We start from the raw sequence: 108,978 nt of genomic DNA on the forward strand, positions 1-108,978 counted from the left end.
TCTGGCCCCCAGCAATGCTCTCCACAGGTGATGCCCGCTGCATGGCTAGAAAAAGCTTTAAAAAGAAATTAAACCCTGGGATGCTTCACAAACCCACCACAGACACCCAGTCGCGCAGAATAATATCAGCTCCCAGTGTTAGAGGGGAGTCACTGATGGAAAAACTGAAGCACAGACAGACACGGCGGCACATTCAGCCCGGAGCGTGTGGGAACTGGCTGTACCAGGGCACCACCAGGTTCATCACAGGACTTTCACCTGTTGGAGAATCTTTCCTGGACTTAGTCCTGAATGCAACAGGTTCTTAGTGTGTTGTGTTAGTCAAATAACCCTCCAGACAGCTGCGGCTGAAAGATCCTGACCATGCTAAGGACACAAGGAGAGTGAAATATTCGCTGCCAGTCGTGCCGGGGGCAGAAAATCCCTCTTTATCTGCTCAATGGCAAAGGGAAGGCCAGCGGGGTAGAGGCAGGAGCAGGCTACACACCTTGCACGCAAACTGGGGACGTGCCAGCGATGTGCCGCTATCTAGCTAAAAGCAAAACAACCTATAGAAACAGCAGGAGACAACGGAAAATGAAGAAGCTCTGCCTGACACCGGTGCCGAACACAGAGCTGAGATCAGAATCCAAAAATATAAGAACGCAGTTGAAGCTCACTCGCACATTTTCATAATACATAGCCATGCAATTCATTTTGTTGACAATTATATCCGTCAAAGTGAACCAGCAGCACATTGTGTAGGACGAATCCTACGTTCCACACAAAATCTGCACAAAACTCTGTTCAAGCTTTGAATTAGGTGTAAAGTACCTTTTCCTCATGGGAAAAAGAGCAGAGTCCAATTCAATTGAAAATAGCCTTTGAGAAATACTTCATTTAGTCCATAACCAAGCCGCTTGGTCTCTGGCAAGGTTGAACAATCCAACAGTTCATTGACACCAATGGAAATTTCATGGGCGAGCCTTAAGGGAGAATTCAGGCCTGAAGAAAACCATGAGCTGATGAGTGTCTGGGGTGTGCTGACCTGAATTCCCTGTGTCCACCCTTGGTTTATGGATAAACCAGGGACCTGGACATCCGTGGCTGTGTCGGGTGTGATACTATTGCCAGCTCTGAGCTCTTGCACATCACTGTAATTCAGAAGCATCGCCGCCGCGGCAGAGCTGAACCTCGGATAAATGGATTAAACTTATCTAAGGATCAGGTCTTTGAGCAAGGCAGCTGCAAACTTTCTCAAGCATCATTCCCAAGATGAGCCTTTCTCTCCGAGTTCTCGCCCTGCTCTGTGGGAAAGGGACAATTTAAAAAATGAGGAGATAGAGCTGGTCTGGAGCAGCCCAGCCCGCAAGTCCAGGGGTGACCAGGGAGCTCCAGGTGAGCCCATCTGGGTGATCCCCACCCGTTTTGGGTGGGGTTTTGGGGCCGGACCTCAGCTTTGTCTTCACACCAGGTTGGCGGCCGCATCCCTGCTGCCCACACCTCCTCTCCACAGCCACCCAGTCACGGGGGTTTAGGAGCTTAAAGCAAAGAGGTTTGTGGAACAATCAAAATAGTTCCTCCTAAGACAGCTAACGGGATTAGACAGCTAAACCACGGGCTGCGCCGGCGGCTCTGCAGCCAACTCGGTAAAATCGCGTCCTGCCAAGGACAATCTTCTGCCTCCTGACGCAATGCAGGCTCCGAGGTCCTTACCTCCTGCATATGATCCCAAGAAGCCAGGCTGAGAGGTCAACCTATGCCTCACCATGCCCACAGCAGACTGCATTGGTGTTAGACAGGACCGGCTCTCTGCAGAATGGTGAACTCAATGCATATTAACAGCTGACTTTACCGCAGTGACTATATCAAGACTTATTTCAACCACACAATGATAAATTCAGTGTGCGTGGAAGCTTAGTAACCCATTTAACATCACTTTAACTATGACGAATAACAGACTTGCCAGATGCAGTAGATTACAAAGCTTCAGCGAACTTTCCTGTTTTTAAACCGCGGCACAACTCTCCAAACCAGCCTCTTCCCCATCCCACACGTATTTTGACACCAGACAAACTACAGAAAGCCCTGGGCAACACAACTGTCACAAATACAACCCGTGCAACCACCAAACTGCATCCACGCACACCAGCAATGGAGCACAGCGGGGTCCTTCCGAAAGCCCACGTGTGAATTGCAAAGCGAAATTTTAATTACAAGTACCAGGACATACCAGAGAGCAAACCAATGGAATAAGATGTACAGGCAGGACTAGTAAGGACACCTCAGGCAAGCCAGAGCATAGAAGCATATGGAGCATTTAAGGCTCAGTTAAACCCAAGTCTGGAGGGATAAGCTCTTGAGGAGACCCACACGTTGCCCAAGGTATGGGTTTCATTGCTGAGCTTAGATGAGGTTCATTTTCTTTAAGACTTGTCTGAATCTAGTTTAACATATAAATGTGATATTTTCCTGGTGCCTTAAATCCTCAGGAAGCGGGCATGACATCTGGTGAGTATTTGAACCCATCCTGCAGCACTTCTTCAAAGATCTTATTTCAGCTTGGAGCTCTTGTCCAGGCCTCCATCAGGTGGAGTTGAAGGCCAAAAACCCAGCAGCCCTGGCCCCATTGCTCCAAGGGCACGAGCCAAATGTCTTCAAAGTCCTCACTCGCTATTTGCAGTTGGGAGTCTGGATGTTCCAAGAGCTGCCAGGCTAAAATTAGGGGCTCAGATAAGTCTATCAGGCCCTGACACCCAACACCAGGGGCACTGGGATAGTTTGGCCAAGACTCAAAGCACCCACAGTACCAATCAAATATCAAGGCAGCGATTCCCAATTTGGTCACGCAGGAATAAATTAAGCACTTAGAAACTGCTTAAAGATCACAGTATTTCCTCTAAACCAGCAGTGAGTAGAAATATCATGTCAAACCAAATCCAGCCCTACAAACACCTCAAGTATCCTGTGGGATCCGAGGGTGCATTTTTGGGGAGCGGTGGAGCTGTGACAGCGATGCTATTTGCAGGAGATTGGCACAAGAAGCCACATCTGTCACACGCACACATCTGTCACCGCCCAACAGCATCAAGTTGACACGCTCATCAGCCCAATGCAAATATACCTGAGGGCAGCCCTTTGTAATGGTGGTATCCGTAAAGGAAATAACTCAATCTGTGCTTGCAGTCAAGTATCCCGGGAGAGCTGGGTATGAAAAATGTTTTAATGCCTATGTGACAAGGTGGGGGGGAAGAAAATCCTCTGCATTTAACAAATATTTGATAATGGGTTGGAAAAAAGCCAAATATCACTTAAAAGAGGAGGTGGGGGGAAAGTGGTATCCTAATTCCTGCCAAGTGCTTCTGAGTCCCTGAGTTGCACGTACTAACCTGCCCCAGGAACACGCTCCCCAGCAGCTCTGCCTGGCTGCTGTCACAACAAGTTTCCTTCATGTCTTTATTTCCTTCCAGTGAGCTCCAGGCAGCACTAAGTGAAGAACCTCCCTGGCACAGAGCGGCGAGCACAACGCCGAGCATCGCCCCTTGGAAAACACAGCTTTGAACAGATGAGTGATACAGAAGCAAAACGCGATGGGGGGAAAACACCCAGGATAATTGGGGTGAAGTTGTTGCAGAAACAAGAGGCTGCTCCCCCACGCTCCCGGGGTTCTATCCCTCCGGGGCAGGACCAGGCACAGCACCAGGTCCCCTCTGCCAAGGCACCAACCCAGATCAGAAAACGCTCCTCCGCAGTCTCCTCTCCATTCCCTCGCTCCTCGCCCCCAAGAGAAGGTTAAAAACAAGTTCTTAAGTTGCAGAGAGCAAAACAAACCCAGAAAAAGCCACGAGTGGGAGTGAGGAGCAGCAGTGCCCTGGGAGGGTGGGCGAGAGCAAACCCACATCACAGCAAAGCTGCTGCTGGTGCAGCCCCCAGCCCTCCCGGAGCCACAGCAGCGAACCCCCCGCTTCATTTCCACGCCCAAGATGGAACATAAACATTTCCAAAGGGAAAATTTGAAGTTATATCCAAGATATTCAGTATTTCAGTCCTTTATTATAAGCTAGTTTCACATAAAAACCCCAAACCAACCCACAATTCTCATTAAACACCACACCAGCGCAGCAAGAACAGCATTTGGCTCTGTACCCATGGGGCTGCCACTGGCCCTGCATGTCCCCACGCCAACATGGAGCAAAGAGCATGATACCTTCCAAATTGTGCTTCCCAAGCATGATATGCTTGCAGACGGTGCACAAAGGTTGACAGTTAATTGCTTTACTGCAGTAAAAACAATATCTGCAAAGAGCCTCCCTCCCTGCTGGCAACACAACGAGATCGCGGCTGAGGTGAGGTTAATTAGTTCATTTTTTTCAAGCTGAGCAATGAAATGATTGCCCCACGATCATGACCCTGAGTTCAAAGCAAAGGGAGGCTGGAAAAGGCAAAGTGACTATACTGGTGTTATCTGAGCAAGTGTGGGTTGAGTGCTTCTTATCACAGAGAAAGTTGAGACTGTAGTAGAAAAGCAGAAAAGAAAGAAAACCAAAAATCTGTGAAGCAGAATCAATGCCAAAGCACCATTGCCCAACCAGGTATGTTGCTACATGAATTCATCTTTGTTTCTAAGCTGCAATAAGGGAGAATAAAACGATAATAATTCTTTCTGGCTGGTTATGGTCTGAGGGGGACGATCACAGCATTGGGCCCACGGTGCAGCCCGTGCGCTGCAGATGAGGCTCTTGTCCCAGCAAAAACAGCTTTTCCTGTTAGAAAAGCAGAGGTTGGAGCAAGGAACACACAAAGTCCCCGCAGGGTGTCCCCGTCCCACGTACCGCAGGGGGTACCGGCGCTCTGCGATGAAGATCCCGGCATCAGGCCAAGGCTGGAGCATCACTCATACCTATCGCCCAAGACTGATAGCACTGAGCGTGCAAGGGGACGTTACGGGGTTTCTCCTCGGACTGTGTTTGCTGAAAAGTAAGAACAAAGCTTTTGCACAACTCAAAGCAGGAGCCATGGCAACAAGGACCCTTTATTTCTTTGCAGAATATAACATTCGGGATTCCATTGCAAACCTCCCTGTGCCTGAACAGCCCCTTGGAGCTGAGGCGGTTGCACCCCGGTGATGGGTTCGGCTCACCCCCTGCTCGCTCATCCGCTCCCAGGAGCGCGGAGGGGTGAAAACCAAATAAACCCTGCCTCAGCAAAGCATTTTTGAAGCTGTTTGGGGGTGGTGCATGGTGCTGGACCCCTGCTGCCCTGCATTCCTGCACCAAGCAGCTGCCTCGGGGCACAGAGCGGAGATGCTGTGGGGAGCACAAGACCTTTGCTATGTGTCCCTCTGTGTGTCCCCCCCACAGCACAGCAGCCCCCGGTTGCTCCCCCATTCCCTGACCCATCACGGGTTTCTCGGCAGCGACCAGACGCGGGTTTTGCATCTCCGCATGCGGTGCCAGCGGGAACCGCAGCCGATGTTTAACCACCTGCACCGAGGCTGCCTCTGATGTTCTCCAAGTGAAACTTGATGCTGCTCGGCAAAAGACACACCTCTTCCAGGGTGTTGTGCAAAATTCTGCATTTTAACGTAGGACAGGAAATATGAAAAGAGCCGGGCAGAACCCAAAGAGCACCCTCGGTTAGGCCGAGGCTCGCCAGCTTCAGCCCGGAGCAAATCAAAGGGTTTGCTCCACTTATCCGTCCACCCGTGATTTTTCCAGTGCTTTGGAAGTTGCAGCTCCTTCGCTAACAGGTTTTAAAGGATTTGCATTGCCGCTTCTCTCTGGAGCAGCTCTGCAGAGGGTTTTTTTTCCTCCCTTCTCTTTCATGCTTTATTTCCTGACTCCACAGTGGGATGGGTCGGTTGCAAAAGATTCTCTTTCCCTTTTTGGGATTGGTTTTGGCCTTCTGGTTTTATTCTGCGAGGGAGAATTTCAAACCGGGTAAGTATTAAAAGTGAATATGTCTTTAAGGAAAAAATATTAAAAGCCACATTTGAGTGTTTTGCATAGAAACTGCACAGAGCTTGGACCAAACCATGCCTGAGCCTTTGCGTGATGGCTGATACTGGAAAGTTGTTTTAACAATGGTTTGAAATCAAACGAGCAAGTAACATGCAGAAATACTTTGATGAAACAGGTGAGGCAGAGGGTCCAAGACTGAGAGGGCTCTGAACGCTCCATTTTCCCGTGTGCAGCGAAAGAATTTATAAGCACGGCTTTGAAATGTTGGCTTTTAAGTTTTGAAGCATGCACTTAGTGGATGATTTTAACTATAAAATAAGTGGGGGTGTTTATAAGCTGCGTCCTGACTTCTGGAAAAAACAAACCGCTGAAAGAGTGGAGCATTGTCCCCGTGTCACTGCGGTCGGTGAGGAGCTGCAGCTGCTCCTCCGCAGCTTTTCCCAGCAGACCAAGAGACGTCCCGGTGCTGGACGCTCCGCACTTGCAGGCTCACTTGGCTTCCAGTTAACTACTTACTCTCAGGGATTTTCTTTTTAAAGAGGGTTGGGATAAATTAAACCCCTGTGCCTTTTTGCCCCCGTCCAGAGATGCTGAAAGGAAAGCGGGTGATTGTCACCGGAGCGAGCACCGGAATCGGAGAGCAGATGGCGTATCACCTGGCGCGGATGGGATCCCACGTCTTCATCACAGCACGGACAGAGGCCAAGCTCCAGAAAGTAAATGGCAAGCTGAGCACTCACACATGCACGTCCACAGTGCTACACACGCAAATACACGCAGGCCAGTCTCACACTGCAGGTACATCGCATGTATGTGTGCACGTGTAGTTGCCACGGTGCAAATACTCCATGGGCACAGTTACATTAATGGGGATGCATAATTGTGCTGTGTGGGGCTCATGCATGCACAGAAATCCCTCTCCTTCAGATTCATGCACTCTGCATAGCACATATTACGATATTTGAACTTGCTTAGTTATGTACACATATCCCCAAACACACAGGCTCCCTCAGCACACACACCCTCATTCCAGGGCAGTGATATACAGCTCCTGCTCACCCTATACACATGCAATTCCACACCGATAAAGAGCCAGACTGCCTTGGGTAACGCATATTTTTTCAGGCTCCCTTTGAAGCTTAAGAGGCTCTAAACATACCCCTGAAACTCCTAAAGCACAGTTTTAAGGTGGGGACGCAGCCCAGGGAACACGGACCCCCTCTGTTTCGCTCGCGCGCCGGGATCGCGGGGCAGGGCCGGTTTCTGACGCCGGTGTTGGTGCGCAGGTGGTGCAGCGGTGCCTGGAGCTGGGGGCAGCCTCTGCGCGCTACGTCAGCGGCTCCATGGAGGACACGGCCTTCGCCGAGCGCGTGGTGCAGGAGGCAGCGGCCGCGCTGGGTACGTTCACAGCCCGCTCGCCAAAAAACACAGCGGGACGCTGCATCTCAGGACGTGGGTTAGCGCCAGCGTTGGGTTAATGCTTGGACTCTGATCTTGAGGGTCTCTTCCAACTAAAATGATTCTGTGACCCCTCCCCGGCCATGCTGCTTTTTGCCACATGCCCACTACAAAAATAAAAAGCAGGAGGGATGGAGATAGGGTGAGACGGGAGAGATTTCCCCTCCCTGTTTCTGCCCTTTGCAGTCCCGCTTCTCCATCCATCCTCATCGCTGCAGCTCAGACTGATCTGCGCTCTCGGTTTCAGCTCTGTGCCCTCGTGACATCCTGTCCCAGTGTCATAATCCTGGATTTCATCACCCTCAGCTCCTGTGGGCTGAAACCATCCGCGGGCCCCCAGCAGCTTCGCTATTGCGGTCACAGGTCAAAGCTGCAGAAATGTGGAATTTTCGGCTCGGTGCAGAGCGCCCCGGACCCACAGACAATTCCCTTGTGTCACAGTATTTGTGGTTTGAACCAGAATAAAAATAAATTTTTAAAATAATAATAATTTTTAAAAAATCACAAACATTCTACCAGCAGACACCATCTGGACTATATGCTCACTCCAGAGATGACAGGCCACAGCTCTGACTCAAAAACCTTATTTCTTTTGATTACATCTACCCTGCTCCCAGGAAAGGTTTTGCTCTGCTGTTTGCAGCCCTGTCCCACCCAGCACTAACGCCTTGCTCATCCGCTCACAGGAGGCCTGGACATGCTGATTCTTAACCATGTTGGCGCATCGTACTTTGGTTATTTCAATGGGGACGTCGGGCACGTCCGAAAGCTCCTGGAGATCAACTTCCTGAGCTACGTGGCCATGGCCACGTCCGCCCTGCCCATGCTCAAGGAGAGCGGAGGGAGCATCGTTGTGGTTTCATCTATGGCGGGTGAGTGGGGAGCAAGGGAGGGGACGTGGGTTGATTTTCAGAAGCAAGCAGCATGTAGAGACATCCTAAAGGAACCAGAACTGCTTAATGCACTCAAAAAACCCCAACCCAAATCCAGTTTTTGCATTTTCTCAATAGAATTTGTTCTCTGATGCAATGCAATCGCCCCAGCTTGCTTTTTGACCAGCCCTGTAATTAAATCCCACGCCTTGGTGTCAGGCTCGTTAGGGCAGCAGAGCTCCTACACCTCCGGTTTTTATGGAGAAAAATGGAAGCGCAATAATTTCTCACTGCATTGGTTCTCTGACCATTCATCTTGGTTTCGCAGGTCAAGTTCCTGATAATATTTGCAGAGTTGTTGACTGACTCTATTCACAAAAACATGACTCTGTTCTAATAAACTTTTGTTTAGTCAGGAAACTAAATTACTAACAGATGTCCCCAGTGACAACTGGTATGTCGGTTAGTCTTCTGGTGAGCAGATTAGCTCAGTATCCAGAAACAAGAGTCTAAACTGTGCTCCATCTCTCCCCGTGAGGGTTCTGTAGTTCTGTGGGTTGCAGAGACACGAGCCATGGTGTTGGCCTTAAGACCTTAAAGAAGCTGCAAGCTGACAGGAATATTTGTAATGCTGCTGTTCAGGTGCCAGGATGACATTTCACTAAACTCCCTTTGGGTAAAACACTTTATCTGATGAAGAGCAAACAAGAGGTTTGGGCAGAGCAGCTTTCCGTGCTATAACAGAACTTCCCTCTGTGTCCAGGTAAAGTCGGGTTTCCCTTTACGGTTCCCTACTCCGCAACTAAGTTTGCCTTGGATGGATTTTTCAGCTCCCTGAGGCAGGAATTCGCCATTCAGAACGTTAATGTTTCCATCACGCTCTGCATCCTCGGCTTCATCGATACTGGTAAGATCAGTGCTGTTTAATCTGGCTGATCAGGACCCGAGCGTCACCTTCTCAGCTTCTTATCCTGCCCTGCAAGCCCCTCTGCCACCAACTCTCCCCTTTCACCTCCGCTGCTGCTTTTCCTGCAGCGCTGCTGTAGCACCAGTGCATGCAAAACACACTCTGGGGGATCCTACCTCTCTGCAACCAAAAAAAATAGTTCCAAAACTAACTTCTTTCCCCTGGCTACATAGAACTAGCTACTGCACATAGGCTGGCACAGCCTAACTAACGTTCAGTTAGTCCAAATGGATGTGCCAGCCACCTGTCTCCCATTAATCCCATCTGTTGGTGCAACAAGATCATAAAGTCATTTGTTTTGGAAGAGACTCTCAAGATCAAGGCCAACCATTCCCCACCCCTGGCACTGCCGCATGTCCCTGGGAACCTCATCTCCGGGTCTCTTTAACTCCTCCAGGGATGGTGACTCCAGCACTGCCCTGGGCAGACTGTTCAATGCCCCACAGCCCTTTGGGGAAGAAATTGTTCCTAAATCCAACCTCAACCTCCTCTGGCGCAACTTGAGGCCGTTTCCTTGCATCCTATAGAATCATTTCTACCAAGCTTGACTTCTACCAAGCAACACGGATGCAAGTGCACCATTAGGGTGGCTCGCAGAGCTCTGCGTGCGTTGGGCAACGACGAGGAATTCCGCGTGTGCCTGATTTTAACAAACGTCTTGCAAGCCCCGCTCTCCCTGCTCCCCCACCACCTATTGAGACAGTGCCCCTGCCCCTCTCCCTTTGTTCCTCGGCCTCCCACTTTGCTCCCAATCTTCTCCCGTTGCTCTCCATCCTCTCCCTTTGCTCCTAAACCCTCTCCCTTCGCTCCTCGCCCCTGACCGCTCCGCCCGCGCAGACAGCGCGGTCCGCGCAGCCGCAGACGTGCTGCTGGTGGCGCCGGCGCCGCGGGAGGAGTGCGCGCTGGAGATCCTGCAGGGGGCGGCGCTGAGACGGCGCGAACTCTATTACCGGTACGGCGGGACGCGGCTGCCGCTGCTGCTGCGGGACTGGGCGGCCGAGCTGCTGGACTACCTGGTGCGGAGCCGCTACCGCCTGGACGCCATGAAGGGGACGTCCCCTCAGCACCCCCCGAGCGCTTAAAGCGTTTGGAACGAACGGCGGGTGCCGGCGCGGGGGGGTTTCGCCGGTGCAACAGCGTCCCCTGGCGGTGGAGACGCGGCGTTGCAGCCCCGCCGCTCCTCCCGTTCGAAACAAATCTCCGCTTGTGCTTTGACAAGTTAATTGTTTTTCGGTAGATGGTTATCGCCTCTGACGGGACGGGCACACAGCGCGGCGCTGCGGGGAACCCGCCGTGTCCCGTCTGGTTGGACCCATTCCCTTCCCCAGAGGAGGGAACAGTAATTCAACTCATTATTAAATAAAATTTACTAACCTAACAGTTTGTGTGTTGCGTGGGGATTCTCATCCACTCTTTCTCCATTACTAAATGCTGCTGTAAACGGGCACAACTCCACTGACTTGCCTTCCACAGAAAGGTTGAATCCCCACAATGATCTTTAGAACGATGGAATTGTTCAGGTTGGAAAACACCTTTAAGACCATCAAGTCCAACCATTAACCTGGCACAGCCAAATCCACCACTAAAACATGTCCCTAAGCACCATATTTACGTGTCTTTTAAACCTTTCCAGATATGGTGTCTCCACCACTGCTCCAATGTTCAACAGCTCTTCCAATGAAGAGTTTTTTCCCCAATATCCAATCTAAACCTCCCCTGGGCCCCTTCATTATTTCATTTTCAGAACAACTTTTTAGCATATTTTTTGTTCGCTTAGTAGCCAAATGAAGCGCAGGTTTTCACGCCAAGCAAAGCTTCCCAAACTTGGCAGACAGTTTCTTACACAAATATTATAACTGGAAGATGCTTTCTAGACACATGGAGCTGCTGAATCGCCACCCTAAGCCGAGAGCTCGGACCCCACCAGTGACACACAAAGGCAAAACCAAAGCATGAGCCTGCAGTGGTGCACAAGTTGGTGTACTTACATCTAATATGGTTCTGGCCATCCCAGCATCAACTACTACATCTCGTGAGACAAAGAAATGCAAAACCTCCCCAAACCCTTCCCACTGAAGCACTCAGGATCCGTTTGCTCTTCACTTTCTAAAGGAAATCACCAAGCGGCATTTCTGTTCTCCTCATCCTGAGATCGCCTACACAAACCGGTGCACATGCAGTGGGCTTTGCCCTTTAAACTTGCTCTTTCAGAGAATTATTCGCAAACCCGCTCGCCATACGCCCAGGCAGATGCTGAGCAGTGCAACACGCAATGCTTGTGAACGCTGAAGATCTTTATTACCGTTCGCCCGCCTTGCTCTTTCACTGCCTTTTCCATCAGTGGATTCCTCAAGAGAGCAGCACAATTTTTTAGGGATAAGAGCCACCAAACAAACTCTCAGTATGACACCAACAGTGATATCATGTAGGATAAGCCAGAAGCACCGATAATGGTCTAAAAACACAAACTTTGCCAGCGCTGCTCTCTCTAAATATTAATATGAACCTGTACCACAGCACTATTGCTGACCAGCAAATCCACCAGCAAGGAAGGGAAGCATTTTATCTGCTTTAGATGTGGAGTGGAGGAGAGCGGAGGATGTCTGTCCCATGGAGGTCTGCACCAAGGGGACACGGGGGTCCCGTTCCCAAAGGCAGCCCCCAAATAACACGCTCACCGCTCTATGGAGCTGGAAGCTTTTCAGTTCCTTCCCTTCAACACTCTCAAAAAACACACCTGAAACTCCTGGCAGGACAAAGGTGCAAAGGCACAGCCTAAAGTCCAAAGCAACGCCCTCCGTTCGGTTAATGTTTGCTAAATCACAGGAAATACAAAGAAAAGGTCAAACAGATACCAGCAAACTTGTGCAAGATAAGAACCGGTTCAAAACTGCTATAACTCCCCGCCCTGTTTGCAACCTACTGACGCATCCACCTCCCCGACATCAGAGCCACGGAATTTGTCTCGCTCCTGCCTGCACTTTTGCAGAGGGATGGGTCTGTTCTTGAAGATTTTCATCCCCTTGCTGGGACTGGTGCTGGCATTTTATTTTTATTCAGCACCCGAGAATTTCAATGAAGGTAAGTCACTGGAAAAAACACGCTTTACAACCACAACCAGGCGGCTGCTGCCGGAGCAGCAGTGTGTGCCCATGCGGAAGAGCATGGGCCATTTTCAGGACCTTTCAAAATGCAGCTGAAAGCCAAAATATGGGAGGGCTGAGGTCGCAAAATATGGGGGGGCTGAGGGAGAGCACAGGCAGCCCCCAGTACAAGGGGCCAGAGCACCCTGTGCCACCAAGGGAAGCTCATGGGATTACACTGGGTCTGCTGGGACGCACAGCAAGCATCCGATCTCAGTAAATTATTTAGGAAACACATAGTTTTCCACTTTCAACATTTAATTCTTTTATTAGTCAACCCTCGCTGTTTCCAAAAGCTGCTGCTAGACCAGGCTCAAGCCTCACATGTGCTCCTCAGCGAACTGGGATTAACGACCAGACTCCAGTTGGGGTTTGCATGGACGGTGTACGCTGCACCGGAGCAAACGGGAGCCACGGCGCCCACGCACGAGGGGACCACGCGGGCTGCGCCAGCTCTGAGCTCTGTCCCCTCCATTCCAGAGATGCTCCGGGGGAAACGGGTGATCGTGACGGGCGCCAGCAGCGGCATCGGGGAGCAGATGGCGTATCACCTGGCACGCATGGAGACCCACCTGCTGCTGACGGCACGGACAGAAGCCAAGCTGCAGAAAGTAAAGGGCAAGCCGAGGATGCTGGGCTGGCAAAACACGTTTGCAATCCAGAACCCCACATATGGGTAGAATGGAGATATTCACCTCAGCTCGCGCATGTGGGGATGCCAGATACCCTGTGGATCCACCCCAGCGTGACCCCGTTCTAGCACACACATCCCCCACTGCTACAAGTTGTATTTTCAGTGCTGAGAGCACAGTGTTTCTTTCTCTGCAGTCTTCAGCTGTGAATTCTGATCTCCACCACCAAGGAGAACACCGGGTCTGATCAACCCTCACCTTTTCTCAAAGCCTGAATTGGTTTTGGATCCCTTATACAATGAAATCAAAACTAAGCAATCAGATCCCTATTTATAAATACTAAATATCTGGCTCAGATGTGCCATCGTTTAACTCCGCAGCCAGAGCAACATGTGTCCTCCCATGAAGGGATTAGGGTTTCCAGCAGGATAGGGACACGCACTGCCCACCGGCCCTGAGACAGCAACAGCCTTTGTGGGATGGAGGGTCCACGGAGCGGGGTCTGTTGCCAACACCCTTCTCACTGTCACAGGTCGTGGAGCGGTGCCTCGAGCTGGGCGCCGCCTCCGCCCGCTACGTGAGCGGCTCCATGGAGGACACCACGTTCCCCGAGGTGCTGGTGAAGGAGGCTGAGAACACCTGGGGTAGGTGGTGGGGAGCGGCCCTTCCTCCCTCCCCAACACACACCGCTATGTTTTGGGGCCCTCCCAGCCACTGCTTTGTTTTGAGATGCTGGTTGCTGATAGCAGACATTCTCTGCTTCTAGGGGGTCTTGATATGCTCATCCTCAATCACATCGGTCAGTCCTACTTCACCTACTTCAACGGGGACGTCGGGCACGTCCGAAAGCTCCTAGAGACCAACTTTCTGAGCTATGTGGCAATGACAGTGTCTGCCCTGCCCATGCTGAAGGAGAGCGAGGGCAGCATCGTTGTGGTTTCATCCGTCGCAGGTGAGCACGCAAGGGACCCGGCTCTCCCTGCCCACATCCCTTCCTCTGCCTGCTAAGGATCCCTGCTGCAGCTCTTCTCCAAAAAGCATAATAAGGACCATAATGCAGAGAGCTGGGATCAGCACATTATATATTTCCTGGGTGCACAATTCAAGCGCTTTGGAGGATTTATATTCTGTGCCTTGTCCTGCTAGTCTATTTGCAATGACTAATCACCTCCATGTGTTGCAGTCCATTGTACACTCCTTCAGATTATTTTATGTGCATGGCCACATATTACACATGCATTAGCTATTCACAGCTGTATATGCAGGAATACAAGAACAGTATCACCCACAACTGAAGGTACTTCATGCCGTTGTATGCCATATGTTACATTTTAAACATTCCTGCATTTGTTTCTCTCAAGCATTAATGACAGCTTAATCCATCACCCTAAATTGCAAGGGGATGGATGCAGCCTGGTGTCTGCCCAGCACGCCAACCCTGCCATTGTGTCTCTGCTCCAGGTAAAGCTGGCTCTCCATTTGTTGCTCCCTATGCTGCAACTAAGTTTGCCTTAGACGGGTTTTTCAGTTCCTTGCGACATGAATTCATCATAGACAAGGTCAATGTCTCCATCACGCTCTGCATCCTGGGCTACATCAACACAGGTAAGCTCAGCATCGCCAGGGCCCCGCGACTCGGTGCATTCCCAGAGCCAAGCCAAGCCCACCACTCACCCCAGGCTGCTGGACCCTCAGCCTGTGCAACTGTGGAAACGGGACCCCAATTCGTCTTTTAAAGAGTTTTCAAAAACTCTTCAAAAAGTTTGGTCCCAGATCTTTGACTCCGCTCTTCTTGCGGCAAACCCAGGGGAGGTGAGGATTCCATCCTACAGTCATGCAAGGGATGGAAAAGATGGGAAGAAGGTTGCTATAATTGTTTTTTTACAATTCATTTTAAATATTCTATGCTTTCTAAGTAGGCCTGACCCCCAGAGTTTGTGGGTTTGTTAGAGGAAGCTACAGACACCCCGCCTGAGCTGGTGGTGCCTGCGGCAGCCCCTCCATCCACCGCTGCTCCTTTTCCCTGCAGAGAGCGCGGTGCGCACCGTGTCCCACGCCATCCGCGACACGCCGGCGCCCAAGGAGGAGTGCGCCCTGGAGATCATCAAGAGCGGGGCGCTGCGCCGGCGGGAGCTGCACTACCCGGCCAGGGCGGTGGGCAGCACGCTCCTCCTGCGGGACATCGCCCCCGAATTCCTCGACTCCCTCATCAGGAGCAACTACAAGTTGGAAAACATCAAAAGAACGTAGCCCGTGGGGCGGCGAGCGTGACGGGACACCTTGGGCCAGGCGTGAGGGATTTGGGTGTTAATCTGGCTACGTGGGTGCCCTTTTCCTTACCACCGGAGGGGCCCCGTGCTGATGCACCCTGGCAATCCAAGACAGGACGCACGAAGCATGTAACACACAACATGAAAATGTCCTTTTTTTGTAACGAACTCTTGCAACTGGCTTTTTGCAACCAAGAGGCACTTTAGAGAAGCTCCTGCTCATCCTCCAGAACCTGTTCCCCCACTGAGAGCCACGAAGGCAGCAGCACCGAGTGCGGTGGGAAGGGAGCTGAGCCACAGCCCAGAATGGGCCAAGCGGCACAAACCACCCGCAAGAGGGTCTTTGAACTGGGAAACTTTTTGCCATGTATCCCTTCTAGGCTGGTCTTTGTAAAAATAAATCCTATATTACTTTACAAGATCTCTGCTTTTACTTGTGTTCCTTTTCCACGTGCATGGGCACAGAGCCCTTATCAGTTAAACCCACCTCCCTGCACAATTTGCATTAATGCAGCTTTCACTTCTGCAAAGACCTTAACGAATTTCTGCCATTCGTGACCTCTCCTCAACTGCCAATATACACTTTTTTTCCTTTCCAATCTGTAAGAAGCCTTAAAATAATAACATTACTGTACTTCCCCAAGTCTGGATTGCTCTACCCCAAAGCAGCTTGGGGATACTTGGTCACAAAGCGTCACAAGCAGCTCCCTGAACCCGCACTCGACCTCCGCGTGTCGGGGACTGATAAAGGGAGATGGCCCGAAAGATAACTGCTGGCTCTGCTAAGAGAGAAGCTGGAGACTTTGGGGTCCCGAGATAACCCCCACCCCGCCGTGAGCAGAGACAGGAACCGGGGCTCGGCTGCGGCCGCAACGTTTCCTGTTTTACATTCGAGAGAAAGAGCGAGAGCAGCAAAATGAGGTGGTTGGCAAGACGATGGCAGTTGGAGCGTGTCCGTGCCCGATAACCCCCCGCTCACCCAGAGACAAGGGGTAGGACGGGACCCCTGGGGGCAGGTAAGTGCCCACAGCACCGGGGTCGGCAAAGGATGGAGGGGAGTGGAGGCTGCTGCACTAAAAGCAGCAGTATGCACCTTTTTTCCTCGTTTTTCACCCCACTTTCAGCCTACGTGATTGACATTGGGAGGCTGGAACATGAACCAACAAGACGCGCTTATTTTTTCTCATTTCCCTTGAAGCAAGAAGTGTAACAGCTTGGAAAGCAAAGATAAAGGACATGTTTGTTAATTAGAGAGGGTAATTTGGGGTAACAGGAGGAAACAGAGTATTAGCTTGTCGAGAAGGCCTCAACAGTTTGCTCAGCGTGGGGTGAGTATTTTCTTATTGGACTGTGTATTTCTTTAAGTCTTACTTTGCTTTAAAGCGCATTTTTGGTTAACTGAGGTGGGAGAGGGGCTGAGCTGGTCCTGATGGGAGTTACCGGGTGAGCAGGGACGGAGCAGCACATCTGACGGCCGGACTCACCGTGCAATTTCGCCATTTCTAAAATGAATAAAAACTAGTTGAAAAAAAGTCATTTAGAGACACTTCAGAAGCTATTCAAAAAAAGCGAATGCTCAAAAATTAATAAAAAGCTTTGACTACACCACAGCTAGCACAAAAACAATAAAAAGAATTACAAATAAGATTTTAAAGCAGACTAAAAAGCACTGAGGTATTATATATGTAAACAGGGTTTACTTGTTCCCATTTTTTTTTTCCATTAGACTCAACAACTTCCTAATTGCTTGAGATAGAAAGAGACCAATGAAGCTTTAGTGGTTTTGTTTGACACCGAAGAACATTTAACTTGAATTTTCAGACACTAAGAGTCTTATTTTTTCCCCTCTTTCCTACCTTAATGTGATTTACTATGAGAAAAGCCAACACCAGACCCAAGCTGATCCCCCCACCCCGGTGGGACAGGAGCCCTCTGAGCATCCTTCATGGATGTCCAGCCCCTTCGCTGCCGATGGGGCGAGGGGACAGGAGATGGGGACAAAGCTTTTGCTCCTCCATCACATGAGGACTCCAGAATCAGTGTCCGATACGTCACATTTATTTAAACTTAAAAATAATCAGTTTTTGCTCAAATCGTGTATTTTCCAGTGGTTACACCAGGACAGAGGACCCTGAAACAGACCGTCAGAGCTGCGCCCACCATGATCAACCAGCCCCGGAAGCGTCGGGGTGAGAGCTACGATGAGAAGTGCGAACGGCGGCACGAGATGCGGGAGAACCTGCGACGGCGGAACAACGTGACGACCTGTCGGCACCTCGGGAGGGGGCCAGAGGGGTCCCCGCAGAGCCCCCGGCACAGGGAGTTCCTGAGGAGGAGGAACCTGGCGAGCGATGCTGGGAGGACATGGCTGGGACAGGAGCCTGGAGGACACGTCCCCATGGGTCCCTCCTCGCAGGTGGAGCCTGGAGCGCCCATCCTGCCGCAGGTAACACAGCCCCCAAAGTGCAGCTCGCTGCTCTGACCCACTGAAGCATCCACAGCCCGTCCACAACAGCATCAGTCAAAAAACAAGAACGCACCAACAAAAAAGTCCATTTCCTGACAAAGCACCAATGTTGTCGCCTCCCTTCTGGAGTGCTCCTCTCCCAAACCCTGAACCAGAGGGAGATTTTTCCACCATTCTTCTAAGTACAACCCCACGTCCCAGCTTTTGCACTTACACAAATTATTTTTACCCTTGAAAAGTGAGCTCTAAATGCCTGGCTTCCCTCCGCCACCTTCACTGTCAGCAGGAAGGGTGCAGGAATTAGGAGACTCCCTGGTACTCGTTACAGCAATCCAGAGGAGTCGCTGCCTTGAATAACATCTATATAGAAAGATGCAATGAAAACACCCCAATCCCAGAGCCAAACAGGTTTCCTTCTAAATTTATATCTCGTGCAAAAATAACAATTCCCTGCGTACGTTGCGAGTTCATCCTAGGGGCTTCACAAACCTACGTGAGCAAAGACAGTCAAACATGAGATGATTTCCAGGCACGCACGCCCACAAGATCCCTTTGCAGAGCAATTACCTCCCACTGCTGTTTGTTTCGCTGGCTTTAATCACCTGCTAGACAGCAGGAATCTGGAACAAGCATTTACACGTACCCGGCCCATGCACGGTGCCTTCCCCTGCCTGCTCTTGCAGGGGTAACAAGGTGTCCCCAAGCCAGCAGGTTTCCCCACAGAGCTCTGGAGCTGCTGCAGCCAAAGCAGCAGATCCTCACGGATTCGTCATGGTTTCTTGGCATCTCCTTGATGCTCTTCAGCCAGTCACTGTGGGGACAAAACCTGACTCGGCCACAGCCCCTTCCCCTCCGTTCCTCCCAGCCTGGTTTGGAAAGATGCTGACCTGAGCTGCCTCTCATTCCAGCACCCCCGGAGCTGCCCCACGTTCCCCCTGGCACGCTCCCCACTCGGCCTCAGCACCCCCCTCAGCATTTCGGCAGAAGCCATCCCCAGGCGAGGAGCCTCCGTGAACACCCAAGGTAGGTGAGGGATGCTGGGGTTTCCCAGCACAACAGTGTCCGCGGCATTTCCCTCCCATCTCCAAGTCCCCACCGAGTGATTTGGGGTGTGAACCAGCAGCTCCCCTCTAAGCTGAGCTCCTGTACCAAGTCTGAGCTCCTGCTGCAAACTGTTAAGAATATTTTTCCTGTGGAGCGATAAACCAGGCACTTTCTCAAGCCATGGGTCTGCTGAGCAGATGCTCTGCCCTACAGAAGAACCTACAAGTGATGCCACCTCCGAGACACCCAAGGGGGACACGCAGACAGAACGTCCCAGGCCCTGGGACTCTGGGATCATTCACATCCCTTCCCTTTGCTTTCACAGGAACACAGACCCTTACAAACCCCAGCACAGGAGTGAAAGACTCGAGCCAGCAGACAGAGTAAGATGGTCCCATCCTTCCACCCCGGGCTGCAAATCCCAATACCTGGGGGGCAGCGGCTTCCGACGCTCGAACCCAAATGCATTTCACCTCAGCACAAGCTCTCACTGTAAAAATCCCCAAACTCTGTTGGGGCTGCTTCAGACACCCGCAGTAACACGCTTTCCTTTTTATTTCAGTTGTGGAATAGCAGTTTTAAATAAGGTAAGAGAAGCATTAAAACTAGCCTTGAACTCCTGCAAATGTCAACAGTCTCTACAATTTCTAAGAGGGACACTGACTGGTGCTAAATTTTTATAGTTTCAATGCAATAACGCTGCTTCTATAGGAAAGTACTTCTGTCCCATCTACCATTCTCATTCAGTGTCTGCCCTGATTTGATACACTACATGGCAAAGATGCCAGAACTCCAAGGCTCTAAGAAAATATTTTCACTTCCCTGGAAAAAAAAAAAACAGAGGAACCCCAGCAGGCTCCGCTCACCACCCAGGAATAGGCTGTTAAATTGTTTTACTGCAAAATATTTGGATTTTGTAGCTAGTTCATAAAATATTTATAGGACCAAACCAGTCCTATCCATGTTAAACATTTGCCCTTTCCCTTTCAGGAAATGCTACAGCTATCCAACTACCTGAAGGTAGGTACCGAATATTCTGCGTACCCACCTGGGAAGCAGGTCTTCCATTGGTATGGCAACACTTGAAAAATTATAATGATTAAATAAAGAGGGGTTATATACTCCATTTGAACGTGGCCAAGAAGGCGTACAGCTAAGGCACTGAACCCAAAGACCTGTCTGAAACCCAGGAGCCCTGACCCTACATGGGACATGGGCTGTGCCCAAGGGCTCCAGGGGGTCCCCACCAGCTCCGGGGGGTCCCCACCAGCTCCAGGGCGTCCCCGCTGCCCGGTCCCCCCTCTCCCCACAGGAGGCCCTGCACCGCGAGCTGCTGCTCAAGCAGAAGATGGTGATTTTGCAAGAGCTTTTCTCCACGTTGCTGCAAGCGTCAGAAAAATCCTGGCAGGTACCAACTTGCTGCGCTGGGGTTTGTGTCTCGGTGGGACGGGGTTTGTGTGCAAAAAGCAAGGACATCCCACGGGTCTCTTTCTCAGCGCTAAGCTCTGGATTTGATGCTTTCCAAACCTAGAGATGTTACAGACCCAGCAGACAAGACATCGTGCAGACCCATTCACTTGCCTGTCCTTGCTGTCACCTTTCTTTTTAGGGAGGGTTGAACACAAAGTTTGGGGGTCGCTTTGCTTTAAGTTTTTCCCCCTTTGTGCCCCAAAAGATTGTTACAAAATGTACTTCACTTTCAGATCGACAGGAAGTATAAAACCCTTTTCTTCAGTAAGATTTTGGGTTTTTTTTTATGCTTCCCTTTCCCACTTTTTCCTAAATAAAAAGCAAGCAGAAGCATGTTAGGGAGGGGGAAATAAATAGAATAAACCCAAAGAACCACCTTCCACCAACTTTCGTTTCTTAATCAAAACAAGTTTAAAATATTTTGAACAGACTTTTTCCCCCAAAAATAAAAATTTGAAGTGCACCAAACTGCTGCACCCAAGCGCTGGCAAACACTTTGTACAGTGGGGAAACATGGACTGTTGCTTAATCTGGGAACATAATGGCTAAAAAAACCCCACCTGGCACAAAAAGCTTTTGTCCGAGCTCCTGCTGGGACCCCATTTCCCTTTGGGGACATGTTCTGGGCCCAAAAACAGCTCAGAGAACCCAACATACGATGCTCCGACACATCTGCTTGGCCTTGTATGTTCTGTGAATCGTGACCCTGCATGGAGCCGTTTCCCCACAGCTCCAACAAACCCCCCGGCAGCACTGACCCAGGGCCCATTTTACTGGCAGCAAGATGTAAAATTAAGGCGATGCATTCTATGTGACATATAAAGTGGTTTATATAGGATTATTAAGTCAAATATTCATTTCCAGTTCATCGTGCCTTTAAAAAAACAAGCGGTTTGAAACTTCTCTTGGGGCAGAAAAGTGAGCAATTGGGCGAGAGGGTGTAAAAAAACTTGTGCTTGATGTTCTGTGGTTGGAAACTTCCGCCTTCGCTCGCTTTTTCAAATATAATATGAGCAGGAAAAAACAGCCTGAGCCACTCTGCAGGAAGTAACCATGAAACCTCAGATTAGCAACAGGTGGGTGCACTTTGCTTCTCGCTGGCTCTGCCGAGAAACAGAGACTTTGCTGCTGCCTCTTGTGTCCAGATTAATTATTAATTAGCTCACCACCGGCACTGGAGCCAACAGGGCAAACAAGGGAGATGCTTGGGGAGGTGGGCTGGGGCAAGGGGCTGCTCTGGAAGGATGGACATTACATATATATATATATATATTTATATATTAAAAATACAGTCCTATACCATAACGCTGTGCCATGGAAACTGATGGCTGGTTGCCCATTTCCATGCCAAACGCTTGTTGCAGCAGCTTTTTAATCCTTTCTAATATTTTGGGTTTCAAAGAAACGCTATTGCATGCGCATAAATGACAGGGCAGTAACTGCCGAAACGGCCAGAGTCATTGTTGAGATGCTGCTCGTACCTGTGGGTGCTTGTGGTTTGATGGAGCGAGTGACACTCTGAAGGAGGACGGGGTGTCATTAAACTGAATGGATAAAGCGTTTGGTTCCTTCCCCCTCCCATTATTTTACTCCCAGGTTAGAGAGACCTTCCTACCACAGGTCTGTACCTTAAATCCCCATCTGTTGTAAAACTCGATCCAAAACCACTGCCAGATGAAAGAAGCTAAGCAAGTCTCGGTTATTTAATTATTAAGATTAATTAATTGTAAGCTGTTTTCTTAAAGAAGAAAATTGCTACTTTCATAATTTTCCCCCTTCCTGACCTCTGAAGTTGAGCCTGACTTTTGGAAATATCTTGCAGCTCTGCAGAGTTTAAGCTCCTGTCATTTCCAGTGTATTACTACTATAAGGACTTACTTTTCCAGCACAAGCATCATGTTTGGGCAAAGTAAAAGCCTTCCAGAAGCAGCATTTTTTATTATTTCTTCAAACCATGCTATTTAGAATGAGTAAGGAAAGCAGTAGAGACTTCATCAATCACAGCACAACCAAAACACTACAGCTGTCAGGCAAAACCAGTTTAAAGCACTTACCCAGCACTTAAATGACAGCGCTAGAGAAATGCAGAAGGGTTTGAGAGGGGTTTTGGAGCTGCCCATTCAGGTAACCTCAGGTGTCTGAAGAAGAGGGCTAAAGGGGATTAAAATCCAGTATTTAAGTATTTGCAAGAGCGGGCATTTTTTGAGCATGTTTGCCCTAATCCCTTCCCTGCCTGGGGATGATAATGGTGGTGGATATCAGCCTTTTTTTAAATTATTATTATTTTTAATTAGTCCTTTTCACATAGATAATTTTCAAAACAAGGGCTTGACCATGATTTGCTCACACAACATCTCTGGTCCTCCCACATCTGTGCACATCCTCACCCCTCGCTGCCATTCTGTTCTAACAGCCCCAACAGAGAAGCTTCTTCCATCTAGGGAAATCTCTCTACTCTTTGTTATTTTGCCAGTTTCCAAGCTGCATCTCCATGAAAGGAGTTTGCCGGCACATTTCTGCTCTGAAGCGTAGGAAGGGCCGGGCGCCCCGTTACCTTGTACTTTGCACAGTCATTTACAGCTGAGCACAACGGCCACGGCAGCACCGCCCTCCAACCTGAGCCTTCGCAGATAACAGAACTAAATAAACCGCAGAATATTTCACATGTAAAAACGCTTTTTAGAACTCCACCTACTTTCTAAGAGGATAGAGCCTTTGGTTCTTTGTACCGACAACTGAACTGGGAAGATTTGAGTCTTTTGGACTGTAAACTTCTGGGCGAATTTAACCAGCGCTAAGACATGGGAGAATCGGTTTTGCTGGGGTCTAACAGCTATTCCTGTAACACCAAGGAGTTACTTTTTCAGACGCTTGACTTCAAACAGCAGTAAGCAGAGGGGATGGCAGCATTCTCAGTGTTGGTGGTGGAAAAACAGCCTACGTGAACTCTTCGCTAGAATTTTATCCGAATTTGCATGCAATCTGGTTTCACAAACCTTAAGCAGCCTGACTAACACCGAGAGGACATTATAATAAGGAAAATGAATCATCCCTGTTGCCCTCTATCCCCCTGCCCAACTGCCAGATGTTGCAACTCAAGACCCAACCTATTTCCTAAGGGAATGAGCAAGACCAGACTTTAGCGCCACTCTGAGCTTTAGGCGAGGATCAGGGCTCTGTTTCAGCCAGACCCATCCAGACTTGCCCCAAACCCCCTTGCTCTTCACTTCTCATCTCGCAGAACAGCCCCAGGAGGGTTTTTCAATGCATACAAGTTTTACTTCCTCCACATGCCACTTATTCTGAGATCGTGAAGGCTTATTTGAGCTCTAAGCATTGAAAACACTTAGACTCAATTTACCTACAATATTACAGATGAATGGAGAAAGCAAATTAAAACACAAGCTAAGAAAACACTGGGGGCATAGTGTATAGTTCATGATTCCACACATCACTTCAATTGTGTTTTATTTTCTCTCCCCAGGGTCAGCTGAATGAAGATAAACTGAAGTGTAAATTAAGAGCACTTGAAAATCAACTGCAGGCTTGCACCCAGGTAACATCTGATTCACTGAGAAACAAACACAGGTGAAGAAAGGCATGAAAACAAGACACTCAACCATGTAATAAGGTTGGGTCTCAGTTTCTAGAGCAATCTGATTAGATATGGATCTAAGAAGGATTTTTCCTCTTTGCTGAAGCAATGCTTCACAGCAAACTAGCAGTAGCATTCACACACTCTGGATTTGCTAATATTCAGGTTTAGCAAGACTAGGAATATGTCAGCCAAGACCCTTCAAGCACTCTAATTCTTCCTTTAAAGAGTTACTCAAAGGAGTGTGTGAAGAAGATCCTGGTGGAGATGGAGGACCAGAAACAGACCTACGAGCAGAAGGCAAAAGAGGCTCTTCAGAAGATGCTGGAGGACAAACTCCAAGCAGAGCAGCAGCTGCAAAACTCTCAGGTAAGCAACAAGGTTTACACCTGGCTTTGCTTTAATCTAGTTCTACTGCAACAAATAGCCCCCCCATTTCAAGGAAAGGTGATGACTGGCTCACCATTAGTAACAAATATGCAAAAATTACCACTTTTTTAGCTACTGAGCCAAGTCCAAAGCAGCTTGGTGGCAACCTGTGCTCATTTTGTGAGCCACACATCAGGTTATTAAAAGCTGCACACAGCTGCAGAAATATACTGTTGTTTAATAGTTTTAAGCATGATCCCTTCTCCTCCACTGTCCCTTCTCTGCACACACACACATCCAGGGCACGAGGTCTCCAGGAATTGCTCTTATGTGAGAACAGATTTTCCCCAAGAGATATCCTGCGCTTCAAACCAAATTTCTATGTGGTGTTTTCAGAACAATCAATAAATTGTATCCCAAAGATTACCAGCTTTCTAAATCCTCCCAGCAGCAGAGGCTCTCAGGTTCCCCAGCAAACCCTCTGTCCATCAGATGGCATCAGACCCACACGGGTGACGGTAACCCAGGGGCAGGAGGAGCCAGCGCTGCCCCTGCTGATGCCAATGACTGTGGATGTTGTTCAGGACTCCCAGCCGTGGGTCACAGCCCAGCCGTGGGTCTTTGCTCCCTTCCCTAGAGAAGCCTGGCAGCCACCAGAGAGGACCTCACCTTCTGGAAAGAGCACTACACCACACTCAAAGCCGAACTGACCAAAGTGACCACGGCACACACCGAGCTCCAAAACAGCTTCCACGTCTTGCAAAGCGAACTGCAGGTACGTTAGTTCCCTGCAGGAACAGCATCTGCGTTTGCATTTTCTGATTTGCAAGCAGGGAAGCCCCCAGGTTGAGATCACAGAATCCCAGCATCTTCAGCATCTTGGTGGCTGCGCTGGACTCTCTCCAGCAGTTCCCTGTCCTGCTGGAACTGAGGGGCCACAACTGGACACAAGATTCCAGGTGTGGTCTCCCCAGGGCAGAGCAGAGGGGCAGGAGAACCTCTCTGACCTACTGACCACCCCCTTCTAACCCACCCCAGGTCCCATTGGCTTCCTGGCCACAAGGGCCCAGTGCTGGCTCATGGTCACCCTGCTGTCCCCAGGACCCCCAGGTCCCTTTCCCCTACGCTGCTCTCTAATAGGTCATTCCCCAACTGATACTGGAACCTGGGGTTGTTCCTGCCCAGATTCAAGACTCTACACTTGCCCTTGTTACGTTTCATTAAATTTCTCTGTGCCCAGCTCTCCAGCCTGTCCAGGTCTCTGATGGCAGCACAGCTTCCAGTGTCACCACTCCTCCCAGCTTGGTGTCATCAGCAAACCTGCTGATAGTAAACAATATATACTAAAAAAAACACCCTTGGATGAAGCACATCAGCAACCCAGCCCTCAGCTCAGGGATGCCTTTGGTCACCTGAAAGTCATCCATGCTACATGCTCACGGTGTGGGTCCAGGGCTGAGCTGATGCCAGGGCTTTGTCTCACCCCAGCAAACGTCGGCGCAGAAGGAGCAGCTCGAGCGAGCCCTGGGCGTCCTGCAGAGCGAGCACACGGCGCTGCGGCAGCGAGCCAGCGCCCTGCGGGACGACAACCACCTCAAGGCTGAGCACATCAGCACCATCGAAGGTACCGCAGGCAGGGTCTGTCCTCCGAGTGAATGGAGGATATAGGGAAAATACTCTTAAAACACTGGTCTTTAAAGCCAAGTCCAGGCGCATGCAAAGGGCTAACTCTGCACACCTCAGCTCGCCCGAAAAACCTCTGGTTTCCAAAGGGCTCCTGAAGTCATTTCCAACTAGATTAAAGGACCTTAGAGAAGTGACTTTTCTAGAAGAAAGTATGGAATGGGAGACCAGAAAAACACCCCAAAACCAATGAGTCCTCAGCTTTGATGAGGACTTCTACAGCCTTGTCAGACCTGAGCACAGCGACACAGAGCAACACCTGTTAGTATTGGATATTACCCGTGTATAAATACATGGTAATAGTGTCTCAAAGTACCAGTTCAGACAGAGAAAAACAGCTCACACATACTTCAAATGGTTATTTTAAAACACAATTAAGGAAGAGTAAACAGGCAGCAATTCTATTTTCCCAACAGGTCTCACACAAACAGCTTTGAAATAAAACAGTAACTTAATAGAATGTAAGGCGCACTAGAAAAAGCTGCCAGAACTGAAAGGGAAATTCACAGCCAAAAATCACATCCCTCTGGAGAAGAAAGTTCAGTGTAGCCAACAATATCCACTCCACACACATGGAGAACGGGAAAGTTGCCATCCTTGCAGAACAATACACAGAGATTTACATCAATCTTGATTTTTCTTCTACTGCCATTTCAGATAAATTGCAGAAAGAACAAAACCAGAAGGTAATGCTGGAAGCGACAATCAGCCATTTGCACAGTGAGTAACACAAAATCATGCAAAGTAAGAGACCTGTATTCGTGCTGTGGACAATAACAGTGGCTTTTTGCATTCGCAGAGTTGATACAGAGCCAGACTGAGGAAGGGAAGACCCAGGCGGTGTCCGTGCAAAGGCAAGGTCAGCAAACTCTGTAACTCCCACCTAGCGCTCCTCTCACTGGACACAGGAACGTTAGACCTGGCTCTAGAAGTCTACCTTCATTTAGAATAAAGAATTATTTTAAAGCTGCATAAAACGAGTTACTATATATCACTAGTTGACATTAAAACATAAGTGTATTTATGATGGCAAACACTTTAAGAAAATAAATGGATTTCATTGCAAACGCTACTTCAGTGGCTATGCCATTTTTTTTTTTTTCCAAACAAAATACATTCCAGTTTATAATTGCAATTACAGCTTTTAATTCTCCTTCCCCTCCATTTCTGGGAACTACTTAGAAATAGTCCTCTAAAGACAATTAACTTGTAGCTACAGCAGAGAAAGGCCTGTGATAACCAACTCAGCTCCTGTGTCCTCTGCTGTGCACGTAGCAAATATTACCTTTAAACTGTGCTGAGTAAACAAGATGTAAAGCAAACTGAAAGCCCAGATCTGTTTCTCATCAGAAGCCTGTTTTCTAGACCAGGTTTTCACCACGCAGACCCCACCTCTCACCCCTGCCAAGGAAAAACAAAACGCTCTGCTAGAGCACCCCGAGGAGGAGGAGGGAGAAGAAAGGCTGAAGGATGAGATGCAGAAAAGGACATCCCAGCTCACAGCAAAGGAGAAGGAGGTGAGGAAATCACCCAATTGCAGCTGGGACACAGTTCTCTGCTGGGGACAGAGCTGCTGGTGTTGATGCTCCAGCACAACACAATGCACCAAAGCTGCTGGCAGTAACCCCAGCTCAGTATCTCCTGCAATTATTATCTCTGCTGAAATTTTTTACTGACACCAGCCTCACCTAAACCCCCAATGCAACATATACATTCCATACAAACCTGCTTCTGCTACACAGACAGTCCCAGTTTTGTAAAGTGCAATCACAGCAACTGGGAGCAGCTGGGGGACTCAGCTGCTCCCCACTGATGGCTCTTCCACAACTGCCAATGTCCTGCCCGTACCTGGGTTTCACTCTGCGTGGCCGTTCAGGAAAAAAGGTGCTCCCTGGGTTTTGGGACAACCAAGGTGCCTGTCCCATGTGTGTCGTGCCTTGGAGGGTTTAAAGGACTTCTGCAATTGCTCTAGCAGGCAGTGAAATGCATGTTGAATTTCAGAATGAGAGGCAAACCTTGCCATGAGTTTGCACTCCGTGTCGTCTTCCTGACATGTACGCTTCTACAGCCATAAAAATAAGAACTGCTTCTTTGTGCCATGTGAAAGAGGGCAGCAAAGCCAAGAGGGTCACGGGTTGGTAACATCGCCTCTGTTGCCACATTCCCAGTAACGCTGCGATCTGCTCTGTCTCCTATAGGTACATATGGACGTACAGGTAGCAGAAGTGACGATCCCCCGTCGCTGCGGCCCCCGTACAGGGGCCAAGCGCTGCAGCCGCTGCGGGAGCTTGGCCACCCTGGGTGCGTACGGGAGCAAGGGGATCCCTCCTGCTAACGGCCCCTCGCTCTGCTTGCAGTGCACGGAGCTGCGCTCGGAGCTGGAGGCGCTGAGCGAGGAATATCGCTCCTGCCTGACCAGGCTGCGCCAGTGCCGGGATGAGCTCAACCACTTCCAGAGCGAGCAGGCAAAGGTGGGAGGTGTTTCCTTGCCCCGATTCCCAGGGCTTGCAGACCAGCCTGGGAAAAATTCTCCCATTTATTTGTGTAGCATGGAAAGACGGATGACATGCTTGCTAGGGATGCAATGAGAAGTTTCTTCTCCCCATCGGTTTCGCTTCTCCTTGCAGAGACGGCGCGGTCCCTGGATCCCTCTCCTGGTGGTGGTGATAGCAATGGCCATAGCCACCTTCCTCGCGAGTTACACACCATGAAGGACCTTCTCAATGACCAACTTCACCACAGGAACTGACTTCTGCCTCACCAACAGCGATGTGCCCTCGCCGCAGCGCATCTTCTGCTGTTCCGTACTTATCTGTTTGGTTCATGTACTGGGCTGGTCTCATGCCAGACAAACTCCCATGGCTCAAATAAACACCAGGAGATCCCCCACCCCTTCTCTTGGCTGCTTTGGTTTGATGGTTGCTCTGTCCGGTGGCTGAGAGGACTACACAATTCTCTTCATTTATTTATTGCCTCCCAAAACGGGAGGTGTTTGACCCTGGACCATCTCTACTGGTACCTGACAAAGAAGCCCAGTTCAGGGAGGCGTTTTAGCACAGTCCCCTCATGCGCTGCCTGTCCTGAGCATTTTCCCAGCTCCTGAGTCACATCTGCTTCCCTCTCACTGCCAGCACAACATTAATTCAGAGACAGGGGGGTTGAGCCCGTTCTGGAGCTGCACTGTGCAGGTTTTGTGGTAGCACTTGCTCCTCGTTCAAACACAGGCTCAGCTCCAAGGCAGTGCAAGACACCACCTTGCACGAGTAGTAAATATTATATGAAGCCTACAATAAACTTCACAAATTCAAAATACTGTGGTGTTCGATTTTTTTTATTAATCCTCAGCTGTTTGCAGCAAGTAAATATCCCCTGACTTTCCAGGGCATACTTCGCAGTCAGGATGGAGGCTGCGGAGCAGCTGTGAGTAGGCACATCCACACAGTGGTCTTCTGGGGATTAAACATGTTTGATTTGCAACTTGCCTACAAGGTCGGGGGCCTGAGATTGTCACGACTCAACCTTTAGTGCCCAGGGTCTCTGTGGGCTGCACACATGGGAACTGCATCTCTTGCTTAGGTCCCTGATGCAAGCAAGAAATAGGTGAAAAGGTCTGAGTTTGTTCGTTTTACAAGGCAACCGCTGGAAGAGACACCACCTCGCTCGAAATGCAGAGATCGACAAAGTCACTCTGTGCACCGAAGGCCTCCTTCAGCTCACGGCGCCAGGCGTCCAGCGCCTCCCCCAGCTCCGCGCACAGGCTCTCCGGGATGCTGAAGGAGTAGATCCGGACCCTGAGCCCGTCCTTAATCCTGGGGCAGGACGCCTGGGCCGTGAACACCCTCAGCGGCGTGAGCGCCAGGCAGTTCTCGGCACCGTCCTCCATGGAGAAGGTGTAGGCCGCCGGGTAGCCCAGCAGCACCCCCACGATGGTGCAGAGGTTCCAGCCTGCGGGGACAACCTCGCTGGAGGACACCGGGCCGGTGGCCTCGGCGGCCCCCAAGTGGGCAAGGAGGGCGGCGAGGTGGCCCCTGATGGGCTCGGCCTCCGCCGGCCCGCAGAGCGCCGGGCGCTGCCGCCCCGCCGACACGTCCACGAAGGGCGCGGGGCGGGCGCGCAGCACGGCCGCCAGCCTGCGCTGGGCCAGCCGCGGCTGCAGCAGCACGGCCGAGCCCGCCACGTCCAGCAAGTGCAGGCGGCCCGGGGCCAGCCCGGCCTCCCCGAGCCGGGCCAGGTACCGCCGCAGCTCGGCGGGGCCCGCCGCGCCGCAGTCGTACAGCAGGCCCGGCTTCAGCCCCGCCGCCACCGCCAGCACCTCTCCGGCCAGCTGCAGGGCACGGCCCGCCGGGAACCGCCACCGCCGCCCGGCCCCCAGCTCCTCCCGCGCCGCCGCCACCAGCGCCGGCGCCGACACGGCGCTGCCCGCCGGGCCCTCCACCCGCGGCCCGGCCGCTGGGCCCATGGCCGCGCTGCCTTAAACCACCGCCGGGCCCAGCGCTTCCGGGTCGGCCCCGGCGCTGGCGTGGGTGGGAGCCCGGGGCGGGGCGCTGGGGACCTGCCCGGGAAGGCCGCTCCGCCCCGGCCGCGGCCCAGGCCCGGATGGAGCGGCCTGGCCAGGCGGGGCCGGGCCCGGGCGGGGCGGCAGCTGCCGTCACAGCATCACAGGATGTTGGGGAATGGAAGGGACCTCGAAAGATCACCCAGTGCAATGCCCCTGCCAGTCCATCACCCTCAGCACAGAGCCAGCTCGCAGCTTCCAGAGCGTGCTTTCAGCTTTTGAGGGTGTGCAAGAGTTCTTTATTGTAAATATGTGTGCATGTTTTGCGTGTGTACACATATATACAGAAAAGCAGGCTGGAAGAAGTGTCAGCCTCCCAGCTTGCAGCTACAAGACCAGTTAAAAGAGAGAAATACACAAGGTGATATTCTCCAGGCGGTTTTAATAAAGCAGATATTTTTTTCTCCCCTCTAATGATCAGGTATTTATATACAATGTATCAATAGCAGATTAAAAAAAAATATTACAGAATTGAAAATCTGATCTATACATATCAGTCACTTAAGCAAACAGCAGAAAACAGTGAAGCAGCTGGAGGTATTCCTGTAATCCCCTCCGTTTTGCACCACTTCCAAAACAAAAGACTGATGAAATTGAACAAAGATGACCAGATTTACAGACTTTATTCGGATTTAAGGCAAGGCACACTCGTTAAGAAAGACTTTTTTATATGTACAACGTAAGCCGGGGGCACGGCGGAGCGAGCGTCACTGTGCGGGCAGCGGCTGCGCCATGTGCATGGCGGGGGCCGGCATGGGCCACCCCTCCTGGTGGTTCTGCAGCAGCCGGTACAGCTGCTTCAGGTGAGCCACGATGTTGTCCTTGATGTCGGGCGTCGAGATCTGGAGGCGCACGCTGCCGCTGTCAAAGGAGCGCGTGAAGTCGCCGGAAAACATCTCATAGATCATCCGGGCCACGACTGGGATGACCTGTTCGAGAAAGAAGCCGGTTCTTTTAGCCTAATGGTCACACAGCACGCAACTGTTGTTTCGCAGCAATCCCCCTGGCCTGGGTGCAGGGGGTGGTTTCCACTGAAACCCAAAGTGTGCGCATAGATCAGTGCCACTCAGCACACGTAGCGTTTGTGTTTGCTGTGACAAAACCCACCAGCCCTGTGGGTGTTTCCCGGGGTCAGTAACCATGAGAGAGAAGAACAAGTCTCTGGCACCCGTGGGCATCAACCCAGAGCCAACGCACCAGCCCCAGCAAGGCCAGCACATGGCACTTTCAGAGCCTCAGCTCCTACCTGAACCACGATGAGCTTCCTCTCCCTGGGTTTTCCGTCAGGCCATTCTTCTCCAAAACAGAAGTAGATCTCATATGGTGGCTGTTTCTCAATTTGTCCTTTCTGATGGGCAATCAGCTCTAGGAAGGAAAGCAGAATGCTGTGGGGTTATCTGTCTTTCGTTTAGAAACACCTCATTAATCATCCCAGGTCTCACCTTCACAGTTCTTTGCCAGAGCTGCCTCTTACATTTACAGCTTATTTCTTGCACCCAGAAGAGCTTTCTTTAAAAGCAAGGCCCACCAGTGCTTTTTGGAGCACTAAATGCTCACTAAATGTTCACTTTCTTGTGATGCAAACCTGCTCCGTGGTCCACTGAAGTCAGGGAGGTGCTGGCCCCTACACGGGCTCCACACAGAAGCAAATTAACTGATGCATTTAGGCTGATCCTCAGTGCAGACCACCCTTTCTAGAAGTGCCCAGACCAGTATCCAAAGCTATTTCCCAGAAGCAGAAGCTACCTACCGCTTAGGAATGTCTCCAGGCAGAAGAGTTTGACTTTCTTCTGCCTCTCAATCAAATTTGGTGTGGTGGAGGAAGGCGCGCAGGGACCAGACCAGTACACCTTGCACTGGCAGAGCCGGACGGCGTAGATGGCATGGCCACTGACCTCCAGGATCAGTCCCCTGTCCATAACATCTAGCAGCCGACTGGTGAAGATCTTCTGCCTTTCGTTGGTGATTTGCTCAGTTCCTGGAAACTTGACTTGCTCCAAACTGATGGGCCCAAAGAGCTCTTCCTGGTCTGGCATGGGACCCAGCTCTCCATAGAACAGTCTGCATCCCTGCGGGTTGCTAACAGTTGTCGTCGCTCCAGTCTCCTTTCCTCGATATTCAAACTTGATTTCTAGGTCTGTCACTGAGAGAGAAACTGTCAGTATGGCTTTTCATGGACCTTTGCATCGGCAGCAGAGACACACCACGCAATCCACGCTACAGTCACGGGGGTGTTTAATCTCTACACAGTTCTCCACGCTAACAAGCAAACAGCCACAGAAAAATAGTCAAAGCACTTTTTTTTAAGAGTACGATGAGAGAAGCACTACAAATCCATATACATACTTGGCAGAGAGCTGATCCAGAGCTCCGGGCTGCTGAAGAAGTCATGCTGCAGTGCGGTTGGTGGCATTTCCATATCCAGAGGTTCATTCTTTGGCCACACAGCTTCAGAGCTACAGTTTTCTGCACTGGCTGGAGCCATTGGAGAATCTACAGAAAGGAAACAATTCTTCAGTAAACCAAGATTTTATTTCAAGCATGTACCAATTTACAAGCAAATACCTTCACTAATACATTAGTCTATGCCACCAACCATTGATATTGAGAAATGGAAATGTCTCTTGAATAGGGACATGCTGAGACTGATTCAATTCTTCCTCCTCTTCATCATCAAGATCATTATCCTTTTCATCCCAGGGAGCTGAGCCAGTGGAACCTGCGAACAAGCACATCCTTGTGGGCAGTTGATCAGTGTGAAACTGCAATGCATTTCTTGAAAAAACAATGTAATCTTCATGTTGCCTTTGCACAATGTTGGAAATTGGTGTATTTTCTGAATATAAGTTTAAAAAAAAAGGAAAACTCTGAACTGTACAACATAGTATTTTCAGTTTAATATATAAATCTAGAAAGATAAGGATACAGAGAAACTATTGCCAACATTGGACTGTTTAGCAAACATGCAACTGCGTACAGCTTTACTAATTTTAGTACAGGTACACTATGGTTCAAAGTCCACTTAGTTTAAGTACAGCCGGGTTTACACATGGCAGCTGCTTTCTGCTGCGCACAAAGGCAGCTTGAGAGTTAATGCCGCGGAGGGAAAGGAACTGGCTTTGGACAAATGCCTGCTCAGTAACCAGCCCTGTATCAGCAAAGCCCTCACCTGGATTAATGATTGATCCCTGGGACTGCGGGATATCGCACACTTCATAAATTTTAATAGGATTCATAGGCACCTCCTTGGTGCCATCGTACATCAAATTAAATTCCCGGCTTTTGTTGAGAGCACATCGGAGCTGGGCTTTCCACTTTGCAGGGTCTGGCTCATCGACTCCTTCCTGGTACTTTCCCGTTTCCACAGCCCAAGCCTGGGGACAAAGTACATTGTGCTCAGTCCAGCCCTTTCAGCTGAGCAGCTTTTATCAGAAATCAAACTTCCAAACAAATTCACTTTAAAATCCTTCTCTTGCAGAAGTGTTAACTACAGCTCTTCTGATAACAGCAACGGAAATTCCTGGTTTAATAGCTTTTCCCATTAAAAGAAGGGGAAGGAAAAAAAAAAGATGTAAATCCAGATTTCCAAAACCCATTAGTAATTCTGAACATACATCTTCAGACAAGTTAAGAAAGTATAAATTGTACAGGACTGTGCACTGAGTTTTTCCAGGTGTCTCAGGTTCAACATCAAAGTCATTTTTGCCAGCGAGCCGTACCCTGCATAGGAGGAATGGACTTGGTTACGAAGGAGTAGAAGAGCAGCCACAGACACACAAGTGCTCCTCTCCTTCTCTCACCCCAAAATCAGACTATCAGTCCAAGATCCCTCCAAAGCAGCAGTCAGAAATTCCTCAAAGGAGAGTAAGACTTATAATTAATGCCTTGGGATAACAATATTAGGGACGGCAGCAACGAGTATTGGAAGTTTGTGGTGGACCTCTTAAGATTTAGGTAACAGTATTTAATGGTTTGCTGCTAAGAACAGTCCAGTTACCACATCCTAAACCTAGTAGATGAAGCAAATAGCAGCAATCTTCCATGCAATCAGACATTACCAGGTCTTTGGTGGTCAGAAAGGGTTAAAGAACTCAACGCCGTTTCAGGCAGTGCCAAGCCTGGCATCCAGGTGCACAAAGTGGCTTTTCTGAGGTCAAAGAAACAGGACAAAATGTGCCTGGAAACAGCTCCTGAGATACCTATCCAGCTCCTGGGCCAACAATTCAGCCCTTTGTCTCTGTCTAAGAGCCGTGGATATAGCGGAGCTCCCTCCTCCCTCACCTTGAAGATGGTGTTCTCCTCCTCGTGCTGCGGGCTGTGCCGAGTCGCGTGTTTCCAGGGGATCTGAAACCGCTTGGCCTCGCGGTTGAGCCAGATGAGCCCGGGGTACATCCCGCTGTCCACCTGCGCCACCAGCCACGGCTTCAAGCGAACTCTTCGCGGGTGTAACGCCATTGTCTGCAAAAGACAGGGGTGATAGAGGACCAGATAGAGTTAGTTCAGACTCATATGCTTAAAAAAATATTCATGCAAAAGGACCCTACGCTGTCTTACTATCTGTTACGTTACTGCGCATGGAAACCACTAATTCAGATTCAGCTTAATGACTCTTCTGCCAGGAGGAGTTACAAACTCATCACGAAGCAGGTACCACGATTTTTACAAGAACAACCCACTATTAAATATTCCAGTAAGCACAGACGGCGCGTTATTTGTGTTAACTGAGGGCGAGCCCAAATCACACCTGAGCTGTAAATGCTGCGCAGGAGAAAAAGCCACAAACAAGCCACAGCAAGAAGAGGCAGCAGAATTTCAAAAGCCTCTGTGGACGCCTCAGCGAAGGGGCCAATCTCACCTAGTTCTTCCTCAGTCGTGTCAGATCCAGGAGGAGAAAAACTAGCGTGTGCCAAATCAGAGGCTTTTGCCCCAGTTGAGCTAAAGGTGGAAGCATCAGGCTGAAGTGGCAGGGAACGTTTTACTAGAGACAGACGTTCCTCTTGTAAGTAATTTCATGACTTTTTCCTGGATGTGTATAATCATTCGCAAACACCACTGACCTGTAATAACCAGGATGTTTATCCAGAAGGACATGAACTGCAAGTCTGCCTGCACTCGTGCTAAAAATCAAGTGATGTTGACTTAACGTTTAGGGGTTTTTTTGAAAAACAATGCTATAGTTAAGTGATCAAAGCTGGGTTTGGTTAAGTGGCCCTGCGTTGCTACTACATTTGCAGCCAACCAACAATATTTTTCTTGTGCAGAAGTCAAACGAACAAAATTAGTGACTGTCGCTCTGCAAGAAGAGGCAACATTTGGTATCTTTAGATTTTGGGAGGGGACTTTTAAACTAGATGTGTGCTTAGAAGGTGTATTTTCCATATTCATTTGTAAATCTTGAAACAGATGTGGGAAACTACAAATATTCCCATGAATAAAGCAGTTACAGGATAAGTAAAACCTTTGCCATAAGCCCTAAATCCTGCTGCAGGAATTACAAAATGTGTCTAGTAGCAGAGATGGAGAAGATATAAAATCCTATCCAAGAACTAGTCTAGGAACAGGTTTTATTTGTTCAAATACCCCTACAGATGCAAGTGTTCACACAAAATTAATCTGAGCACAACTTTATCTGTTAAGCAAAGAAAATGTTCAGATTCAATTGCAAATCATCTTTAAATGCTAGTTTGAAAATGTGCTTCGTCAAGGACGTGGGTACATCAGCAGACTGCTTCCCAGGAGCTGCGCAGGATCAGATAGCAATCAAAGTCATTTCAGTGCTTTTGAAACTGCTGTATTAGTTATCCATGACAAAAATGCTATCAGAATTAAACCTCCAGTAGTGTGTTTGCAAAGACACAAAGTCCAGGTTAATCCTGAACTTAGAAATGAGGCCAAAAGCTGGTATTGATTTCCCTTGCAAAGAAAAAAGAATTACTTATCATTCTAACAAAAAAAATCCTAACTAAAGCTTGTCTCTACAACCTCTTCAATACTTTACAAGCAGCCTCCACTGCTTCTAATAACATATGCTGTGCACGCACACATTTGCAAGACCAGGAATCAATTCAAAGCAGGGAGAAAAATTCCTGCCTCTCCCAAACCAAATCTATTTGGTCACACGGAGGGTGAGCTGGCACCGCTCTACGAGGTTTGAATAGTCCCTCGGATCCCAGACAGCGTCTGTCAACACGCAACATTACAATGCTTTATGACCTTTTATCGCCAATGACTTGTTGACACAATAACCGAGAGCAAATCAACTTGAATCCCGTTGCTGGGCTCAGACGGTGTGTCAGCCTCTTGCAGCCTTCAGTGGGGTCCAGTAACACCGCTCCGAGAGCTGAGTGAGCTCAGGGAATGTCTTCATGCTATTAATTGAATTTCCAAGGCTCGGCCCTCACTCAAGACTCCTTGGCCCACGTACTTGGGAATCCTCCAGTTTGCTTTATTCCACTCATACTGGCTGGCGCAGAGGGGTAATTAGCACATCCCTGTGCTGCTAATGCATCTCAGGTCAGCGATACAATTATTCCCTGTACTATCATTATGTCGCACACTTTTCCTTGGAGGGAAGACATTCACCCCAACGACTCAAGCAAATTCAGGAACGAGCAGACACTTCTCCCGCGGCCGCAGGTGAGTGACCAAGGTCAGGGACAGCCCCGGTTGGCCGCGGTGACTCTCGGGGCTCCGGCGCAGTGCCAGCCAGCGTGACAACACACAGCACACCAGGAAGCCGCCACCTGAAAGCCCGTCCCAGCCTCACTGCACAGATGCTTTCCCCTCTCCGCCTGCACACCCAAGTGTATTTATTCCGTGCTCCCGCTCCACCCCGCTCACGAAGCCTCTAAAGAAAGAAGGGATCTCTTCCAGGTTCATTGCTGCCATACCATGGACCTCATTCCTTGCTCATTACCTTTCTTTGATTACATTATCCTGTACTTCATGGATTTGTATTCATTTTTTTCGAAGACAAGCAGCTCAGACCTTAACACTAGCATTCCCACAAAGGCTGAACTTTCATCCGAGTGTCCAACACTTTACCACCTCCCTACACTAGGAACCTATAGCTCCCGTGTTTCTGAGACCTATACGTCACTTTTCTCTCCACACATCACTTTCCTCGCAGCCACCCGGAGGGCAAGCGACGCACCTTGAGCACAATTAACTCTTACAATCCACACTCCTTGCGCCCCAATCTGGTAACCCCATCCGTGCCTGGACAGCCTATTATCTGGGTTGTTACAGATAATTTGGGTTCTCAGGGTGGTAACAACAGCTGTTGGTGACCAGAGCGGCGGGGCAAATATTACCCTTGCCCTAACTCTAGGCCTCGCTTTACGCCAACTTGAAAGACGTAGCCTAGGGCTAATGCAGCACAAGCAACGGGAGCAGGAGGGGAAGGGAGCAATAAATAGACATTTTCAGCGGGATTTACCCTCCCGCCCGCCTTCGGAGCCGGGCGACCCCCCCGCCCCGCCGCCTCCCTTCCAACCCGGGACGAGCCGCTCCTGCCGGTCCCACCGCCCCGCTGCCCCCGCCGTGTTCTCCCGTTCCAACCGCCCCCCCCGGTCACGCCACGGGAGCCCCACACGGAACGAGGTTCCACGCAGGGCGCGGTTCACATCGCGACCCCCCCTTCGCCTCGCTCCGCGCATCAACTCACCCCGTTCCGGCGAGCGGGGAAGCGGCTCCGCGCCCGCGGGGGGCTCTGGGCCGCCCCGCGGGGCCCCCCACGCGTGGGCGCAGCGGCGGGGCGGGCCGGGAACGGGCGAGGGGAGCGCGGCCGCGCCGGGGACTCGGCGGCCGCTCCGCCCTCACCTGCCCAGGTGCGCCGGGCGCAGCCGCGCCGCCCGCTCCGCCCCCGGCCGCGGGGGTGGGCGCCGCTCCGCGCCCGCGGGAGCTCCGCGGGTCCGGCCCCCGCCTCCCGCTCCGGGCTCAGGGGCGAGCGGACCATCCGCGGCCCCGGCGTCTCACCACATTTCTTGTTTTGGCTTTTCCGTGGAATATTTGGGAAAGAAAACAAAATCGAAAGTTCTGGGGAGTTTTGTTTGTTGTCACTGTTCAAAGCATATTTAGCCCAGGCGATCCTCAGCGCAGAATAAAGACCCAACTTAAAGTCAGCTATGAGGAACGTGAAGCCACGGGCAGGCAAATTTGCTGTGTTTTTTGGTTTTTTTTTTTCGTTTTCTGTTTTGTTTTTTCTGAAAAGCTTAAATATGATCCTTTTCCCCCAGCTCCATCCCCACTCGCACACCTACCTCTGGCTCCGGCGCATCCCCCTCCGGCCCGGCCGCAGTTTTCCACCCTGATCTCCGCCAGCCTCGCGTTTCGTTGCTTTTCCTCGTAGGTGGAGAATCGTGACTCAGTGGTGAATCTTGGTTTCAAGAGATCACACAATACTTTACTATTCAGTTTCAGTGAACCACAGAAGGAAAATAGTGGGAATTTCCCTTCTCCTTCCCATCATGAACGCTTTGGATAGTGCTGAACCCTGATTTTGGAAAGGCTCGCTCACATCCAAAGTGCAGTCCTGTGCCAAAACTTTGGAACTATGCAAAATTTTAAGATCTTTACACACAGAGTAAAGTTAATTTACACACAGAACAGTTAATTCTGCATTTTTTTTCTTGGAAAGTTTGCCTTGTATGATAAATACTTTAGGCTTCGTTCATCACACAAATGTAGCCACTGAGAGGTAACATTTAGTAGGAGTTCATCAGCACATAGAAAAAACTTTCCGGCAATAAAAAAAAAGACAATAAATGACACTCAAATGCTAGTGGGCTTTTTTTTTGTGGATTAGGACTGCAGTGGTAGATTTTACATGTGATTGGTTTGTTGTACCTGACCATTTTTGACATGCAAAACAAGGGACAGTTGTTCCTGTAATAATACCATCAACCATGTTGTCAATCCTGCCCTATAAAACGGTCTGGCCAATTTGGTGAGCAACTGGGAAGGGATGCACAGAGACACTGGGCTGAACTCCCAGCCCAAGCATGAGGGATCTTTGATCTCTTCTCAAACGAGCCAGTGCAAAAGCTGCCGTTCATCCTCCCTGCATTCCTCCTGTCCGCGTGTCCATCCTGCCTGGCAATTTAAGGATTCTTCGGGTTTGCCTTCCTTCCTCGCCCTGGGAGCAGCCCTGGGCTGAGCTTTGCTCTTTCTAGGCCCCACTGCGAGGACACTTGAGCTCGCCCAACCCACGAGAGGGGTCTGAGCTAGTTAAAATAATGGAGCGACGCAGCAAAACGACCAGGCAAGGGCTGCTCCAGCGTGGGCGAAGGATTTAGCTTTGCCTCCAGTTTCATTGAAGCTGGTCCTCTCCCGCACCCTGTGCCTTTGTTACAGCCTCTGCTGCCTTCGCCGAGCGGTAACTCAGATGCCAAACACATGAGTCTTCCCAGCCCTCTGCAGGATTATTATTTTTAACCCCCCTTGAGTTTCTACCAGCCTCGGCTGAAGCGTGTGGCAACACGTTGAGCTAGTGAACGGACGGGAAATAAGCTGTCTTTTTCCATGCTCTTGGCTGGGAAACTGCAACTTTGGAGCTGTATAGGTGATAATCTAGGGACAGCTCTTCAGGCAGGACACGTAACCAGGTGGGGTTTTTTGCAACTAATCATCCAAAGTGTTCACTCTGACATGAAATATAAAGCATCGATCCCAACCCTTCGGGGTGCCAAATAGCACCAACCTCTTGATGACAGTATTTTTCAGAAATCATTCTTTTTAGTTCTCACTGATTATACTTACCTCTTCCTCCATCGTTTTTCTCAAACCAAATGAAGAAACCCTTTGACTGATAAACTGTACTTCATTAAGCAACATTCTACTGGCCAAGAGACAGCAGCTTGTTTGGTACAGTCTGCAGAGAAGACGCTTTGGACAATGAGAATATAAGCAGAGGAATTTTCATACCAGGAGCTATGGGGTTTAATTTATTTCAGTGCCAAATTAACACCAGTACTTTTATCACCATGATTGCACGTCATGATACCTGTAATAGCACCAGCTCGGCTTTGTAACGCAGGTCTCTTGGAGTCCTTTGTTCCCTGCTGGAAAAGATCGGAGTCATCAAAACAAAAGGGAACCATTTTCTCTCCTGGGAACGGATCACCAAGTTCCCATAAGGCAAAACAAAATTATGCGATGAGGCAAGACAATGTCCCGGGCATGTGGAGTCTTGTTGTGTGCTCTCAGCGCTCACATTCCAGCACAGAGCTTCAGTGCAGAAAAGCAGCACAAAATGGTGAAAGGCTTCGCACCAGCGTGCGCAAAACTCCCCAGTTGTAGTGCCCAAAAAGCTGCAATGAGCCCTCCCCACCCCGTTCCTGCATCAGCACCCTGACTTCTTAAAAGTGGTTTGGGACCCAGAGGGGACCCCTGCCCTCACCAGGGGTCAGCCAAGATGATTCAAGAATTATCATCGAGGGGAAAAAGCTATTTCTTCACATGGCGTTTGTAACAGGGCACAGGGAAATAGAGACTGCAATACAACTATTTTATAAATATCACAATGACCACAGCTGCCAGAGGCTTCTGTCTAGCAGGTCTAGATAAGAGGCAAATGTTGGGGGACAGATCCAGTACAACTTTTTTTGATGAGCCAGAGTCAGGGGCTAAAGTTTGGCCTAAGATTACATGAAGCATTTATAAACAGAAAGACCAAGTTTATAAATCCTATTGTATTTTCTAGGCACAAAGACAGACAAACGGGATTCTTTACATTATTAGACAAAAATACACCTTTTTGTTGAAAGAAAGCAGTCTTAACCTTCCTGGTAACTCGTCTGGTCCTTTTTGTATTTCTGCTGTATTGCTCTTATTGTTTAAGGCTATTAAGTAATACCATGCATTGCCTATGCATCCTTACATAGAGAAGTGCAGAATGATGCTCTGCTCCTGTAGTTTTGCCTAGAGATACATAAATATGCACAAATATGATACTACTGGTAGGTTACTTACAGCTGTGAGTGGATTCAGAGCAATCCCAGTTCTTTCAGTTGAGTATAAACTGCTGTATGGTTCTACAGTATCAAACTTTGGACTAACTCTTAACCAGTGTTTTTCCATGTGAAAAACTCTTCTTTCCAAAGCAATAAAAAGAATAATAAAAGAAAAGCTTAAATTCTTCTAGAACTTCCCTTTATTAAAATGAGGAGTCTTCTATTTCCTATTAATACTGCACCAATCCTCTTAAAATAAGAATCCTATCTAGATATCAGGCTGGCCCAGACACATTTATAGCTACAGGTCATTTCTTTCCAGCTGAGACAGATAATGGTTGGATCCTGAACACCTGGTATGATGTGGGTAAAAGCCGGTGGCTCCAGGGAGGAGAGGAAAGAGCAGGAGGGTGTTGGTAGGGAGGGGGTTTGATCTTTAGCAGGAGGTGGCTGTGACCAGAGAGACACCAGAGACAGGGCTCTGTGTTGTATTTGTAATATAAGTGATAAGCAATGTTGTAATTGTAAGAATAAGCACAAGTATTTCAATGGGGAAAGGTACAAATAGGGGAAAGGGAATAAGGAGAACAAGCAGAGCTCAGTGCTTTAAAAAATAGCAACTTAAAATGCTCCTGTTATTTTTAATTGAGTTTCAAAAAAGAATTCTGAAAGAGAAATATGCACATTGATATCTATGTGCCTTTACTAGTTCTCTCTATCACTCTATGTAGTGTGAAGCCTATAATATTTATTCAGCTAACTGTATGCATTAGCAGGCTTTTTCATGTGAGTTGTGTTAGGTGTATGTGCTCGTTTTGTTGGGATTTGCTCTCTGTAGTTGTTTTGTAACATGCCCTATTTCACTGCAACCTTGAGCATCTCCTATAAGCAGATAGCACATGCCAGTACTGGAAAACTCATGGTAGGGAAGTTTACTCACAACTTCCCCCTCTAGAAAAATTACAGTAATTTGAGTGGGGTTGTAGAGGGAACCTCAGCTCTCAAATTCTTTGACATGAAGGTATTAACGTCCAGAAGGACCCTGAGCCTCTGGAGTCTGCTGCTAAATAGGGCACAGCTCAGAACATCTGAAGGTCTTTGTGACTCAGAGGTGGGAATCTCCTAATGATCTTAGTTATTTTTATACATGCTTCCCTAAAGCAGAGAAGCAACTCTACCGCCACCAAACAAGCACGCAAAACTGTGGTGGTGAAAACTGTAGGAGAAGAAAGCAAGACACAAAATAAGAAGGTGGAATTGCAAGACACTATCAACATCAAATAAAGGCACGAGACGGCAAGGACGAAAAGACCAGAGAAAAAGGTGGTAAAAGGGCAATACAAGCACAGGACTTTAGCAGGGTTTTCATTTTATTGCTGCTTTAATCTTGCTTTACGGAGCAAAATGGGGCAGCAGTTTACCAATGCCGAAGGGGAGCAAACGGAGATCGATGTTGCCGAATTGCAGGAGTGGTATAAGAAATTTGTGGTTGAATGTCCGAGCGGGACCCTCTTCATGCACGAATTCAAGCGGTTCTTCGGGGTCCAGGATAACCACGAAGCAGCAGAGTATATTGAAAACATGTTCAGAGCTTTTGATAAGAATGGGGTAAGTGGAGGGGAGTTGTTCCAATTATTTGTCTGATAATTTGCTCTTCTTCCTTCTATAATTCGGAGGTGGTTTGGTGCGGTTCCCACCCTTGTTACTGTGCTGCATGAGACTAACGCAAGGGTGATGGATTTGCTAGGGCAGGATAGAAAGAATATGCTGAACAACTTTGTATGGGCTGGTATGGATTTATCTTCTCTTAAATCTGCACACAATTAAGGACAGAATGTCCCCTTAAGGGACTAAGGATGGATTAAGAGGTTGAAATGTAGGCAGTCACGTTTGGAGACGGTATTGTTGAAAGATCCTCAAACAGCCAAGGTTACTCCATGGAAAAAAACCCATACCCATCTGTTATGCTAGAGGGGGAATTATAATGTAGGAAAGTCATCCTCAGGCTCGCTATACATTGGATTAAGTGTGTATGCACAGTATGAACAGGTGGCGTGTAACAAAATATTGATTTTAGCTACTCAAAAGTGAAGGAATGCTGAACAATTCAGGCATTCTGGTTTTGATTCCCTTTGCTGTATTTGTCATCAGACACCTGGGAAAAGTGGGCTTTCTGGTTTAGTGGCAGTTCATGCATACCCATGTATTGGTGCAAAAGACAGCGTAATACTAGCCTGGGATACTTTAGATACTCAAAAGAAATGCAATATGGTTGCCTTTCCCATTTTGAAATGGATAAACCTTGCCAAACCATTTGATTTCTTTTAATTTTCTTTTCCTGAAGTTCTTGATCATATTCAATGTGTGGGGTTGTTTGTTGCTGTGTATCAGTGCAATAAAAGTGGAGACAAGCACATCACCTTTCAGATATACAGATTTCCCTTAAGCTTCCTTTGAAACCAGTAGCAAAACCACTTTGAGGTGGTAACAAAAGTCAGTTTGTGAGAAAGGATAAAAAACTATGGAAGGTGTGGGCAGATCAGACTTGTCACAGAATTTTAAGCTGTCAAAACCTGGGTTCCTATAAAAAAACAGAAGGTCCAGGTCCAAATTCTGTTATGTAAGCTGCTTGGAAAGGGTTGCAGAGCAAATGGTGTGCATCAAAGGCATTCCTACTTTTTAGGAGTTTCCTTAATAACACTGAAAATCTGTCTATAAGGGATGCTGATACTTGCATACATTAAGAACACTGAATTAGGCCTGGGCTCATGTTTTTCCTTAAATGTCCCCATGGTATTATGTATTCAGTTGAGCAGGACCTAACAATCCAAAAGAATTATTAGTAACTTGGTAAGAAAATAAAACCAAATCTTTAATTGTGTTTTAATGCTTACTGGCCTTTGAGGTCCAGCAGTAGCTTTTTTTGTTCACTTTTACTGAATTATCTGCCTCCCCATTCTTAATGTAATTTGCGTTCTCTCGGGCTATTTAAACTGCTTGTTTCTGCAGCCCGGGCAGGTGTTCCCCCCTTATTGTACTGTAGGAAAACTGCTTTGCTCCCCACGGTCACTCCTTGGGGTATGGCTGTGCTTACTGATGGTCTTGGACTGGCACAAGTATTCTATAAAGTGGAAAATAAATAGATATCCCATGCAATATCCTCTAGGGGAGCTTTTTATCTAGGTTTCATAAGCAGTTTTCTATCAGCTATATGGAGCTAAGTGCCACTTGGCTGCTTTTCTGTTTCTACAGGATAACACCATTGATTTTCTGGAATACGTAGCTGCCTTGAATCTCGTTTTACGAGGAAAACTGGAACACAAGCTGAGGTGGACATTCAAAGTCTATGACAAGGATGGGAATGGCTGCATAGATAAACCTGAGCTGCTGGAAATCGTTGAGGTAAGTGGGCATTGCCTAATCACTTCTTTAAGCAATCACAGTTCTTTGGCAATGTAATGATGTGTATGTTTTTAGTGATAATGAGGTTCCAAGGCAGCTGTGGGCAGTGATGAAGTGAAAAATGCCTGATCTTGGTGAAAGGGTGATGTGCTTGGTGCTTTGGTGGAGCCGGATGGGGTGGCTGAGGGATCAGTTAAACCCCCAGCCTGGTCCTGCTGCTGTGCTCCAGAATTGGAGCCTCTGGGGTGCCTGTATCTCTGCTCTGCCTTTGCTTTCAACCTTTTCACACCATCATCCATTGCACTGGAAGGAGGTTTCACCCCATGCCCCTTTCAGGAGCCAAGTTTCCTGCCAAGTAGCTGGTGAGAATACACTGAGAGGCAGAAACAAGTACAGAAATCCCTCTTGTAATGATTCCTTTCTGGGTTTCTGTTCTGCACTTGGTTCAGTTGAAGGTGGGAGAGAAGGCGTGGGGTTGAACAGACAGACACAGGGTACCTGGGTTCTTCCTCCTGATAAGTATCTTGGTGATGGTGCTGGAGTCACACCTGCACCACAGATGCTGTAACTCCCCCATGCACAGCAGTAATTATGCAGCTTAATCAATGGTTATCAAACATTTTAGCACCCTAGGTGAAGTGCAATGTCAAGAAAACACCAGAAATGGCATCTGTGGAAGGCAGGTCCTTTTGACTGGGAAGTGTGACCAGCTTGTTACCTGCAGAACCAGCAGCAGGTGTGGGAGCATCTGGGGAGCTTGTCTGGGCCAGGTTCAATTATAGTTTTGAGGTCAGCCAGTAATTGGCTGGAGCTTTGTTAGGCCCTTGCTAATCCCTTCTCTAGAAAGACTTCAGACAAAACCCTTCAGCCAGTTAATAATGAACAGGTGGTTGTCATGGGAGGAATTGATAAAATCTGCCCCTTTCCAGTGACAAAGTGGAACAGAAGCTATGGGTCAAAATATGTGCTAATGCAGGCTTGATCGTGTAGGCTGGGCACAAGTTCCCTGGGGGAGAGGGCTGGGTAAATCCAGATGTGCCTGGTCTCAGATGTTAGAAAAGAACCCGTACTTGAAAGTCAGATGACCTTCCCATCTGTGAAACTTGTTCTTTGCAAAGGAACCCTGAGGTCTGACCAAAATGTGTGAGGAAAACAGGAGGACAGCAGCTCCAAAAAGCAGATGAAGTCATTCACAGTGTGTGTGAGCACGAGGTCAGAGGTTCCATTAAAGGTCTGGGGCTGCTGAGCGGCAGATCTTTCTCAAAAGGTTAAAACCACAGCCCTTGTAAAAGACCTTTACGCTGTTGGGAAGATAAGAGTTCACTGCTTTTCATTTTCCAGCCCTTTTCCTAATGTGTGAACTTCTTTTCAGTCTATCTACAAGCTGAAGAAGGTGTGTCGGTCGGAGGTGGAGGAGAGGACCCCGCTGCTGACGCCCGAGGAGGTTGTGGACAGGATATTTCAGTTAGTGGATGAGAACGGGGATGGTAAGCGATCAATGGCTCAGATTGCATTGGTGTGCGATGAGAAGTTATCTGTGCTGGGCAGGCCGGCTTTAATTATGTCTATTAAGAAATCACTTAGGACTATGGTGTTATTCATATTAGACACATTGGGTTTGGTTCTGGTCTATTTGGTAGAATCGAGTGAAACGAAGAAATAAACTTAACAGCAGAGTCAATTATACTGTTAGGCAGCATTCTGTATTTTATCAACACTGGGGATCATCCTCCATAAGTGCTCCAAGGACTGGTTGCTCTTGCATTGCTTATATTCACATAATTATTACATATGCATATACATAATTACAAAAACATTACAATTTTTGAGATTTTTTTACATACAATACATCTATACAAAGAAATAATTGATGATGTTAGGTACAATAGTTTCGTTTCTTACTTACAATATACCTACTAATTATTAGTTAAATATAAACTAAGCACTCTGCTTCTAAACAATATATCACTTAATCTTCTATCTCCCTCTTGCCATGCAGAAGGATCTAAAACTTGAAAAACATCCCTTTGTTTTGCAGTTGGTCAGAAAGCATTTATCTCATGTCAGTTGGTTACATGAATTTGGCAGCTTCTCTCCATGAGAATAACTTGGTGCAGCAGGATGAAATAATCCTCATTGATATTTTAATGCAAAACAGAGGGGCCACTATTCTGTCTAGTTTTTGATGCTACAAAATCTCATCTTCTGAAAGCCCCTGGTAGCCACAGTGTCCCAGTCCCAGCACAAATAGCCCGAGCAAAGACAGTGGCTGCAGCCGAATTGGAGCTTGAAGGATCAGATTTGGTGGAGCAGTGCCAGCTAATGAACGTTTCCTGTTAGCTGGGGGGATGGGGCAGGTGTGAATGCGTTGGGTTATGGTGTGGTGGTTTGTCTTTCAGCTAAATTACACGTGAGAAAAAGTATAGCTTTTGTTTTATTGCTGTATTTTCTGGAACATAGATGGCTTTTACATCCTGTCTTCTTCTTATCTGTCATGTTTTGTGTCCCCATCTTGTGTCCTCCTCCTCTCATACACAGGGCAGTTGTCACTTGACGAGTTCATTGACGGGGCCAGGAAAGACAAGTGGGTGATGAAGATGTTGCAGATGGATGTAAACCCTGGGGGATGGATCACGGAGCAGAGGAGGAAGAGTGCTTTGTTTTGAGAACATTCAGCTTTGATCCAGCTGAAAACGGGGTGCTGACTACAACTGTGGCTCTCTAACTCCAGGGTGGTAGTGGCTTTCCTTTTTAATATGATCTCAGCATCCAGATGAAAACTTCAGCAGTTTCAGACGCCGTATCTCCATCTCAAACCCATGTGCTGCACACTGCTGGTACCCAGAGACTATTTTTGGCCCGTGAAATAAGTCTTTCTGTGTACACGATACCGTGCTTGCCAGCTCTGGTTTTTGGTTACACCCCAAGGAATGAACTTTTTGTGGCTTGCTGCAGTGGATCCTGGGCCGGGTTTGATTCTGATGACAGATGGGACTGGGAAGCGATGCAGTGGTACCATCTCTGGTGCAGACCAGCGTTTGCATCATTAATGCCTGCAGAGACCCAAACACATAGAACCAAAAGTGCCAGAGCCCCTGTTCTGTTGTCAGATTCTATATGTTCAGGATGTTTGTTACGCATAGCAATATGTATGCGTATTTACATTATACTACTGATGTAAAATTATTGAACACTAGCATATCGCTATCAGAAATGAGAATGAGATTGTAAGGGGTAGCCAAGGCAGTGCACAGAGTTGAGGAAAATATAACGTGTGTGGCTGGCAGGTGGAGCAGCAGCTCCTTACGTCTCCTTTCTATGGACCAGGCGCTGCTCTTGTAGCTGTTCAGGGCCCTGGGTTTCTGTGGGGCTGGAAAGAATGGTATTTCCAGACACTGAGCAGTAGTGGGAATGGTGCCTCTGAATAGCTGCATTTTGAGGGCAGTTTTGCACTAGTGATTCTGTTTTGTGGAAGGAGAGGTGAGGGAAGAGCAGAGTTTTCCTGGCTGTGGCTCTGCAATGAGAGGATTTATTGGCAGGACCACAGAATGGAGCAAAATCCAAGTGAGTTACTGTAGTACAGTGGTTTTACACTGGACTTAATTAGCCCCAGACTACAGGTGAAATCTGCACAGGTTGTAGGCGGAGCTCTGCTATTCTTATGGCTGACCCATATACCTACATAGGTACATGTATGTGGAAAGATAATTTGAGCTGAACCAATATTTTGGTTCACCTTTATTGGGTTATTTGCAAGAAAAAAATCCCCAGGAAAAGAACATGAGGTTTTGTCTGTTTTATTTTAATTTTCCCATGGAATCAGTGGGCCGAGTCACATCCCTGGAAAGATTTGCAATCCCTTTTTTTGTGGCCTTTATGACTGTAGTATCTTTCATTAGCTGATTAGTTTGCTGGTTTGCAGTCTTGTCAGTTTAACCGGTGTTTAAATTCAGGAACATGAGGGAGTATTTGATAAGACAGTCAGTGCTAGAGTTCAAATCCATATACATTTCCACTTCTAAATAGCCTTTCCAAGAGTTTTCTGTAAATATAAGCTCGTGGCATGTTACTTATCAGAGCTGACTAGGCTGTTCATGCTGCTGTAAGGCAGCTGTTTAAAGCTTATTCAGGTCAATAGTTTATCAGCTAAAGATTTGAAAGAAAAATCTTCCGTCTGACCCGAGCGCCTAGAAGATTCACTTTACTGATATTCCAACGTGTGGATAAAAGTTTGAACGGGAGGATACAAACCTCTAAATCCTCACATTTAATCGTCTCAACCAACATCCCACACTCCGCTTCTTGCGCCGGTTTAGTGCATGTAGTTGTGTGCTGCAAGTTTGCTTTAAACGCTTTATATTTTGTGATTGTGTTCCCCAGGTCAGGCAGTTTGGAGCTGTTTGGTGTCCGCACACCAGCCGTCCTGTGCTGGTAGAGGGCATCCTAACACCGAGCACCGCACAGCTCGCGGCACAGGTTTTGTAACACGTGAATTTAATAAAGAATTATTTATTAAAATATCTGCTTTGTAGTAATTTTTTTTGGTGCTTAAAATGAAGGTGAGGATCCGTGTGAGCACCTGAGGCTGGCGTAATGAATTAAAGGGAGGTGTTAACAGCTAACATGGATCAGAGGAATATAAGGCAGAGGTGGGGATGCTATTGCAGGTGCAGAGTAAGAGAGGAGCTCTCTGTTTAAATTCTGTGTAATGACAGCGAAAAGCATAGTGTATCATTAAAAACACTTCTCAATGGAACCTGAAATAGGTGCTTGTGCTGAAGTGCTGCGATGAGGGGCCCAGGTCTGGCCCTGCTGGGACTGAAATGGGAACCTTGAAGCGTTCAGGGCTGGAAGTGTTGGGGTTGACAGCAGGATGACTCCCCTGGCCTGGGCATGGACCTCTGCAGGTAACACTTGTCCAAGTGTTGGCATCACCCGCTGGAAAATTGTTCCTCTTAGCACTCGTGTAATCTTTTGTCAAGAAGTCAGAGGGTGCTTTAGTCTCGGTCCTATTTTTAAATCCATAGGTATAAACACTTTGATCTCCTCCCAAACTCAATTCAACATTTACATCAAGCTGTTGATGTCAGGCACTTTGCATAATCCATTTTTCCAGACTTACAGCCCAGCTAGAATTGGATTTGACTGATTGGATTTCTTTCTAGTCTAAATGGGGTAACAGGATGGCTCAGAAAAGGCAAATGCCATGTGGCTTTTTTCCCTGAGCTCTTACCATCTGCTCTGATGCTTGGGCAGAACCAAAGGTGCAATAACCGGGTTAGAAAGCTGAAGGTGAGGCTGTCGCTGATGGGCAGAGACACCGGGGAACAGGAGCTGAGGAGGCATTGCATCCTAAAATCCCCTGGGAGGTGCGTTCCCAGGGAAAGTGCTGAGCAGCAGAAATAATGAAGTTGAGAAGGAATGGGAATAATTACATCTAACTGTGCTTAGCCATGCTCTTTGTTTGCCCGCACACCTGCTGGTGTGTGATGGGAGGTTCACCCGTGGGTGGCTGCCCAGAAGAAAGGGTTTTGTCCAGGTAATTCCTGAAGGATCCATGTGCAGCTCCCCTTGAAAATGTCATGTTGAAAATTGGTGCTGATCACTGATTTTTTTTGGTGGTTTCCCTGTACTCATTGTTTTTTCCCATTGCAGCACATTCTGGCAGCACAGGAGACGACTTCTTTCCTTCTTCACTTCTTCTCTTCAAAGGAACATGCACTTCAGAAGTTTGGAAAGTATCTCAGACATATTAACCTTAAAAATGCTGTATTTAAGGTAATTTAATGGTGTTCTGGGATCATGGTATGGGAACAGCGGAGCTGTGTTGTAGGGCAACTGTGTTCCCTGGGGATAAGGGACCTTTTGAAGCATCTTTGCCTTTTACTCCCCGCACCCTAACGCACAGGGGTGTGTTATGGACCCTCTGGCAGCTCCTGAAAAAAGCCTCTCCCACCCTCACTGGGGCTGTGCTGCCTCATTCACCAGTGACATTGTCACAAGAGTGAGCAGCTGCCACTGGTTTGAAATGAATTATGCATGAGTTAGGGCAAAGCAAGTCACAATATTAGTTTTTAATTGTTTTATTTGCTTCCTTAGAGGCTGAATAAACATCCCTTGGGGAGAGACGCGGAGGTTTGGAAGGTGCCTTTGGCCAGCCGGCAGTTCTGACAGCCCTTCTAGAATAACTTTGTCTTTATAGATAGAATTTGGGCTTGTCGGGGCTGCTGTTGTAAAGATGAAGTGCCATAAAATGTTGTGCTGGTTGTTTGTGGGTAAGTGAATTCTGCTGCGAGGAGGATTGTTGCGCACTGAGTAAATGGATGAGAAGGGCAAGCGGCACCCATGGGATGTGAGAACCTGGGAGCAGCCCCTTTTCTACACCAACCTCTCCCCGTGCTTGTGCTGTTCTTGCGATACAACTATTTTAATGAAGCTAAAACAAAGGTTTCTACGCTTGCATGAGACAGTTAATCTGTCCTGCTGGAAAGAGAAAAATTGATTGAAGGAGAGAAAAAGGCACAGCCTGGAATAAACTTGTAAAATATCTTTATTAGTTCACTATAAGATTGGAAGTACAAAAGCTTCCAGGTAAAACACTGTCAAATGAAAAAGATGCCCAGGACAAAAATGGTCAGAAAGTTGTTTATGAATAGTGAGCATCCAGTGCTAAATAACAAGTCTTTGAGCTGGGCAAGACATCTTTCCCAGTGTCCTGCATTGCCTCTCCAGGTCTGAATCTTGCTCCCATCAGATGAGGAAACTCCTCTCCAGGAGCAGCTGGGGCGCAGCCCCAACTTGGGGACAGTGGGCGATGTGGGGACAGAACTGCTCCCGCAGCCTCCCCTGTGCGTGTGCGGGTCCCGGGTGCAGCCCCTGCTCGTGGCGCTGGTCAGTAGTGTCGGCAGACGAGGTTGCTGTGACGGGGTTCTCTAGGAAGGGGTGATTGGGTTTTATTCCATGGGGGACAGTGCTTGGTACTGCGGGGGTGACAGTTCCCATCACCTGCTCATGGATCCGCAGGTGTTGCGGATGCTTGGGATGCGGATGCTGCGTCCAGCCCATCTCCAGCATCACCCCATCCGATCCGCGGGCAGACGATTCGTTGCCATTGCAGTTAAAACTACACGATGCTCAAGGGTGTTGCAGCTTGCAGGAGAGTTCCTTAAGTTTGTTGCATAGATGATATGCCATGCAGGAATATTCCTATAAACACGCAAAACCTTTTCTTCTCAGGCTGACATTGCAGCCCTTCCAGATATTTCAAGGAGAAACATGCCCTTAAAGTTCAGATAGTTGTTAATAAAGGCACCTTTCTATGTTTTTAAAGCTTTTAAGCAAAGAAAAGCCACTGCATTCACCGCTCCCCTTTTTCTAGCTCAGAGGTGTTTTTGTCTTACGTTATCACTAACGGTTCCTAACTGAATAAAAACCAATGAATGAATGAATGACCAAAACTGCTGATTGCATGCTCTGGAAACATGTATGGAAAGAGAAGGTTTGCGTCTGTTTTCTTGGTTTTGTACGTGTGTCCTTGGGGAGCCCCCGTCACCACCGGGGCCAAGAGCCGGCAGCCTCGGGGTTCGTCCCCTGCAGAGGCTGCAGATGCTGGTGTTGGCCATGACCAGGGGGTGAATTTTGAGGCTTTCTTGGTGTGTTATCTCCCTGCATCACCCGGTGCTGCTCCCCCTTCCTGGGGATGGCAGATTCCAAAGCCCCCAAGCAGTGAAGGGTGCTGTGGCCAGTCCCAGGGTGGCTGTGGCTTCCAGGGTGGCAGCTCCCCCTCTTTTCTTTTTGCTGGCCGGTGCGGTTGTGCTGGGCAGAGCTCGGTGACCCCCGTGCTCCCCCAAACCCTCTGCCCGGGGAGCGATGCTTTTGGAGCAGATCCTGGTCCCTGCGCTAGTGGGATAGTCTATCGCTTGTCACACTGGCGCTGGGACAGCTCACCGGCTCCCACAACCACAACCTGATTTGTTTTAGTAATGCGAGGGGGGAAAAGTAGAGATGAAGGGAAAATCTCCCGGGAGCCTACTCGGCAGCCTCTGCTTCCTGCTCTGGCTCGTGTGGGTTCTTCCCGTCATTCTGGATCAGCTGGACGATGTGTGTCAGGTCCAGGCTGCGGGTGAGGATATCGAGCAGCACTTCATCCTTTTGTACGCCCTCCATGAACTCCTCCAGGGAGAGCTCGCCTGTGGGAGCGCATTTGGAAAAGATCCGTTAGGTCCTGCATCCTTTCTCCTCCCTCCGCAGCATCCTCGGAGCAGCCCCCCGGGAGCTGTGGGTACCAGCCCTTCCCGACATCCTGAGTCTGTGCATCGCACACCCAAACCCCATCACAGATAAACCCCATGCAGACCCCCAGTGTCCCCAACCGCAGCCCGTGGAGGGGACAGGGAGCGAAACCTTCACAAAGAGCTGGTCCCTGCCAGCTCCCCCGTGTCCTGGTGTTTTGGGACATCCAACATCTGGAATTGCAGGTAAGAGGGAAGTGGGAGCTGTATTTGGCATTGCATAAGAAAGCTCCTTACCATCTCCATTTATATCAATTTTGTCAAACACCATGTTTGTGAATTCCTCAGCTGTCATCGTTTCGTTGCACCGGTTGATGGCTCTAATAGCCTGGAGAGAAAGAAGAACAATTACTGAGCGTTATACAGTTTTGTGTATCCATCAGTACCAGCGGCTCAGTGACCAGACATGGGCGGCCAAACTTTTTTGCAGGCAGTTCTGAAAGGAATAGAAGTCCTGGAGATTAAAATCACTTAAAAAGGCAATCAATGCATTAAAAGATTAAGTGGGCATGCTGGGATAAGCCAGGAGCCCTTCACCTCTGAAATCCTTAGATTAAATTCAAGTGCTTATCTCAGCCCGGGTTTCAGCGGCCGTGGTTAAACAGCCGGCGATGAGGAGACGAGGGGTTGGTGCGTGTCGGGGCGTGTGGGGGGTCAGACGGGTCCAACCCGGTGGGAGGACGGGCAGAGGACACGGAACCAGTTTGGCCAGTGCCTGCTGGTTTGCCAGGGAGTTGTCTTTTGGGTGGGAATTTTCCTGTTACAACCTTTGTGTCTACCTGTATTTAATAACCATCATCTGCGACAGAAGCAGGAAAAGCAGAGCCCACTCACTTTGATGATGTTCAGCAGTTCTCCCCGGTCAATGCAGCCGTTCCCGTCCACATCGTAGAGCTTGAAATACCATCGCAGCTTCTGATCCACCTTCCCTTTCAGGACCAGGCTCAGAGCTGCCACATACTCCATAAAATCTATGTAGCCATCCTAAAAGCAGAAGGTTAGAAGCCAGGTGAGACTAAAAGCAGGTAAACTCAGTGTCTATGCCCGGCTTGGGGACTAACGAAGACTCAAAAGTTAGCCTGTGCTAAAGGAAAGCAGTGGTAATTCAGAGGTCAAAGAGGAATTATGCAGTTGAGCCCTGAAGGATTACCGCACGTTATCCTGCCTGCACGCTCCTCCGGCTCTTTTCTGCTGCGAGGGGCTCTCACCCGGCGCTCTCCAGGAGAGGAGCGAGCTCAGGAATCACCCAGCACATCGCTGCCACCCCGGGAGGGGACGGCGCTGCTCTGTCCCTGTGCCATTTGTGTGTCTGCTTCGTGTTTGGCCACATCAAAAGCACAAATAGTGTTATCTTTCCCCCGGGTGTTTGCCCGGCTGCCTGCGCAGCGTCAGCGCCGTCCCGCCGCAGAGTGTCTGCAGGGCCGTGGTACGAACGCAAACCGTGCTGGGCTGGGCTCCCGTGCCACCGCCTTCCAGACACCACCCCGGGATGTTCACGGCTTCCAGGAGCTTTGCTAAAATGTGTGGTGCCCAACACGGAGCTTTTCAATGGCGCGTACCACTGAGATACGAAACACATCAAAGGGAAAATGGTTCATACTGTAAACCACGGACAGTCTTTGGGAGGGAATAAGCCGGGGGTTTGTCAATGAACAAAGCCACCGTGCACGGGGCCGGTTCAAGAAGAGATCATCTGCTTTATCCCACCACTGTAAGAGGCAGATTAGGTATAAATAGCGACTGAGCCCCATTCCCAGCAGGATTTCCTGCACGGCAATTCCCTTTTCAGGCATTCAAACCCGGGGCAGTGAGCAAGGTGAAGGCACAAACAGAACACCTAAAGGATTTAGGACCTGAATTGTATTCTTTTCAATGGGATTAAGCCCACTAAGCCTTTCAGTGTGCCATAAAATACATTCTTCATCTCACATGAGGTGCAGTTTCAAATCATTCACAAGTCCGGCACAGCGACAGCCCACGGTGCAAAGCTCCCCAGGGAACGAAGGGCCTGAGCTGCTTATCATACATGTAATAAAAGCAATGAAACTGTAATCCATTTGTAATTTAAAACAATAGAAAAGCAAAGCCAATCCGTTCTGTAAACCGCAGCTCATGCCACGCTGCGTGGCTCAGGAACTCTCTGTTTCTGCATGAGCGCAGCACTTGTTCTCACACCGCTGGCTTGGTCCTTACTGTCACAACATTTGATATTCCAGGGTTAAAGGGCGTTTCGTTTTAAAGAGATCATAGATTAGCAGAAAACCCCCGACTATTTTAATAATTTAAAATAAAAAGGGAAATATAACTTCCGGGAAAAGTCTGTTTTCTCCCAGAACAGGCTGCAGGTGAGGGGTTTTACTTGACATATTTTTTTGCCTTACATAACTGATATTACAATTTACAAGGCCACAGAGCACCAGACCATGCATACTCGGATCCACATCTATTTTGCATACACCCAGATACACCACACACCACGGGAGCAAAGCACAGCCCATCCCTGCCCAGGCTGAGTGGGAAGGACAATATTTACCTTATTAAAGTCAAACGTCTCAAACATTTGCTCAACGTATTTGTTCGCTGACGGACTCAGGTTTTTCAAGCCAAAAAACTGTTTGAACTCGTACAGGGTGAGCTGGCCAGAAGGACACTCCGTCATGAACTTCTTATACCACTGGTGGCACTCGGTGGTGCTCAGCTCCTCCACGGTTTTCCCGTCCATGTTCCCCATCTCCACAGCAAAGTCCTGATCGCTTTACAGCCAAAAATCGATGTTTTCTGAAATTCGAGGGCTTTGAAATTCTGCTTCTTGCCTTTAAAGTCCCAACGTCCCCAGTGCCGCAGAGATCACAGTATTAGGGAAAAAGCCAAACTGCCTTGTGTGGGGGTTGTTCCGATTTGGTGTTGGTGGCGATGGATGCGAAAGGCACCTCTTCCCAGGACAATTCCAAAGCACAAAACCCTCTTTGGACAAGAGGGTGACATTTAAGTACCCAGCAAATCCCCCTGCGGCCAATGAGGCTCAGGGGGATGACTGGCTCCCAACAGGTATTAAGACTTCAGGGTTAAAATAGAAAGGAGGTAAAATGGGAAAGTCTTGCAGATTACAGGCCCGGCAGGAGATTATGAGGGTGGAATTTTCTCCGTGATGGTGTAATCTCCTAATCCACTTTATTTATGATTTTGTGGGGGGTTGTATGAGCAATAACTTTTGCACCAAAATCAGGGTAAGAAGAAATAGAGAAAACAACACAGAAGTCTCTATGTTGATACTGTCCTTTTGGTCTCCCTTGGTCTTATTCTGGCTGGAGGATTTCCAGACAGGGCTGCTAATTTGAGCCTGAAACGTAGGGAGGGGGAAGTACCATTTCAGCTCCTGTAAAGAAATGCTATTTGAGGGTAAATTTGGTGTGCTGAGACACATGCTTCTGGAGAAGAGCTGCAGGGAGATGACACCTGAATTTCAGCTCCAGTTACTATCTAATGCCACAAATGAAACTGCTTTTCCATTCACGACGAACAAGGCTTTGCCTGTGTCTAGGAAAACCTCGTGAAAGGAGTTGTCCTTTCAAAGGAGGAGCAGAATTTAGGCTTAGCTGAGGAAGCCAGCGAAACCTTCCCAGGTTCTGCAGCTTGTGCTAAGGCCAGGCTTGTGCAGATGACCATTCATGCAGTGCTTGCGTGTAAGCAGGTGACAGTAAATGACAGGACAAGTCGGACCAGGTGTTTAGAACAAAACCCACGCTGCATATTTTTCTGGGGAGCAGTGACCTGGCCTCACCACCCATCCCTCAGCTCATGCGTTCACTGATGGTCATAACTCAATGGGAAGCTGAGGTCGCACCAGTCACTGCTTTCATTGCTTGGGCTTTATTGCTCTCAACTATGGGTTTGGGGGTTGGAGGGGTCTCCATTTTGCCACATCCGCACTTGGGACATCAATCTTCTTCTTGGTGTGATCGGTGTCCCGGTTGTAGCGGTACCCGCAGGTTGGCTTCTGCGAGGTGTAGAAGGGGTAGTACGAGTTGGACCAACCCGGTTTGTAGAAGACAAACTTGAAGTCATCGGGTTGATGGCCCCCAGAATGGGCGACAACAGGAATGAAACGAGTGTCCAACGGCTGGGGATGTGCTGGAGACGGCTGGCTCGTTGGGACGGGCTTCTCCACCTCCTTTGGCTTCTTGTGGTCTTTGCCAGGGGTTTTAGTCACCTGTGGAGCAAAAGAGCCGGACAAATGCATTGCAGTTGCTCCCAACACTTTGCCATCCTTATCAGGGCTTAAGGCCCCGATGCAATAGTTGTGTACTGGTGACCAAAAAGTGGAGATTTAACAAACCGGGAGAGCGTAGGGAGCGCCTGCCTGCTTACACGCACTGCAAGGGCAGTCAACATGCAGTATAGATACTGAGAAGTCAGGTATCTACATTTCTTTAGCTAAAAATCTAAGGTGATATTACTGATAAAGTGAGTTTAAAATCAAATGATGTACTGGAAATGTGGAAGCAACAGTGAAAATAAGATTAAGTATGCACAAAAAGACTTGAAGGACTTGATGCTCTCTTGCCTTGAATTTCAGCTGGTTGGTTGTAACAGTGCTGAGTGAATATAAAGTGCTACCAGTTGCTGATGTTCCTGCTGTTGGCCTGACCTGGGTCATCCTTCCATCACTTTGGGGGGATAATACATTTTCCTTCTGTGTTGGGCACAGTGGAGCCCTGGGCTCAGAATCTCAGTTTTAACAGCTATAAATGCTCCTTGTAGTCTTCACCGAACCAGAGCCAAGGCAAACCGGCCATGGAAATGGTCCAACCCAGTCGAGTGTCAGTGATGACAGAAACTTAACACCATCCTTCACAAACACACCCTGGGGCATCGGATCCTCAGCTCCGGGTCCCTCTGCAGGCACCTACCACCACCCTGCACCTCGTCCTGCTGTGCTAACTGCTCTTCCCAAAGCTCTAAGTGGGTTTTTTCCTCCCAGAAACATGAAGGGAGAAACAGGGTTGTTGACTCTTGTGAGGCAAGTTCTTCCTCATCATCAGCCGGGTCACATTTCTGAAGCCCTGGAGTAAAATTGCTACCACCACGGCACAGGGGACCAAAGGACGCAGAAACAGCCCCTTTTGCCTGTACATTTGCACGGAGCCTTTGCAGGGGGGTGGTGTGGACGTGAGCCCCGGGACACACGTGGGGCTGCCTTGTCACCCACGGCTGCTCCAAGGCTGCGCTTGACTGGGAAAGTATTTCTGCTGCTGTTATTTAACCGTGACTCAGTTATCTTGTTTTCATTGATGACACCTCTGTGCGAATGGAAACTAACTCTTCCCCCAGCAATTATCCGCTTTACTCCTGGGCGTCCTAAATAAACGCTTTGCTGCTTGGCTTTATTTTTAACTTTGTAAAGAGGTTTCCTGGTTTCCGTGACGCTCTGGCTTACTTGGTGCTCTATTTCTGTTCCTGCAGCTGGCTCTGAGCACTGGCTCCTAAACCTATTAAGACGGGGACACCCGCAAATTATTTAGAAATCTGCTGAAAGCGTTTGAGGGAAATGACCAAATCCCCCCATGTTCACCAACTCTTTCTGTCACTCATTTCCCTGATACAGCTTGAAAGTCTCCATTGCTGGAGCTCAGGACAAGTGTCATTTCAGCCGCAAGGAAACGTCCATCCGTTTTTTCCATAGGGGATAAAATAATGGGATTTTGACTCCTGAAGTGCAGTTTTTGTACCACCGTGGTGATTTTAGTGTGGTTTGCATATTCCTGCTTTGAACGCACTCAGATTTGTTCAGAAATGATTATATTCACTTAGATGCACAATTATAGCTCGTGGAAGGTCAGAGACAAGTACGCACAGGAGTGCAACTGCATCCACCCAGCAGAGAGGCATTGGTGTTGATAAATCAGTGCACTCGGGGTGTGGAGGGGAGGCCGTGGCTACTTTGAGAACCCAGCTGCTAACTCGTGTCGAGATGCTCTCGAGATGCGCCGGCGTGCTCAGGGACAGAGGGCAGGGAGCGCTGAGCTTTGCGCTTCGCTCTCCCCATGGGGTCTGTCTGTCCTGGGGGTTCCTGCTCATCCTCTGGGGCATCTAAATCTCGGTAGATACATTCTCCGTGCTGAGGTCAATGCACCTGCTTACGTGCTCACTGAGGGGAAGCACCAGCTCAACGTCCACAGCGCTATTTATGGCACTGCCTGAATGCAGAGTCCCCCATAATCCTATTGCATCTATTCATAGGTTGAGAGATCCCTAATCCTGCCCAAATTGTCCGTTGTCCCTCAAAGAAGATCCCCGCGGGGGGGGTGTCACAGAGAGAAGACTGATTTCAGTAACCAAGCGAGCACAAAGTGCTCAGACCTCCACCCCAGCTGGGGCGTTCCCAGGGGGCTGTCAGAGCCACTGTCACCCCCTTGTTTTGCAGTGGGGAATCCCCCCTCCCGCAGCCGCCCCAGGACAATCTCGTGCCATTTGCTCCGAGCCCTTGGTGACCGCAGGGGCGAAGGCGCTGACAGCGGTGCAGCCGGGTGGGTTTGAGGGATGGCGCATCACTCAACACCACCAGGACCCTTTTGTCCCCCACCAGGACCCTTTAATCCCAGCCACCCTCAGGCAAGGGTCTGCCGCCCTCCTTCCCGCAGGGAGGGGACACAGAGAGCAGGGGGTCCCTCCTGCCAAACTATGAGCTCCTACCTGTGAAGCCATCTTCCCAACAGGGACCCCGGCGTGCGGGGCTGTCAGGGGTGGGAGTGGGCAGTGGGGGCATGGGGCACTCGGGGGCATTGTGACCACCGGGGTGTCACTGGGTGTGGCTGTCACAGGGGTGCCCAGGCTGAGCAGGGGTGCGGAGGAGCGCAGGGGTTCAGCCGTGGGAATTCGGAGGGTGCTGTTTCTCCCGGGACGATGGGACAGGGGAGGTGTCACACCCGATGGGAACCACCACTGCTGCCCGTTCAGCCACACGCTGGGTTTCTCCCCCCGTCCCTCCCTCGGCTCTGGCCGGGGACCTGCGCTGCACAAGCACTTTGCACACCTGCGAGATGCCAGATCTGCGTCTGCAGGGCGCAGCTCCCCGCGCTGATGCAAAAGCAGATTGTTCTGGGGTGTTTACCCGTGCGAGGATCAAAGGCAGCCTCACACCGTGGGGTGTTACATCAGAGCAGGGCTCACACAGCTATTTCTATGCCATAAAATCTGCTGGCCATCTTCCAAGTGCTTTCCCGTGCTTCGTGCCCAGCCCGGCCCACCTGTCCCTTTAGCTGTGTGGCCTCTAACGCTCAGGAGGTTGCAGAGGGTGGCAATCACCCTCCCTTCAAAACACAGCCATGCCACCAAATGGGCAGCTTTTCTCTGAGTTTGCGCTTCGAGAGGCCAGCCCACCTCGCACCACACATAGACCTTGCTAGTCCTGAGCTTTTTCTGGTCTTCTGGGCGAGGGTCCACGCTTTACTGGGAGACGGAAAGTAAAGAATATACAGGAGAGTGCACACAGGCTCTTGCAGACTTGCTTGTGTTCACTGGGATAACAAATTCGCCTCAAAACACACATCCCTTCATGTTGTAAGGAGCGTGTTTTCTGACGCTCAGCACCCAGGGTGAGGCAAAGCCGCTGTGGCAGGGTTGGATGGGTACAGCTCACTGTCCCCAGCGCTCCAGGCACAGGGGACAACCTCAGGAGCAATTGTCGGGGAGCTGAATCACACGTTCCCATTCCCGCAGAGCATCGCTGCAGCCCTGCGGCCCCTTTGAAGTCTCTTTGGTGTAACAACATTTTGTAGGACACCTTTTGCACGAGCCCAGGCTTTCTCATTCCACGGGATTTTATTGGCTTCTCTTCTTAAAATAGTTCCTCTTCTGCTTCCCCTTTTCCCTGACTTCGTCTCTCTGCCTCTCCTGTTCCATTTGTTCGCTCAAAGACTGTGAATGTCAGGGAGCACGTATACCTTGCCTATCTTGCAAAGATATTGTGTCCTTTGCATTTCCAGTAGTGAGCGGGTCCTTCATTTCATCTGGTTTCTTCTTCCAAGAGGTGCCAGTGGATTTTCTCTAAACATCCAGGGCTCAGCTAGCTGGGATCCCACAAAGAGTTGCTTCCTCTCTCAGGAGGAACATTGTTTGCCCATTCCCACCCTATTATGGCTCTTATCTGCATGCAGGACTGACCCTTTTTCCCGCGATCTGGGCTAAAACACGACTGTGGTGCGTGAACTCGGGGCGTGCAGGACCCGGGGACCTGCGCTGCACAAGCACTTTGCACACCTGCGAGATGCCAGATCTGCGTCTGATCTGCCAGATCACGCTTGCAGGGTTGTTGCCGTTCCCAGATAACTGTTATAAAGGGCGTAAGTCCCGCTAATTGCAGGCCTAATTGCGGAGCCGTCCCTTCGGCATCCCCGCTGCTCCTGGAGCCCATGGAGCATCCCAGCGTCCGACCAGCGGGATGGAGCTGCATCTCTGCAGAGCAGCCGAAATCCTCTGAAAACCGTCTTAAATAATTGTAACCCCCATCCTACAACCGCAGGATTGAATCCACATGGTACCACGATTTAACTCTTTCTGCATTTGCCATTCCTGTTAATCTCCTTTATTTAAGTGCTGCCTGACAATTTCTGCCATGAGTAGATTTTGCTTTTAAAGTATCATAATAGTATTCCTTTTTCATTGTTCTCAGGTGATTTAATGTGTGGCCCTAATTTGTACTTTGCAACAAGAAAAGGTTGTGAAAAGAATAATTTTAAGGTGATTAAAGAAGTGATATTTACCACTAAAAAATGAAATCTATATCATTTTGACTCTCAAAATGTGGTGGAAATAGAAATAGATATAAGATAGGATGATCATACCCCAAAGCCGTGTTTCAGAGTTACTGTTTTGACAGTTACTCCGGGTTTAAAGTTCTCCAGAAATCCCATCATTTAATCACCAATGTTACTCATTAACCCTCAGTTTTTACTTGCATGACCCAGAAAATTGTTGGCAATGTTGGACACTTGCCTTTGTACCTGGCATAAGAAATTCTTTGGAGTCAAGTCCCACTGCCTTTAATCCCAAACCCTAGTAACACCTGGGTTGCACTGGGAAGGGAGATGTTTCTGGAGGGGCTCATTGCATGGAGGTGGCTTTTCTGCTTGGTAAAATGCTTTCTAAAGAATTCAAGGGTGATTTTCTTCCCAGCAAACACACGACAGAGACAAAGAATTACGCTGCAGCTTCCCCCGACTCTGGCTGACATTTCCTCGTATTGCAAGGCCACCTGCAGATCTCAGACAGGGACTCCAGGTCCCGACACGCTGTGCCAGTGTGTCTGCACCCAGCTGGGCAGAGGAGCCCAGTGTGCGGGTCAGGACTACGGCAGGAGGTGAAGAAACAGATACAAGCGGGACGCAGCGAGCGAATGACCGAAACTCTTAAAACTAAATGTCCAGTATCCAACCAACTTGAAAAGATTGATAATTTGTGTTGGGTTTTTTTGTTGTTTTTGTTTGTTTTAAAATTATTATTATTTGGGTTGGTTTGTGTTTGTTTTTTGCTGTCGTTGCTTGGGTTTTTTTTGTTTCTTGCTTGTTTTTTTTTTTTTTTTTTTTGTTGTTTGGTTGTTTGTTTGGGGGCGTAGGCTTTTGTTTTTGAGTTTTTTTGTTTAGTTTCTTTGGGGGTTTTTTTGTTGGTTGGTTTTGGGGTTTTTTTGTGTGTGTGTTTTTTTTTTTTTTGTTTGGGTTTTTTTCGTTTGTTTTGTGTTTTTTGGTGTGCTTTCGTTTTCTTCAAGAGGAATCGGATGTCCCGCTGTATTTACCCCGCGGACCCCGCTGACCCTCGATGTTATCTTGCTTTATCTTATCCCGCCTCACCCACCCTCCCCACCAGCGCTGCCCCCGGGCCCCCCCCCCTCCATGAAGCCCCTGGGCTCGGGCCGTGAGCTCATCTCCAGTGACCCCCCCCTGGTCCATAAAGCCCCGCGGAGGCAGCGGCGGTTCCTCGGCGGGGCGGGAGCGGCTCCGGTGCGGCGGGAGGCACCTGGGAGGAGGGAGGAGCGGAAGGTGGGGCCCGGCCCGGCCCCCCCCGCCCCGCAGCCGCTTGTGGCAGCGGCCCCGGCCCCGTGCCCGCCCGGCGCGGCGGGGATGCCCGGCTGGGAGCGCGGCGGGCAGCGCCAGGATGAAGAAGCATCACTCGGTCCAAGGCACCTTCAGCCGCCTCTTCGGGAAGCGCCAGCCCAGCCCCCCCGCCGCTTCCCTCTTCGCCACCAACCCCCCTTGGATCTTCACGCAGGAGGTGACATCGGACAGCGCGGGTGGCACCGGTCAGTGTGTCCCCTCCTCCGTTTGTTTGCCCCGGGTTGGGGGGGAGCTCTGTGCGCCGCCCCTGAGAAACGGGGGGCGAAGGGGTTGGACGGGGCCGGTGGTTCATTCAGCGCCCTGTTGGGAAACTCCGGGAGGTGTTCGGAAGGGCCGGGTGACGAAAAGGGACAAGTTGAAACCCGTGTCCCCGCACCCGAGGTTTGAGACGCACTCGCTGCTCTCACGGAGCCACAATCCGCTCCGGGAAGTTAAACTTGACTAAAGCGCGTTGATAAATAGTTGAGAATCTGTTTTATTGCGTCTAGCAGCTCTTTCCCACGCCATGTTTGATTCGCTCCTTCCCTGGTTGGAGTTATTTACTTGTAAACCTGTTTCTTGAAGGTCTGCGTGTGAGGGGGGAGTTGAGGGTTGCACATTCCTTAGGATTTATTTGTATTTCTTTGTGGTTTTAATTGCAATACTGTGCCCTGGAGGCTCATGTAGGAGGGAGCCAGATTAATAGCAATGGAGCCAGGTAGATAAAAGATAGCAGTTTGTGGATGAAGTTTGGTGGCTGTGAGGTTCCAACAAACACTTCCAAGCTTAAAGAAAAGGAAGCGCTGCTTGCTGGGCTGTGCATGCGGAGCAGTGTCCATGGCAAGGTGGTTACACCCCACAGGCCAGGCTGCCGAAACTGAGATAAAATGAAAATGCAATGAAGGCTTTCACGCAACTCTCAAGCGCAAAAGGAAAAACTGCTGATTTCTAACTGTCGTAAATGTGAGGAGGCTTCAGGCTTCTCTCTGATGTGGTTTGGATTTGAAAAAAGAAGTCGCTGTGTCTGCTTATTACCAGCCTGATTTCCGTGGCTGCAATTGCAGTACAAAGACATTCCTTTCAGGTGTGGGGAACTGCTGTGCGGATCAGTTTGCAGAGTAAAAGCCAGGAGTTCTTGAAATCTGAGCACAAATAAAAGCTGTTGAATCACTCCTTAGCATCCTCTTGGCATTTATATCGTGAATTTAATTTGTGTAGGGTAGTGTGACACACAGTGACCATGTTCAGAGTAATCTAAGTTGAGGTGTGGGCTTGTTGCGATGAACATGCTCACAGCTGAGCAGTCCAAGGGGCAGATCTTGTTGTGTCCTGACATCCACAGCACCACGGTGAAACCCCATCCCTGCCCCTGTTTCTTCAATATTTGCTGCATAGCTTCATGCCATCGCCGCTGCCAAAAGGAGTCCACTGCTTCTGCTAATCCCCACCTTAGTTTTTCATACAAAGTAAACACAAGTTAAGCAATATAGAATGGGTGTAGGTTTACGTGTCACTGACTCAGAGATTCCTGAATATAGTGACTGAAACGTGCTCCCTCCTCGCTGAGAGCTGTGGATACCCCAGCACCAAACCTGCTACGCCTACTCCAGGTGATGCAACCCTCAAGTAGGAAGAAGTTCCATTACACATCTTGCTTATTTTCTTTCCCATGACTGAGAGGACACAATTGTCTCCAGGACACGGGCTGAATGTCAAAAAATGGCCAAAACGCAGTCAGGGCCGCTTCCGACAACATCCAAAGGCGTTTCCAGATCCCTCCTTCCAGGAACGCACAGGTCTTACCAGTGACAGGCTCTTAGCAGGCAAGTCCTGTTTATCTAGCAAAGAAAACACAACTACAAGCACTTCATTTTACTTTAATTAAAAGCATTCAGGATAGCGATGCTTAGTAATCTAGGATCAAAGACCTTGTGATCTTTAATCCAGTTTCTCACTGAGTTTACCTAGTGACTTGTTTAATGTAAAACACTCATCGTTTCAAGTCTCTCAACTGCTCTATCGCTGCTCCGCGAAGCTGTCTCAATCCAGACTCTCATGTTGCATTGGCCTTAATTCTTGCTGCTTACTTGCCAAATGGGGTGTCATGACAGGGGTTTGGCAAAAATAATAATGATTAATAATAATAATTTGCTGGCATCTGCCATCCTCGAGGACTCCAGCAGCTCCTCCTTTGCACTTGAGCCCCTCACAGGCAGGGAAGTGTTAAACTGTTGGTAGGACCACACTAACTCAAGTGCAGGCTGATTAGTATTTTTTAAAGCTGAAGCAAATGTCCTTTTTGTAAAGAATCCCTTGCAGTGGGAGAAGTTTGGGATAAGGGTTGGGCTGGATGGGGCTTTGAGCAACCTGATCTAGTGTTGGGGGGGGGTGGAATGAGATGATCTTTGAGGTCCCTTCCAAGCCAAACCACTCTGTGATTGTGTGATGAGGGAGAGGAAGGCGCAAGGACAGGGATAGGATGATGGATACTCCCGGGTGCATCCTGGGGTAACTTGTGGTGTAGCGGGTGGGAGAAAGGAAAGGCTCACATGCTTTCTGGACTCGGTGGCACGTCTCAAGGTTATGTGGAATTCATCTACCTCCAAACCCATAACAGGCAGCTCATGCCCAGCCCCTGGCGTGGTCAGCTTCTTCATTCCAGGTGTTCATGCAAGTGCGTTTCTCCTGTGGGAACACACACTCAAGCATTTGCCTTCCTCTTTTTTCTTCTTCACTAAACTCAATGTAAAGTTGTTTCCTTGGAGCTTCTTGCCTGATCTCTGCCCGTCCAAGGAGGGCAGAGGCAGTGGCAAGCACAGCTGCGTGCCATGGCAGCTGGTGATGGGTTGGGGACCCTGGTCACCGGTCCAGCAGCACATGGAGGGCTCAGGCTGTGCCATGTGGCAGCGGGGACACTGTTTTGGGCTGTGGCAGCGGCCTGTTGCCAGCACAGTCTGGGTTGGGGACTCTGGGGTGCAGGCGACTCCTCGGGCGGGCAGTCCTGGTTTGGGGAGCGCTGCCCCGGGTTTGGGAGGCTGAGAAACGCAGCCCGGCTCCTTTGCCTGTGTGCAGAGCTTGCACAACCTTCGCCTTTCTGCTCCTTGGCTTTTAATTGCTGTACGATACTTGACAGAAACTGCTTCTGTGCTTCGCACATGGGGTGTGCATGGGGTTGGGGCTGAGGGCTGCTTCCAGGCTTCTTTTGGGCAGAAACAGAACAACAAACTATTTACTCCTTTGTGTTTTGGTGTGGAGGCTGTTTGCTGCTTCTCACTGAAACCACTGTTGAAATCTGTTAGGTGGGACCACTCCCGCAGAGTTTTCTCTCTGATCACAGCTGTTTTGCTCTCTTTCCCCCTCCTTCCTCAAGCCCTCATATTTTCTTTAATGCTGGTCTCCTTGGCTACGAATTATTTGTGTATCTCCTTCCAGCCAAGGTGGGGTTTACATGCTTCAGTGCTTCTGCTTGTTAATTCATGCTGTTAATCAGACACAAAGAACGTAATTAAACTAATTTTATGAGCTTTATTCACTGTCAGAAATAAACCGGCTCAAAAGGTGTGGTTCAAGGTAAAAGCACAGAGCTGGGAACCAGGAGTACCTGCTGGTACCTGCTTGTGACACCGGGGCTCGGTGACTATTCCCTGTTGTAGCATCTCCATTTGTAGCGAGATTTCATGGGAAGACATTCAGAGCATTTCTCCATAAGGCTGAGGTGTGAAAGTGTTGTGGCAAACACAATTTGTCCTCCAGTGCCAATTGCATCAGGGCTCAGAAACAAATTGCGCTAGCAGGATGCTGGGGGTGCCCGTCCACTGCAGGGAGAGCAGCGGTGACATCTCCCTCCCTTCCCAGCCTCTGATAGCAAAACGTGGGGGGGAAACACCCGTGGGAAGCCCCTGCGTGCCCCATCTCCATCTGCGTGTCCTGTTTCCATCGCTGTGTCGCAGGCGTTCCCCTCCTCTTGCCTTAGTCCTCGTGGGCACAAGCCAGGCGTCAGGGACACCGCCACTGTCCCTCTCCACTGCATAAGTGACAGGGACCTGTTGTGACAGGGCTGGGTCAAGACCCCGTAAATAACTCTGTGCTTTGATGGAGCTTTTTGATAGAAATCCCGGGGTCCCGCTCACCTGGGACCTTTCTCCTCCCATCTTCAACTCAGCTCCAAAACACCCAGCTGCTCTTCAGAATGTGATGAGTTTTGCCCATTCCTGGGGAGCTGATAGAGCAAATTCTTCACGGTGCATTTTAAAATTAGGTGGTGCTCGATGCCGTTTTTCCTGTTGCCTCAACTGCAGTGCTGCTAACAGTTTTCTCTCCCCCTCAGGTGATGTGATTGAAGTGTATTATGGTGACAATCGCTTCGGGACGGTGAGCGACTCTGGCACAGCAACACTTAAACCTCGTCCGAGAGTCCGGCCGCTCCTGACTTTCCTACCCCTTGTGAGTATCCGTCTCTCCGCTGCGATTTGTTACGGCAGCGTGTGTAACTGGTGCCCAGAACCAGCTGGGCTGGCTGCTGCTCTCATCCTCTACCCAAGGCAAGAGAATAAATGACAAGCAAAACCACTCTATAATAATGCTGGATATGAGGGATTAGGAGGTGATCTGAGTTCAGGGCTTGTGTTGAACATAGGCGGGATACACAGGCAGGAGACGTAAGCATCATCAGACCTGTCTTTTCAATTAAAAAGAAAATGCTGAGCATGTAGGTGATCTAGCTAGTGATGCCTTTTATCTAACTGCTACTGGCTGTATCTCTTTCTGGATCAGACGTGTTGCTGGAGAGAGCAACAGGAAAACTGCGTCCTGCTCACAGCAGGGGAAGGAGGAGGTGGTGATGTAGCGGGTGATGGGTTTTCAGTCTCTGTATGGGGGAAATCGTTCCCTGCAGAGCTGCCAGTGCTCCAGCAGCACCTGTGTGCAGGGGCTGGAGCAGCGAATGCCAACACAGCCGGACCCAGAGGTGGCTTTAAGTCACCTGGGACTCCAGAGCCCCATGTGCTCATTGCTGGCATTGATGCTCCGCTGCCGTGTGTGCTGAGCAGGTTTTCCTGCCCAGTGTATGGCACCTCTTATCCACCAAAGAGTACAGCGAAGCCCACGATTGCTCAGAGGTATTTTGGAGAAGGCGATAGCTAAATCTGAAGTGACACACGCAGGTCAATGATGACAATAAAACACTTAAAAAGCCATCGGTCTTGACAAGGAAATCCTCTCTGAGATCAGGGGATGTTTTTCCTTCTACTTCCCTGTCCTTTAGAGCAACCATCACCTGCAGCAGAAAATGGGCTGGTCTGCTGTCACCTGGGGGCACTTAGGAGTCAATGGGCTTGTGCAGGTGTCATTTAGAGGAAAACGTGGGGGGAGATGGAGTTTATATATCTATTTGAGAGCATAATTAGGAAGTTATGGGGTTACACAGGTTCTACAAAAGGCTTGTGCCCATGTGATGCCTTTCAAAAGATGACAGCAGGTGAAAAATCTCATCTGGGATCCAAGCTGAGTAACCATAGGACCGATGCCTGTGAAACTGCTGTAGCTGGCAGCCTGTATCACTGGGTTTTTAGAGTGCAACCGGCCTTTTGCATCTTTTTAGAGCTTTCAAATGCTTTACTAGCGGAAATGTATGTGGTAGAGGCATAAACTGCATAAATGTCCCTGGGATAAATAGCCGTCACCCTAGCCATGGTGCTTTCCTGCTTTTATACCCCTAAGTTGCCTTTGTGAAGGCCGCTCTCGCTTGCTTCTCTTCCAGAAGCACCAGGTTTAACTGAAGAAGTTAGTAGGAATAAGCAGCATTTTGTTTTTAAGGACCAGTCTGTTGGCTATTATTTTGATTAGGTTTGATGGTGGTTTGGTTTGGCACGGCCGCTTGTGCTGCCGCGTACATCCTTGCGCTGGGCTGTTCTGCAGCTCCTGCCTTAACCCTTTGTTTCCACCCACCCGCTCCGCTGTGCGGGAGGAGGTTGGGCGGCAGCTGCCTGTGAGTCAGGACGATGATCACACACACCCAGCCCGGCAGCAAAACCCACGGGGCTTCATGTCCCGTGTGCCTGGCAACTCTCCTTGCACCCAGCACCCATTTCCCCCCTGAACCACCTGCCCCATCCCAGTCCCGAGCTGGATTGCAGCAGAAGAGGCTTTGCTGCTGCCCCTTGGGTACCACCGCATCCCACAGACCAACCGCTTTCCCGGGCGCAGGCAGAGCTTGGGCGTCCCAGAGGAATAAATCCCTTTATTAACCACCGAACTTCCCTAGCTCTGCTTCAGAACAGGGAATCTGGGGCTAGCTCTTCATTTTTGGAGAAATCCTTGCCTCTCTGAGACTCAGGATGATAAGCAGTTGTGTATTGGTGCATTTTTTGTTACAGGTGGCCTCCTTTCGTGGGTGGGAAGCTGGAAGGGGGAGCTGGGGACATGGAAGACAGACAGGCTCCCCTCTCCCAACCCAGACTGTGCAAGCAACCGGCTGCCACCACAGCCCAAACCAGTGTCCCCACTGCCACATGGCACAGGCTGAGCCCTCCATGTGCTGCTGGACCGGTGACCAGGGTCCCCAACCCATCACCAGCTGCCATGGCACGCAGCTGTGCTTGTCACTGCCTCTGCCCTCCTTGGATGGGCAGAGATCAGGCAAGAAACTCCCAAGGAAACAATTTTATACTGAGTTTAGTGAAGGAAAAAAAAAGAGGAGGGGAAACGCTTGAGTGTGTGTTCCCACAGGAGAAAAGCACTTGCATGAACACCTGGAATGAAGAAGCTGACCACGCCAGGGGCTGGGCATGAGCTGCCTCAGCCTCTGAGTTATGAGTTTGGAGGTAGAGGGGACACCTACCTCTGTTGTAGCACTGAAAAGCAATTCCTGGTGGTTACAGTGAAAGCTGCCCTCACCGGGATCCTCGGCGCGCATTAATCTGATGCGGGTACCGCAAACTGGAAATGCAGGTTCCTGGCGCACCGGCCCGAGCGGCGGAGCCCGCTCTGAATCAGCGGGGGGTTTGCTGGGCTGGGCACACCCCTGGCAAACAGGGGAGAGGGAAATAATCTTTGCAGCCATCTCTGGAGACTGGCAGCGTACTGGAGATGCTTTCCATTGTAGAAGCCAGCTCATGACGTGAGGATGGGCGGTTTTTGAGAGAGATGCTGAGCATTAGCAACTGGAACAGAAATTTGTGTGTGTGTGTGTGAAACAGGCTTGCCCAGTTTTTAGGACCTGTTGAAATGACATGTCCAAAATTACTACTTGTTTATGAAATGTGGACTCGTTTCCTCCAGCTTTGCATAGATCTCTTCCGACTGTCATTCTCTTTCTGCTCCTATCCAAATATGTGATGCATATGTTGCTTTTAATTCAGTGCCCAGACATCTCTGTTTCCCTGTAAATGAGCAGGTATCAGTGTGCCCTGCAGACTGGCAGCGATGAATTTCCATAGCAAATGGGAACTGCTGGGGGTTTTTCTTTGTGGTGTTTGATATCTCATTGCTCTGGACAATTTCATTATTGGCTTTTGAAGCCCCTCTGTTAGTCTTTGTCTTCCCTCTGGCTTTCAGCTGGAGTTAAGGATCTTTGCATTGTGTTGTACTTTTGGGACCACTGAAGAGGTTTTAGATGAGGCTACAAGGCTCAGCTAGTCCCGTGTTCTGCCACTGACAGATCTGTCCCGATGCCTTAGCAGCCCTTGGCTGCTCCATCAGCACCGAGCTGTCTGAGTGTGAATCCCCACTCACTCTCTCCTGGCTCATTCCCGTGTGGTTATAGAGGATCTTCGGTCATCTGCAGCGTGATGGACTTTGCAAGCGAAGCACGTGTATTTTCTTCTTGCTTTGTCAAAAGCTGGGGCGTTCCAGGGCTCTTCTGAAGGAGCGCAGGCTGCTGCTGTTAAATCCAGTTCTGACCTCCCCACACCGCGGCCAGTCAGTGATGTTAACAGTGTGTGATGTTAATGGGCCACCTCAGCCTGGATGGGGCTGACCGTATAAACCCGGCTTGACCTTTGGTCCGGGAGACTTTGGAATCCCGGAGCAATCGCTTGTAAAAATAGTGATAATGCCAGTGAAAGGCAAAGGGCACAGGCTCAATCATTATCTGGGCTTTTGTATGCAGAAAACCACTGCGCTGAGTAGGATAACATCTTTGCACAAGGGGCAGTTAACAGCTAATGCAAACAGCAGCCCGGGGTGAGCAGGAGTGCAAGCGGGTGGACCCGAGAGCCTGGGAGTGGGTGGTGTATCCCTGACCACGGGTCTGCGAGCTCCTGCTGCTCACGGAGCTTTATTTCCTTGCCGTGCTGGGTTGTGAAAGCCCAGTCGGCCGCATCGGTCACGTAGGTCTGTGCTAGCAGCCTGACCCAGCATCCGTTTGCGTTTCGGACGCGGGTGCGTTAGTGTGCGTTTCGTGAGCGACTCCAGTCCCTCTGCAGAGCAATCTGGGCGTGAGTCACTGGAGGAAAGGAGAGGCTTTTGCTGCTGGTGGGTGTGGGAGGCAGAGCCCTGGTCAGCACTGGTGAGTCAACAGGCCGGGAATATCTCCCAGTGGGTGGCTGTAATTGCCCCAAGTGCCCCTAGCTGTAAGCATCCTCGCAAATGTGTAGGCTGCTAAATTGCTCTGTAGCAGCTAAACGCGCTGCTGAGTTTTCAGCATGAATGCAGAGGGAGTAATTGAGAGGGAAACACAAACCGCACGAGTAGCAGTTTTCCCCAGCGTGCTCAGGTATGCGCGTGCCAGTTTCCCAAAAAGCCAGTGTGTGACTTGAGCGTGGTGCGGACGTGACTGTGGGGTGGGCTGGCAGCGCTTGCTGGAGAGCGATACCTGCAGAACCCGTGGGAGCTGCTCAATTTCCTCGGGATGTGAATGGTGAGAAAGCGTCGCTGCTGATTGTGGGCTGGGGAGCCTTGAGCTTGGGTGTGAAATATCTGGGCTCCCCTCCAGCCTCTTTGCACCTGACTAGCACAGGGGAATTGTGTCCCTGGCTTGTGCGACCTTGATCGCTTCACTCGTCTCCTTCAACCCTGTCAAGAGCAGCCACCGCAGGGACCTCCATGTCTAGGAAACAGCCCTGGGTCCCATCAGGCTTCTGTTTGCATAGAGAAATTATCAGCTATACAGGCCTGCTTGTTGGCACTTTGCTCCAATACCCTGGGCATAAAACTAACAGCTCTGTCTTCTCAACTCTTGCAGAATGCCCAAGAATCCCATGGGGTGGCTGTGCCAACGCCGTCGGTGCCAGAAGACTTTGGGGAAAAAGCAGCTCTTGGTAAGAGATCATCTCTGTGGGGTCCGGAGGGTGCTGAGGGCTCAGCAGTACCGTGCCCTTGGGGAGAGCAGACAGTCTGATCATGAGGCTTCCATGCTAAAATAGAGTTGAACTATTAATTATTTTCTGAAGTCATTGAAAATGACTTCAATTCTAAGGGGTGAAGCATAGTGGCTCTTACAGTTCAACAGGCTTTAGACAGCTGCTGAGCAAAACAAACTGGCTTCCTAGGGGGACAGCTGGCCTTTGCAGGGCTGATGGAGAAGGTGCTCATGCTGCCACACTCTCACTCTTTCTCTGCAGGCCCTGGCTCCCAGATCAATGGGAACCACCGAATGTACAGCTCGGTGGGGGACCTGCGCCCACAGGCTCTTGAGGGGGATGAGCTGGATGAAGACATCCCTCCACCGCCATCGGTGCCCCCACCACCCCCTCCAACGGCACCGGCACCCGCGCCACCACCTCCGGCCTCACCGGTCCCACCGCCACCTGAAGTTCTGCCTCCACCACCGCCACCCCCTGAGATGGTGCCACCACCTCCTCCCGTGGCACCTCCACCACCTCCGGCCTCTGCCCTGTCCTCTCCCAGCACACCAACTCCTCCAGACTTCATCCCGCCAGCCCCACCGGGCGCCACGGCGCTCAGCCGGGCCCCGGCACCCTTCACCTCCGGCATCTCCAAGTGGAAGTCCGAGACGGTGCTGAACACAAGGCAGGCGGATGCCGAGGGGCCGCTCTGCCCTGCCGAGGCTGGGGTGCCGGCTGCCCCTGGTCCGAAGGAGAGTCTGCAAGCCAAGCACTGCCCAGAGCCCCACCTCACCTTCCCCAGGTCCTTCAAGGTGCCTCCACCAGCCCCGGCGCGGTCGTCCTCCATCCCGGTGCAGGACAGCCAGCCGGTCCACCAGGAGCCCTTCCCCAGGCAGCCGCACGCCCGGCCGCCCCTGCCGCCCTGCTTCACCATAAGACCCGCGGCCAAGGCTCACGCAGGAGGGGAAGCCGAGCAAAGAAATTCCCCACTGAGACAGGCTGTTGGGAAGCTGGCCGGGCCAGCCCCGGCACCGCTGAGCCCCAAACCTGGTACAGTGCTCGGCCAAGGGACAGATCCTGCCGGTCGCCGGTCCCCACTGTCAGCGGCCGAGCCGCAGAAGATTCCCCAGCCAAAAACAGCCAAGGGAGACTCTCCTCCAAAATCTGAATATCTCACTGCGAACGACCTGGAGCTCCCTCCTCCAGACTACCCGACCTGCGAGGATGACTGGAGGGATTCCAGCAACCTGGACAGGCTGCGGCACGAGCTCTCGGCGCTCCTGCGCTCCCCACGGAGGGAAGAGAAGCCGTTGGAGAAGCCACCAGAGAAGCCAGCTGCTCCGCGGCCCGTGGACAGTGGTACCAACCATGCCAGCAGCCATAAGCCCAGTCTTAATGGGGCTCAACTCACTGCACCTGCTGGGAAGGACACAGGGTTAACCATGGGAGGGGAGAGTGAGAAGAAGGAGGTGCCCAGTGGGCCCCCCGGTGCCAAAGCAGGCTCTCCCAGCGCGGCGGTCCCCGCTCCGGCCAGCAGCCCCACCACGCAGACCCGCAGTGTGATGAAAATCAGGAATGAGCTGGAGGCTGTGCTGTCCCTGAAGAAAGAAGGGAAACCTGCCCTGGGGCTCGGCAGCCAGAAGCAGAGCACGGAGGATGGTGGCAGCACCCCATCTGTGAGGAAGAGCCCCCCTGACCTGAGAAAGAGCCCCCCTGCCCCAGGTGACTCGGTGCTGCCAAAACCAGCCCCAAGCCCACTCCCAGCACCAGCGGCTGCAGTGAAGAAGGATGAGACCGGGCATGAGGACCATCCCGCTCCTGCCACTAGCAAAGCCACAGAGAACTTGCCCCCTGCTCCCATGTCCTTCGACCGCAGCGTGAGCCCCCCAGACCCACCCCAGGAATCGGTGGAACAGCCCCCTGCTCCCACCTCCCCCTCACCCCCCATTTCTCCAGCACAGAGCCCAGCACCACAGCCCAATGCGGCCGTCTTCCAGTACAAAGTGCACCGGGCTGGGGCCAGCTCGGCTGAACCCCCCTGCTCCTCGAGCTCAGCTGAACCCCCCCGCCCCTCAAGCTCGGCCGGGAGCCTGCCGAGCACCCCTGGAGCGGGGCAGGAGGAGGTGCTGATCCACCCGGTGACGGGTGAGCAGGTGGAGCGGGGCTCCCCCATGGCGCTGCTCCTGGCAGCCCGGCAGCGTGCCCAGCGGGGCCGGCAGGCCGGGGAGGTGGGAGCCGTGCCGCGGGTGAAGCCGCTCCTCAAACTGGGCAGCGCTTCGTCAGACACCACCCCCACCGGCTTCTACCGCCACGAGTCCAAGCCCTACACCTTCACCGTGGTGCCCCGGCCGCCCGGCACGGGATGGAGCAAACCTCCGTCCTTCTCCAGCTCCTCGGACCAGGGCCGGGACATGCGGGCGGTGGGCAAGGTGCAGCCACCGAGCCCTCCCGAGCACCGCCGGGCTGCTGCCTCCAGCCTATTGCGGGGTCTCCTCGAGTCCGGGCACAACCAGCCCGGCTTGTCCTGCCATGGTGTGTCCAGGGAGGAGGAGGAGAACGGGGAGACAGCGCTGGACTACGGGATAATCCCCCCACCCCCTGAATTCAGCAACGAGGCGGATGAAGCTGAGGGTCCCCTCCCCAGTCGGGAGGAGAACCACAAGTGCCCCAGCTTCCCCGACTGCAGCCGGGGCTCGGAGGCACCGCGGTACTTCAGGTGGCCGGGCTACGGCCGTGGCTACGGGGGCAACCACGAGCCGCTGGCCTCGCTGCCCTCGGAGAAGAGCAGGAGGAATGGTGACTTCACCCCGCAGTACCCAGATTACAGCAGCTCTGCTGGCTACTTCGGCCGCTACCCAAACCCTCGCCCGCTGATCAAGAAGCGCCTGTATGTCTCTGAGCCCGACAGCTCCTACCCCCGGGCAGCCGCAGCGCCCCGGGCCACGGGCACCCTCTCTTCCTATGGCCCCGGGGGATACAGCTCCCAGGGTGGGGAGGGCGCCCGCCGCCTCGGCTCCGCGCACAGGAACGGCCCCGCGAGTGTGCAGGGCCGGCGGACGTCCATCGACGCTGCTGGGAAAGCCGTGCCGTATGGCAGCGCCGACGCCAAGTACAAGGGCCAGAACGGGGATTTCTCGCCTGCCGGTGCAGCGGCAGCCAGCAGGTGTGTGTCCCCCCCGAGCGCGATCCCTTGTCCTCTGTGTTGATCCCTTGTCCTCTGTGTCGCTTTGATTTGAAGGAGGGGGGGCTGGAGCCTGTGCTGGCCCCAGGGCAGCGCAGACACCCCAGAGAAGTCCGGCTGCCTCGGTCTGGGGCTGTGGGTGTCCCATGGTCCCAGCCATCACCCTGCTGCCCATCGCCCTCTCCTTGCCGCGCTGCTGAACGGAGGTGCCAGGAGATGCGAAACTCTCCCTGCTCCAATAGGAGAAGAAAAAAAAATTGCAATTTTGAATAAACAAAGAGTTTCTTTGGCTCTCAGTGACTTTCCCCTCTGTTTTCCCTCCAGGCCTGTCCACGGCAGCTCGCAGCACAGCGGACCCACCAACACCTTCACGGTGAGACCCGGGGCACGGCAGCCCATCTCCTACGCCTACCAGAGCGGGCACCGGTAAGCTGGTCCACAGGGCTGCTCCAGCGCCTTCATCCGGCCGGGAAGGGACGAGGAGGCGCCCGGGTGGGTCACATCCTTCTCCTGGGCACCAGGGATGGTCCCAACCCAGCCAGCAACGCACTGCTCGAAACTGCAATGGAGAAGGCGGGGAGCGAACCCCGGACTTGGATTCTTCTCAAAAGACTTATGGAGAGTAGTTACCGCAGAGGACTGGCTGCTGTCTTGTTACGTGAGCAAACGTGGGTTTCCTTCTCCTATTTCCCCCCTCTGCTGTATTATTTCCAAAGCTGCAGCCTGGTAGGTCTTCTAAGAAAGCCAAAAAGCACCCTTATTTCTCTTTAAAGAGCATCACCACTGGAGAGGTTGTTTTCAGTTTATTTGGTTTGGTTTTTTTGTTTGTTTTTCAATTGGTTTAAATCCAACATGCTCAGGAGCAGGGAGGAACCGACTGGGAGATGTGCATAATGGCAGCGAGCCAGGGTAGAGCAAAACGTAGGGGAATTAAAATGAGAACGTGGGGCCAATGGGATAGAAATAAGAGTTTAGAGTGTTGAGATCCTGACCTCTTCTGTCCCCACCTCCTCCAACAGCCTTGAGCAAATCAATTATGCCAATGCCTTAAGAACAGCTCCTGGTTCTCAGTGCCTGTCCTGCTGAGCCCCCTTCGCCAGGGAGCGGCCGCTGGGTTTTGTATTACAGACAAGCCAAAGTTTTGAATAGCTAGCTTCCAGAAATTAGAAAGATATCATTATCCTCACAGGTGAACTTGCTGAAAAATCACTGTAAGATAAGTGTAAAAACTTGTAGAGAATGTTTTCTAATTGCTGACAAGCTAAAAGCACTTTGAGACATTAGTCTACTCTCATGGAAAGCACTTTCTATTTTCAATACTACACCATGTCATTAGTTCCACTCCAGTGTGTCCTGCATTGCACGCACAGGTCTGCGTGCACATAAGCAGATCTTGCTCTGCAATTCAACTCAAAATTCAGTAATAAACTTTCCTTCACGGTGGAATTTTCAAAGGAGTTATCTTAATGTCATGTTTTTGACGTTCTACGTATTATGTTATTTACAACTTTACCTAACAATTTAACAGCTGTTTCAAATATTGCAGCAACTTCAAAGTATTCTGAACTTTACTTTGCTGCGAATCAGATGAAAATGCAAATACCGCAATTGGTTTAATAGCTAATTCAACTGGCATTTTTATGCCAGTAAGTTGCAGTGACTTGGAGGGTTTCCAGACACGCTCACCCCAGCCAGTATTGATGGAACATGTTGCAAATATCTGGGTGTTGCCTTTTTAAAATAAGCTGATGGAGAAATGTGGCCATGGAGTAACTGTCTGGGTATTTCAGTGTGCCGGTGTCACGCAGAATAGCTCCCCCCTTAAAATATCAAGTTACTCCATGCAAGGAGCATCTTGAGGATTCTTATTTATCAAGAGAAGCTGCGATACTGTTTGAGTGGCTTCAGGGCCATGGTTTACTGTTGGGAGAAGTTTCACCAGTTTAACTCAAAACAAAGAAGGCTCCCTGATAATATTGCAACCTGATTGTTTTTTTCTTCCTAATACCTTTTTTCGAACCAGTAAGTTGCAGCAGTTTGAAATTTAAAGGCTTTTTGGGAGACTTTGGCCTTCAAGATTCACTTTGCCCAGCAATGGGTGTATGCGTGCGGTTTCCTGCCCAAGAATTCTTCTAAATCGGAGCGTGTCCTCAGTGCAAGTTTATTTTTGAGCAAAATGTGAAACTCCAATGGTGCCACTTGCTTTGAATTTCACATTTGCTGCTTCACCCAGACATGCAATTCATATGTAGTTGGAATACGGTGTTATATAGCGTGGAGTGCCTTGTTTCTAGCAGACGTGTATTTGTTTATATTAACTATTAGAAGCGTGATAATATAAGTCAGTTTTATGAAATAGCCATTATTCATTCGGAGAACACCCATTCTGGGAATGCAGAGTGGACTACGCTGTAACTAAATCAGGTCGGGCTCTGCTCACAGTTGTAAAACTGGAGAGCGTGGATGTTTTAAGCAGCAGAACGATTCTATTCTGCCAACACTTTGGGCTATCCCTGCTTATTTTGAACAAATTGAGCAGAGTTCTAGTATTTCAGTAACAACTAGACATTTATACTGGGCCACTGGGTGACAAAGAAAGCACTGTCAGAGCTCTTGGCAGCCAAAGCACTTAAGGAGAAAATTCAAACTGTAATGAAGAGCGAGGGCCGCAGGGATGGGGAAAAGCTCCCTCTCCCTCGGGCAGGTGACTTTGTCGGGACAGCACATAGAGAAACTCCGCTCCCACTCCTGTTTCTGCTCCTCCCCAGCTCGGTTTGACTGTATAAATTTAGCAATAGAAGAGGAAGAAACCAAGGGATAGCAACGGAGCAAAGCAGCCAACCTTCTAGCCCGGCCTTAGCGCTGAAAGCAATCTTGAAGCCTGACAAGGGAATTCTTCCCGCTTTACCCTCCTCTAGCACAGTTTGGTCGTTCAAGTCTTGATACAACTTAAATTATCCCCTACAGCTGCCTCTTCCTCAAAGCACCTGCTGATGTAGTATAACTGATAGCCATACTTGTAAAGTGTTGAACAAAATCTCTTATTTATGAGTGCCATTCAATACCAACCTTCTTGCATTAAATATGTCTGGACATATTCTTTTATTCCGTGTGGTCTGACTTTTTTTCGTATTGCTTAAGCAGCCCGTCTACTCTAAGACTGAGATCTTTGCATGTAAGATTAAAAGGATGAGGAAACAGCTCAAACTGGCCTTGGCAACAGCCTGAACTTGAGCTTACCTAAAGCTTGGTCCAATTTACCAGTTGTTGATACAAACCCTGTGCTAATTGAGGTGTTTTTAGAAGCTGGATCAAGGAACAGCCCCTGCGCCCAGCTGGTTCGGCAGGCTGGCCAAGGAGCTTGTGCGGCTCAGCCTGTGCCGCTGCTATAAATAGTTCTTGGTTTGGAGCTTTTCATCAGTAAAGAAACTCACATACTTGTTTGCAAGTCCGAACTAGAATGTTGCACTTGAAAACGCAGGGTGAGCAACGCCAGCAGCAATATAAAAGGCAGGCTGGTCTTCATAGTGGCTTATTCTCCCCATTCCTCAAAACTATATTTATTTGCATTCTCAGCTCTTTAATCCAGCTCTGGCTACAGATCCAGGTTCTCCACGAGGTGAGTGTGCAATGTGCATCTTAAAATTGTTACTCTTGCCACAACAGCTTTACACAAGTGTCCCCAAATTCAAATGGCACGTACTCCAGAGACAGCTCAAACAAAGGGCAAAACCCAGGGAATTCTCCGGTTCCTTTGCAGATCACCGCAAAGTCGCAAGCACCGATGTGGTATTGCCACAACGCTGCGTGTTGGCGTGACTTTAACCTTGCTAGCAATGGGAGCCACACTAAGACAACATGAGTGACCCTACGTAAACTGTCACTGCTGCGCTTGTCTTACGATGGTGAAAAACAACAAGTGGTAAAGAATGAATATACTCCTTAAATATGTGCTGCTTTGCCACTTGTCAAGCTGGCAGCTGCTGCCCTCCTGTGGCAGAACATAAAGCTTCACCCAAAGACTTGCATATTTTTGTGCTGCCACACTAAGTCTTTAAGCAATAGTAAAACCAGTACTATATTGGTAATGACCTGTTGTCTGTATAGGCTTCACCTTAGACCATCATGCTTTTTGCCATGGACTGTTGCGTTTTGCTCACAGGGTGGCAACGTGAAGAACTTGATGTGGTTTAATACTTGGCATCCGAAACTTATTTTTATCTACGCACCATGGAAACCCTGCTTCGAGTTTTGAAAAGCTTCCTGAAAACAAGCAAGACCCACAGCCTGCCTTGCACTAGTGCTGAGAATCATAGTAGCCTGGCACTAAACACTAATAAGGCGCACAGTTATTTAAGAATGGTTTCAATTTCAGGGACTGAAATCACAACTTCATTTTAACAGTGTGGATGATCTCAGCTGGCTCTTCAATCCTACAGAAGCAGCCCAGTGAAACTTATACTCAGTTACAAATGATAACTATGATTTATTTAAAAACTGTCTTCCACTTTTGCCAAGACAACTCTTTTTTTTACAAACAGCACACCACCTGTTTCAGTTTCCATACACCATCAGAGGCCCGTAACAGGGAACTTTTGGTTGTTCAAGGGGTACTTTTGGAGAAATTTGTCAGTTTGTATCATCATTTACCTTTTCCTTGTCATACGCGGTTCTACATCAGGAAAGCTTGCTCTGTAAACACCTGTACGACATGGAAACTTAAAAAAGCAGCAAACAAGGTTTAAAAAGAGTATGAGAAAAGTACAGAGCCTGGGAAAGCTTCATCTGCCTAAAAATTAATTGTGGGCTTTACATAATTTGCATCAACTAAAACTTATGTTTATGCAGGATTAAGCCCACTGGAAGTGGTGTAAGTTTTAGTGTTGCTATCATGCTAAAGAACCAGGAGTAGCATTCATGTCAATGGCATTTTTCTGTTTCATTAGTCAGGACTTGCTTTATTCTGTCTAGGAAATATCAGGACGGACCAGGCCCCATCTAGAGCAGTGGCAATGCATGCAGAGCAAAGATTTTGGGGTTTTTTTCAGTTAAATATGTTAAAGGGAAACAGTTTAGTTTGAAAAGTATGTGGCATATTACAAAAAAAACCACCTCTAAGGATCCTGGGGAGTCTGTTTTGAGGATGACAGGAATGCCTGGTCCCCTCAGGCTCCAGCACAGAAAGTCACTCATCACAAGTGCATTAACAAGTCTCATTTATCACTAAGCAGACTCTGTTTATAGAAGCAAGCAAATGCAAACTGAAGTCCTTAGTCCAGTTTTTCCCTTATATAAACTTTTGTTCACGGGTCTTATCTTTGAGTAAGCTGTCTTCAGCACAGAGGAGATGAAACATGGTGTCAAACGGCCCAGCAACTGCTAATTTCTCTTGGCTTTCAGCATGTTACAGCGACAGCTCCTCGGAGCTGAGCTCAGCCAACACTGAGCACCACAGATACCGGTATTTCAGGATGTGTTGGGTGGAATCACGGAGGTGTTTAATTACAGGGCTACACTGGGATCCTTATCGTACAGTACATAAGGCTCCTCACACCAAGCACTGGGATCTGATACCCACAGATGGAGCAGAAGGGCACAAGCAGCGCTCACCACAGGATCCACAAAGACCAACCCTTCTGGTCTTTAAATGCATCTTCCCATTCGGTTGGAAGAACTGATCTACACAGTGAAGAACTTTCCTCAAGGGTGAGGTTCTCACATCCAACTGGCAAGAGGTGGGTGTTTTTAACCTCCCCCTAGAAATGTTTCCATCAATTCCATTAATTCTATGGATGGTTTTGAGAACTGAGGGAGGAAATGGAGGGTTTTTTTTGTTTTTTTTTTTTTTTTTTTTAATTATACATAATTCCCTATCTCTCCAAGTCTCCCCTGTGCCTGAAGTCAATTTTTTTCTGGGTAAAATACTGAAGTCTTATCACAGATGAAGCCAACTCCTGAGGAGAGGGTAAAGCTTGGCTTGTAACTGATTTATGCCTAACTCAAAATTACTACAGGAACCGTCTTGGTCACAAGTTTCAAGGCAGACAACAAACCATATACCCGCTCCAGTTCACACACACCTTTGACTTCAGCAGAAAAAGTAATGCCAGGAAGGAATTTGGACCGTGAGTTTATAAAACTACTCGTTTACACAGTTGACTCCAGAAGCTTCACCAGTTGGTATGGGGATAGTGTGATGTAACACCTGGTGATCCCATCCCACCGTAGTGAGCAAAGCATCGTCCGAAGGAGACCACGATAAACCTTGGACAAAGTCTCGATGGGAACGGTTTCTGAAACTGGAAAATAATTAACAGTTCATTAGCCACAAAGCACTGTCACTACAGGCTTGTGCAGCTCCTAACTGTTAGTTTGTTAGGATGATGCTCCCCTATTTAAGGAGCGTTTTCATCTTCTGCTCAGCACCATGGATAAATAATTAACTTAATGAGAAGTCAACAAGACAAACAGCCACAATAATGAATACATTGTGTACTTACACCTCTGAGAGGTCTGAGTCAAGAACGGCTACTGAACAGTCTTCACTGATCGTGGCCAGTAAGGGTGAGCTAGAAGACAGAGATGAGACCATGGTCAGAACAATCAAATACCAGAAAACTTGGGGATAAACTTGTGAAAAGCACATTTTTTAATGAACCTGACCCAGGTACAGTGAAATTAAGAGGCATGAAATCTTACAAAAGTGTTTGCATCATCATTTAGCACATTGCCAACACAGTGAAAATATCCTATTAGTCTCAAAAAGCAAGTAATCCTTCTTCAAGCAGAGGTGGCTGTAATCAGAAAAATCCCCCCAATGAGTGGGTCAATAACCCTGAACACAGCAAAAGTGTTCTGGACATTCACATACTTTGTGTCAAAAGTGAGACATTGGTTTACCCTATTCTTTATTATTCCTCTTAATAAAAAGACCAAAACTAGTACTCTCACATTTTTTACTCTAAAAACAAATAAAGCTTTCAAGTGTATGTAGTCACACATTCCATGTCAGTATATCAGGCTGTACCTATGTGCAGAAAACGCAAACCCCGTGATCCTTCGGTCATGCACAGTGGAGCTGAGGGCAGATTCAGGGTTCTTTGTGTCTACTAGTGCAACTGTTCCACTTTCATCGCCTTCAAGAGAGGAAGAGAGAACGAGGTTATTAGCAAAATTGTCATGTGAAAAGGAAGACCTTGATTTGTCTGGTCAAAGTCAAGTAATACGATCACTTCTTACCCAAAGCAAAGATGTCACTTTTCTGTGGATGCCACATGACTGAGGTAGGGAGGTAATTACAGGCACTGCAAACTGCGAGTAAATAAATTGGGATTAATGTAAAAAGAGTCAGTACAAAGATATTTCTACACCATCTCAGTTAGCACTGCTGCTGTACTAAAAGAAATACTTAAAAGCTTGTTGTACTTCTGTGATACTGTTTGACTTCCTTAGGTTTTAACAGGCATTTCTGCCCCAATGGGCAGATCGCTAGATTTGAAGTTATGCATAGTAAAGTCAGGCATAAAATAATTTATTTCTTCCAACAAAAACTCATACAAAAGCAGTAACTGCAAGCAGAAACGTACCAATTCGAGTAGCTGGTTTTGGGCATCTGGTGTCCCAGAGTAAAGTTCTACTGTCCTATAAATCCAAAGTGAACGAGAAATTTTTTACAATTTCATTGTGGTGAGGGGGATTCACTGCAGAACTGCTACCGACCCACATTAAAACCCACACCACCTCTTCCTCTGTGTTAAAATGATGCTGCCACTAACTGCAAATTGGCTCCTTCAGCTATCCCCAGCTCTAGGAGCTCTTATGTTTTAATATAAACCTATAGAAATCAGCTTTGTAAGCTGCCTGGCAACTTTATCAGACTGGAACATTTAAGTAACACAGGTACGCAACTTGTAAAACCATAGGTGGTTTCTCAGTAAGTACATTTAACTGTAAATAACTAAAGTTAAATCGGGTAGATTTAAACAGAGAATGAGCTTTACCTCAGCACAGGACAGGAACACTGTGTCCTTACCAGGACAGGAAGCCACAGACGTCACCACATCGGAGTGAGCTACCAAAAGCACAAAAGGACAAAGAGCCTCAAAGATCGTATCCAACTTTTCTGCATATTTCCAGGGACCTCTGAAGGCACAGCAGTATAATAAAGAATAATTTATGCTCGGATACAGTGTTAACATTTACTCAGCAACAGGCAACTGCTTCCCACCAAACTGATGAGCTGCCAAATCCAACCAGAGCCAATGCAGGCAAGTCACTGTGACCTGCCAAAGCCTGAGGAAGCCTCTCCAGACAAGAGGTCAGTTCCAAAGGGGAGATGATCAAACAAAGTATGGCCTCTGCTGTGGCTGGAGATGGCAAAGCCACATCTCGAAGGGTTGGACCTCCTGTGAGCGGTTGCTCAAAACACATATGGATTGGGAGATCACATGATCACATGCAGGTGGACTAAAGATTTCGGTACAGAAGAAAGCAAGGCAAACTAAGCCATATAGCATTCATGTTAAGGGGAGAAATGAAGAGGCAAATAAATTAGGCCATGCCAGAAACCCCCCAGACTGGCAAACATTAGATCAGAGCCCCAGGTGTGGTTTGGCACACGGGAGCTCACCAGGGATGCTGCAGGACCAAGCGCGGCACTCACCTCTGTAGGAGTGCAGCATCGTCTGCTGCGGCAGGTCCCAGACCTTCACGCTGCGGACAAGAACCAGCACTCAGCACCCAGCGCCGGCCCCGGCGCGGGGCAGCCAGGCTGGGGACACTCACCAGAAGTCCCTGCCACCACTGACAGCCTGGGTGCTGCCCGCCAGGACGGCCACCGCCATCACGATGTCATCGTGCTCGTATTTACAGAACTTGTTGACGATGAGGGTCTCGTTCTCCTCCAGCTCCCACAGCTCCACGGCACCTGGAGGGAAGTGAGGGGGGCACCCACCTCAGCTTGGGGGGCACCCAGCTTGGAGAGGGGACCCAGGGGGGGATCCCTGTCACTTACTGGAGTCAGAGGCCACCAGTCAGGGCACCCATTGTTGGAGAGGGGACCCGGGAGGGGGATTTCTGTCACTTACCAGAGTTGGACGCCACCAGGATGCCTTTCGTGGGGGCACCCATGTCAGAAAGGGGACCCGGGGGGGGATCCCTGTCACTTATTGGAGTTGGGGGGCACCCATTATCGGAGAGGGGACCTGGGGGGGAAACCCTATCACTTACTGGAGTCAGAGGCCACCAGGATGCCCTTCTGGGGGCACCCATGTCAGAAAGGGGACCGGGGTGGGGAACTCTATCACTTACTGGAGTCAGATGCCACCAGGATGCCCCTGGGGGGGCACCCACCTTGGAGAGAGGACCTGGAAGGGATCCCTGTCACTTACTGGAGTTGGGGGGCACCCACTGTTGGAGAGAGGACCCGGGGGGGGATCCCTGTCACTTACTGGAATCGGAAGCCATGAGGATGCCCTTGGGGGGGCAACCATGTCAGAGAGGGGACCGGGGGAAATCCCTGTCACTGACTGGAACCAGGGGCCACCAAGATGTCCCTGGAGGGGGCCCTACCTCGGAGAGAGGCCCCGAGAGGGGGGATCCCCATCACTCACCGGAGTCGGAGGCCACCAGGATGCCCCTGTCCGCCACCCAGCACAGGTCGGCGACCCCCGCCTCGGTCTGCACGCCGGCGGTGCAGAACCCCTCGCTGGGGGCACGGCGGGGGTCGGCGAACACCCAGAGCGAACCGGTCCAGCTGCGCCCGTTCAGCCCCGAGGCGCCCAGCAGCAGGGCCCCGTCTGCGGGAAAGGAGCCGAACAGACAAACCCGGTGAGTGCCCGAGAGACCGGGCAGCCAGAGCCCCCCCCACCCCGCTCCCGTGTCCCCCCCCACCGCGACCTGCGCGATAGTGCGCGCCCTCCAGGTGCCGCTCCATGCAGGCGGGCGCGTTGGGCGGGATGTTCCACTCGGGCCCGGCAACATTCGCGTCCTGCTCCCCGCCCGGCGGGGGCGCGGGGGCCGGCGGGGGCTGCTCGGGCGGCGGCTCCTCCATGGCGGCGGGAGCGGGAGCGAACCGGCGTGTGTCCCCCCAGCGTGCTCCCGCCGCCGCCACCTCTCGCGAGAGTTCCCGCCCCGCCCCTCTCGCGAGAGTTTCTCTGCCGCCATCTTGGTGCGGGGGCAGCCCGGCGGTCACCGGGACGAAGGGCAGCCGGTCGGTTCCGCCGTTACCGGCCCTGTCCCGTTCGATATGTTATCCCGCCTCGTTCTCCGCGCTGGTGAGTTGGGGGGAGCGTTGTCTCCGTGGGGGGTGGGGGGTGTCCTGGCCGAGCTCTGCACTGACGCGCTCTCTGCTCCTCTCCCCTCAGCCCCGGCCGCGCTGAGGAACTTGGCGCCTCCCGCTACCGTGGGGTGAGTACCGGCGGGGCCTCAGGGACACATCCGCCCTTGTGTGTGAATAACGTTAATTCCGCGGCTTTGTTTTTACCCTTCTGGGGGTCAGCACAGTGCCCCTGTGGCCAGGAAGCCAATGGGACCTGGGGTGGGTTAGAAGGGGGTGGTCAGTAGGTCAGAGAGGTTCTCCTGCCCCTCTGCTCTGCCCTGGGGAGACCACACCTGGAATCTTGTGTCCAGTTGTGGCCCCTCAGTTCCAGCAGGACAGGGAACTGCTGGAGAGAGTCCAGCGCAGCCACCAAGATGCTGCAGGGAGTGGAGCATCTCCCGTGTGAGGAAAGGCTGAGGGAGCTGGGGCTCTGGAGCTGGACAAGAGGACACTGAGGGGGGACTCATTCATGGGGATCAATATGGAAAGGGTGAGTGTCAGGAGGATGGAGCCAGGCTCTTCTGGGGACAACCAGTGACAGGACAAGGGGTAATGGGTGCAAACTGGGACACAAGAGGTTCCACTTGAATATGAGAAGAAACAACTTCTTGGTGAGGGTGGCAGAGCCTGGCCCAGGCTGCCCAGGGGGGTTGTGGAGTCTCCTTCTGTGCAGACATTCCAACCCGCCTGGACACCTTCCTGTGTAACCTCATCTGGGTGTTCCTGCTCCATGGGGGGATTGCACTGGATGAGCTTTTGAGGTCCTTTCCAGTCCCCAACATTCTGTGATTCTGTGGGCTTAGAAAACAGTTATAGTCAGAAGTAACCTCTGGAGGTACCTGAGTCCCACCCACTTCCCCATGGTAGGCGTGTCGATGAGTACGTCTATTTCAAAGTGTGTTCTAGTCTCTCTAAGGGTTATTTTTTTTTTTAATAGAAGATTAATTGAAGCTTTCTCATTATTTCTAGTGTATTGCATGTCACACGACCGCTGCACACAACTCAGCAGCGTTCAGCTCCTTTGCCACCTCTGCCTGAGAAGGGAGGAGAAGTTCGCCATGGTTTGATCCCTGAGGAGTTTTTCCAGTTTCTCTATCCTAAAACAGGAGTTACAGGTTAATATATACTTCTGTTAAAAAAAAAAAAAGTTTGTTTAGTTACGCTGATTTATTTCTGCCCCCCACTTTCTGGCTGCTGAAAAGGTAAAATATTAGGGAAAATTATTTTTGTAAATGCAGAAGGAGATGCCAGTGCAGCACTTCCTGGCTCTAAAGCTGGGCACATGTGGTTTAAAAAAAAATGCCAGAAGAACATCGTGATCTTGATCTTACATGAAGATATGTCTGCCTGCCGACCCTCAAAACCTCTAATCAGAGCTTTTTGCTCGTTTCCAAATGAGCAGGTCGAATGCAAGGTGCCAGTTTATTCCCCTTTTGCTGAGCACTCTCATGGTCCCTTCCCCTTGGTAGCATTTGATTTCTGCTTTTTCTTGTGGTGGAAGAGAATGTGCTCTGATCTTGTGAGCCTTAAACCTTTTAGGTGTTTGACTTGAGCCTCTTGATGCTTTGTACAAATAATGCTACTTTGTTTTTTCTTTAGGGCCTTACATGTTGGGAACTGGACTCCTGCTGTATCTTCTCTCTAAGGAAATCTATGTAATTAACCATGAGACGGTTGCAGCTGCTTGCATATTAACAGTCATCATTTATGGCGTAAAAAAGTACGGGGCTGACGTAGCAGCTTTTGCTGACAAACTTAACGAGGTAAAAAAACCCCAACAAACATAATCTAACTTTGTAGTAGTTAATAACTGTTTTAAGTGATCTGCTTAAATATTTAATAGAGTTCCGTCTCATAAAAATCTGAGTGTGCCCTCTTGGAATGTTGCTTAAATAACCTATGTTTAGGCCTTATGTTGGTATTGTTACATAAATCTTCAAGAGTAAAACATTCAGCATGAATGATTCATTTTTTTTTTTAAAGTACATTTGATTCTGAACAATAATTCTTCTGTTTTGCCATCATTTAACCTCAGCCATGGCGCCATCCACATTATGCAGACATTTCTCAAATCTTGATGCAGAATTTCACAAGTTAATTACAGGTCGCTTGTTCTGCTTGGGTTTTACTTTTGTGCTGAATCACATTTTTTGTTTCTTCTTTCAGGAGAAAATGGCTCAAGCTGTAGCTGTGAAAAATGAGGCTATTAAAGGTCTTGAGACTGCCATCGAGGAGGAGAAGAAGGAGCAGTGGAGGGTCGAAGGCCGCAAGTACCTCTTTGACGCTAAGCGGGTACGCAGCTCTGGCTCTACTGCTTGCTTCTGCAGTCCCCACTACGCATTCTGGGTGCCTCTTAGATTGCAACCTAGTAACAAACCATTTACCTGCTGTGTGTTGCAGACAGGGCCAGTCCCACCGCTTCATCCAGTGAATTTACTCTTTTGCTGCTGTTTTGTATTCTTGCCAAATGCTAACCTTTGGATTTCATCTTCTGTGTCTAGAACAATATTGCTATGTTGCTGGAAACAAATTATCGGGAGAGATTGCTGATGGTGTACAATGAAGTGAAGAAAAGGCTGGACTATCAGGTGGCCATGCAGAATTTAAAGCGTCAGAAAGAGCAAGACCACATGATTCAGTGGGTGGAGAAAAATGTCGTTCAGAGCATCACACCTCAACAGGTACTTGGGTTTTTTTAATCTGCTTTACAATTTAGTCTGTACAAACAGGTGCTGTCCGGTGATTCTGGTTTAAACTAGAAGATGCTGGATCATCTTTGGGTGACTTCCAAACGAAGCTGCAATGTGTTCCTACTTCTGAGTAAAAGCTAACGAGCCCAGTTACTGGGTACCAGGTGTTTGGGTTGCTGGTGATTTGAGACAGAATTGTGTGTAGTGTTTGTTCTTGCAGCACAGAGCTGAGCTTGTGATAACAGGTCAGGGAATTCACTTGTAAAATACTCTGTGTGAGACCATGGCAACTTCAGACCTGCATCTGGGCTCTAGATGGCCTTTCTTTGAAGGAATGAAGCTAAGAACAAAAAGGAAATCATGTTGCTCGCACTGCATGCAGGTGCTTTAATGCAGGTCATTCTTTGGATTTGAATCTCTGACTTCATGAGCCATAATTATATCCATAACTCATTTTGTGGGTCTAAAAAAAGAGTATCTGAAATGCATTAGAATGTGTATATTACTTGTTTAAATGCCTTTCATGAGTCTTCCATCTGAAAGTCGTCTTCCTTTCTTTTGCAGCAGAAGGACAGTATTGCGAAGTGCATTTTGGACCTGAAGGCGTTGTCGAAGAGCACACAGGCAGCGGTGTGACCGTGTCTCATTCTACCAATGTGTCTCTTTACCTGCTGTTGGAAACTGTATGATTCTAAAGTGTCATTAAACAAACAAACAAACAGACTGCTCTGCTGTCTCTCACTAGCAACAGTAATTTCCTTTTTGTGTTCGAAGTGGCTGGAATGGTCACATAAACGGCTACAGTTGATTTATAGTGGGGAATTACTTGCAACGATTCAGTTTGGTTCCTTGTTTGGTCACGGACGAGTCCAGAGATTAGATACAGAACTTCACAGGGAAAATTTCTGGTGCCAATACAATGATCAGGTTTTGGTTTAGAATTCTGTGTGATAATGACCTACAGATACCTACTGTAGTTGGGAACATGTGAAATCACAATGAGAGCTGATCCCAGTACTTGAAGGTATGTGGAAGGAATATCCATGTTTTAAAAATGAATGGGATAAAAAAAAAAGACTTCCATAACAAAGCTTTAAATAGTGAGAGAAGCATTTTGCTGCTCTGTGGAAAAGAGGGTGTAGCTGGCAGGAAATGTTACCAAGAGCTACTGAAGAACTTGACTTCAACTGAACTCGCCAGTATGAAATTTAAGAGGGTGAAATGGATAAATTAATTCTAGAGGGTGGGTTTTTTCTCTGGATTTTCATGGGGGGATATAAAGCATTGCTTGCTGCTTTGTTTTCTTTTTTGCATAACAAGGAAAATAGTTTTATATGTGTTATGATAATACACAGTATAAACCTATTCATTCTCATATCAAACTTTTTCCCTGAAGGATTTTGTTGTATCTCAAAATGTCCCAGCTGAGCAGAGCACCTCCCTGTGTGTCATCTCATCCTTTCCGTGTTGGGAAGCGATTTATTTAGTAAATAAGTAAGCAGGCTGGGGTGTGCTTACATGCCGCATTTATATGGATTGGTACTATAGTAGAGAAATACTTATTTTTCAATTAAGTTAGTTAAATAGCAGTGTTCTACAGTTTTCAATACAACAGTTCATCAAATAGAATATTCTTTAGAGGGAAGAATGTTAATGTAACTGCAGCTGACATTTTAAAAAAAATCACCAGTCTGAGAATGCAGGTGTCTTTCATAGTTTCCTGTTTTGTTTTTTTTTTAAATAAAAGTGAAGTTGCCCAACTTCCACATTTGTGTAACCAAACACATGAAAGACACTTGAGCTTTAACTGCTTGGACAGACTTTTCACAAAGCAGGTGGTTAAACTGCTGGCATTCGAGTTCTCTACCAGCAGGCGGGTGGCAGCTCTATGGTGTGAGGTAAGACGGAGCCATATCGCTTATTTTATAACTTATTTTACTGCTATTATTGCAAATAGTGCACTTTTTGACTTTGTGTGGGAAACCGGGAGGTCAAAATTGAGTGACTTCTGCAATGTGGGCACATAGAACACACAGCAGCAGAGAACAGGACTTTCATGTTGCCAGCAATGCTTTCATGTCATTCAAACTGTGCAGTTCACAAACGGTGTAGTGAGAAATACCAGGGGTAGGAATTTTGTAGCAGAGTGACATTTCTCTGTCTTTTAAGATTCCACCCTCAAATTTGAGAAGTTATCGTATAGTGGAAGGAAGTGTGAATTGAGAAAGAAAAACTTAGAGGGGTGAAAGTGTTCTTAAAGTTCAGTTCTAGCTGCTGCAAAAATAAAACCGTGGGTGCTTTTATAGATATGAAATACACTCCATCCTTTTGAAAGAAGGCAACGTGTCTGTCACAGTGTAATGAACGTGCCCATGTGTGCACAGGAACCTGGCGTTGGGAGGTGAGGTTTGTGCTGAGTAACAGCCCAGTTTGCTGCTGTGGTTTTGTGCCAGTTGATAAAGATTTCTGGAACTGATAAAAACTGAATAAATTCTGTGAGTTAGAAAGGGACGATAGGTTTGTCTTCCTTTAGCATGTGTGTACAGACATCTATATAAATATAACCTTTTTCTTCTTCTAGCTTCTCTTGCTGTTCATTAGTATTTGGAGAGGATGGGAAGCTTTGGTTCGAAAAAAGCTGCAGGTATTTTCTTCAAGGAATTTTCCAGGATGTCATATTCTTGGTGAAGCTGATGTTGTTCTGACAAAGCGCTGCTGTGGGGGTCGCTCAGCGGGAGGTGTATTATTAATAATGTTATTATTAATATGTGCTTGGGGCAGAGCTGTGTGACTGCCAAGGGTGCTGTGGGACGGGAATAACCTGTGTGCTGTTTCCCCTTTCAGCCTTTTGATAGAGAAATGTTGTACTTACAGTCATACTTGAACATGTGCCTCTTTGTAGTTCTTGTTGCTTCTAATATAACTGGGGAAATTAATACAGTTTTAAACCAGTTTTTGATTTATTTTTTTCCTATTCAGTTCCATTTAAACCAGAACCCATTTCCACTACTGTCACTGTACAGACCACTGTACGTACCATGGTATCTACCACTGTGTCTGACGTGAAACCTCCGGAATTCAAATGTTGGATTGATAAGTAAATGTTCCTCCTTTATTTCTTAACTTCAAATGCAGAGTTTCCTGAAACTGCAGGTGCCTCTAGCCGAGGAGTTACATGTAACACGTCTTGTGCCTTGGGGTTTTGGAAGGTTGCTAGAATTTCCTCATCTGTGCACTAGATATTTAATTCATAGTGATGCTTAATGCAGACATACACCTTTTAATCTCATGAGGCTTGGAATAAATTATGTGTTTCATTTCATATAGTTTGGTGAATTTGAGCACTACTGATTCTTCAACACCACTGTTAAACTGGGTATTCTGATGCTACTTTCTGTGTATCGACAGCCATGAAATCCTGTACATGTCGCTCGCCTTTATTTCTGGCATCCTGTCGGCTGTTCTGGCTTTCGCCATCATCCACCTCTGCAGAAAAAGTAAGTGGCACAGTAGAGGGAGTCACGGCTGCACCGTGATCCAGCCCTGGCCGCAGAGAAGCGTTTCACGCCGCCCTGCACGCCTTAACGTGAATGCTGCTCAGTTTCTGTGCTCTTTGGGCTGCATCTGACAGCACTGAGGTTTCAAACTGACTTCTGCAGAGGTTACTTTGAAAGAGGTTTGAATTATATCTCCTTGAATACTTAACATATTGCATGTCATACCTGGCAGTAACTGCTCATGAGTCATTCCAGGGGCTGTTTTCACGGAAGAATTAACTTCAGCGCTGATAAGTTTTGGGGATTGTTGGTTGTGTTCTGGTTGGTTTATTTTTTTGTCCATCCTAACACTGGCCGCACAGTTCTCACTAAATTCATCAGTTGCTTTCATCCTAGCTGCTTCCACAGCAGGGCATGGACTTGGGCTTGATGATCCTTGTGGGTCCCTTCCAGCTCAGGACTTTCTATGGGCTGCTCACTTGGCCGTGGAGGCCTGAGACAGGTTTTACAACCAATGTCTAAGCCGTGCACACTCTGATGCCACTTTGTCACCCCGCTCTTGCACCTGTGGTGCTTGGCTGGCTCCAAACGCGGAGCAGACAGCTGAAACTGGTATCCCTCTCCTTCCCAGAGTGCAGGAGACCCCACCAAAGCTTACAAGAGGAACTTCCCACCCAGACAGTGACTGAGGAATCTGAGAAGAACACCCAGGTAAAGGTCACAGCTATTATTTCTAACACTTTATACAGAGTCTTCAGGTCAATAGAATGGTAAATATTAATTTGGAAGCAGGGGAGAAGAGAGGTTTGCTCTTGCAAGACTCAAGCATTAGCTGACAGTTCTAAGCAGAAGAGCTTTATTTTGTGCACCGAAGGTTCAACCTGTGTTTGTAGTTGCAGGGAGTTACCTGGACAGTAGCAGGACAAATATTCCTCCTCTGTTATCCCAGGGCTCAAATGCCACCCTCCCCATGTATTTCAAGGCTTCTGGGGCTAAATTAAACCACTAATTAGGCAGGTTAGGGGAAAATCTTTTCGAAGGACAAACATTTCTGCAGTTCTCCTTACTGATATTGGTTCTTTGGAAGCCCCCAATGCCGACTTGACCCAGGCTCCTGAGCTAGACTAACAACTGCTCTGCTCCAGCACAGCATTTACGGAGGGACAGACTGTGACGGCTTATGGTGTGTAGCATTGAGCACAAATTAAAACCAGGAAATCTGTGCTGAAATGCAGCGTTTGCAAACTCTCTAATGTTTGCGGCTTCTTTCACATCCCCAGAATGAGGTCACCTACACCACTTTGGTCTTCCAGCGGAGTCGGACGCCGGTGGCTGTGTGACGATGAAGCTTCTAGGGAGATGAAAATCCTTGTGCTTTCTGCACATTAAATGCTACCAGAATATTATGTCAACTATCAGCCTGTAGTGCTCTGGGAAACGCCAGTGCTGCGTATGTAACATCAGCTCATTTTATAGTTACAAGAGGAAAGTAATGTCTCCTATTCCAACTGCTTGCCAACAGTTGTGGACAAATTCTTTTTTATACCTTATTTCTTCATCTGGAGAAATCTCAGTGAGTTCTTGCTGCAAATGTGTAAAGTTTCCATTTGTGCATTTGCTATTGCTTTGAACTACCGAAAAAAAATTGAAAAATAGAAATATTACTCTGTGTCTATTCATGTCTATGCCCTTATGTTTCCTTTTTTTTTTTGATTTTCAAGTGCTCTGATTCGTTATTTTCTGCGTATTGAAGTCATGATAATGAAAACTCTGTATGCAAATGTCTGCTTCCTGATTGGGTCACATAAAAAATGCACAATCACCGTGTGACAGTTCTGGAAGTGTTCACTCATGTCTTATTACTCATAGTGTTCTAAATATGTTGTAAAAAGTGAAAAAATCATCCCCTCTTCATAAAGTGGGGAGTAAGATACAACTTAGTAGCCACGGAGAAGCTTCTCTGCCTATTCCTGTACCCAGGGTGGGAGGTTGGCTGTCCGAGGAAGGACAGTGGTGTCCATCTGTCGTACAACGCGTCTCCTGCGAGGCTGAATAGGAGCCAAGTTTCCTGCCTCCTCGTTTCTGGTCTCCAGAAGCGTCAGATTCTGGCAGGTATTTCTCTTTTCTGAAAACGCACGTGGTTCCATGCACACTGTTGTGAACACCCCTCTAGAGGAATCTCTCGGTGCAGCTGAAGGCAGCAAGTCTGACACCTTGGAGGCTTCCTGAGGCTGGATGTGCCGTCTGATGGCAGCACCAAGCCACAGTTGGGCAGAGGATTTGAGCTCAGCTTAGCCCTGGCGTTAATGCCGAGCGGTGGCTCCACCTCTGCAGGGCTGGCCTGCCTTCCTGGCTGCAGAAGCTGCTGGGAGTCCAGGGGACCACTGAAAAGCAGGTGCAGAACAATAGTTCTGTTCTGAAATCTGACCCGAGACGTGCTGTGGGTGAGGCTGCTGACTGTTTTACGGCATCAGGAGTGGAACTTGTTTTCATTTTGCTCTACCTTCTCTCAGTCGTGGCAGTTTCTTCAAGAGCTATTTGAGAAAATGTCACATTACTCCTCAGAATGCGCAGCTGCTGAGAGGTTCGTGGGGGATGATTGTCATCGGTTCACAATTATTTTTTTGTTTAAAATTAATAACAATGTTAGCCTGCTGCCTGACAGCAACTGAGAAATAAGAAGGTCTGCTTGCACAAATGTTACCTCTCCCTGCCACCAAGAATACTGCTTTCCTGTGTCAGGTACTGTTGGATCCTGTGTCAGAAGTGCAAGAAAAGGCAACCACACAGCTTTTAATGGCAGCCATCAGCCAGCTCTTTGTTTTATAGGCAGATAAAGGCACTTGGGACAACTGTGCTAGCTAATCCCATTTTCACTATCTCAGCAGGTTTCCGCTAGAGGTGCTTGTGCTTGTGAGCTCCATAAAGACAATTTGACAGTGGGAATTTGCAAGGCAAAGTGCGCGCGTATGGGAAAGTGCAGTACAAGTTGTCCAGCTCCAGGAGGGTGGGTGGAAGCGACTCGTGGGTTAAACGGTGCTTTGAAGGATGCACGGACAGCAGTGGCCTGTGATATTCCCTGGCATTTTGGAACTGATCGTCCGGTCGCAAAGTTCAAAGGATGGATTATTAGAGCTACAGTGATGATGTTGATGTGACTGTTGGGCTGCGTTTCCCTCAGCCAGCAGCGAGTCAGATCTTGCAAGAGCCTGCTAAATCCTTCGCTGTCCCTGGATGATGTTTGTCTCCATGTGCTCTGCTGGTACGTGCCTTCATCCATCTATCATATCGAGTCGATGCATCGTTTGATCTGTTTGATCTCTGTCTATACTATTTCCAGAGTAGCTGCTGGAAGCGAGAACCAGGAACCTGGAGCTGCGGGAAGGAGGTCGTGGAGCTGCGGGAAGGAGGTCGTGGAGCTGCGGGAAGGATGCCCTAGACCTGCAGGAAGGATTTCCAGCCAGCACCACCATGGGCAGAGGCGGCTGATGAACCTTCTCTCCCAGCAGAACAGCTGCTACTCTGGGTCTCTGATGGTCCTGCTGCACATCTCGTTTCATCGCATCCTGCTTCAGGTGAGCTGAGCAGGGGGCTGAGCAGGGTCGATCTCCTTTGCAGTTGTGTTGCAGAACATCCTTCCCTGCTCTCAGTCTTCTCTGTTTCTGTTCTTTCTCCATACATTAACGCCTTGTTCTCTCAGAGTTTGTCAGGAGTTTGGTGCAGCACTGCTCCCTCTTTTCTTAATTTTTCAAATATACATAGGCAAAAAGTTTGCTGTGCATCATTCTGAGGAAGAATTTTCTGCTCTTTAGGCGGGAACCTCTTTTTCTGCTGAAAGCAATCAGGTCTATCTAGTGATGAGAGATAATGTAGCAAAATTCTGATGTACTTATGCAATTGCTTCCTCTGCTGGCCTTTGGAGTTAAACTGAGTAACAGGGCAGAGCTTTGGCCTGTGGGAAGGGTTACATCAGATAATAAATCGAGATGTCTGATCTCAGCTAAAGGAGCCGCTGCTAACACTTTCTGACATAAATAACAGAATGATGCATTCCCTTTTCTGCTTGTTGTAGACCACTTTTATTATTTAAAGCTGGAGGAAAAGAAGAGTCTGGCCTTTAATGACCTATTTACAGCTTGACCTGTGTCCCCTAAAAACAGGCTGCGCAAATTGTGGTGTCGTATTTACTGCAATGTCCTAGTCAGGACACCGACTAAAACATGGAGATTTCATGCAGGCTGCTTTTGTTTTTATTGTCATGGGAGAAGAGCAGGCTGTATTAATATAAAATCAATTTAATATTTATTATTATTCATGAAAATGTGACAGAGCTGATTGCAGCATGAGGTGACAAGACTCAAATTTAGTCTAAACGACACAACCCCAAGCAAAACTGGACAAAATTTCTAAGTATGTCTTTTATATTTTGAAACTATTTAAAACAAAGACATCTATAGACACGTATTTACATAAACCTTTGGAGTTGTCTGCAGATCTGTAACAGGTTGCTACAAAAAGTGCAACTGTTCTTCGGGTTTACAGGGGGGACTTGCAGCAAATTACATTTAAATCAAGTGTTAGAAAAACAGTTTGTGATTGTAGGGAGAATCAAGCATGGGAATAGGCTGTGCAGGAAGAATCCCCTAAATTGATGGGGTTTTAGTAACAAATCAGGAAAATGCATCCTTGATGGTTATGGTTGGTTCTGTCCTTGGAGGAGCTGTGTGTGAACAAAGGGCCTATAGCTGGGCAAAAAGGGAAATCAGAATTACAGCAAAAAGACTTGTTAGTCTTGAGTTAAAACTAGAAATGAACAGGCGCTGGTTTTTAGCAGCTGCATCCAAGCTGGGGAACTAGGAGCAAAAATCTGCCTTGATAATCATGCTTTGGGTCGCTGGTTAAAACACTGAAGCCAATAAATAACAACTGGAGGGTCCTATGAAGTGCAGACACTTTGCCTGGAAGATCTGGGCTTGGCACAGCAACCGCCAAGCAGAATTCTCTGGGGTACGATAGTGCAGAAGGTCATAAATGGTTCTCTTGGGCTTAATGTCAAATGTGCATCAGATTAAGTAAAAGGAGGTTGCCCTTATCAGAAAACAGTTTGTGTAAGAGCAGTAGATAAAACAGAAAACACATTTTTCCCATGAGTTTCTTAACAAAGCAAAGCGGTTTATCAATGGTTTGATGTATACTGGCAGGTCAACACAATTGCTCTTTAATGGTGACTTGGTTTGTTTGCTCTGTAAGAACTGGATCTGTTTTTTTGCACAGGATGTAGGTCCTTAAAATTAAAAGGTATGTGTTTTTAAACTTCTTTATCTTGCAAGCATAGACAATGGGGTTCATGACAGAATTGACATGGGATAACAGGATTGCCAAGTACATCAAATAGCTGGGGATCTGACACTTGGGATAAAAATAAGAAATGCAGTTTAGAATGCAGAGAGGCAACCAGGATATTGCAAAGAGGAAGAGAACAAGAGCCAGAGATTTGGCCGTCTTGAACTCCTGTCCATAAAAACCTCCTGCCCCTCTCACATTGGCTGTACCTTGACTTAGCTTTGTGCGGATGATGTAAAAGATTTGGATGTACAGAGCACACATGATGACCAGAGGGACAAGGGTCCAGATGAAGAAGCCGAAATACACCATGTAATCCATCCTCATCACAGAGGTGAATCGACACCTGAGAAAATCGGAGTTTCTTGGTTCCGTCTTGTTCCATCCAAACATGGGGATTAATCCCAGCAGCAGGGACACAGACCAGCACAAACCCAGTGCCCACCAAACTCTTCTCTCCGTAGTGATTATTTTATATCTGTTGAGGAAGAAAACCCAGGTTGTGTTAAACAGAGGTGTTGAAATAGTTAAGGATGGTTTCCAGAACTTGCATGTTCAAATACTACAGGTTCATTGTCACAAAATGGAGCATTAAATTCTTTTCGGGGGGAACCAAATTTTATTTTGAGACAAACCTGAACTCTTCATTTGTAACAGTTACTTTGCAGCACCCATGAGATAAACTGTACTTAACTTCCCCTCTCTATAATTGTATGTTTCCAGCTATTTCATTTCTTGTTTCGTTGTGATCTCAGTGCTCCTCTTGCCTAGAAATTGCTTTTCTACTATTAGCAGTCCCATCTTATTTGTCAGCTTGGGTGTAACTTACTCTTTACATTTAGTTTATGCTGTTTGTGGGATGAAACTGTTCTTCCATTCCTTAATTTTATGGGTTCTTTCCCCATAAAATATATGACTTCTTTCACGCTTGAGGTGATGCTTTGCATTTCGACCTTTTGTATTTTGCCATTCAAATATAAAAAGTGAATGAGTGCTGAAGTTAGCCCTTAAGTCTGTTACTTTTGTATTTTCAGCAGCTGCTAAAAGGAATTTTATTTAAGAGATTAGCCCTCAGAAACCCAAAGAAATTCATAGTACCCCTGGTGCCCTGCACGATTAGCAAGACATCTGCAGCATTCAGCTGCTTGACCACAGACTCATCCTGTGGACAGATTGTGATCAGCAATGGCAATGTTCTGCTCAAGAAAGCTCGTCTGGGCTGGCTGGGCTTTCAGAGAAAATAGTTATTAGAAAAGAGCCAAATTAATAGGGAAAGAGGAGGTGACACCCATGGGGAAGCTGGCAGGAGCGGGGGGGACCCGTGGTGGTCCAGCGCTCACCTGGTCGGCAGCTTCACTCGCAGGTACCTGTCGATGGCGATGGCCAGGAGGGAGAGGATGGACGCGGTGGTGAAAACCACCATCAGGCAGCACATGAAGAGGCAGGCGTGGAAGTGGACGCGGATGCCCAGGCTCACCACGACGGCCAGCGGGATGACGAGGATCCCCACCGCGATATCGGCCAGCGCCAGGGAAACGATGAAGTACAGAGTCGTGTTCTGAAAGGTCAAGTTCAGCTTCACCACCCAGATGACCAGGATGTTACCCAAAGTGGCGAACAAACCGATCAGGCACTCGGTACTGATATAAATCACATCCAGGCTATCCAGGCTGCTCAGCTCCAGGCTCTCATTTGGCATGGTGAGATGCTAAAGATGCTCCCACCCTGTCTTGAGCTGCAGAAAGGACCGTGGGCATCGATGACCTCCTGTTGGATTTGTCCTCAGTGTCTGGTGCTCAGTCGTTCCAGTAATTGTCCAGTGTACAAACCTCTTCCAGTATTTCACATCCTCAGCACTCGGGCAGCAAATCTGCTGTTATGTTTCCACGGAGCTGCAAATACCTTAACATCCAGGAAACGTTCCCCGCTCTGGGCACACCTGAAGCTCACAGCATCCCTTCAGCACCCTGGGATCACAAAAATACTTTTGAAATCTGTTTTGAAGGAGAAAAATAAAAAAAGCAAAAGCTTCCACAAGCCTTATTACCAGCAACTTCTACAGAAATACTTTAGCTGCTTCCTCTTCCAACTCACAATTTCACAAGTCAGAGAACTGTGAGCAGAGTTGACACTTATCAATCTAGATAATCACTCTGCAGTCACTATAGGAAATGAGGCAGTTCAGGGGGTGTTACAGGGGTGTTTTGTTACATTCCAACCCTAGATTTAATTCAGGGTACACCATTTCAGGTAAGGCCCTGATGTGGCTGAAAAATGCTCTTTTCTTGGACCTTTCTCAGTCTGACAAGAACGCTCAGACTTCAGGTAATGTTTTCAACAAAAGCCCTCATTCCCACCAGAAATCAGCATGAAGATCAACAAAGTCATGTTCAGAGAGCGGGATACTGTCCTGTACTTTGTTTATAGAAAACTGAGAAAGCAAGGAAAGGTGTGAGAAGTGGGAAATAGGGGAGAGGGGATGCAACGGCCGTGATCCACCTGTGCAGGTGAGCCCGCTGCCTCATTCCTTGACGTACGTGGGTCTGCAGTGAAGGAGCTGCTCCTGTTTTAGATGAAATCGAGAAGAGATGCCAACATGTGAGCTCGTGTCAGCCTGCGAGTCGCAGGGTAACCTGGCTCTTGGATAAATACAAATGCTCCAGGAATGAGCAAATTGCAAGCGAACAATTGGGTGGATGGTGTCTTATTAGTGTAATGAAGCCTTAAGCAAATATGGGTAATATTCGGTTTCCAGGACACTGAGTCTTCCGCCTCTTCCACCCAAGTTTCTGGCAAAAACGAGGATGGGGAAGTGAAATCAGCCCTGGGAGGAGACATAGCCAGAAATAAATGAGACTTCTTTATTTCTTCTGTCAAAAGGGTTGGACGAATTCCACTTCCTTGAAATCAATGTAAGTGCTTCTTGTTCCCTGACCAGAGGGCATTTTGGTAGAATTACTGCCGGGAAAAGGCCGAGCTGTCTGCAGACAGTCCTGGTCTGCAAGTGAACTTGGCTGTGCTGCTTTTCTAACAGAATCTGACACAGGATATCTGTGGGTGCAGGAGATAAACCCCAGGAGAGGCACGTGCAAGGTCACAGCTGGGACGTAGGCTCGGCTTTTGTAAGCCGCATGAGTTACTTCTGCAAGAACTACCTGGGAAGGAGCAGCTTCGAGCAGACATGGGAAGTGTCTGTGACCCCCTGGCTGCCAGCCACGCTTGGGCAGGAGTGTTCTGGGTTTCCTGCGCTCGCCGTGCGTCGCCCTCGGTGCCAGTTTCCCTCCCCTGTCCCCTCCTCCCGCGGCTGCAGCCGGACGCGTCTCGCAGAGGCAGCTACGGAAAGCTGAGTTCTGGGGCTTTAATAGGGCTGAATGCTCTGTTGTCTGAATGCCCTGTTGTCTGTGCCTTCAAAATACAGAAGTTCAAGGAAACACGCGCTTTCATTCTGAGGACCCGCATCCTTCTCCAGAAGTCAGAGTCGGTTATTTCTAGTGCGGCTGGGAGTGACCTGTGTCCTGCCATCAGTCTGTCCAGGCTGGGGACAGCAACTGAAACAGCGCAGGAGCAACATGAAGTGGGGTGAAAATGGCACAGACATGCTTCTCAGATCATGCGTTCTGGAGCAACAACTGTATGTATATCTGTGCTCAGCTAATTAAGCTCTGGCTAGTGCAGGGCTGAGTCCCTCTTCCTAGCTAACACCCCAACAAAGAAACTCCTTTGCATTTCCAAGGCAAAAGGTGAGAGAGGTTTGGAACACAGCGGAAGCTCAATGGGGAGAGATGAGCACTGGTGATGTTCACAGGTGTTTTGCTCTGTTAACAGAGTCTTGCGATGCTCCGGGAGGGCTCTCAGTGATTCCTGTGGGTCCAGGGCCCAGCTGCTGCCCTGACAAGACGTGGGCTCTTCCTCCCCATCCCAGGGGACACGTTGCCCAAGTCCCAGCGTCTCTTTTGGGCTGAAACAAGTATTTCTGTAGCTGCAGGGTGAGCTGGGGCGGGAACCACCCCTGCAAGAGTTCAGACCGACCGTGAGATGCAGCAAAAGGCTCTATTTAAGGCAACTGTTTCTCAAATTATTGGAGCTACAAAGCAATGCTCTGGCATGTGTCCACAGAACAAATGTCTCCCCAAACGCCTTTAAGGTACTATAGGATGTAACAAGAAGCCGGACCCTGGCTGCCAGGTTTCTGGTTGCACAGAGAAGAGCAAAGCAAAATGCAATCAAGAGGACCAGACCTGGGCAGGGGCTCAGAGCCCAGTGTGTGGGTAGGAAGGTGCTTCATGGCCTCAAAATGCCCTGACCTGGCTCAATGGGGCAGCAGCACCTGCTTGTGAAAAGGTGCTTTGGAATGGAAGGAAAACAAGCAGCCTTTGCGAGACGTTTTGTTTGTACCAGCCCATAAAACTTAATAGCATTGGATCTTCCTGTAGCTTTTTCTTAGAAGGCAGCTGCTTTCCCATGGGGACGCTGTCTCTGTCTAAAAGATGCTCACAGCGCTGCTGGTCCTGCCAGCTATTAGATTTCTTTTTGTCTGCGCTTTTTAGCAGCTGTGGGCTGGAGATGAGTTGAGAAAAACGCCTGTCTCAAGTAAACCTGTGTCTGTGCCTGCGTAGGTGTGTGACCCGGGACTGGAAACCTGCCCCTGTGCAGAGGGAAGGGGTTTTGCTTCGTACCCAGACCACGCAGTGCACCGAGCCCACGTTTCCTGGGCTGTAGGTGGAATAGAAATGCTTCATCATCTCAATTCATCACCCTCGGGCCAGATCGGACGAGGAGCTGCTGCAGCGGTTACCGCAAGAGGAGGAGACCATCGCCTTCCCCACAAGTACATAACTCATCTCTGTTTCACTGCCCTGGCTCTCTGTGCTGCTATGGAGAAATAAATGACCCAAAGTTAAAAAAAGCGCTTTGGGCCCCCATCCCCGCCGGGGCAGCCGAGTGCGATGCTGTTGAACCCAGCTGAACTGCACCTGCCCGCACTGGGGCCAAACCGGGGTGTTTCCACCCAGCACCCCCTGTTCCCACCCGGTTCCTGCGGGGAAGGCACAAGGTGCACTTATTTTCTTCAGATGCTTCCTCCGCCAGGCAGCATCTGTTTCCTGTCCTAAATATGAAAGAACCACGTTGCTGGGCTGCTGTGACTGCTCTGTCACCAAACAACCAGCCTGTGCCGCTTCTCCCCCAGCCCAGGGATGCCCTGGGGGCTGCGGGTGCTGCATCCCGGCACCGCATCCTCTTTCCATGGGCACTCGGCTCCTCTCCCACCGCCCTCCATCAGCCCCAGCATCAGGAAACACTGGAGGTTTTGACAGCTCGTAAAGTGATTAAACACTCCCTGCGCAGACGAGCCAAACGGGGCCGGAGCGTGGGATCAGGGAGTGGAAACCAGCTCTGCCCTCCTCTTCTTGCTTTTTACGCACAGGCATCTGAGCCCAGATCCCCACCGACGGGCTCCCTCCTTTACTTCTCTACCAAATTGCTCTCCCGTAAGCACACGCTGTGCTCCTGCCCAGGGGCTTAGGGAACATATGGCTGAGCTCAGGCTGCCGAGCTCTGTATATCAGTGTTAACAATCCTCCGCTTATCTCTGCTGATGGCTGCGCTGTGTGTGTGTGCGTGTGTATACACGTAAATATACGCTGCCATCATATATAATCCTTCTCCTAGTTGCTTCAGCATGGTTGGAGTATTTGGATGCCTTTGCTGCATATGGTGCTAGTTTTTCATAAAAACAGTTGTGATTTGAAGCAGGCCACCTTGTGCGGGCCGATCAAGCAGCACAGGGACTGTAAGAAGGATCAGGCTCGGCCACGCGGGGGTCCGGGATTAATTCTTCCGTTCCCCCATGGTGTCGGGTGGGCACCAGCCATCCAACAAAGGCTGAGAGCCCGTCGGACATCTCAGCCGCCCGCCCTGGACAAGCGGGAGGATGATGCTGAAGTTGTACCCAGCAGGTCCCCTCTCCTGCCTGCCCAGGGTGGGGTGCAGCCTTGGGCTGGGTTTTCAGAGCTGGGGCCACCCCTTGAGCACCCCCAGCCCACGAGAACACAAAACCACCGGCCTGTGAGCAGGTCGCAGCTGGAGTAAGTGTGTGAGCCAGCAACGTAAGGCTTTGGTTTAGATTAGGATTCCAAGGTGTATTTTTAGCTTGTGTTGTTTAGCTGAGGTGGCGATGCCCGCATTGCTCTGCAGAGAAGGAGGCTCGAGGAGGAGCCCGGGCAGGTTGGGCTCAGCGCTGGGGCCAGAATCTGGGGGTGTCATAGTTTGATGGGATCAAACAGCGTTTTGGATCCTGGTCCCCAAGCACTTGATGGATTTGCCATTTAAAGGCTGTAGTCAGCTTGCTGGGTTTCTTGGATGGCTCCAGTGAAAGGCTTCCAGCTATTCCCCAGGGATCCTCCTACATCCTGGTGAGATAAGGATCAGGAAGGGAACGGTCTATCTGCAATCTCAGCTGCGGCTTTGAGCGCAGATTCCCCTTGCACATTGGGGGCGGAGGGGAGGAGAACGGATTTTCTAGAAAAAATAATATTTCTAAGTGACACACAGATGCAGAAAAATAAAAAAATCCCACAACAATGACCTTATCGTGAGTCAACAACAGCGACAGCCGCCTTTGTTCTGGCAGGGCTGTAAAATAGTTGCAGGGGGAAAAAAGCAGCCTCCTTGCAGACATACCCAAAAACCCTGCTTGGGGATCGGGGTCCCAGCCAGACCCCCGGATCTGACGCTCACATGGTACCTGTGTGCCCCATCCCCAGCTCCACTTTGTCTCTTTGAGGCATCAATGTACCGCTGTGGGAAGAGCTTTGCTCCTTTTAAGTCCCGGAGGCTGATAAATCTCCCTGGCAGCAGCTCCATGTACAGGAACATCATCCCTTCCCTTCCGTGCCCTGCGCCAGATCTGAAACCCAGACTAGAAACAGCAAGAACGGGTGCGATACTTGAGCTCCCTGTGCGGTTCTGCTCGGCTGGATTATGTCGCTTTGGATTTTAAACCTCCCGAAACCTGGGAATGAGTGTGTCTGTTTGCTCTTCTTGCTCAGCTCGTTGGGGAGCACAGGACCCGTGTAGGAGGGAGCCTGGGCTGTCAGACCAGTACGGCTGTCAGACCAGTACGGCTGTCAGACCAGTACGGCTGTCGGACCAGTACGGCTGTCGGACCAGTACGGCTGTCGGACCAGTACGGCTGTCAGACCAGTACGGCTGTCAGACCAGTACGGCTCGGTGGGTTTGGCCACCAGAGAGCAGGGACAGCGGCTGCAGCTCCGTGATGGCTCCCGCGTGTCAGCCCTGGAACTGCCTGGAGTACAAGCAGGGCAGGAACACTTGGTCTCGGGAAATGATATCTTGGTGCATTTCAAAATGAGTTGCATTATAACTGGAGTTTTTAATGGTTTTCTTTGGGCGTGGCTATGGAATGGGTGACGGCACAGTTGGGCAGAGCGATGGGCACGGGACCACGTTTGATGGCAAATCCGCTTGCCCGCGTGGCAATGACCTTTCCCAGCCCATGGGAGCCATGATTCCACATTATCCTGCTCTCCCTGCTCATGGAGCCAGAACCCTTCCAAGGTCCGGGCCACCCTCTCCCTTCCCCGTTAACACCAGTTGACTTGGCACCACGCAGCAGTGGCCTGCCCAGTCTCCTGTAAATCAGAATTTCCCCATCTTCATCTGCACCCACCTTCATTTTGCAGAACAAACAGGACTGAGATGTTTTTCTTTCCTCTTTCAAGTGGCTTTGCAACACTGGGGAAATGCAGCTTTTTGAAGTGTTTCAATCCCAGAGGTCCTTCTCCAACCTGTTGCACAGCAATGGAGAGACCTCAGCCATCAAGCAATCACGGTTTTGAGCACTCACCTCCCGTGTAACCTGAGAGGAAATTACCTCTCCATTTCCTTTTAAAAGCTTTTCTGCGTGGCCGTTATCAGGCACCTGGCAGGTGGCAGCAAACACAAGATCCTGCCAAGCACCCAGCGCAGAACTTCCCTCCTCGCTCTTCATTACAGATTGTTTTAAAATCCTATGAAAAGAGCATCAAATAAACCATGGGGAGATGAAAGGGAGGTTGGAGCCAGCGGGAGATTTTTTTAAAGAGGCACTATTTATACAAATGGCCTCGCTGACATGAGAGCAACTGTTTTGATGTTTTATAAACTCTGCTGATAGTTTTGCATCTAAATCTGGCAAGGCTGGGGGAGGCAGAACGGGGTGAAACGCCAGAGCCAAGCGCCTGAACTCTCTTCCCAGCTCTTATTTTTGACCACCAGCAAATTATTTAGCTGCATTTCAGCCTTCAGATGTGCTGGGTTAAATTAATGTCACCCAGGTGTACACAGAGGCTGCGGCCAGGCTCTAAAAAGCCCTCCAGGAACAAGCTGTGTTCGTGGTATTTAAACAGAGCTCTGCAAAACGTTCGCTCGCTTTCGAACAACACGCGCCTGCCTTTCGTTTTCCTGAGCGAAAATCCAAAATTTAGACAAATGATGGAAGACACAGCCTCTTCCACCCAACCTCCAGCTGAAGGCACGGCCATTTGTTGTCATTTAAAAGCCCATTAACACGTTCTGAATAGCACTGCTGGCTCCTCTGCCCTGGCTGCCTTTCAAGTTAGACAATTATTTCCAGCCTCTCCAAACTCTCCCTGTACTTGACCAGAGTTCACTCTCTTTTCCACCTTCACCCGTGATCGTCACCTTCATCACAGGCGGCTGCAGAGCAGCACAATCGCACTGTTGTGAAGGTGCAAGATGCTCACTGTATGCAGAATGGTATTTTTATTATTACTAGTAATAAAAACCAACAGGTCTGGATGATCCTGAAGTCCCCAAGGGCCATTGATGAGTGGTTGGGGGGTTTAATTGAGTCCCATTTTCTCGGCTCTCTGGTTGTGAGGCTGTGGGCTCTGGGTGTTCTTGGTTCCATCCTTCACCTTCCCCATCTCTGGCTTCTCACCTCTCGTGTTTTGTGGAAATCTCCTGCCGTGGGTATTCTGGGCTGGGGAATATCTTTGTGTGATTTATTTATGAACCACGACTCGCTCTCTGACGGGCATTCATGGGCTGATTCATCATCGTCAGGGTAACTACTTGGAGGGGAGACCTTATAATTTCCCTGCATGTCTTTTAAGTGCTTTTTTCCTGCCTTTAGGTCTCTAATCAAACCAAGGTCTTATTTATAGTACGGCCATTTATGTCTGGGTAAGCCCAGAGTGGCCCCAATGGCTTAAAAGGATTTCCTCTAGATTTACACGGGTGTAACGAACAGAGGGATTTGGTCCTGCGGCTGCACTAATCCTCTCCGAGGTGGCAGCAGAGCCTCGAAACAGGAGTTGGGAACATGGGAAAACATGGGAAAATGAACAAATGAAACCCCTTTCTGAAGGTCTAAGGAGCTGATGGCTCCGTGTCATCCCAAACCCCTGGTCCTGGACCCTGATGGGGTCTGAGCTCACCAGGGAGGCTCTCGAGGAAGGAAACACTGTTTATAGCTTTTTATTTTGAACGTAGGTATATTTGGATCCAGCCCTTTCCATGATGTATGGCAGAAATCAAGGCCTTGTTTGTTCTACAATTAACTACAATTATTTAGTTCTTTAGGGCGGGGGGAAGGATTTATTTTTCTTTACTGTCTATTTGCAGCAAAACACACAGAGATCTCCCATTGTGGCAGAAAACAGCTTTTTTAATGACACTCATTGCCGAGAGTACTGCCCTGATTTTTAGAGAATTAATTTGTTCTCAAACACTTGTCTCGATACAGTTTCTAAGTCTCATAACGATGTGGCTGGAGTTTGCCTGTAAGACAGATCAGTGCTGGAGGAATCGCAATACACTTACTCTGCAGTGGAAGGGAATTTAAAACTGAGCCTATTGCTGGCTACAAAATAACAGGACATTTGTTACCAGCCGCAGAATAAGATTTAATGCCTATTTTGTGCAGCTTTACAGCACCTCAGAGCCCCAGGCGGAGCTGCGAGGTGATGGGATGGCTGGATTTATGGGAGGAGGGATGGCACCACCGTGACGGTTTTTTTGCCGAAGAAGAAATATGGGAAATGTACGTCTGGAAGTGCAATGAGATAAATCATGAGTGTGTCCCTCTCTCCAGCTCTTTGCCATTTCTGCCGCACTTCAAACACGTGGGGCTGGGGAGGAAACTGCTGAGTTGGGCTTTGCTCATTTGGCGTAATATCTATGATGATGATGATGATTATTATTGTTATTAAACTGCTGTTATTAGGCAGCAGGGTGAAGTCCAGGCAGCGCAGGGCTCGCATCGCCCCGGCCCCAACTGCAAGCTCATGTCACCCCCAGGAGGGACGGCTGCCACATCCCTCGAGCTGCTCCCTGTCCCCAAAACTCCGTGCTCGGCTGAGCAAGGAAAAGAGCCGAGCCCGGAGCAGACAGCCCCATCACCAAGCGTTGCCCATTTACGAAGCTGTTTGCTGCACACCGGTGAGTGTTTGATTTTCTTATCTTGTGGAGGTTTAATTTGCAGAGGAAATCCGGTCCCCCCTTCCCCGCCTGGCATCGCCGTGGCCTCGTGCCGAGCTCCGCAGTCATTAAGGCAGGAAGGATCTTCGGGGCAGCCCCGTTACCACCGGCCCAACAAACATGTGGACGAGGGTTCATGGCAGATAACGTCATGCCAGGGTAAATCGCAGCAATCCCGGTTCCGTGGATACCCAAGGCAAACACTGTAATTGGCTCTCAAAATAGCAAGGCCACCAATAAATGGGCGATTTATGGCCACCTTGGGCTGCAGCCTAAAAGGCTCTTTGCCATCCTAGGGAGCAGAGGCTCAGAAATGTCGTTCAGAGCCGTTTGCTGGAAAAATACCCACTCCAGACCCAGCTTTGTAAGGCGGAGCCGCTCGCTGCCCTGCCTGGCACCCCATGGGTCCAGCCTGGCTGTGCCGTGGTGCATCTTCGAAAGACTGGGTCAGTCTTTCTGTTTTAAAGTGCGGAGAAGCCGCAGGTCTCACCAGCATCACCCCGGAGCTGCTGGTCCACCCGCTCAAAGAGCTGCATCTCGCTTTTGCTGTGTGCCCTCCAGGCTCCAGCTGCTGTGTGATGTTCTGCCCCGTGCAAAACCGCCTCGTCTGCTCAGTGCCATTTTCCGCAGTGCCGTTTTCCCAGGTGGACACTTCAAAGCTGCAATTAGCTCATTTTTAAATGAGCTTTTGCTCACGATGAGGTCGGGGATGGCATAGGAGCTCAGCTCGGGGCAAACAAGGATGGTGATGGGTTGGGACACAGGCTGTGTCACCAGTGCTGGGGGAGTATCAGCTGGGTTTGGAGGAGAAACAGCTTCAAATTAGAGGCTCCAGACCCAAACCTGCCTGTTGTCCCCCATAACTGATGTCCTCGCCACCAAAAGCATCCCAGAGGTGACGGGTGGTGGCGGTGGGCAGACAGCACAGGGGCGGCTCTGTGGGGATTTGCAGGTCAGCACAAGTC

At 49.3% G+C, this 108,978-nt stretch overlaps 11 protein-coding genes across 18 annotated transcripts; 6 read left to right on the plus strand and 5 right to left on the minus strand.

The window, feature by feature from the left end:
- Window positions 1-5,577: 5,577 nt before the first annotated feature.
- HSD11B1 (hydroxysteroid 11-beta dehydrogenase 1) lies at window positions 5,578-15,679 on the plus strand. Its single transcript, XM_082069119.1, has 13 exons — window positions 5,578-5,918; window positions 6,525-6,655; window positions 7,226-7,337; window positions 8,084-8,269; window positions 9,033-9,176; window positions 10,074-10,315; window positions 11,349-11,415; window positions 12,114-12,317; window positions 12,860-12,990; window positions 13,544-13,655; window positions 13,778-13,963; window positions 14,473-14,616; window positions 15,041-15,679. Exons 1-13 carry the CDS (start codon window positions 5,831-5,833, stop codon window positions 15,259-15,261), a joined length of 1,968 nt encoding a protein of 655 aa, XP_081925245.1. The 5' UTR covers window positions 5,578-5,830; the 3' UTR covers window positions 15,262-15,679.
- A 227-nt stretch (window positions 15,680-15,906) lies between these two features.
- TRAF3IP3 (TRAF3 interacting protein 3) lies at window positions 15,907-29,198 on the plus strand. Of its 5 annotated transcripts, none has more exons than XM_082069144.1 (17): window positions 15,914-16,297; window positions 16,406-16,609; window positions 17,390-17,727; window positions 18,657-18,771; window positions 19,118-19,175; window positions 19,355-19,379; window positions 19,783-19,812; window positions 20,105-20,200; window positions 23,747-23,818; window positions 24,086-24,226; window positions 24,864-25,001; window positions 25,715-25,850; window positions 26,567-26,629; window positions 26,709-26,768; window positions 27,275-27,426; window positions 28,108-28,380; window positions 28,537-29,193. In XM_082069144.1, exons 3-17 carry the CDS (start codon window positions 17,443-17,445, stop codon window positions 28,618-28,620), a joined length of 1,728 nt encoding a protein of 575 aa, XP_081925270.1. In that variant the 5' UTR covers window positions 15,914-16,297; window positions 16,406-16,609; window positions 17,390-17,442; the 3' UTR covers window positions 28,621-29,193. The 5 variants fall into 5 exon arrangements, with proteins under 5 accessions (XP_081925271.1, XP_081925270.1, XP_081925269.1 ...); XM_082069146.1 differs by lacking the exon at window positions 16,406-16,609 and having other exon boundaries at window positions 15,918-16,297; window positions 28,108-28,125; window positions 28,267-28,380; window positions 28,537-29,192; XM_082069143.1 differs by lacking the exon at window positions 16,406-16,609 and having other exon boundaries at window positions 15,915-16,297.
- Window positions 29,199-29,228: 30 nt separating this feature from the next.
- On the minus strand, window positions 29,229-30,405 carry LOC309447988 (UPF0739 protein C1orf74 homolog). Its single transcript, XM_082069148.1, has one exon. The coding sequence runs from the start codon at window positions 30,366-30,368 to the stop codon at window positions 29,535-29,537; it is 834 nt and encodes a 277-aa protein (XP_081925274.1). The 5' UTR covers window positions 30,369-30,405; the 3' UTR covers window positions 29,229-29,534.
- A 487-nt stretch (window positions 30,406-30,892) lies between these two features.
- IRF6 (interferon regulatory factor 6) lies at window positions 30,893-38,795 on the minus strand. Of its 2 annotated transcripts, none has more exons than XM_082068936.1 (8): window positions 38,726-38,795; window positions 34,746-34,922; window positions 33,634-33,838; window positions 33,061-33,183; window positions 32,811-32,957; window positions 32,215-32,607; window positions 31,711-31,829; window positions 30,893-31,393 (listed from the first exon to the last, which is right to left on the minus strand). In XM_082068936.1, exons 2-8 carry the CDS (start codon window positions 34,917-34,919, stop codon window positions 31,172-31,174), a joined length of 1,383 nt encoding a protein of 460 aa, XP_081925062.1. In that variant the 5' UTR covers window positions 34,920-34,922; window positions 38,726-38,795; the 3' UTR covers window positions 30,893-31,171. The 2 variants fall into 2 exon arrangements, with proteins under 2 accessions (XP_081925062.1, XP_081925063.1); XM_082068937.1 differs by lacking the exon at window positions 38,726-38,795 and adding an exon at window positions 38,131-38,161.
- Window positions 38,796-42,820: 4,025 nt separating this feature from the next.
- Window positions 42,821-47,484, plus strand: GUCA1B (guanylate cyclase activator 1B; the record flags this gene model as incomplete). The annotated part of the gene is made up of 4 exons (XM_082069029.1): window positions 42,821-43,024; window positions 44,669-44,818; window positions 46,191-46,305; window positions 47,357-47,484. 4 exons carry the CDS (start codon window positions 42,821-42,823, stop codon window positions 47,482-47,484), a joined length of 597 nt encoding a protein of 198 aa, XP_081925155.1.
- A 5,362-nt stretch (window positions 47,485-52,846) lies between these two features.
- On the minus strand, window positions 52,847-55,840 carry LOC309447944 (guanylyl cyclase-activating protein 1; the record flags this gene model as incomplete). Its single annotated transcript, XM_082069085.1, has 4 exons — window positions 52,847-53,007; window positions 53,347-53,437; window positions 53,944-54,093; window positions 55,643-55,840. The coding sequence occupies 4 exons, from the start codon at window positions 55,838-55,840 to the stop codon at window positions 52,847-52,849; spliced, it is 600 nt and encodes a 199-aa protein (XP_081925211.1).
- Window positions 55,841-63,258: 7,418 nt separating this feature from the next.
- Window positions 63,259-76,092, plus strand: LOC309448157 (uncharacterized protein C6orf132; the record flags this gene model as incomplete). The annotated part of the gene is made up of 5 exons (XM_082069432.1): window positions 63,259-63,403; window positions 67,525-67,640; window positions 72,379-72,454; window positions 72,758-75,644; window positions 75,987-76,092. 5 exons carry the CDS (start codon window positions 63,259-63,261, stop codon window positions 76,090-76,092), a joined length of 3,330 nt encoding a protein of 1,109 aa, XP_081925558.1.
- A 5,395-nt stretch (window positions 76,093-81,487) lies between these two features.
- On the minus strand, window positions 81,488-85,713 carry WDR77 (WD repeat domain 77; the record flags this gene model as incomplete). The annotated part of the gene is made up of 10 exons (XM_082069433.1): window positions 81,488-81,961; window positions 82,163-82,231; window positions 82,690-82,798; window positions 82,902-82,973; window positions 83,249-83,303; window positions 83,663-83,733; window positions 84,325-84,374; window positions 84,447-84,588; window positions 85,274-85,459; window positions 85,560-85,713. The coding sequence occupies 10 exons, from the start codon at window positions 85,711-85,713 to the stop codon at window positions 81,802-81,804; spliced, it is 1,068 nt and encodes a 355-aa protein (XP_081925559.1). The 3' UTR covers window positions 81,488-81,801.
- Window positions 85,714-85,785: 72 nt separating this feature from the next.
- On the plus strand, window positions 85,786-89,393 carry ATP5PB (ATP synthase peripheral stalk-membrane subunit b). The gene is made up of 7 exons (XM_082069435.1): window positions 85,786-85,936; window positions 86,027-86,069; window positions 86,950-87,095; window positions 87,580-87,743; window positions 88,147-88,272; window positions 88,482-88,661; window positions 89,235-89,393. Exons 1-7 carry the CDS (start codon window positions 85,909-85,911, stop codon window positions 89,304-89,306), a joined length of 759 nt encoding a protein of 252 aa, XP_081925561.1. The 5' UTR covers window positions 85,786-85,908; the 3' UTR covers window positions 89,307-89,393.
- Window positions 89,394-90,428: 1,035 nt separating this feature from the next.
- LOC309448161 (uncharacterized protein) lies at window positions 90,429-98,999 on the plus strand. 3 transcript variants are annotated; one of them, XR_014185732.1, is made up of 8 exons: window positions 90,429-90,568; window positions 91,252-91,314; window positions 91,650-91,767; window positions 92,079-92,167; window positions 92,799-92,878; window positions 93,448-93,617; window positions 95,508-95,742; window positions 98,862-98,999. XR_014185732.1 is itself a non-coding variant. In XM_082069436.1 (6 exons), exons 2-6 carry the CDS (start codon window positions 91,284-91,286, stop codon window positions 93,505-93,507), a joined length of 378 nt encoding a protein of 125 aa, XP_081925562.1. In that variant the 5' UTR covers window positions 90,429-90,568; window positions 91,252-91,283; the 3' UTR covers window positions 93,508-94,008. The 3 variants fall into 3 exon arrangements, 2 of the variants coding, with proteins under 2 accessions (XP_081925562.1, XP_081925563.1); XM_082069436.1 differs by lacking the exons at window positions 95,508-95,742; window positions 98,862-98,999 and having other exon boundaries at window positions 93,448-94,008; XM_082069437.1 differs by lacking the exons at window positions 90,429-90,568; window positions 95,508-95,742; window positions 98,862-98,999 and adding an exon at window positions 90,601-91,071 and having other exon boundaries at window positions 93,448-94,008.
- On the minus strand, window positions 95,759-100,713 carry ADORA3 (adenosine A3 receptor). Its single transcript, XM_082069434.1, has 3 exons — window positions 99,558-100,713; window positions 98,851-99,477; window positions 95,759-97,988 (listed from the first exon to the last, which is right to left on the minus strand). Exons 2-3 carry the CDS (start codon window positions 99,207-99,209, stop codon window positions 97,370-97,372), a joined length of 978 nt encoding a protein of 325 aa, XP_081925560.1. The 5' UTR covers window positions 99,210-99,477; window positions 99,558-100,713; the 3' UTR covers window positions 95,759-97,369.
- Window positions 100,714-108,978: the final 8,265 nt, after the last annotated feature.

The sequence above is a fragment of the Streptopelia decaocto genome, assembly GCF_964273445.1.
Source record: "Streptopelia decaocto genome assembly, chromosome: 19".
NCBI classification, from domain to species: domain Eukaryota; kingdom Metazoa; phylum Chordata; class Aves; order Columbiformes; family Columbidae; genus Streptopelia; species Streptopelia decaocto.

Excerpts from the sequence above, each read along its gene's own strand:
- HSD11B1 (XM_082069119.1), top strand. The coding sequence starts at position 5,831 with ATGGGTCGGTTGCAAAAGATTCTCTTTCCCTTTTTGGGATTGGTTTTG. Across the intron at positions 7,338-8,083 it reads GGAGGCAGCGGCCGCGCTGG|GAGGCCTGGACATGCTGATT; the intron begins GTACGTTCACAG and ends ATCCGCTCACAG. Across the intron at positions 10,316-11,348 it reads CTCAGCACCCCCCGAGCGCT|GAAATCACCAAGCGGCATTT; the intron begins TAAAGCGTTTGG and ends CACTTTCTAAAG.
- TRAF3IP3 (XM_082069144.1), top strand. The coding sequence starts at position 17,443 with ATGATCAACCAGCCCCGGAAGCGTCGGGGTGAGAGCTACGATGAGAAG. Across the intron at positions 23,819-24,085 it reads AACTGCAGGCTTGCACCCAG|AGTTACTCAAAGGAGTGTGT; the intron begins GTAACATCTGAT and ends CTTCCTTTAAAG. Across the intron at positions 25,851-26,566 it reads GCACATCAGCACCATCGAAG|ATAAATTGCAGAAAGAACAA; the intron begins GTACCGCAGGCA and ends CTGCCATTTCAG.
- LOC309447988 (XM_082069148.1), bottom strand. The coding sequence starts at position 30,368 with ATGGGCCCAGCGGCCGGGCCGCGGGTGGAGGGCCCGGCGGGCAGCGCC.
- IRF6 (XM_082068936.1), bottom strand. The coding sequence starts at position 34,919 with ATGGCGTTACACCCGCGAAGAGTTCGCTTGAAGCCGTGGCTGGTGGCG. Across the intron at positions 33,184-33,633 it reads GGGATCAATCATTAATCCAG|GTTCCACTGGCTCAGCTCCC; the intron begins GTGAGGGCTTTG and ends GCTTGTTCGCAG. Across the intron at positions 31,830-32,214 it reads CCTGGAGACATTCCTAAGCG|AGCTGATTGCCCATCAGAAA; the intron begins GTAGGTAGCTTC and ends TTTCCTTCCTAG.
- ATP5PB (XM_082069435.1), top strand. The coding sequence starts at position 85,909 with ATGTTATCCCGCCTCGTTCTCCGCGCTG. Across the intron at positions 85,937-86,026 it reads CCGCCTCGTTCTCCGCGCTG|CCCCGGCCGCGCTGAGGAAC; the intron begins GTGAGTTGGGGG and ends CTCTCCCCTCAG. Across the intron at positions 87,744-88,146 it reads TTGCTGACAAACTTAACGAG|GAGAAAATGGCTCAAGCTGT; the intron begins GTAAAAAAACCC and ends TTCTTCTTTCAG.
- LOC309448161 (XM_082069436.1), top strand. The coding sequence starts at position 91,284 with ATGGGAAGCTTTGGTTCGAAAAAAGCTGCAG. Across the intron at positions 91,768-92,078 it reads TTCAAATGTTGGATTGATAA|CCATGAAATCCTGTACATGT; the intron begins GTAAATGTTCCT and ends GTGTATCGACAG. Across the intron at positions 92,879-93,447 it reads AATCTGAGAAGAACACCCAG|AATGAGGTCACCTACACCAC; the intron begins GTAAAGGTCACA and ends TCACATCCCCAG.
- ADORA3 (XM_082069434.1), bottom strand. The coding sequence starts at position 99,209 with ATGCCAAATGAGAGCCTGGAGCTGAGCAGCCTGGATAGCCTGGATGTG. Across the intron at positions 97,989-98,850 it reads CGAGTGAAGCTGCCGACCAG|ATATAAAATAATCACTACGG; the intron begins GTGAGCGCTGGA and ends CTTCCTCAACAG.